Source organism: Macaca mulatta, chromosome 10 (assembly GCF_049350105.2).
Source record: "Macaca mulatta isolate MMU2019108-1 chromosome 10, T2T-MMU8v2.0, whole genome shotgun sequence".
Classification (NCBI taxonomy): domain Eukaryota; kingdom Metazoa; phylum Chordata; class Mammalia; order Primates; family Cercopithecidae; genus Macaca; species Macaca mulatta.
This window is the reverse complement of record NC_133415.1, coordinates 110,240,634-110,360,180: the sequence shown is the minus strand read 5'-3', so window position 1 is coordinate 110,360,180 and position 119,547 is coordinate 110,240,634. Positions and strand designations below refer to the sequence as shown.

The 119,547-nt window shown below is 47.4% G+C and overlaps 1 protein-coding gene and 3 long non-coding RNA genes across 9 annotated transcripts; 1 reads left to right on the top strand and 3 right to left on the bottom strand.

Moving 5' to 3' along the window:
* Positions 1-34,919: 34,919 nt before the first annotated feature.
* CTCFL (CCCTC-binding factor like) lies at positions 34,920-65,899 on the top strand. 5 transcript variants are annotated; one of them, XM_001089797.5, is made up of 10 exons: positions 35,203-36,537; positions 36,930-37,152; positions 44,081-44,251; positions 44,571-44,704; positions 47,600-47,720; positions 48,683-48,832; positions 50,697-50,857; positions 54,660-54,842; positions 59,467-59,632; positions 64,361-65,899. In XM_001089797.5, the coding sequence occupies exons 1-10, from the start codon at positions 35,995-35,997 to the stop codon at positions 64,510-64,512; spliced, it is 2,004 nt and encodes a 667-aa protein (XP_001089797.3). In that variant the 5' UTR covers positions 35,203-35,994; the 3' UTR covers positions 64,513-65,899. The 5 variants fall into 5 exon arrangements, with proteins under 5 accessions (XP_015004216.3, XP_015004215.3, XP_001089797.3 ...); XM_077952018.1 differs by having other exon boundaries at positions 62,614-64,531; XM_015148730.3 differs by lacking the exons at positions 35,203-36,537; positions 59,467-59,632; positions 64,361-65,899 and adding exons at positions 34,920-35,105; positions 55,672-56,441.
* A 15,894-nt stretch (positions 65,900-81,793) lies between these two features.
* Positions 81,794-94,421, bottom strand: LOC114670626 (uncharacterized). Of its 2 annotated transcripts, none has more exons than XR_013400063.1 (3): positions 91,496-94,421; positions 86,181-86,281; positions 81,794-83,919 (listed from the first exon to the last, which is right to left on the bottom strand). It is a non-coding gene; the product is annotated as an uncharacterized LOC114670626 (long non-coding RNA). The 2 variants fall into 2 exon arrangements; XR_003720328.2 differs by lacking the exon at positions 91,496-94,421 and adding an exon at positions 90,928-91,464 and having other exon boundaries at positions 81,795-83,919.
* Positions 94,422-95,431: 1,010 nt separating this feature from the next.
* Positions 95,432-104,014, bottom strand: LOC144332198 (uncharacterized). Its single transcript, XR_013400062.1, has 2 exons — positions 103,204-104,014; positions 95,432-101,043 (listed from the first exon to the last, which is right to left on the bottom strand). It is a non-coding gene; the product is annotated as an uncharacterized LOC144332198 (long non-coding RNA).
* Positions 104,015-106,208: 2,194 nt separating this feature from the next.
* Positions 106,209-113,406, bottom strand: LOC114670510 (uncharacterized). Its single transcript, XR_013400061.1, has 5 exons — positions 112,902-113,406; positions 112,096-112,544; positions 111,625-111,743; positions 107,171-107,266; positions 106,209-106,726 (listed from the first exon to the last, which is right to left on the bottom strand). It is a non-coding gene; the product is annotated as an uncharacterized LOC114670510 (long non-coding RNA).
* Positions 113,407-119,547: the final 6,141 nt, after the last annotated feature.

The window sequence follows — 119,547 nt, the reverse complement described above, 5'->3', positions numbered from 1 at the left end:
AAGTTCGTGTTGTGTCTAAACCCAGCAGTAACGTGATGCTCAGTAGCTGAGGCCACTTCCTTAGCATCTGACATCAGGGAATTAGCCATTCCAATGCACAACCGCAACTCCATGACACACACATCACTCCTGGCGAGGCTCGTCCCACCAAATTGGTAGAAAGTCTCATTTTGCTGATAAAATGGTAACAGGTTTGAGTCCCTGAAAGAGCACATAGATTGAAAACAAAAATGGGAAAGCAGAACTCATTTGGAGTCCTAAATGCGACCCGTCCATTCAAGGTGCTTATGTTCTGAGTCTTCTGGGAGAGAAACAGCTAGTTCAAGTAAAATGTCGGAGCAGCGAGTCACCACCGACCCTCATCCAATCCTTTCGTTACCTGCGTTTACAGCGTGGAAAGACGATGTGACTCCCCCGCAACTGTCCCTTGTCGAAATGTTAAAAAGCAAACATTGGTTTACAGACTTGCCTCAAAGGACAGAGGTCTCTGGAGGAAGAATCACGATAGAGAGTTTTGAGGACACACAGGCAGAAGTATGGGTGCAGGTGCCTTAGGTCTCGGCAGATGATACCCTCGGGCCCCCATCTTTCGCTGTCCTTAGAGACCCCTGCCCCAACGGGGACTCATTGACAACAGTTTCAAGGGGCTGGCCGGAGGCATGGGTCTTGCCCATCTGACCGTCAGCTTACTTGTAAGTAAACCTCAAAACTAAGTACTCTCTGTTGGTTTCAACAGGGACTTGAAGAAGCAGCCGAACAGGCACCCTGCTGGTGGGATCCCTGAAGACCCCCGGTGAACCCCCGAGTGGACTTTGCAGCGTGTGCTCAGTGGGTGGGGCGTGGAGGTGACTCACTACGCCTGTGAGTTGCGTTGGTTGTTTCAGGGGCAGATGCTGTAGAGACCTCCTAGCTTTTTGGAGGCTCCTTAGGCTCAGATTTTCTTAGGTCCAAGGCTGCTCTTCTTTTGAAAAATGTATAAAAAGTTGAACCCAGGTACAAAATTAGGGAAGGAAGGAGAAAGAAAGACTGGACACTAAAAAAGTTTCAAACGAAAAGGGACTTCCTCCCTGCACCTTCCTGGGGCCACTCCATGTTTTGCTGTTACTCAGGTATATCAATTGCTTTTTCCCTGCTTTGTGACCACACCAGCTATATCCTGATACAAGATAATCAGACGGATTTAAAAAGATAAAGAGAAGTTTTACATCCAACTTGCTGCAATCTCATATTCTCTAGGAAGCCTCAGCTCAAACGTTTATTAAATGTCTGCTATGTCTCTAGCACTGGGCATAATAATCTTGATAATACTGGGCTTTCTCTGCATGCCAGAAATGGGATGCATTCCATGATTTTCTCTGATGTACATACCTTTGTTATCGTTCCCATTTTGTAGTTGAGGAAACTGAGGGTCTAAACCCAGCTGGGTATAGATGAGGGTCAAGAAAGGAATCATTCATTCCTTCAACAGGGAATGAGCAGCTACTATCGCCAGTTCTCTAGATGTGTCCTCAAACTGAGAGCCCTTCCCTCTCTATACCCCAGCGCCTAGTCATCAAGCACTTGCTGAGCACCTACTGTATACTGATCCCAGGGTCCACTTCATAGTCAAGAGCATGCCTCACTCTTGGAAGGGGGCTCCTCTCTTGGGGTTTCATGCTCTGGGGTCACTGTCTGAAATTCATAGTGATCTTCTAAGTTTGTGTCACTTCTACATTTGAAGGGATGATGGGACATGCGGCGTGGCTCTTGCACAGTTCTGCCTCCCTCAGCCTTTCTGCTTCTGAGGATGGAGCCTCAGCCGCCCGCTCCCCTGTCTCTTCCTGCTCAGTGACCACTGCCACCCTCCACCCTGACAAGGGTCTGAGCACAAGCGCAGGGAAGTCAGGTCAGGGTTGTGCGCCCGTGAGGGTCTGCACTGGTTTCCCTGCGTATCCCCTGCCCAAGGGAGTGCAACATCAAACAGCAAATGCAAAATATGCTGCAACAGATAGACCATGGGAGAAAGGAATATGGGTTTTTTGTCCTTTTGAACAAGGGGCCCTACGTCTTTATTTTGCACATGATCCCACAAGTTATGGAGCTGTCCTGCATAAGAAACAATTTCCTTAAAGACTTAAGATGGGGAGTTGGGGAGACCCACACCCTGATGTTAGAATATTTGGTTTATCATCAGACCCACATGATAGTCCAATTAAAGAAGTTGTACATGGCCAAGCGCCACATAGACAGTTCCAGTGGGAGAGCCAGGGCCACCGTTCGCTATCTAAAATGTAATCAAGACATGGATTTGTCAGTAATCAAATTTAATTTGTCTTGATTTGTAATCGAGACAGAGCTTTGCAGTTAGTGAGAAACTTCCCTGAGCTGCTCACACGTGGCCCCTGCAGGAGGGGGCCAGACAGTCATGGCAGACCTAAGGAAGCAAAGGGAGTTCCAAACACAAGTCCTCTGGGTCCCCTGGGCCAGGGTGTGCCTGTCCACCACACTTGGTCTACTGAGCATGTGTTAGGGAAGAAGTGGTCAGTGGCAGGGCCACCTCTCAGGTGTCATTTTGCACCTATGATGGACTGTAGCCCAGTTTCTCCCAGCAGGCTACCATGAAGCGTTCTGGAACAGTGGGCGAACTGGACTTTGAAGAGCCTGTAGAATGTCGTGCAGAATGGAGCAGTGACAAAGACAGCAGAAAACACAGGCAGGGACAGCCAAGATGCAGCAGATGTGACCAGGGGAGGTGGGTATGGGGAATGGCTGCATTCCAGGTGAGCAACAGAAAACAAAGTCATGACTTTGGTGAGGTCTCACGGTGGAGGATTCAGGGGACAGTCTGATTGCAACACACGTTGGTGTTTCTTGGTTACCTGGAGGCCAATAAAAGAACAGAAATTCCAGGCCAGGTGCGGTGGCTCACGTCTGTAATCCCAGGACTTTGGGAGGCTGAGGCAGGTGGATCACCTGAGGTCGAGAGTTTGAGACCAGCCTGACCAACATGGTGAAACCCCATCTCTACTAAAAATATAAATAATTATCCAGACATGGTGGCACATGCCTGTAATCCCAGCTATTCAGGAGGCTGAGGCAGGAGAATCACTTGAACCCGGGAGACGGAGGTTGTAGTGAGCTGAGATCTCACCACTGCACTCCAGCCTGGGCGATAGAGTGAAACTCTGTCTCAAAAACAAACAAACAAAAAAGAACAGAAATTCTAAAGACTCTCAACAGCAGTGCTTGGAGGTTATGTAAAGTCAAGGTCCATGTTTTCCCAGCTGGGTTCTCAGTGATTTAGGGTGATTCCACTCACCCTTCACAGAGGAGAGAGAAAGGTTGCGGGAGACGGGCTCTAAGCCCTCCCCACCCATGGCATCTCTGATTTGACCTGTTGCACATTTTCAGCTTCCATATTGGATGTTTGTAGTACAAGGAATTTCACAGCTGGAACATGTTGAAAATCCACACAGCACAACCAAGTTGTGCTGAAGAGTCGAGAACCAGAGATGGCAAAGACACCATTTTCCCAAGCTAAGGCTCTCAAACACACAGCCACGACCTCCTCATTTCACCGCAGCCACCGATGGCAGTGACAGGGACACCCAAGGGATGACCACAAAAATGCCCCTTGGTTCAGGAATCTGAATTTGCAGGAAAGCCTGACTCTTATCCGGTAAAGAGAAAAAGGGACAGTGGTTTTCCTGAAGGTGATGAGAAACACACAGTGTAAATCCTGTGTCCTGGGACGAAAGGTATTTACGCAAATCCGCCTGGGTCTCTGTTGCCAAGGATACTACTCACTGGACACCCGACTGGCCCCATCGTGAAGCTTCTGACAGCAGGAAAACAGCAGTCAGCCTTGTAATGATCGGCCACAGAGTCATCCACCAGGGCGATTCAGGTCATCCACCCCACCTCAATTGTGTTTGTTAGGGACAAATATTTAGAAGTTTCACGTTTGTGGGGTTATCTCAATGTCTTTGCAGTCTGGAGGGTATCTTCACAGAGTTGAATGAGTCAAGTGCCTATTCTGATGTCATAAAATCCTATAATTGAAAATGTCCTTAAAAGATGACATTACTCCAGCTCAATGGGTAGGGATGTCTCCTCTGGGGATGATGAAATGTTTTGGATCTAGACAGAGGGGCATTACACAACATTGTGAATGTAGTAAATGCCACTAAATTATGCACCTGAAGATGCTTAATTTTATGTTGTGTGACTATCATCTCAATTTTTTAAAAAGATTATATTGTCCAGTCTTTAATTTTGAAGATGTGAGAGCAAGGGGTTGGAGGATGGTATCCAAAGCCCACTTAGGGTGCAGACAGGTCCCTAACACACCCATCACCCTGTCCAGCCTTCAACCTAATCATTCCCATTTCACTACACAGCTTGTGCTGTCGTAAGACAGTGAGCTCAGGGCTGGATGTACCCGGCAGAGACAATTCACATCCTCAAGAACTCTTTCCCCAGAAGTGTTGTGATCTTGTTTGTTCTTGTATTTTTTCCCACAATAAAGAAATAAAAATGAATCTAGACTTACACCACTTTGCTTGGTGCCTGTTATTAAAGCATGATTCTTGCTGCAAACATGTGCCCAGAAGACAAGTTAAATATCCAGGTGTTAGAACCTTTGGGAGGCCTGGGTGTCTCCTGTTTCAGTCACCACTGACCCACAGCAAAGTGACTCTGTAAAAGCTGGCTTATTTTCTTTGGAGCTTTCTCTGTCAGATTTATGGGGAGGCCTAATGGTGCCCCAGCCATGAGAAACCACGCATGTGCCACAGCCCAACATTACACGCCACCTCCATCCCAGGAAGGATCTCGCCCTTCAGAGAGCCATGTCACCTCTCTGTGACACTGACCATTCGCTTATATGAAGGCTGCAGCCCAGGGCGATAATAGGAGAATCAGCCTCAGAGTCAGGACAAGCAGATTCTAGAGCTACTCTCCTGTGTTAATCTTCTGGGTACTTCATAGAGTATGAGATAGAAGCATCCCTTGTCCTTTAAGCTGTTTGGAGTTGGGTGGCCTTGTTGTTTGCAGCTAAAAGCATCTTAATGAAGACAAGATCCCATAGTCAGTTTACAAGGAACAAGACTCAAGAGACCTGGGTTGGTTCCAGTCTCAGCTCCCCCAGAAACCTGCCCAGGCCTCATTCTCCTCACTTGGGCGGTGCAGACGTGGATGAGACATGCTCTAAGGTCATAGCCACTGGGGATGTCCTGTCCCTTTATCTCACTGTACACATTCCCTGCCGTAGATCCTGAAGCCCATGGTGGGTTTGATGTCTGCCTCACTCCCCTCTCACCTGTGCTGGATGATTGGCGGCCCAGTGTCTGCTAAGCAGCCCTTCTTATTGGAAGCTCGGGAGGTCTTTGCTCCTGTGCAGCATGTGCATGTGAAAATGGGCTGCTGAAGAAACCTTCCAGGTAATTTAAGTCCACAGCTACCTTAGGTGGAGAGGGATGACTAAGGAGGACAAGATGAAAAGCAGTGTGAAACTCAGGCTTGCCCCCATTTTTTATAGGCCTGCCTGAGTTCTCTCCTTCAGTTTGCATATCGTAGAGCATATCCAGATTTTTATTAACATCTTTCCCCATTCCCATTTTTTCCCAACCTTTGTTTGCATATGACTTTTAGAGTTGAGGGCACTAGGTGGCTACATGCGGTCTTTTAAAATGTGTGCATCATCTGTGTTAGAATCTAGAAGGATCGACGGAAGATCTGGTACACAAACAGATGGCTCCATCATGGCACTGCTGGGCATGAGGTGTCCGTTGGGCAGCTCACTAGGCTTTGGTTTCCGTTTCCTCCTCCCTAAAATGGAGACGGCCCTGGGGATCCACAGTGCCCTTGATTTCAGGTATTACAGAGTAAGCAAGTCCATTCTCTGAGTGAGAACAAATTTGCCACCGAATACTGTTTCAAACACACTCACAGAGAAAAGACAGCAGCACCAGGCAAGGCATGAGCAAAAAGAACTAATTGCATAGTTACCACAAAAACAATCCAATGCGCTTATTTTGCAGTGAGAAAATGGATCCACTTTGCAGTGCAGTTAACTCTATTGGAAATAAAGATAATTGCTTGAGAACTGAACGCTACCCTTCCCCGGAGCTCCCTGGTAACTATGCAAATTGTTCCGCTTGCCTGTAATAGTGCAGCGCGGAACAAAAATGTCTTTTCTGATCCACGCTGGGGACAATTCCAAAAACTCGGTAAATCTAAGTTACCCTGTCAGCTCCTCTACCAAGGAAGGTAGAATTCACATTTGTCAAGGCTTGGGCGATTGGACACATCTCCCAGGGTAGGGGTCCGGCCTCTGCATGTCTTGTCATCTTAACTATAGAAACCTGAAATATTTCCAAGTTGAAATCTAGTGGAAATTGAGCATCCTCGGGACTGCTGTTCTTGTAGCCTGGTGCAGAAGTAAGGTCCATTCTTCTGCACACAGAAAACACGATTTGTCTGAAAAATGACCACAGAGTCTCATGGAAAAAGGTGCCAGTTGACAAACGTCCTTCCCAAAACTAGCCTACATTGCTTTGAAGAAGCAGCCTAGCAAGATCAATGGCAACGGGGAAAGAAATGTATACTTTGGTGTTTTGAATATTTAAAAAGCAAAATCGTGAAGCAGATGAAAAATCTGCTATGGGATAATAGAATCACAAGCCAACACAGATAGGGAGGGCTCATCTTCTCAGTAAGTTGGTGTTTCAAACAGGAACCTGGGAAGCAGGGTTCAGGGACACCTGCACGTTCTCATATATAAGTTCTGTAATTCTTTAACTTTCGATTCCATGGATTTCCACCCTCCAGTTTTCTGCCGAAAGCTGGCCTAGGTTATACAAGTTTTCTTTCCCTGGCTTGGCACAAGGAAGCGATGATGCAAGAGGCCTCTTTCCAAATCCCTCGCTGCCTGTTGGGAGCTGACATGGCAGGGCCAGCAGGGTGAGGACATGGCTATCTGTTGCAGGGGCTGGCCTCAGCTCCCAGGCCTTTGGAGCTCTCTCTGTAAGTACCAGAGTCAAGTGCTCATGAATTGGAAGACAATAGGGTCCCTGGACTTTTGGACACTCACTTCTATATGGTCTAATCAACTTCACTGAGCAGTTGATCCCACTTGGTCAGTAACAGCATCAGAAGTAAGGATTGGGCCGAGTGTGGTGGCTCATGCCTGTAATGCCAACATTTTGATAGGCTGAGGTGGGAAGATCACTTGAGTCCAGGAGTCCAAGACTAGCCTGGGCAACATAGCAAGACCCCATCTCTATGTTAAAAATAAAATCATTTTTTAGAAGAAGTACAGATTGGCTCAATATTTTTTATCTGTAGGGTCCATGGGGTGGTTTGGGGAGGCAGCGTCGTGTAGAGGCCAACAGTGTGGGTACCGGAAGCAGGTGTTTCCTTTTACATCTTGACTGTGTAGCCCTAAGCCAAGGCACACCCTCTCTATGCTTCCTCGGTTTCCTCATCTGCAAAATGAGGATAATTATGGCACCTGCTTTTTCACAAGGATTAGATTTGGGAACCCAAATAAACATACTTAACATAGTGCCAGGCACATCTGAGCTGACACTCCTAAATTCTAGAAGGGGGAATTACAAATCACAGTTCTTTCGGGATGCAAATTTTTTTATTTATTTAACCATTGGCTCCTATGGAGTGCTAAGTATGGAGGGGACAAGAAGTCCAAGCAGAGTTGCCAACTTCTAGGAGTCTGTGTTCTCACTCCTCTTAGCATCCTCATTGCCCCCAAACCACACCTGGCACATAGTAGGTGCTCAGCAAATGTCTGCTGCCCAGGCCCAGCCAGGAAGACCAGCTCCACACCCGTGGGAACTCAGCTGCACAAGGCTACGAATGACTAAGCAGCACGTGTGTTGTATGGACAGTAAACACACCCACTCCCCAATAAATCTCTAGACATAGAGTAATGGTGATAGCAGCTTGGGTTTTTATTTAACTTTTTCCATATGCTTTCCTGTCAACTCCTCTTGTCTCTCACTTTTTTGAATCAGATTTATGTTATTATGTGCGTGGAATAAGCGGCTCGTTTTTCACTCCTGACGCCGCTGTGCCCCTTGCTTCTTCCCCTCCCCAGAGCACATGCCACCTGGACTTCCTCAAAGGCTCCCGCCCTCACGGAGGCATTTTTCTGAACTGCACTGGTAACTTTTCTGGAAGTCCCACTGTGCATTCTCATAAGTGTCAGCATCAAGAGTCACACTTAGGCGAATTCAGTAAAATAGGTATGCGAAGTCACCCAAGTCGTTTCCCAAGTCCTCTGAGTTACAGTCGAACGAGCTCCCATTAGCAGAACTCGGAAGCTCGTGGTGAACACTGGTAAACACTTCTGGTGAGAGACCCGTCCTGACAGCTTTGATGAATGGCCGAGTTCATTTTCCACCTGGCCCGACTCATTCCAATTGCATGCTGCTGCAAACAGCTTTTTCATCTGCCCTTCGCTGAGTGCTGAGGCACGAACAAAAGTCCATTCGCTAGCTGGGTGCCTAATTTTTATTAATAATGTCTTTACTCTATCAATCATTGTTAACTAACGGGAACATCTGAAGAAATGAATTTAAGCCTGCCGAAAGGAAACACGGCAGCCGGTACACACCCTCCCAAGTGGATGCTGAGGCTCCGGCCACATCCCAAATGTGCACAGCAAGTCAGGCTTGCTGGGCCCGATTTTCCCCAACAGAGGACAGCCGTTGCCTCAGAGACAAGGTGCTCTGTACAAGTGGGCTGTGTCAGCAAAACAATTTCTTAATTGCTTCCCGTACCCCACCTTATTCCCAGAAGCCTGGGGTGGCTGCAGCCCACTCATGATGTGGAGGGCTGGCCCGAGCATGAGAGTGTGCTACCCACTCAAGTCAGCTCTCCACATTTTAACCCAAAGACAGAAAGTAGTAGAAGAGGAAGACATAGTAGAGGCTAAAGAGCTAAATGAATGACAGGTATGGGAACAGCTGTAAGGGAGCCCCTGACTCCCTTGCATCCCTGGGTATCCATCCCCTAGACCTGCAACGTCCATTCAACCTGAGACACTGCAAACCACAGCAAGCCTAGCGTTTGTCTCCCCACGTCTGGAACATCCTGGGAACAAGATGAGTGGCGATCACCTCGTCTTTCAGGGGCTCGTGTTCATTTCTATCCGGTCAAATTCAACGTCCAGGACACAAGTTTAAGGAGGTACACAACCACCCCTGCACACTGAGTGCTGCTTTAACCAAACGGAATGTGTACAGTCACAAAACAGGCCAGGCTGGATTTTCAATGAGCTGCCTCATGGTGGTAAATAAAATGTTCGGGTGCTTTGAGTCAAGCATGTCTTTAAAATACATGTATTTTTCTATATGTGTCAAACACTTCTGTGTTTAGACATTCCTGCAAACATATTGAATGTGCGAAGCCTACTTAACAGCCTTAATGCATTGTTTTTTCATTTCAGGTGAAAAGCCCAAGTGTCCTTTATATTAAAATGGGTCTTCGCAGCCTCCACTTGCAGAAAAAGAGAAGGAGAGGGAGAGAGAAAGAAACAGAGAAATTAAATAATTGCATTTAGTAGGCGACCACATATAAAGTAGCTTGTGTGAATTAATGATAAATTCTTTGGAAGAGAAACTTCTTGACTTTTTTTGTTGTACTTTTAACAATTGAATGCAATACTCATCAGATGGCTTCTTGTGAGCTGTCAAATTATTTAAATGAGAGCATATCTGACATTTCCAGAGGAATGAGCTGGGTGAGTACTGAAAAGACAGTGTTCTCTGTGCTGCTTTGATGGGCACCGTTCGGGCTTTTCAAAATAAAGGTTTTGAGCACTTTAATTTTGGAGTGACTTGCCATAGTTCAACACAGAGATTTAAAATGCTCTCAACTACTTTGGCAAAGAATAGAGAAAAAGTTTTGTGCTTCACGACAAACAGACGAACACTCCACAAGTGACATTTGAAAGGCACTGATGGTGGGTAATAACTGCTCAAAATACACTCAGGAAAGCGCAGCTCCCTCATTGTTCTTTATGTATCTAATTATTCCAGGTATTGTCATGTCAAAAAAAAGTTTTATGTGACATGTGTTGTTCCTTAACAAAAAAAAGTCTAAGTCAGAGATGAAAACTAATTCTCCCCGGGAAGCCAAGGCCTGCATGGGCCATCTTGGTGAATGGAGAAAGCTGATCATCTGTGGCTACAGACACTTGCATTCTAACAAAAGTATTTAGCTACTGCAGGGCTGTCCAATCCACTCCACTCTGCTTTCTGCAGTGCCGCGACCATTTGTTAACATGTATCTGAGTGCGGTCAGCAGTCCGGGCACCATGCCAACAGCTTTGAGGGGTGAGACAGCCATGGGAAATCACATAGAACAACCAGAGGAATCCTGAACATTTCAGTCTATTGCTTTATTAACCTGTTCCGTCTGCTGATTCTCTGCTCTGTCTCAGACCATGGTCCGGCCTTCGAAGCTACAAGGATCTCCTTTGAATTTCACAATCAGCTCCCCCTTTGTGAGTTGAACTTGATCGCATCCTTGAGCCACCCTCATCCCCAGTTCAAGGCCTTTGCACCTGCTGTGCTTTTGCATGGAGCACCCTTCCTGGCCTGCACATGGACGGGTCTTCGGGTCATCCGGGCCTCAGCCTTTCCCAGCTCCTGCAACACACGCGCCTGTTGTGTTTCCTTCCTGACAGTTACTATTTGACATTTGCCTTCTTCATTTTTCTAGGGATTCAATCCCAGAATCTACGACTAACTAGAACTTAAGCTCCATGCTCGACAAAGGTGTTGTCTGTCTTGGTCACAGCCCTGAAAACAGTTGCTAGACCAGAGTAGGTGCTGACTAATATTTGTTGAATGAGTGAATTATTTCAGTTTCTGTAAACAGCACATTTGCTTGATTCTCTGGCCCTGAGCCCCTGGAATTGAGCTTTGGTTTCCAAAGGCCATGTGGATCCTGGAGACCAGAAGCTCTCGGAGCCAGCTCAACTCTGGTTTGAGCACAGATCAACATGTCAGCTTTCTTGTTCTAGACATCGCTGTCTTGAGTTTGGTTTAGATGAGCATCCCTTTAAGAGCAATCTCCTCCTAGGATATGAAAAGCTGGAGGTCATAACTCTGAGACCTGGAAAGATTAGGTAGACGTGAGTGTCTCCCAGATGCACTTGGGACACCTTGACCAAGGCTCAGCCTCTGTGCACTACTCTACCTTGTTTGAGCCTCTAAACACATCATTGAGAAGGTTCTGGGTTTTATTTGCATGGATCACTTTTACTTCTCTGTTTTCCTGAGACCTCCCAAGCCTCTTTCTGCAATCATTCTTTATTTAGAAAACAAAATAAAATAAACAAACTGTGTCTTGCTGGATTTAAAAACAGCACTAAATTAGATTGATTACAAGTTAATCCAAGAGAGACAAATGGGCACTTCACAGCCTGTGCACATGGCATCTTTAGGACTTGGCAGAACCTTACTTTGTGAACATGTTCTGAACCTGAGGCAGATCCCTCATCACCACCTGCCAAGGGGCTGCCTTTGAAACTATGTGGGAGTTTGGGGGGTTGTCACAGAGTTGGGGGGAGCGCTACAGGCACATGGTGGGTAGCAAATCCTCCACGTGGTGCAGAATGCTGAACAGGCCATGTCACGGTCCTGCCCTGCAGGGCGTCTCTGTACCTTTAGTCTCGGCGGAGGGCACTGAAGGTGAACCCTGCCCACAAGAGGTACTTTGCATCCTCCTGACACATGGGATGACCTCCCTCGGGCAGGCAAACCTGCTCCACACCCCATCTCCTTTCAAGGGCAGTACCATGCAGTGAGTCACCTTAGACATCAAAGCATGAAGCAGGAGCATACTTTGTATTCATGATTGAGTTATGTTTTTGAAATTAAACAATAATTTCCCTCATGCTCTGCTCGTTTACATAACCATACCGGTAAAAACTCTTATGAGTCATAAGGAGACAGTTCAGGGGGCTTAAGTTCATCTTTCATCATAAGAGAGTCAGCCCCCATCCACCGAATGCCAGCTGAGCGTCCCAAACACATGCTGTTTTAATGAGACCCTTCTCTGGGCATTGTTAATTAATGTATTCATTTATTCATTAAACCTTTCAGGGCAATTTACCATCTGAAAAGAGAGACGATGGCAGAACTATAGGCTTGTTGCAAAAGGTCTACAGTATAAGCCTGAATGAGCCAGTTTAGAAGATGCTGAAAAGGTTTTCAATATTGAAAGTACAAAAATTAATTAAGAAAAGAAAAACAACATTTGTGGTGGTAAATCATAATATGCTAATATAAAAGAAAGGCAATTATATATTCATCATTTTCAGTAAAATGGTTATTATAGTGTGGTATTATAACAATGACGCGGTTATTTTAAAATAATAGGAAATTTATCTTACCTTTTCTTGCATTAAGATATAATAAAATTATGCTCTGAAAACAAATGATGCCTTCTATTGTCCTCATGAAACATTAGGTAGGCCTGGACGGTACGCTAGGAACTTTCTTTATTTTGCTGAGTGTTTCTTTTAGTGGAAACCTGCTCAGGAAGTGCCCGGTCCATGGGCATTCCCTGAGGTCTTGCAGCAGGGAAGACAGGAAGAGCAAAGCAGGACCCTGCATGGGGGTGCAAGAGGCCCACACTCAGTGTGGTGGCTCCAAGGATGGCATCAATTTCAAAGGAAGCATTCCTTTCTTCATTTGGGTATGACATTTGAAACTAGAGAGAAGCTTCTGGAAGGACAGAGAATCCTTCCTCAACCTGCAGAGGCCACTGTGGCTGAGCATGGTTACTGACCTCAAGATAGGCTCAAGAGCACGTTTGCAGGAGGAACTCCCATCTCTCTAGATCCCACTCTTACCACGCTCCCAGAGCTGAGCTGCTCCACAAACTTAAATCTTATCCAAACTTCAAGTCCACCAGGGCTGGCAAGGCACGGCTGGTGTTTGAGTGTGATGGAGTTCTCTGTGCAATGTGTTCCCATGACACAGCGAGGGTCACGTTTGTGCTTGGGCAATGCGTTATTTTGACTGAGAACCTGATAGAACTATTGCCAATGGAGGAGGGAAAAAAGGCAACCAAATGCCAAAGAAGAAAAAATGTTCAGAGTGGCCATGCCAGTTTCCTTTCTGGTGTCAGGACAAAGGAAAACAATGTCATCCAACTCCAGGTGGGCCCTGAAAACGCCTCCCTGTGGCTGCAAGCCACACACCCGCCCTCGTGGGAGATGCACATTCATGGTGATGCAGTGGCTTCAGGAGGCAACCTGGGCAGGCAGGTGTCAGGGAGATCGGAAGCAAGAGTCCTTGCTGCTCATGTGATCTTGAACAAGCTCCTGGCCTCAGTTTTCTCATCTGAACTAGAGGGATAAAACCAGCACCTATTGCATAGGGCCCTGGTGAAAATTCAATGAGAACACCCGCATTGGCCCAGGGCCCTTAAGAATGTTAGCCATGTTCTTCTGCTCTTTTCTTTCTGAACAGAAGAACCAAAGAGATCCAATGAGCCCCCACGCATCCCCTCAGTCTTGCACTTCATCGCCACCTGCAAATGTTGGCAAGTCCTGGTCCTTCCCATGTCAGGTCAGAGCGAGCTACTCACAGGCACCTACAAGCCATGATCACTTCACCCAGGAGCACCCATCTCAGACTGTCTGATCATGTTTCCAAATGAAAGTACACTTATAATTTGTCTGCTTCTTAATTTCTCCTAAGACAAAGTGACAGACTCCTCTGCTCTCCCCCTCTGTGTTGGCTTTCATTATTCTCTCTTTATTTTTCCATCTCGCCCACTCCTTTCTGTGGCTCAGCCTCCCTGCTGCACTGCCGTTATCACTTCAGTATGAGCCACTGTCTACCTGGCAACCCACTATTATGCACTTATTTTATTACTTGGTTTCCTACCCCGATCTTGTGATTCATTTCTAACCTTTACTGACTGCAACATAACTCCTTTGCCATTCTTTCTTTCCTCCTCACCCCGCTCCTCAACCCTCAACTTTCCGATGTCAGTATCTGTTCACACCTAGTGTCCTCATAGTACAGAAAAAAAGACTTATCACAGCTCCAGGTGGACAACTTTGTTTTTCACCCAGAGCAATCTATTTAATAAAATGAAGTGCTGTACTGGGTGTTTTCCTGTTCCTTTGAGTAGGAGCAGGAGAGATAAACAGGAGTTAAGAAGGGAAATGAGGTGATAAATGGGTCCCAAGGGCAGATCCTGGACCCAAGACAAAAGTCAAGACACTCCTCTTTTTAACGTGAACTTCATTGCCTGATTACATAACCAAGTGATTATATAAATGTGGGTTAATGTTCACAATTCAGGCAGTCCATACATGGAGTTTCAGGGTATTTTCAGGATCGTACAGGACAGTTTAAAAATAATGACGAACATCCTGTGTTAAGGATGTCCCACTCAAAGAAATCCCAATGCAGTAAACATACAAAGTTATAGAACAAAATAAGTTCTTTTCGTGTAAATACTGGAAAGTAGATGTCAGAGTGGGGTTTTCTGGATAGATGCTGGGAAGGAAAATGACCAGAAGAAAATCTTGGAATCACGGGGTACTAAGAGCTGGAAAGGCAGCCAAGAATCTCCACACTGAACTCCCTACTATTTAGACAAGGAAACTGAGGCCCTGAGAGGTTAGGAGACTTGCCCAAGAACTAGAGCCTGGTCTCTTGACTCCAACACCCAAACTCTTTCCAGCAGTCACATTTATTTGTAAGTGTGAGGTTCAGATTGAGAATTTAGATAAAAATTCAAATCTGGCTGGGTCTGTTGCTGTCTAGTCCTATGAGCTCTCCAGTAGAGCCAGCACATGTGAAAATGAATTAAAATTTCCTTTCAAAAGTATTTATTTGCCAAGTAAAAAATCAACAGATAAAACAGGACACAATTAAAATGGGGTGCATGGAATTAAATGATGTGAGGCATCTATAAAAACTGTCATCATGTGAACATTGTATATGCCGGAAATGTAGAATGTTCTGACATTTTGAGTAAGTTCAACAGAATGGAAGTGAGCCAACTAAACCTTCTTAATTCTGGATAACTCTAATTCATAGTGATTCTGACAGAGGCTGGGTGAAAGTTTACCTTTTAAGATCTTAAAGAAAGTCTTTGCTGAGCAAATTAACAGTGTCAACAGGATTTTGGGTGACTATTGAAGCTACTTAAAAGCATAAGTTGTTTTTAAACACGGTAAGCATGGTGAGAGTTATAAATGAGCATTTCTCAGTGGGTATTTTATATGGACATAAAGTGAGTCATTAATACAGAGCTTACAAAACAGAGTTCTGAATCATTCTCTTCTGGTTACTTACTGTTTCCCTAAAGAATTTTTTTGTCATAGCTTCCTAGCCCCATTCTCGCTGGGTTTGAAAGTCATAAAATATCTCTTTTTTAATTGGAAAATAATTTGACCTTTTACTCATGCAGGCCTTCTCAGACATTAGTCCAAATTACAATGGGATGGGCTATTCTGGTCATGATACAGAGATTTGCAAACCACTAAGTTCTGTTGGTAAAGAACTTAACATTTTAAATCGGATAGTAATGCAGATAAATACAGGCATAGGGAGAACAGGATTCTCAAAAAACTTAAGTTTAAACACATTACGTAAACTTCTGTCCTTAAAAAGCTCTTATGGCAAATACCAAGAGGCCATGGTGAGGTGCCTTTGCAATTTAGAATAAAGTTATCATTGGAAAGGAGAGAACAGGGGTAAGAGCCTACAGAATCTCAGTTAATCCACTTGCAAGCACCGCTGAAGGGAGCATATCATTATCCCCATTTTGCATAGGAACTTGAGGTCCAGGGTGGTTCATGTGTTCCCCCAAGGTTTTCATGCTAATAAATATCATCAGCATTTGCACAAGGAAAAAGGTGCACTCTTGGAAGAAGTATTTAATAATACACTGCAGAGAAGTTCTGCCTTCAGAGAAGGGCTGAGCAGTGGCTTCCCACAGACGGCAGGGTCGTTTAGACAGCTGTGATCTAGTCAACAGCATTGTGCCTCACATAGGGAAGGGCAGTGCTAAAGAAGGGGCTGAAGGGAAAAGGTCTGTGAGGTGTCCCTGGGGGCAGAGGCCAAGCCTTCTTCTCCCACAGATTATGCCCAGGTGCTTGTTCATAGTGGCCACTCAGTCTTTGTCATCAAATGGACTAAATCTAGGAAAGAGAGAACTGAAGCAAAGCATCTGGCAGGTAGGAGTGAGTGCAGGTGCAGGCACCGGGGCGTGCTTTGGAGAACCACAGGTTTCCCTGTCATCTAGGTGACGTATTCCCCCAGACCAGTGGTTCTCAGCTGGGGTGATTCTGCCCCTGCCCAGGGACAATGGCAGTGTCCAGAGACATCTCTGGTTGTCACAACTGGGTGATGCTATTGGCACCTAGCGAGTAGAGGCCAGAGATGCTTCTAAACACCCTACAGTGCACGAGAACAATCTGTCTAGCCCCAGACATTGGTAGTGCCAGGGCTCAAAAGCCCTCTACACAGTCCACCTCTGTTCCAATTTCATAGTCACCGACTGACCTGCACCTCCTGGCTGCTTGTGTTTCTTGCTGGTGGTGCCACAACAGCTGCTACTATTCTACCATCAGAACGATTAATTTTCCCAGTAACAATGAGAGCTGCCATTCATTTGAGCCCTTACTGTGTCTGGTCATCATGCTATGTGCTTTCTATAGAGCATCTTATTTGATACAACAACAGCAACAAGCCCACGAAGTAGATAACATTCTGATCCCAATTTAGTTTGTGGATCCCAAATGTTAGAAATATACAGGAGTTGATTTCAGGCCATGCAGTTGGAACAGGAATCCACACACTGGCTCCAGTCTGTATTCTGCATCTGCCTGTCCCATTCAAATGATTCAGTGCTTACTCCTGGACCCAGCAGTTTACATATGTGTTCCCCTTTTAGCTTTCCAACAACTCCCGTCATAGGAGGCATGATCACCACTTACACATGAGGAAACTGAGGCTCAGGAAGGTTGAGGCTTCTCCAAGGTCATTAGTGGAAGTGGGACAAGTCTTCTGTGCCAGCTCTACCTTTCCACCCTATCATGGCTGTCTCTAACCTGCCATGACTGTCTCTAACAGTAGCTGCAAGGAGCGGGGCAACTTGGGTGGCAGACTTGGGGTCTGTCTCCCTAGAAAAGCGGTGCTTTTGCTGTAAACTAAGACATTGACCCCCTGGTTGATACACCAGTGCTTCTGAGTCTGTCTGGCTCTGCCACAGGGTCCTGACAGCACCAGGTTCCTGGCCTCCAAGGCTGCAAACCAGAACCCAAGCCCAAGCAACAGCTCCCAGATGACCCCCAGGCCTTCTGTGACATTGCTTACCACGTGACATCAAACCATGACAAGATGCAACAACTTAACCAAGCAAAATGTCACACAATTGCAGAAGAAAACACAAAAGCCACCTTATAAATATTACTGTGTATAAGTTTGACATTTCTGCAGACAGCAACTGAAAGGAAAACTTTCACTTACAGATTAAAGTTCCTGTGAAAAAATGTCCCAGTGATATCTTTAGGCATTATTATCTAGAATAGGCGTCAATAGCTATTACATCTTTAACGTTTGTACTGACAATTCAGACTCAGAAGTGTTCCATCAAATGAAGATGAACATTTTGATATTGCTAAGAATGCAGACGTCCTTGAAGCGTGTTCCTTTCATCAGTTCTGCTAGCTTAACTTCCGCAGCTGGCCCTGTTTGAACTCCATTCTCAAGCAGCCAAACTCTTCCCAGCACTGTCCCCACATTAGCAAAAGAAGCAGAAAGTTAATTGGTTTTTAAGCTGCTTGTCTCCCTGCATTCATCACCAAGGCACAGGACCAGCTCCTGCTGTAGCGAGAACTCATTTCTGCCCAGGCAAAGACTCGGCAGTCTTTTGTCTCAGTTTATTTGACAACTGCTAGTAATTAGAAAATTACCTCTAAATTCATCTTTCAAAAACAACTAAAGTCCAGTCTAATTGCCGAAGGGTAGCTTAGTCTATAACTCCCTGACGGACTGCTGGAAAGAGGCCAGGGGAAAGTCTTAGGAAGAAAGCAGGCCGAGGGTGGCAAAGTCAGCTATAGATAAAAGGTGCATTGGTACACATTAACCACGGAGCCCAGAGCCCTCCGCCTCATGCCTGTGCCATGGAGTCCGTTTGCAAGAGCCGAACGCTCGCATGGGGCTGATGACCGAGGAGACTGAGGTTAGGGAGTTACGTGTGCTGTGTCTGTGGTTGTCAAGGTCAGAAACACCAGCAGTGCCCTGCCTCTGGTTCACAGCAGGAACTCAAGACTCAAACGTGTGGGTGGCATTTGGACTTTCTACGTCCATGCAGCAGATGAGTGCCAGACACTGCTCAAAGCTCTGTAGGAAACTGGAGAGCAAGACAGACAGGGCCCTGCTTTCCTGGGGTCTGCATGCTAAGGGAAACAAACAACCAACAGCCAAACACATCAACAAGAAAGCAGATAGGAAAGATCCAGAACATGGGATTGTGATAGAAATCGTGTCTGGTGAAGGGGAATATTTTAGAAAGCAGTTACTTTGGAGAAAGTGCAGTTTGGATAAGAAGGAACGGGCCACGTTTACATCTCAGGGAAGATCTCCTCCTCAAGTGGGCCTGAGCTGGGTGTTCACAAGGAAAGCTGAGGCTGGGGAGGCTGCAGCTCAGGGAGCGGTGTCACAGGAAGGGAAAGAGGCACCAGGCCAAAGGAGCCACTGGCAAGCTGGTGCACACGACCGACGTGGTGAGCCGAGGTAAAATGATGCTACCTGAGAAGAAGAAGCCAGCACCTCATCCTCCTTCTAGATCAAATTTTCAAGGTCACCAAACCAAAGGCTAATTCCCTCATGCTTCAGCCCAGACTATTTAAAACAATAAAGACTAAACAAGTCCCAAGTGGGCATCTCCATTAAGAATAACCTGATAAGAAAAATGTTTCAGTCATAACAATGTTTGTGTCATTCAGGCCTCGAGCTGGGGATCAATTCATTCATGTTTCTGATCTTACAGCTGTAAGAAAATAATTACAGCCTCCTGACACAGACGGCGGCCGGCCTGCCCTGCGCTATCACTGCCGCTCACTGAGTAAAGCACATGCCAGCAGCACCCTCAGTACAAGGACACCTTGATCAACTTCTCTTCTGCCCCGACATGAAGATACCACAGACATTCCAGCTGCAAAGATCACAACGATAATGATGAAGTCAAAAGCACCATCCTAGGTACTCTGGAGACAAGATAAGAAAGAACAAGAAAAGAATGTTCTGAAATATAAATGGTTTCAGCCAGGCACAATGGCTCACGCCTGTAATTCCAGCACTTTGGGAGGCCAAGGCAGGCGGATCCCTTGAGGTCAGGAGTGTGAGACCAGCCTGGCCAACATGGTGAAACCCTGTCTCTACTAAAAATACAAAAATTAGCCGGGCGTGGTGGTGCGCACCTGTAATCCCAGCTACTCAGGAGGCTGAGGCAGGAGAATCGCTTGAACTGGGGATGTGGAGGTTGCAGTGAGCCGAGCTTGTGCCACTGCACTCCAGCCTGGGTGACAGAGTAAGACTCCATCTCAAAAAATAAAACATAAAAAAAAATACATAAATGGTTTACGGCTTCATGTCACTCCCTCATTTAAACCCTCCAAAGACTTCCTGGGGAACATAAATAGAGTCAAACTCCTTACCGGGGTCTGTCTACATAGCTCCTCAGGAGCTGGCCTCTGTCTCTTCCCCAGCCTCATCAGGGCTCTGAACAGAGGGAGAAGAGAGGAGAAGGTGCTCAGAAGCAGCCAGTGGGACCCAGGGAGACACAGGGGAAGGGAGACTTGAAGGCGTCACGAAGGATGCTTGGATTAGACTCAGATAAAGAGAGGGGCAAGTGAGAAAACAGCTTGGGGAGGAAATGTGTGTCAGTGTGTGTGTGTGTCTCAGTGTGTGTGTTTCTCCTTCTGTGAATGTGTGTGTGTTAGGGGCGGATGTCTATAACAAGGTGTGTTTGAAGGAGGTGAGATAAAATTTCCTATGGGAATTAGGTTCTGAACACAGTCAAAATTACATATGGTCTACATTCTACATGAAAATTCCTCAGAAAGGTGCAATAACCTCTCAGTTTCAACACAAGTTCAGCACAGCCAGCTGCTCCTCTGTGTTGGAAACACACACTATTTCTCTGACTGGCACCACTGAAGTAATCGTCATGTCCCTGGGAGCTCTGGCAAGACCGTCGTAGTGCCCCCACACCCTGCTTTTGTACGTACCTGTGGTGACAGCTCCGTGTGTGTTCAGGCTCCCCAAGCTCCAGTGTGGAGCCCAGAGTATCCTTCTCTGCCTAAGGGCCTTCCTCAGAGTGGGCATCCCTTTTAATCCATGTGCAAACACAGGAAGTGGGGGGACACCCCAAGAGCACCCCTTGACTGCAAGCATGAGAAGGAGTGGTGAACACTCCTTGCCCACAGGCCTTCTGGCAGACAATCTGGGAAACATTCTGGAAGCTTTTCTGGCATTGAAGCATCCATGGACTACAGCAGTGGCCTAATAATTTGCCCTTATGCTGGCTTTCCCTTCTTCCCCGTGCCATTTCTCTGCTCCCTCACTTCCTTCCAGAATCCTCTCCAAGTAAACTACCTGCACCCTAGCCCTGGACTCTTAGCGCTGCTTCTGGGGGAGCTCAAACTAGTACAGGGCTAAGACTTGAGGACAGTGCTGAACCCCTCAGACTGACCCACCCCAAAAAGAACATGGATCTGAAACTGACTGAGAGTGAGCTGCTGGTTCATGTCTTTGACTCCACACTCACTTGGGGGAGTGAGCATAGTTGGTGGGGCTGAATTCTCCAGCTTGGGGCCAGAAGGGTCAGAAATGCCTGGCAAAGAAAACTGAGCTCTGCTATAGGCATACTGGTTTGGGGAGAGGAAGCCAAAAGAAAAGAGGATTGGGTATGGGATTGAAATAGAGCATGGGATCTGAAGTCAGTTTTGGGTTCAAGTCCTGGTTACGCCACCCACCTCCCTGCTTTGAGACCTTAGACAAACTATCCATGCCTTAGACAATCTATCCATTCCTTTCTAGGAGGAAAATCAAGGCAGTGTATTCCAACATGACTTTGGTAAGCCTTACAGCATTATGCAAATATTCATTATTATCATTTCCACAGCTCTCATTTCAGAAAAGCAATGACTTAATAGGTTAGTAAGTGCTTACAAGTACTTTCAGGATGATTTCTTCCTTCTGTGTTTTCTTGTTCTGTGACTTAAAAAAATGAAAGCAAGAAAGAGAGAGAGATAGGAAGAAAGAAATAAAAAGAAAGAGAAGGAAAGAAAGAAACGAAGAAAGAAAGAGAGAGAGAGAAAGGAAGGAAGGAAGGAAGGAAAGGAAGGAAGGGAAGGAAGGGAAGGAAGGGAAGGAAGGGAAGGAAAGGAAGGAAAGGAAGGAAAGGAAGGAAAGGAAGGAAATCAGTGAAGAAATATCCAGGATAAAGGTCACCAGCTGGCAGTGACCAAAACTAGTTCACACATATATTTTGTCTGGTTGATGAGAGAATTTGAAATTTCTATTAATTAATTGCCACTGTTTGAAAATCAGAACGTACCTGGGACAGAGGACACCTGTCCCTCTCCAGTTGCCAAAGTCATTGACTTGCCTGGTTCCTGAAGGCAAATCACTCTGCAACTTTTGTCCTAGGTTTTAAAATATATCATTTATTCATAATGTAGAAACCTGTGATGTCTCATTTATGCAATCAGTGTCACTGCACTAAGTAGAATTTGGGGCTGATGAAAAAGATGAACCCCCCGCCCATGCTCACCACCTCCTTGATGCCTTCTTCTCCCTATCCATGGATACCCCTTATGCTCAAGGACCCAGACTCAGCATGGCTCCTGTACACCATCCTGCCCCTCACCAGAGACCGTCTACCAATGCAGAAAGGGGTTGGGCACCACTGTTTTTGTGAAATGAAAGGACTTTGGAGTATGAGCTATTCAGTATTAAAATCAATAAATGTCCTTTTCAGTATTATCAGCATAGTTTCAGCATTACAGTACAGCAACCCAGATGGCCCTTCATATCCAGATAAGATAGGCATGAACCTCCCATACAAGCCTTGTGGAAAATGCTAATGTCCTTCCCAAGACTTCTGCCAGTTCCCAAAGGGTTAAATTCTTACAGTCATCTTGGTGGGGTGAAGGAAGAGGGTGGATGTGGCTATAAATGGGTAGCTTAAGGGATCCATGTGGTAATTGGCTATTTTGCATCCTGATTATGGTGGTTTCACATGTGATAGACACACACACACACACACACACACGGGCAGGGAAAATTGGTGAAAGTCTAAACAAACTCTGGATTGTGCCAATGTCAGTTTCCTGGCTTTGATATTGTACAATAACACATAAGAAGTGCCCATTAGGAGAAATTGAGGGAAGGATACATGGAACTTCCCTGCATACTTTTTGGTTTTGTTTCGTTTTGTTTTGTTTTTTGTTTTTGCAATATCCTGTGAATCTATAATTATTTTCAAAACAAAACACAACACAAAAGCTTGTGTTTTTTTGAAAAAACACAAGCAAAATCCCAGTTGTAGACATTGTGCTCAAGCTCCCCACTCTGGGTTGATTCTGTGTGCTGATCAGTTTCCCCTTCCCACAATGCTGTCCTGCCCTGCATGCGCTCCATGAACAGGGAACTGTAAGAATCAAAGAAAGAGGAAAGAAACACGAAAGGTAGCTTGACTGTCAAGACAGGACTATTTTAGAGAAAACAAACCTGAGAGGGGCGTCTGGCCACGTTAGGTCAGAGGCACACTTTCTTACAGACTAAGAGTTTTTAAGGATTTACGGTGGGAGAGTTTATCTGAGGCTTGGACTGCTTCTGTGTCTCTTTGTTGTGCTTATCTGGGAGGGAGAGTTGTGTGTCTGTTCCTATACATCTTTCTGTAGCTGCAGGCACAACCCCCGAGTCTGCTTTTACATTCCCTATCTTAGTGCACCTAAAGGGAAAGGAATGTGCTTATTAAGGCCACCCCCCACTGTTTTACTGGGGCCCATGGTATGAGGGTAAAGTTTGGCAGTTATCCAAGAGAGTTTCCCCCACCTCCCTTCTGGGCCCGAGCTGTCTTACCCGTGTTTTAATGTCTACTCTTTCTGGCTACTTGTAGTTAGAAGAGAAGTGATTTCCTTGAAATACATGAGGCTAGAAAGGGAGTTGGAACTTAAAGTGGTGGTGTTTGTCTGAGATGACGGTGCTCCTGCTCTGTCAGGAACCAGCCTCTTTGCTACACCACACCACAAACACACACACAAGAAACCACTCCCCAAGGCTTTTGAGAGTGCCGCAGAGCATGCTGACAGCTTGAAGAAGACACGCACAACCAGTCCTTTAGTAAGATAGATCTTTAAATGATATTTTGGCCATTTTGCACGATGGTTTGGTCATCCTCTTTCCCCATTTCCTCTCTGCTCTTTTCATGTCCCACCTCTTTGAAATCATACACACAAACAACAAAAAGCAAAAATGAGGAGTTCTCCTTTCCTAACGCGGAGTCCTTTGGCTTTCTTCCTTCATGTCTTGATCAGGGTCTTTCCTTCCACCCTCAAGTAAACTGTCAAGGTGATTTCCTGAATCAGGACAGTTCTGCTGTCAAGAGAAGAATGGGGCAAGCTGCAGCAAACAACGTCCTCTCCCCTGGTCCCTGGCTCCGAGAGCGTGCCTCTCCCCTCATCCCCGGCTCTGAGAGTGTGTTTCTGGCTGGAGCCGCACCCTTTGGGAGTCCTGCTTTATCTGCCTTCTCCAGCCTCCCTCTGACCCACGGTGGGCTGCTTGTTCACTGCCAACATGCTCTGTCCTTCTTTCCTTCCTTCCCTTTGCAGATACTTGGTCAGCCTCTCCCCAGGGCAGCCCTGAAGACCCAGAATTGAGGAGGAGCCCCTCAGCATATGGAAGACAAAGCAGTCTCTTCCCATGAGTTCTCTTATTGACCTAAATGTAGCCCTTGTTCCAAATGAAAATTGTCCCTTCCCTGTCTAGGTCAATGATTCTGAATTTTAATTCTGGAGAAAATATATTTTGGAACCTGTATCAAGAAGAAGCCAGAGGTAATTTGAGCAGGAAAGGTAAACCATGAAGATATTTTCAGCTTCAGTTTGGGGATTCTGTTTTATATTGTTTTATTACAGTAAGCAGCCTTTACAATTTCTACAAATAGAGCTGTTAAAGAAGTGCTAAGGCGCATGTTATGTTAAACTTAAATATAGACAACTAATCTTAGAGATAAACCAAACCCACTGCAAATTTATTTTGAATACACAGCTCTTAGAACCAGGTAAACTTATTGCACAATTATACTTTCATGTTCATTCGTTCAACAGACATCTGTTGATTGACTGGCGTGTGCTGTGCACTGATCTGGTATTGAGGAGAGAATCACAGCAGAAAGAACCCTCGCCTTGTCCTAGGGCAGGCACGTTGTACATTTTAATTACATTTACCCATAGCAGACCACAAGCACCCAATTTTTTTGGAGGAGATATCAGCAACTTTTTTTTTTTTTTGAGACAAGGTCTTACTCTTTCACCCAGGTTGGAATGCAGTGATGTCATCACAGTTCACTGCAGCCTCTGCCTCCCGGGCTCAAGCCATTCTCCCACATCAGCCTCCCGAGTAACTGGAACACAGGCATGTGTCACTACACCCAGATAATTTTTGCTTTTTTTTTTTTTTTTTTTTTTTTTTGGTAGAGATGGAGTTTTGCTATGTTGCCCAGGATGGTCAACTCATGGGCTCAAGTGATCTGCCCACCTCAGCCTCCCAAAGTGCTGGGATTACAAAAGTGAGCCACTGTGCCTGGCCCCAGCAACTTTTAATCCTGGGGAAAATAAAGGAGACAAGGAAAACTGGGGTTGCAATTTTTTAATTTTTTTTTTATTTTTTGAGACAAGGTCTCATTCTGTTGCCCGGACCAGAGTTCAGTGACACAATCATAGCTCACTGTAGCCTCGACTTCCTGGGCTCAAGCAATCCTCCTGTGGTTGTAGTTTTTAATAGGGAGGACTGGGAAGACCTCGGAGACAGAGCAGTTGAACAAAGACTTGCAGAAAGTGAAAAAACAAATATTGCTACTGGGGGGAAGAGCATCCCCACAGAAGGAACAACAAATGCAAAGTCCCTGGGGTGACAGCAAGCGTGGGGTGTCTGAGCAACAGCAAGAGGCCACGAAGTGGGAGCAGGTGGAAGACAGGGTAACCCACTGTGATGTCTGAGAGAAGGGCACCGTGGAAGGGTCCTGCCTGGGCGTAGTGGCGTTGGGCGTGGTGGTGTTTGGAGTGGTGGGGTTTGGAGTGATGGCGTGATAGATGGATCGGGGGGGGTCCTGGAGGTAAGGAGAGGTGGCCAGATTCTATAGGCACTTTTGAGGTAGATGCATTTGCTGATGGAATAGATTCAGCTGTGAGAGAAAGAGGAACCTCTAAGGTGTTCAGCCAGTGCATCCAGAAGGATCCCCATTAGCTGCGATGGGAAGACTAGGTAAAACAGCATTCCAGTGGAAGGAGCAAGTGTTCTGCTTTGGACAAGCTACATTTGCCCATTAGACACTTCGACAGGGATGATGGGGGCCAGATGGGTCCCAGGGTCTGGAGTCAGGGAAGCAGTCCCCATTGGAGAGGGGAAGCCACCATGCATACACAGTTCACTGAAAACGTTGAAACTGGATGAGATCCCCAAGGGAGAGTGCAGGGAGACAAAAGATTCATGGGCTGTGCCTGGGTTCCCCCATCTCTTCTTGAGAAGCCAGGAGGAGAAACCAAAAGCAGCACCTAGATGAGGTGGTAGCTGTGAGGAGGGAGAAGCAGAAGTGTGGGGCATGTTGGATGCAGGAAACTCCTGTACCAGTTTCCCCCAGCTGCTCTAATAAATGACCACAGACTGAGTGGCTTAAAGTCCTGGAGGTCAGGAGTCTAAAATGGGTCAGCAGAGTGGTGTCCCTTTTGAAGGCTCTAGGGGAAACGCTCTTTCTTTGCCTTTTCCAGCTTCTAGAGGCCACCACCATCCCTTGGCTTGTGGCCCCTTCCTCCATCTCAAAGCCAGCAGCCTCTGATCTTCCAATCTCTGTCTCTCTGCTTCCTTTTCACATCTCCTTCTGACTTGGATTCTCCTGCCACCCTTTCATCAACCCTTGGAATGACATTAGGCCTACCTGAAGAATCCAGGATAATCTTTCCACCTTAAGATTCTTACCTTTCTCTTTGCACTATTAATGTATATTTTTTAAAGCAATTATGCAAAAGAGAAAAAGTCGTCCTTCACATCAGCCCCTTCACCATCCGCCACCCAAATGACCATTTGTGGGTTAAAATGCGCTTTCCAGATTCTTCTCCCTCAAGATGCTTGCTTTCAGACCTCATTTAATGTGGGCAGGAAGGAGACCTCCAGTTGAGTATACTAAGCACATGACATGAGTTACTTCTCAAATATTCCAGAAAGTCCTATGGGGGGGGCAGTATCATAATCCTCTTTTCACGGATAAAGAAATAGAAAGGTTAAGAAGCTTGCTGAAGGCCAGGCAAGGTGACTCACACCTGCAATCCAAGGAGGGAAGGTAGGAAGGTTATAAAGCTTTTATTTGCTTATTTACCAATGCTTCTTCATGAATAAGTAGGAGAAGGAAGAGGTTTTAATGATAAAGTTCTGGAAGGTTCCAGAACACCTGGCACACTTGTACATAACTGTCGAATTCCCATTCTTTACTCTACCCCTTCCTCTTTACAAACATTACAAACAATCTTAAAAATTCTCTCTTGGGCCTCATGTGTCCCAAAACTGCTCACATCTGTGGCCAATTCCATGAGCAAAGCTGAACTGCTTGTTCAATAAGGGTACACCCTCTCTGTGTTCATATCAAAGTTCAAAGTATAGTGCTCTGTATACAAACAACATTTGCCCAACAGGTTAACTGACATGTTCTGAAATGGACACTCCTTTGCCATTCATTGGTTGAAATCAGGTGAAAGAGAGCTAAACTTGTTTATGTACTTTTGTGGTACAAATTATCTTTATAACACTTACAGGAGCCAGACACCACGTAAGCGTGGATGAAATAATAGTTTACATTTGAGCTGCTGGTCAGGCTTCAGAGTGAGTGATAAATAAATACAGAAGAATCAACTGTGCAGAAGAAAAACTTGGTGTCTACCCTCTAGTTCTGCCATTTGACAAGGTAGCAACCCACTTCCAGCTGTTTTTCCTGAGAATTGAGCTGTTTATACTAACACATGCAGTTGAGGCAGTACTAATATATCTTAACACTAAAACCTATTTCCTGGCCTGTTATGTGTTAAATTCTCTTTGCCTTAATGCAGGTCCATAGTATATCTAGGGGAACCAACACACAAAGTGTCAAAGCTGGAAATTTTGGGCACCAGATTACATTTCAGAAAAGACTTCTGGGCTGGGTGCGGTGGCTCATGCCTGTAATTCCAGCACTTTGGGAGGCTGAGGTGGGTGGATCACTTGAGGTCAGGAGTTCAAGACCAGCCTGGCCAAAATGATGAGACCCCCACGTCTCTACTAAAAATACAAAAATTACCTGGGCATAGTAGCATGCACCTGTAATCCCAGCTACTTGGGAAGCTGAGGCAGGAGAATCACTTGAAACCAGGAGGTGGAGGTTGCAGTAAGCCAAGATCATGCCACTGCACTCCAGCCTGGGCAACAGAGCAAGACTCCATTTCAAAAAAAAAAAAAAAGAAAGAAAAGAAAAGAAAAAGAAAAAGAAAATAAGAGCCTTCTGAGCACTCCGTTTCTCCACAATATAGATATCACAGTTCATTATAAATACCTATGGCATGAATACACAACCGTCGAAGGGAGTAAAAAGTTCTTGAAAGGTTTCTTAAAATGAAGAGGCCGGAGACATCATTAAATTGTCCAGGCAAATATCACTGCAGAGCAACAAGAGAAAACTCATCATGACATTTACTTGTGTAAGGCGGTGGGATATAAAACCCAGATTCACCCTTCATGTATGCCAGAGAGGCTGTAAAAAAGAGTGGGCAAAGGCCAGTGGACTCCAATACTCAGTTATTCCACAAATTGTTGTCAAGGATCCTGTCCCAGGCACTTTGGATTCAACAGTTAATAAAACTCACAAAGATCCCTACCCATGTTGAGCTTTCTTACCATATATATTACGTAGTACATATATGGGCAACATATGTAGAAATGTGTATTTAATATATAAGTATATATAATATACATTTAAAAATGTATATATACATATATATAATTTCCCATGTGGAAATTAACAAGAAGCATAATAAATAGCAAATTATAAAGTATTTAAGACAAAGATCTCTGAATCACTGTTTCCACCACTTGAGCAAGCTTTTATTTTTTACTTTTTTTGTTTGTTTTTGTTTTTGTTTTTGTAGAGACAGGGTCTCGCTATGTTGCCCAGGCTGGTCTCAAACTCTTGTCCTCGAGTGATCCTCTGGTCTCAGCCTCCCACAGCACTGGGATTGCAAGTGTGAGCCACCATGCCCGGCCTTAAGCAAGTTTCTTAACCTTTCTATTTCTTTCTCTGTGAAAAGAGTATTATGATGCTGCCCCCTCACAGGGCTTTCTGGAAGATCTGAGAGAGAACTCATGTCACATGCTTGGCATAGTCAGCTGGAGGCCCCCTTCCTACCCAGACTTTAGGGCCATTCCAGCCTTCACTCACCATTTCATTATCGAGCTCTTTTATCCCTTGGGTACTTCAAATACTTATGTGCCTACCAAGTGCCTCATAAAGATTTTACAGTCAACTTAGGGGAGCCAGGGAACAACTAAGTAATAAACCTCATGACACTTACTTTGAAACCAGTGAACACGGAATTTTTTAAAGACAATGACAGTACTCAATGGCCTGTCTCGTCCACTGCTGCCTCATAGAATTTTTTTCAAAATATTTTTACATTTCTGATTTGTCCATCTCTATTTGAAACTATGGCAGTTCCAAATAATGCTCTAGAGCTCATCTGTCTCCAGGCCCACCCAGTCAGGCACACGCACTGGGGATAATTCTTAGCCCAAAGGGCTGTCTAAGGGGAACATGTTCCAACATTTGCTTTCAGCAGCCACGCAGTAGCACAGCCTCCCATACTCGGTCCCATTTGCGTGGTGTGAGCCTGCATTGGTGCGACCCTGCACGGGCGTGAGCCTGCACTGGTGTAAGTCTATCCTGGTGTGTGCCTGCACTGGTGTGAGCCTATCCTGGTGTGACCCTATCCTGGTGTGTGCCTGCACTGGTGTGAGCCTGCACTGGTGTGAGCCTCTCCTGGTGTGACCCTATCCTGGTGTGAGCCTGCACTGGTGTGAGCCTCTCCTGGTGTGTGCCTGCACTGGTGTGAGCTTATCCTGGTGTGTGCCTGTACTGGTGTGAGCCTATCCTGGTGTGTGCCTGCACTGGTGTGAGCCTATCCTGGTGTGTGCCTGCACTGGTGTGAGCCTGTCCTGGTGTGTGCCTGTCCTGGTGTGTACCTGCATTGGTGTGAGCCTGTCCTGGTGTGTGCCTGCACTGATGTGAGCCTGCATTGGTGTGACCTTGCACTGGTGTGTGCCTGAATTGGTGTGAGCCTGCACTGATGTGAGCCTGTCCTGGTGTGTACCTGCACTGGTGTGCTACAGCTGCTCTAACAAAACACCACAGACTAAATGGCTAAAAAAACAGATGTTTATTTCTCATAGTTCTGGAGGCTGGAAGTACAAGAGCAAGGTGCTGGCAAGTTTGGTTCTCCCGAGGCCCCGTTCTTGACTTGCATAAAGCCATCTTCTTGCTGCTCTCACGCAGCCTTTCCTGTGTGTGTGCACTTCCCTCGTGTCTTTTCTTATAAGGACCTCAGCTAGGTAGCACTGGGGCCCCATCCTCTCGCCATCATTTCAATAATCACCGCTTTGGAGGCCCTAATACAGTTAGGTGGCTTAGTTCTCCCCCACCCCTACGGCCCCCAAAGGCCTTTGTTCAAACTCAATTACCTCTTTAAAGCTCCTACCTCTAAATATTGTGACATTTTGTACCCCCAGGCACTGGGGGTTGGGACTTCATATGAATTTGGGGGGACACAGTAATGTGTGTATAGCCCCTACCTGTGCCACATACTTTGCAAGGCCTTCCTTTCCTTTGAGCACATTGCCTGATAAACTGATAGTGTGGACCCGCCACAAAGCAATACCACCTGCAAAATACATGCGCCACAGCCAGCTGGCAGCTGGGAGAGCAAAGCTCACCTGTCCACTACATGAAAATCCCCAAACATCAGGCACAAAAGGCATAATAAATAGCATTATCACCTGGAGGAGGCAAGTGACCGAGCTCCACAGCAGGCACTGGGGGAACCCATGGCTGGCCTGTCACCACACCTGGGCATCTGTAAGAGACCGAATGGCATTTGCTATGAGAGGGCCTGGGTCTCAGCAGGTTTTAGATGCAAGGAACAAGACACACTCTGTCCCCTTACATCCACTTCCAGCACAGCCCCTGGGGATAAGGAGGTGATGGGTCTGGATGGAACAGAGACAGAACTCTGTAGATGAAAAGGCTGGACAGGTGCACGGCTTTGGTTAAAGGGGGAACTGAAGCCCATCTGAGGAACTGAGACTTGACAAGGAGGGTGTGGGCCCAGGAGTCCACTGTTCTTTTCACGTGAGACTAAATGCAAACACCTTGCCTTGCAGTCTATCTCGATCCCCTAAAAAACAGAGATAGAAGGTTTACCCGGTCGAAACTGCTCCACACACTCAGGGTACAAATAGGATTCTACCTCCTACTTTTCTAAACAGTTTCCTGGGCCACACAGGCCTATGAGCAGGAAATCCAGCAGGTCTGGCTTGGAGTGCCTCCCCGCAAATATTATACAAGAATGCAGGGAAGGAGCAAAGTTTAGCAGCTGCAGACCTGTCTCCCCTGCCTGCTTGGCCCTCTCTCCTCCTCTTCATCCCTCCCCTTCCATCTAAGTCCCTTTGTCCCCTTCAAATCTAACTCAGTTTCCCCTTTCTCTATCCCACCTCCCACTGGCTTTATATCTCCTTTTAAAAAACGACTTTTAAATTTGTATTTGAAATTTTCTAAACATGATTCTATAATACAAACTCTGAAAAACTTCCTAGCAGCATGAGTGTCACAGCCATCATGCAAAATTACCCAAGAAGGCACTAAATAGGTGCTGATTGCTTAAGCAGAAAAACTAATTGAAATGATTTAAAATAAGTCATTATAGCACACTATTTTCCCAGTGACCTTCAAATATTTATTTTCTTTGTATAGTACATATACTGTGACAGAAACCCCAGACACCATGCAGAAACTAGGGAGCCAAGAAAGTCACTGGCAAATGTATTACCACTGGTACATGGGTGTCTTTCAAAGCTGAATTTAATTCTATCTTTTATACTATTGAAAATAAAAATAATATTTGATTATATATTATTTGCGAATGACAAAGAGGGAGCTGTGGAAAGCGGGCAAACATATAGAAAGCACTTTGATGGATACAGAAAGTTCTCTGGCTATGGATGGGAGGGAAATCCATCCCTGGGATTGGAGGATATGTTTAAACAAAAGAAGGCCAAGAGAAAGTCATTTCTTCATCCAGGTCAATTTTCGTCACTCCAGGAGTTTTGGGGACCAATCTCCAATCTCCTGTTTGCCACACTTTCTCCTTTGAGCTGTTGGTTTTGGATTTGCTTTTTGCAGCATACAAATATTTATTCACAATCTGCAAACAAAATGCCATTAAGATTTTGAAACAAAAGTGAAAACAAGTAAGAACAGTTTCCTGGAACGTTGTAAGCTGTGCCTTAAAAGAAATCAGTGAGGTACAAATTATTTCATTTACTCGTTGGCTCCAAATTTGCATTTTTTAAATCTGGTTGCAGGTGTCAACTCAACTTCTTCTGGAGACCATCGATATGATGAATTTCCATTAAAAGTAATTGATTGAAGTGAAAACACACATAAAAAATGAACCACTTTAGAGTGAACAGTTCAGTGGGCTTCAGCCCGTTCAGTGTTGCCGCCCCTCCACATCCCCCACCCTCCCACCTGCCCTAAGTGAGCTCCTGGGAAGTACGTGTGAATTCCGAAGCACCCCTGCTCCATCTGCTGCCTTCTCTCCCTTTCCAGCCCCCACATTCCTGCTCTTTCTCTGCTCAACAACCCCGTCTTCTCCCTCGGACGGTCGTCCTCCTCCACACCTGCCTACGTTCTCCCTTTTTTGCCCTCGTCGTCCCCTCTCTTCCTCGTTCCTCGAGCTCCCTCTGCTCCCTCGAGGGTACTCAGGATTCGGCAACTCTGCACACCTCCGTGCCCCGGAGCCCTCGGAGTTCCTCCCCTTTCCCACCACGAAGCCTCTTTTTTTCCATTTATTTCCATCCCCATTTCCCGACCCCCACCTCTGGGGTCCCTGTCAATCTCCATCATCCCTGATGCCCTATCTCCGCCTCCTTCCACGTCTCCTTTCCTGCACATTCCTAGCCCCCACCTAGCCCCTGCTCAGGTCTCCGGGGCTCATAGAAGGCCCTCCTCATCCTCCACTCCTGCCCTGTCCAGCCCACCCCAACCCATCTCTTGGAATCCTTGTAAGGTCTCTCCCGGCCCAGTCTCCTCTACGTCCATTTCCCACCCAAGTCTCTAGGCACCCCCTTCCCCCTCCTCTCCCAGTTCCCCTCCTTATCCTCCCCCCACTCCAGATCTGCCAGCGCCCCCTGCAGGGCCCTCCTGCCCTCCTTATCCATTCCCTACCCCCGCCCCGCCCAGGTCTCCCAGCGCCCCCTGCGGGCCCTCCTCCTCTCCGTATCCACGCCCCCCAGGTTCCCCAGCACCCCCTCCAGACCCTCCTCCCTCCTTCTCCATTCCCCTCCACCCCCGCCCAAGTCTCCCAGCGCCCCCTGCAGGCCCTCCTCCCTCCTTATCCATTCCTCTCCAGGTCTCCCAGCGCCCCTTGCAGGCCCCACTCCACTCCTTATCCATTCCCCCCCATCGTCTCCCAGCGCTCCCCTGCAGGCCCCCCGCCCGCGACGGGACTTCCAGGGCCCCCTGCAGACCCTCCTCCCCTGGTCCCCTCCTATTCATCCCCCAGGTCTCCCAAGAACCCCTGCAGGCCCTCCTCCCCTCATTATCCATTTCCCCCTCCTCAGGTCTCCCAGCCCCGCTGCAGGCCCTCCTCCCCTCCTTATCCATTCCTCCACAAGGTCCCCCAGCGCCCCCTGCAGGACTCTCCTCCCTTCCTCATTCCACCCCTCCCCCCAGTATCTCAGGGCCTCCTGCAGGCCTTCCTCCCCTCCTTATCCATTCCCCTCCCCCAGGTCTCCCAGCGCCCCCTGCAGGCCCTCCTCCCCTCCTTATCCTTTCCTCCCCCACCCCCCGCAGGGCTCCCAGGGCCCCCTGCAGACCCTCCTCTTCTCTTTATCCATTACCCCCTCCTCAGGTCTCCCAGCGCCCCCTGCAGGGCTCTCCTCCCCTCTTCATTCCACCCCTCCCCCCAGTATCTCAGTGCCTCCTGCAGGCCTTCCTCCCCTCCTTATCCATTCCCCTCCCCCAGATCTCCCAGCGCCCCCTGCAGGCCCTCCTCCCCTCCTTATCCTTTCCTCCCCCACCCCCCGCAGGGCTCCCAGGGCCCCCTGCAGACCCTCCTCTTCTCTTTATCCATTACCCCCTCCTCAGGTCTCCCAGCGCCCCCTGCAGGGCTCTCCTCCCCTCTTCATTCCACCCCTCCCCCCAGTATCTCAGTGCCTCCTGCAGGCCTTCCTCCCCTCCTTATCCATTCCCCTCCCCCAGATCTCCCAGCGCCCCCTGCAGGCCCTCCTCCCCTCTTTATCCTTTCCTCCCCCACCCCCCGCAGGGCTCCCAGGGCCCCCTGCAGACCCTCCTCTTCTCTTTATCCATTACCCCCTCCTCAGGTCTCCCAGCGCCCCCTGCAGGGCTCTCCTCCCCTCTTCATTCCACCCCTCCCCCCAGTATCTCAGTGCCTCCTGCAGGCCTTCCTCCCCTCCTTATCCATTCCCCTCCCCCAGGTCTCCCAGCGCCCCCTGCAAACCCTCCTCCCCGGTCCCCTCCTATTCATCCCCCAGGTCTCCCAAGAACCCCCGCGGGCCCTCCTCCTTATCTATTACCACCTCCTCAGGTCTCTCAGCACCCCTGCAGGCCTCTCCTCCCCTCCTCATTTCCACCCCTCCCCCCAGTATCCCAGTGCCTCCTGCTGGCCCTCCTCCCCTCCTTATCCATTCCCCCACAAGGTCTCCCAGCGCCCCCTGCAGGGCTCTCCTCCCCTCCTCATTCCACCCCTCCCCCCAGTATCTCAGTGCCTCCTGCTGGCCCTCCTCCCTTCCTTATCCATTACCCCCCAACCAGGTCTCCCAGCCCCACTGCAGGGCTCTCCTCCCCTCCTCATTCTACCCCTCCCCCCGATCTCACCCCGGATCTTAGTGCCTCCTGCTGGCCCTCCTCCCCTCCTTATCCATTCCTCGTCAGGTCTCCCAGGCCCCCTGCAGGCCCTCGTGCCCTCCTTAGCTCCCTACCTGGTCTCCCAGCACCCCCTGCGGGGCCCTCGTGCCCTCCTTAGTTCCCCCCCAGGTCTCCCAGCACCCCCTGCGGGGCCCTCCTCTCTTCCGCATCCACCTCAACCCCGAGGTATTTCCGTGCCCCCTGCAGGACGCTCCTCCTTAGGCGCCCCCCTCCCAGGTCTTCCAGCACCGCAGGCTCTCCTCCCCTTCTTATCCACCGCCCACCAAGGTCTCCCAGTTCCCCATGTGGGACCCTCCTCCCCTCCTCATCCACCCCCCCAGGTCCATCGGTGCCCCCTGCGGGGTCCTCCCCCTCCCTACTCCCCTCCCCCTCGCAGCTCCGCCTCCCCCCAAAGTACACCACCCCTCCCCCAACCCCGCCTGGCTCCACCCCCTTCGCGCCCCCTCTTTTCCGCTCCGCGCCTGCGCACTGCCACCCTCCACTCTCGCGCCAGCCCTGCGGCGGCGGGCTGTGGGCTGCAGCACGCGGTGCACGAGGCAGAGCCCACAAGCCACAGACGGAGTGGGCCGGGCACTCCGGCCACGCCTTCCGCGGTGAGGGGCCAGTCCTGGGTAGGGTCAAGCCCACCTGTTCTCCTCCAAGAGCATGGGCTGTTCTGGGTGTGGGCGGAGGGAGGGGCTGGACCTGGACGGAAAGGCCCAAGGGCGGGCGGCAGACGCTGAGGGGCTACCCGGGAGGGTCGGGGCGGGGCGTGTTGGGCAGGGTAAAGCAGGGGCACTGCCAGGCCTCCAAAGGAGTGTGCTTGGCCTCGTCGAGACCTGCTTGGCCAAGTCTGGGTGGGCTCGAGGCCACTAGGCCCAAAGCCCGCCTTCCTCTGAGGGTGCTGTGTCTAGAACCATGCACGAGGGGAATGCCTGCTGGGGCCCGAACCTCGCTAGGCCCAGCCCGAACCTCGCTAGGCCCAGGAGGTGCACTGGCCCAGGGCCTGCTCGGGCCCAAACCTGGCTAGGCCCAGGTTGTGCTCTGGCCCAGTTCCTGCTTGGACCTGAAAGTTGCTAGGCCCAGGATGTGCACTGGCCGAGAGCCTGCTGGGCCCAAACCTTGCTAGGCCCAGGATGTTCACTGACCAGACCTGCTCAGGCCTAACCTTGCTAGGCGCAGGATATGCTATGCACTGGTCCAGAGCCTGCTCAGGTGGAACCTTGCGAGGCACAGGATGTGTGCTGGCCCCAAACCTGTTCGTTTCTAGAGTTTTGTACAAAATCCTGCTTTAGCCTAAATCCTGCTTAGCCTCGACCCCCTCCTAGACCCAGGCCAGATCAGCATTGTTCTGACCCTACTAGGTCCAAAGCCTTTTGAGGCCAGACCTTGTTTCAACTCCAAAGCTTGCTAGGCTCCAGCACCCCCCATCCCTCCTCATATCCTCCCCCCACACTTCTTCCCCTATGAAAATCGCTTATTTCTCAAACAGGCCAAATCATCATGGCAGCTACTGAGATCTCTGTCCTTTCTGAGCAATTCACCAAAATCAAAGAACTCGAGTTGATGCCAGAAAAAGGCCTGAAGGAGGAGGAAAAAGACGGAGTGTGCAGAGAGAAAGACCATGGGAGCCCTAGGGAGTTGGAGGCCGCGTGTACCTCTGGGGCCCTCCAGGACAGCGTCCTGGAGGAAGAAGTGGAGCTGGTGCCGGCCACCTCGGAGGAGAGTGAGAAGCACATGTTGACCCTGCAGACGGTGCACTTCACTTCTGAAGCTGTGGAGTTGCAGGATATGAGCTTGCTGAGCATACAGCAGCAAGAAGGGGTGCAGGTGATGGTGCAACAGGCTGGCCCTGGGTTGCTGTGGCTTGAGGAAGGCCCCCGGCAGAGCCTGCAGCAGTATGTGGCCATTAGTATCCAGCAAGAGCTGTACTCCCTGCAAGAGATGGAGGTGTTGCAGTTCCACGCTCTAGAGGAGAATGTGATGGTGGCCAGTGAAGACAGTAAGTTAGCGGTGAGCCTGGCTGAAAGTGCTGGACTGATTAAGGTAAAGCTGGTTTTAATAAACAACGCCTTACATGAAAAAGAACAAATTGAAGTCGGCTTTTATGCAATATTATGTCTGGACAAGATATTTTGCAGTTGCAAATTAAAGGCAGTAAAAATACGTCCCAGGAAAATCCTGAGAGTTCTTAGGTTCTTTTTTTAAAAAGTTTTAAAAGTTGTGCTAATTGGAATACTGTAAGGTGCATTAGGTTTTAAAAAAAAAAGGTGTTAAATTTCACTGCCGTAACCCTGATGCTAAATAATTAACATTGTGATGCATAATCTTCAACTTTTGCTTTTCTTTTTGTATTCTGTGGTTCATCCAGGCAAAAATCTAATTATATTGAAATTAATAGTATCATATTTGTTTGAATATTTATTGTTGTTTATTAGCTCCAGGAAGGGCAGGAGAAGAACCAGTTATTGACTGAAAGATTGGCTGAAAGAACAAAGGAACAGCTCTTTTTTGTGGAAACAATGTCAGGAGATGAAAGAAGTGACGAAATTGTTCTCACAATTTCAAATTTAAATGTGGAAGAACAAGAAGATCAACCTACAACTGATCAAGCAGATGTTGAAAAGGCCAAATCTACAAAAAATCAAAGAAAGACAAAGGGTAGGCCAGTTCATCTCATAGAATACACTCCATAAAACTGGGCCGCTGTTTTTCTTTATGGGAAGGTGATGGTAATTGAAGTTTTAAGTGGTCGACTTTTAGTTACTTTCAAATTGTCAGGAAATGGGAGAAATTTTAAACTAATATTCTGAATTGTGAATCAAATCCAGAATGGTTTTGCACTTTGCACACAAACGTTTTGAAAGCACAGTAAAAATGTTCCCACAAAACCTTGTGCACGTAAGCAAAGAAGGCCAAGCCCTGGTCTCTGCTGTCTAGTTTGCAGCCCCAGAGGGATATGGGGGACAAGTCATTACAGGACAGGTGGTGAGGCCTCGTGTGCTTCAGGGGCAAGAGAAGGAGCAATTCCTCCTTCAGGAAGCAGTGGAGGGTGCCTTCTAAGGGAGGTGATATTTAGGTGAGTCCAGGACAAAGAAGCCATTAAGATGGGGATCAGGATTCCAGGCACTAGGAAGTGGTCTGGGTGTGTAGGTCTGGAAGTATCTACTTTGTATGTGAGGGTGGAGAGCTCTACTGTGTCTATAGAGCTGGGTGGGTGGGAGGTAGGTGCTCAGAGAGGTGGATGGGTTCAGATTAGGAAGACCCTGAAGCAATATTAAAGCCTTATTAAACTGAGATTGCATTCCAGCAGCCCACAGTATGGATGAGTTTGTCCTACGAAAATGATTTGTTTGGCTTTTTTTTTTTTTTTTTTTTTTTTTTTTGAGACGGAGTCTCGCTCTGTCACCCAGGCTGGAGTGCAGTGGCACGATCTCAGCTCACTGCAAACTCCGCCTCCCGGGTTCACGCCATTCTCCTGCCTCAGCCTCCCGAGTAGCTGGGACTATAGGCTCCCACTACCAGGCCCAGCTAATTTTTTTTGAAGTTTTAGTAGAGACGGGGTTTCACCGTATTAGCCAGGATGGTCTCGATCTGCTGACCTTGTGATCCGCCCACCTTGGCCTCCCAAAGTGCTGGGATTACAGGCATGAGCCACTGCGCCCAGCCTTATTTTTTTTAATATTAGTTTCTCACTAATATATTTAAATCAACATATTTCACCCCCAAAATTGCAATTTCTAGCTCTTTTAAATTATATCTGGCAACATTTGGCACAGTTTCCTTCCTCCTGGCAACAGGTGCCTGGGATTGGAAGGTGACTCAGTTTAGAAAAGGAGAATGCCGCCCAAACACACTGCTACCACCACCCCATTCTTACATGTGGTCAGGACCTTTCACTCAGGTTTCTGGCCTCTGCCTTCCATAGGTGGTTGAGTTTGCAGCCTTTTGATATATGGTAGTTTCTCATGTGTTTAAATCAAGAGTTTTACACTCTTAAGTTTTACAATTTTTAGCTCATTTTTAGGTTTTTGATGTATTTACAAATTTGTAGAACCATCACCACTGTCTGAATTCCAGAATATTTGGATCACTCCAATAAGAGGCCTGTACCCATTAGGCAGTCACTTCCTACTCCATTCCTGGCTACCACTAATCTGCTTTTTGTTTCCATAGATTTTCCTGTTCTGCACATTTTCCGGAAGCTGAATCATATATGTATACCATGTGCCTTTCATGTCTAGACTCTTGAGCTTAGCATAATGTTTGGAGGGTTTGTTGGTATTGTAGCATGTGTCAGCGCTTCATTCGTTTTTAATGGCTAATAATCCCTGTATGGGTACAGCACATTTTATTTATCCATTCCTTCATTGATACACACCGCAATTGTGTCCACCTTTCAGCAAGTGTGAATGGTGCTGTTTTGACCATCTGTGTACAAATTTTTTGTTTGAGCACCAGTTTCCAATCCTTTTGAGTATATACTTAGGATTGGAATTGCTGGATGATGTGGTTACTCTGTGTTTAACTTTTTGAGGAGCTGCCACACTGTTTTCCATAGCAGCCGCACCAGTTTGAATTTGCACCAGCAGTGTGTGTAGCTTCCAGTTTCTCCACATCCTCACCAACTTACTTTCCATTTGTTGTTATCGTTTAATTATAGCCATCCTAGCAGGTGTGAAGAGGTATCTCGTAATTTTGGTTTCCATTTCTCTAATGACTAAGGGTGTTGAGTATCTCTTCATGTGATCATTGGCCTCTTACGTATTTTCTTTGGAAAAAATGGCTATTCAAATCTTTGGCTCATTTTTAACTGGCACTGTATCGGCTTCCCAGGGATGCCATGACAAAGCACCACCAACTGAGTGGCTTCAAACCACAGAAACATACCTCTCACAGTTCTGGAAGCTACGAGTGTGAAATCGAGGTGTTGGCAAAGCCATGCTCTCTTGGAAGGCTGTCGGGGAGAATATATTTCATGCCTTTCTCTTAGCTTCTGGTTGCCAGCAGTCATGCCATTCATTGGCTTGCAGATGCATTACTCCAGTCTCTGCCTCTGTTATCACATGGAATTATTTCTGTGTGTCCCTGTGTGTATCTCTTTTCCTCTTCTTGTAAGTACTTATAAGTATAGCACTTATAAGTACTTATAAGTACTTGTAAGTACTTATACTTATAAGTACGCCAGTCACATTGGCTTATGACCCACCTTCATCCAGTATGACCTCAGCTTAACTTGATTACATCTGCAAAGACCCTTTTTGTTCATAAGATCACATTCACAGGTATCTGGCCTGAGGACTTCACGTATTTTTGCAGGGGTCACAACTCAACTTGTAAACCTTCTATTCCAAGTTTGTTGAGTATTTTATCAAGAAAACGGTGTTGGATTATATGAAATGATTTTTCTGCATTTATTGAGATGATCATGTGTTGTTCTTTTTTTCTTCATTCTGTTAATATGGTATATTACACTGATTGATTCACATATGTTGAACTACCCTTTTATTCCTGCAGAAATTCTCAACTTGGTTATGGTATATAATCCTTTTAATATGCTGCTTGATTTGGTTTGCTAGTGTTCTGCTAAAGATTTTTGCATCTGTATTCACTAGGAATATTGGTCTGTAGTCTTCTTTTGATGTCTTTGTCTGGCTTTAGTATGTAAGTAATACTGGCCTCGTGTAATTCATTGGGAAGAAGTGTTTCCTCCCTTTTTTGAAGATTTAGAGGATTGGCATTAATATTTAAGCATTTGGTAGACTTAATCGGTGAAGCGATTTGGTCCTGGGGTTTTCTTTCTTGGAAGTTTGTTGATTAGTGACTCACTGTCCTTACTGATACAGGTCTATTCCAATTTTCTGTTTCTTCTTATATCATTTTTAGTAGTTTGTGTGTTTCTAGGAATTTTCTATTTCATCTGTATTATTTAATTTGTTGGCATATAATTGTTCATAGTATTCCATTATAAACATTTTTATTTCTGTAAGATTGGTAAGAATGTTCCCACTTTTCTTCCTGATTTTAGCAATTTGAGTATTCTCTTTTTTACCCCCTCAGTCACAAGTCTAGATAAAGGTTTGTCAGTGTCGATCTTTTTGAAGAACCAACTTGTGGTGGTTTTGTTGGTTTTCTCTAATTTTTTTCTCTCTAATCTTAATATTTTCTTTTTCTACTAGCTTTGCGTTTAGATTTATCTTCTTTTTCTAGTTCCTCAAAGTGTAAAGTTAGGTTATTTGAAATATTTCTTCTTTTTTAATGTAAGTGTTTATAGCTAAAAATTTTCCTCTGAGCACTGCCTTGGGTACATTTGGTATCTCATGTTTTCACTTTCGTTCATCTCAAAGAACTTAATAATTTTCTTGTTATTTCTACTTTGACCCATTTGTCATTTGGGAGTGTGTTTTTGACTTCCATGTTTATGTGAATCTTCTGAATTTCCCTTGGTATTCATTTCTAATTTCATTTTATTATGGTCAGAAAACACAGAACATATTTTGATTTTTTTGGTTGGTTGGTTGGTTTGTTTTAGAGACAGGTTCTTGCTCTGTTGCCCAGGCTGGAGTGCAGTGTTACAAGCATAGCTCACTGTAACCTTGAACCCCTACTTCAGCGTCGCAAGTAGCTAGGACAAGAGGCACACACTACCACACCCAGCTAATTTTTAAAAAATTGTAGAGATGGAGTCTCATTATGTTGCCTGGGCTAGTCTTGAACTTTTGGCCTCAAGCGGTCCTCCCATCTGAGCCTCCCAAAGTGCTGGATTACAGGCGTGAGCCACCATGCCTGGCTCAGTTTGTCTTTTTAAATTTATTAAGATATGTGTGTCTCAATATGTTTGTAACTTCACATGTGGTCTATCCTAGAGAATCTTCCCTATGCACCTCAGAACAATGTCTATTCCAGTGTTGCTGGGTGGGATGTTCTGTAGATGTCTGTTTTGTCTATTTGGTTTATAGTGTGACTTAAGCCTCTGTTTCCTGACTGACCTTGTCTAGTTCTGTCCATTGTTTAAAGTGAGGTGTTGAGGTCTGCAACTATTATTGAATTACCTGTTCCTACCTTCAATTTTGTTCCATTTGCTTCAAGTATTTTGGGACTGTTATTAGGTGCATCTATTTTTGGCGGGGGGTGGGGGGAGTTTGTTGGCTTGTTTTGAGATGGAGTCTCACTTTGTCACCAGGCTGGAGTGCAGTGGCACACTCTTGGCTCACTGCAACCTCTGTCTCCTGGGTTCTGGCAATTCTGCCTCAGCCTCCTGAGTAGCTGGGATTATAGATATGCACAACTACACCCAGCTAATTTTTGTATTTTTAGTAGAGATGAGGTTTCACCATGTTGTCCAGGCTGGTCTTGAACTCTTGACCTCAAATGATCTGCCTGCCTCAGCCTCCCAAGTGCTGGGATTACAGGTTTGAGTCACATATGCGCCTGGCCACATATATGTTTATAATTGTTGTATCTTTATGATAGATTGACCCGTTCATTATTATATAACGTCCTTTTGTCTTTTACAACAATTTTGTCTTAATATAGTCTGATATTTGTATAGCCATTCTAGTACTCTTTTGGTTACTGTTTGTATGGAATATCTTTCTCTATCTTTTTACTTTCAGCCTATTTGTCTTTGAATCTAAAATGAGTCTTTTGTAGAAGACAAATAATTGCATATTGTTTAGTGTCCTTTCTGCCAGTCCTTACCTTTGCATTGGAGAGTTTAATCTCTTTACTGATAAAAAAGGACTTCCTTATTTCTGTATTTGTTTTTTAAATGTCACATCTTTTATTCTTCAGTTCTTTCATTACTGCTTTCTTTTGTGTTGAATAGCCACTGCCAAGTGTATCATTTTAATTATTTTATTGTTTATTTTACTATATATTTTTGAGTTATTTTCTTTAGTTGTCCTTGGTGTTACATTTAACATCTCAATTCATAATAGTCTGGTTTAGATTAATGGCAATTTAATTTCAATAGTATGTAAAAAAACTTTGCTTATATAATTCCATTCCCCACTCCACTTTCTGTTGTTATTGCCACAGAGCGTATCTTTATAAATTATATGCCATCAACATAGATTTATAATTATTGCTTTATTCTGTCTTTGAGTCAGATAGGAAAAAAGAGGATTACAAGTAAAAAAAAAATGCATGAATATTGTCTTTTATATTTGCATATGTTGTTACTTTTATCATTGTCTTTATATTTGCATATGGATTTGAGTTATTGTTTGGTGACCTTTCATTTCAGCCTGTTGGAGTCTCTCTAGCATTTTTCAGAGGATAGATCTGCCAATGACAGACTTGCTCAGTTTCTGTTTTTCTGGGAATATCTTAATTTCTCCTTCATTTTGAAGGGTGGTTTTGTCAGACATAGAATTCTTGTTTGATGTTTTTTTTCTTACGGCACATTGAATGTCATTCCACTGCTTTCTGGCCTCCATGGTTTCTGATGATAAATCAGCCATTAATCTTATTGACAATCCCATGTATGTGACAAGGCGTGTCTGTCTTTCTTGCTGCTTTCAAGATTCATTTTTTGTCTTTCAGCAGTCCGATTATGATGTGTCTTGATGTGAATCTCTTTGACTTTATCCTACTTGAAATTTATTAAGCTTTTGGATGTGTAGATTTTTTGTCAAATTTGGGGAGTTTTTGGCAATCATTTCTTCTCTTCTCCTGTGTCACCTTGGGTCTCCCATTGTGCATATGTCAGTGTGCTTGATCATGTCCCACAGATCTCTTAGGCTGTTTTCATTTTTCTTTGTTCATTTTTTTCTTTCTTTCCCTCAAACTGAACAATCTCAGTTAACCTGTCTTCAGGTTCACTGAGTCTTCCTTCTTTTTGCTCAGCTCTGCTGTTGAGTCCCTCTGTTGAATTTTTCATTTCACTTATTGTATTTTTCAATTCCAGAAGTTCTCATTTTTTTAAAATAAATTTTATCTATTGGTATTCTCAATATAATGAAGCATCATTTTCATGCTTCTTTTTGTTTTTTGAGACAGGGTCTCACTCTGTCACTTAACTGACTAAATGTTTAATTACATTTAATTTTAATTAAAGTCCAAATTTAAGAGTCACACATGACTCATGGCTATGGTTTTGGATGGCACCATTCTAGATGGTTTTTCTCGCAGTGCCCTGGCTGGAGAGAAGGATGCAGGGATGGGACGGGTTGTCTTCAGTTCACCCTACAGAGAATGCAGGGCCACATTTTTATAGGTGAATCTCTTCTTGGGCGCCCCACTTTAGGTAGGTGGTGTGCCTTTTCTCGTGTCTCCTTGGGTCTACAAGACATTCTGAAATGTTCAGGCATGTCCTCCCTAGCATTTTTTTTCTCAGAAAGAAGGATGAGCAGAGTACCTAGTCCACTCTGCGCCCAGAAACCAGACATTGGTGTGTCTTGAAACAGCGAAAATGCATTATCCAGGAACATGGCGTCCTGAATTGCTTCCATCAGCTTATGAATATAAATAGCATGTTCTATTGTTCAGTTCCCATATTAGTTGAAAAGATGATGTGCTGATTTACTTTCAAGTGTTTAAATGGAATTTGAACTTCTAACATACATAAACTATTTCCTGCCTATAGGAGCAAAACGAACCTTCCACTGTGATGTCTGCATGTTCACCTCTTCTAGAATGTCGAGTTTTAATCGTCATATGAAAACTCACACCAATGAGAAGCCTCACCTGTGTCACCTGTGCCTGAAAACCTTCCGTACAGTCACTCTGCTGCGGAACCATGTTAACACCCACACAGGTAAAACTGCCGGGAGGGCTCTTTCTGTGGAATAATGTGTGTTAAGGCTTATGTTAAGAATGTGAATCCACCGATTTCTACAGTAGAATCGTGTAACATTTTATACTGTAGTTTTGTCTTTTTTTTTTTTCTTGAATTTCCATCAAAAATACTGTCACAAAGATTTTTCTCACATGCATCTGCGGTATTTGTAGTTTAGAGAGCCTCTTCTTAATTTTTAAAGCATTTTTGAGACTGAGTGTAATTAAAAAGCTATGAATTCCTTGGAACTTTTGTGGTTAAGTCTTGTTTTAAAAGTATGAACTATGTGATCCTACAGGAACCAGGCCCTATAAGTGTAATGACTGCAACATGGCGTTTGTCACCAGTGGAGAACTCGTCCGACACAGGCGCTATAAACATACTCATGAGAAGCCCTTTAAATGTTCCATGTGCAAGTATGCCAGTGTGGAGGTAAAGCCACTCTTGGACTTGAAGCTTCATGGCATCTTAGTAGAGGCTGCTGTACAAGTTATGCCAAGTATAACTAACAGTAGAATCTGTTACAAACAGGCTTTTTATTATTCGTATAAAATTTATGCAGAAAATAATATGCATTCTCTTTTATGAAGTTAAAATAGAAAATTGGATTTCTATGTTTCTTTGATTAATAATTAGTGAAAATAATATGTAAAGGTGTACAAATTACAAATAAACTCCTTGTGGTCAAGAAATAAGTCCCAGATTTGTTTAAAAGTTCTGCATTTTATCTAGTACTCAGGGCCACAGAATCAAAATGTATTTGCTTTAATGTAGAATGCAGATCCAATCTGAATATTGGCTGAAATGTTTTAGCTTGATGGGATACAAAGCAGCTTGCTTGAAGATTTAAGCAGAGCCATTTCTGTTCTGAATTAGAGACCGCCCTTTTCAAACTTCAGGTGTGCCGTAGTCATTTTAATTAATTTGCTTTATTTGTATCTTCTAATGGGTTTAGTGGTACTCACGTGAAACAGGCAGAGTGCTGCTTTTACTAGGCAATGCCAGTTTCCACCAGTTAATTTTCAGGGTCCCACAGTGTGTTGGGAAACAGACTGAGGCCCGGTTTTGAGCCTGGTCGGGACTGGGTCAACAGTACACTCAAATGGAACTAAGTTAAAGGGAACAGCTGAAGATTAAATGTAGTAACAGTGCAGCCGGGTTTCACAAATTAGGAAATTTCATGGTTAGGGTCAGAATTTGATTCCAGGAACTTTTTTCTGCTGTTACAATTTTTAAAAAAAATTATTTCTCATCTGAGTTAAAGGTTGTGATTGTAGTATGAGAATGCAAAATGGAGGGTTCAGGGAACAGAGTCACCTGGGGATCCTAAGCCTGGAGTGGACTTTTTGTTGGTGCCCTGCCAGTGCTCAATACAAACTTCCCAGGTCCACGAGACCCTCCCCCAGCGCCAGCGGTCTGCATGCGGCCTGTGGGAGGTGGCCTCAGCACAGGGGTCTCTACTGCTGCCATAGCCCCCCATTTTTGCAGTCTCCTCAAGTCTTCCCATGCTTGTTTGTTCTCTCATCCCATCCCGTGACAAAAATGCCAGCAGGAATGGATCAGAGCTGTGGTGCAGATGTGCCCCTTTTTTTAAAAAAGCTTTTTAATTGGCCAGGTGTGGTGGCTCACGCCTGTAATCTCAGCACTTTGGGAGGCAGAGGCGAGCAGATTGCTTGAGGTCAGGAGTTCAAAACCAGCCTGGCCAACATGGTGAAATCCTGTCTCTACTAAAAATACAAAAAATTAGCCAGGTGTGGTGGCACATGCTTGTAGTCCTAGCTACTCAGGAGGCTGAGGCAGGAAAATGACTTGAACCTGGGAGGCAGAGGTTGCAGTAAGCCAAGATCACACATTCTAGTCTGTATGAGAGTGAGACACCATCTCAAAAAAAAAAAAAAAAAAAAAGCTTTTGAACTTTTTGAACTCCCTCGTCCTCCTATCCCACCTTTAAGAGTCATCCATAGTCTTTTTTAATGGCCTTCTTTGCTCATTCACACCACTTATCTTCCTCAAAACTTTCATGCTATACAGTTTTTAAACTCTTTTTGTTTTGCTTTCTAATATACTTGAAGGCATTCACTTTTCTTCTGAAAATCTAAGTGAAATTTTTTGGCTTGGCTATTGTCTTCCATCCTAAGCTGCCTTTTGTTCTTGAGTGTTCCTTAGGCTTCTGTGTGCTCACCACTTACTGGGGAGACAGATGGAGTGTGGCATCCCTGGGTCACCAGCAGGACTGATGCAGCCTCCTGATATCTGTCGTCCGCCTATAGCTGATGGCCCCATTTCCTGCTAGCAGTAGATAAGGGCCTGTGATACACAAATACAGAATAAGAATAGTTCTAGAAGGCAATAAACCAGTCAGGCAGTGAATGCTCAAATGGGAGGTATTATGTTGTTTGCTATTTAACTGATTGCCTGGGATACATAATTATTCAAATTAGAATTTAATTTCTTCTACTTAAAATTTAATTCTTTATAGGACCCCTCTGTCACACAGCCCCAATGCTGAATAGCCAGGGATGCCTTCCTCCACTCACACTGTTACGCTGGGGCCAGCCAGGGTGGAGTCTGCAGGACTTGTGACCATGAGGCGACACATACAGGTGTTCCTCCATTAAAGAGCTAGGGTTTCGTTTTTATTTTTATTTTTATTTTTGTGAGACGTGGTCTCACTCTGTTACGATAATTGGAGTGCAGTGGCGTGATCTTGGCTCATTGCAACCTCAGCCTCTCAAGTAGCTGGGACCACAGGCGTGTGCCACCATGCCCAGCTCATTTTTAATTTTTGGTAGAGAACAGGTTTTGCCATGTTGCCCAGGCTGGTCTCAAACTCCTGAGCTCAGGTGACCCACCCCTCTCAGCCTCCCAAAGTGCTGGGATTAGAGGTGTAAGCCACCACACCTGACAAGAGCTAGAGTTTGAAGATTTTCACTTTATGCAAGGAAAACAAAATGTTTGCCTTTGTGCGTTTACAGTGTAATCTAAATTTTGTAACTATTGGGCATGTATTGCCTTAGAAATGAAAATACAATCCTGTGTGGCATTCAGCAGGTAGGGTTAAAGTGAAGGTGAATGCGAAAGCCTTCAGAACTGCTGCCCATTACCCTACAGGAGCTTATACGCACACACATCAAATGAAATAAAATCACCCATAACAGATGATCAAAAGTAATGACTTTTTCATGTTTTTTGCAGTGAGTGAAATATGCTCTGGTGCTCTGATGTTAAAATCTGATTAATTTAAATCTCTTTTATAATGCTGATTAATGGAAGACTCTGCTACTTTTGAGTTTCTATTTCTATGAACATCATTTATGTATTTATTAGGCAAGTAAATTGAAGCGCCATGTCCGATCCCACACTGGGGAGCGCCCCTTTCAGTGTTGCCAGTGCAGCTACGCCAGCAGAGACACCTACAAGCTGAAACGCCACATGAGAACGCACTCAGGTAAGGGCTCTGGTGCTGAAGGCTTGATACCTACAGTGTTAGCTCTTAAAGCAAGCTTTAAAAAATTACTTTTTATGGGCACAATTAAAGTTCAAAGGTCAAAGTGGATTTTTGTGTGCCTTTGTGATACGAGGATCTTGATCTGTACCTTTACCTTTATTTAGCAGTAAGAGAGTCTACATAGACATTGTGCCGCAACCCCACTGTGTGGAGTAAAACACAAAGTATTCGCTTCCGTAGATTTTTCGGGTATTTAAAACTCAACTCCTGGCCAGGCACAGTGGCTCGAACCTGTAATCCCAGCACTTTGGGAGGCTGAGGCAGGAGGATCCCTTGAGTCCAGGAGTTTGAGACCAGCCTGGGCATCCTAGGGAGACCCTGTCTCTACAAGTAATTTAAAACTTAGCCGGGCCTGGTGGCGCACACCTGTGGTCCCAGCTACTTGGGAGGCTGAAGCAGGAGAATCACTTGAACTCAGGAGGTTGAGGCTGCAGTGAGCAAGCATTGCACCACCACACTCCAGCCTGGGTGACAGAGTGAGAACCTGTTTCAAAAAACAAGTAAATAAAAATAAATAAAAGTCAACTCCTTAATTCATTCTTCAACTTTAAGGCAAAACATAAAGTGTGCTGGTTTTGTAACAGAGGCACTTGCTGTCTTACTATGTAAAGAATACATTATGTGTACTTCTTGGTTCTTCACAGCCCCATGGATGTGAACCACATAGAACTCTTGCGTAGCCACCAGATGCGAGGAAGTCGTGTGTCTGGTCCATCATGGACACAGCCGTACTTGACATAAGCTGTCTGGGCTTGATTTGGGAGTCTCATACTAATTGGGGGTTGTCCGGTGAGAAGGGGGTTGATAAAGGAGGCTTACGGCAAAAGAAACACTTTCAGCACAGGTAGCCTTTGGCAAGGATCAGGCCTGGAGGGGGAATCACTTTGTTGTCTGCATCTCAGGTGAGAAGCCTTACGAGTGCCACATCTGCCACACCCGCTTCACCCAGAGCGGGACCATGAAAATACATATTCTGCAGAAGCACGGCGAAAACGTCCCCAAACACCAGTGTCCCCATTGTGCCACCATCATTGCACGGAAAAGTGACCTACGTGAGTGTCTGGTTTAGTGATGTTTCTTTTACTACAGCATTTGCTGGCTCTTTGGAGCGAGGCCCTATGTACCTGCAGTGTACTGGCCCTGATACTGGGAGGCGGCGGGAACTTGGCCCTGGGACACATTTTCTTCAGAGGTCCTGTCGCACCATCTGGTGGCTGGATCTCATAAGTGCATTTTATAGCATGATTTTAGAATCCCGGCCCAGGCCTGTTCCGTATGCACGTGATAAGACCTTTCACGGATGGGTATTATTTCTTTCCACATTGGGCCTATTTTTCAGATGAGGAGGACACTAGGGCTCAGAGACATACAGTAACCTGCCCAGGAGTCACATGACCAAGGGTGCTAGGAGGCGGCTGGATTCTGGGTTCCTGTTTATCAGTGCTCTCTCTGTGACACCCAGCAAGCTTTTCTTAAACCCTGGCTGTGGGCCTAAAAAGTTTTGGGAGCAGAAGGTACAAAAGACACAGTTTTTCCCTTAAGACAGTCACTTTGGGAAAGGAGGTGGGCCTGTAACGCGTAATCTGCATCTACCGTGGGGAGCCTTTTAACTGTCAGACCCCCCAGAGTGGGAGTGGAAATCCAGAGGCTCTGAACAGCAGGCTAGGAGCTGGGATTTGATACTGCCTGTGGGGAAGCCAGCCACTGTTGAGCAATGGGAGGGAGAGTGTGGGTAAGTGTGAGCCAATGAGTCTCTTCTTTTCTTCAGGATTCCTGGGCCTCCCTTTTTCCATGATCTTATTTCTCTTTCCAAAATATATGACACAAAACATATGACGCAAAATATGTTAGCAAAAGAAAAAATTGACCCTTTTGCCCAAAGAAATTCTGGAGATGAGATGAACTTTTTTGAAAACCTTTCTGAAAGGTGAAAGGTGTTCCACAAAGTCTTAACTTTTATTTTTCATCTGGACCATTCTGTCATTGTTGCCACAGTTACCAGCACATCACAAAACAGCCCAGTGGGGCTTGCTGGGGCACAAGTCTAGCCAGTTGCTAGACTTTTTTGACACCATGACAAAATAACACGGTTTATATCTATCTCATGCCAGTGGGTGATACACTCTGCATAGCCCTGTAAGATGCTTTATAAACACACTAATTCTTCTTTCCCATGACTATATGAGAAATCAAGCTCTCTAAATGTCTGAGTCACTGTGGGTAAGGTGGAATAGCTCCATCACAGAGCTGTCAGTTGTCATTTGGTTTCTTACACAAGTATCACAAGACCATCATGCATTAGGCATAGATGAGCAAACCCATAGATGAGCAAACCCAGCCAGACCTCACCATGTGTCTCAGGTTAATTTCAACATGGGAAATAACAGGGCACTGACTTCTAACAACATGTGGATTTTTTAAGGTAAAATAAAGATGTTATATCTTTTTATATAAAACCACCTTAACATCATCCTAACATTGACCTACCCCATCATAAGGTAGTGCTCAAAGCGCTTTGTTAAATAAACATTTTAGGTTCAGTATGACATACCTTACATAACATTTAACTCCACATTGAAAGAATATTAAAATGGTATTTCAGCATTCTGTTCGTTTAGAGCAGTGGTTCTCAACTGGGAATGATTTTACCCCGCAGAGGACAGGTGGTGATACCTAGAGGTATTTTGGCTTTCACGACCGACCGGGGAGAAAGAGGTGCTGCTGGCGTCTGGTAGACAGACACCAGGAGTGCTGCTTAACCTCCTCCAATGCACAGGATAACCCACCCCGCCCTGCCCAGGAAGGAACTAGCATGCTCCAGCGCCAAGGCTGAGAAACCCTGGTTTAGAGGAGAGGGGAAGCAGGTTAACAGAAAACAACACTCTTGAAGTCTATAATGTTCTGTAACCATTTTAGGTGTGCATATGCGCAACTTGCATGCTTACAGCGCTGCAGAGCTGAAATGCCGCTACTGTTCTGCTGTCTTCCATGAACGCTATGCCCTCATTCAGCACCAGAAAACTCATAAAAATGAGAAGAGGTTCAAGTGCGAACACTGCAGTTATGCCTGCAAGCAGGTATTGTACTTTACTTAATTTGGAGAGGCAGTGGTGCATGGAAGAATGGAGGGCTGGGGTAGGATTCTTTACCACCTTGAAAATACTGAGAAAGGTCACGCTTTTAATAGAGTATCCTATTCAAAATAACCAGAAAGCAACAGTGAACCGGTCGTGGAAAACAACAGTTCTTAAAGTATGTTCATGTACTCCCAGAGCTCCCTGTGACCAACTAGGGTCCCATAAGAGCCAAGCCCTTGTTATGATAATGGAAAGGTGTCATTTTGAGACACTGACATTTGCACTTTTGGTGCCAAAACAAAGGTGGTCCTTAGCCCAGATCAAGGCAGTGACACACAGTGAAACTGGTCACGGTGGTGGTCTTCACCTTCATACACTGGCAGCAAAAATAAAGGGCAGTTTTACATGACAGTGTCCTTGAAGAGGCAGTAAAAGTTGTTAACTTTATTCAGTCTTGACCCGGAATACTTTCTTTGTAATAATCTTTGTGATGAGATTAGAAGCTGGCATATGCACCTCCACTGTCTTCCACAGTCTGGAGGAAAAGCATCTGGGGGCTTGAGTTTCCAGCTCAACTAGCCCCTTTTTCAGTGAATGTCATTTTCACTAAGGAACAAGATAAACTCTATTTACTCAGTCATTGGGCATTGGTGGACATTTTTTTCTAAATGAACAACGTAGGCCAGGTGTGGTGACTCACACCTGTAATCCCAGCACTTTGGGAGGCTGAGGCGTGCGGATCACTTGAGGTCAGGAGTTTGAGACCAGCCTGGCCAATGTGGTGAAACCCCATCTCTACTAAAAAACACAAAAATTAGCTGGGCGTGGTGGTGCACACCTGAAGTCCCAGCTACTCAGGAGGCTGAGATAGGAGAATCACTTGAACCTGGGATGCGGAGGTTGCAGTGAGCTGAGATCATGCCACTGCACTCCAGCCTGGGAGACAGAGTGAGACTCCATCTCAAAAAAAAAAAAAAAAAATAGATTGGAGTGATTTTTTAAAGCAATTTTTATATTGTATAATGAAATGTGTTAGCATTTAGAAGATCTGCATAGCTCAGTAAACTAGTATTTTCCAAATGACCAATCCATGATGTTACAGACTCACACACAGGTAAAAGATCCATTCAAAGGAAAAGACCAAGAGGTTTTAAAGTTACAGAGAACAAGTTCCTTGGCAGGGTTTCAGATTCCACATTGCAACCCATGGGTAAGAAATTACCATGACCAGACACACAGGCTCACACCTATAGTCCCAGCACTTTGGGAGGCCGAGATGGACAGAACTCTTGAGCTCAGGAGTTCAAGACCAACCTGGGCAACATAATGAGACCCTGTCTCTACAAAAAAATACAAAAATTAGCTGGGTGTGGTGTGCACATCTATCCCAGCTACTCAGGAGGCTGAGGTTGGAGGATCACTTAAGCCCAGGAGGTTGAGGCTGCAGTAAGCTGTGTTCTTACGACTGCATTCCAGCCCAGGCAACTGAGTGAGACCCTAAAACAAGAAATTGCTACTAACTGAATTTTAGTGTAATAGAGAAGAATGGCCACAATTACTTGGAAGAGCTGGTGAAATGTTGATCTCTTTTCAAACTACATGTCTATGAGACCAAATTTTCTTTATCATTTAACATACTCCAGTGGACTGACGGAAGAGCAGAGATAGGAATCCATCTGAATGCCTTTTTTTTTTTTTTTTTTTTTTGAGACGGAGGGAGTCTCGCTCTGTCGCCCAGGCTAGAGTGCAGTGGCGCGATCCCTGCAAACTCCGCCTCCCGGGTTCATGCCATTCTCCTGCCTCAGCCTCCTCCCGAGTAGCTGGGACTATAGGCGCCCGTCACCACACCTGGCTTATTTTTTGTATTTTTAGTAGAGACGGGGTTTCACCGTGTTAGCCAGGTTGGTCTCGATCTCCTGACCTCATGATCCGCCTGTCTCAGCCTCCCAAAGTGCTGGGATTACAGGCATGAGCCACCGCACCCAGCCCTGAATGCTTTTAATAGAGTTGCCAGACTTAGCAAATAAAAATACAGCACACCTAGTGACATTTGAATTTCAGACAAACAACGAATAGTTTTATATACAAGTAGTTGCAGCCTGTATTTTAACTGGCAACCTTATCTATTGAGACAGACATTAGGTTATTTTTGTTTTGAAAAATAGATAATTTTACAGAAATAATATGTAGTTGGTTTGTTATTACTAAATGAGTTAATAAATGTTTTTTTTTTAATACTTAAGAATTCCTCAGTTTTGCTTTCTAAGAAAGTAAATACTAATACATGCCACCTGTATAAATAAAAGCTCTTCAGAGGCCACGGTAATCTTTTAAAGTTTGAAGGGCCCTCAGACTAGAAGTTTGAAAACAAACCACTGCTTTGAAGCATTGCATGCTATTGGTTACCAAAGGTGAAAATCAGTGCTTCCTGTGTTTCGAAGTGTGGGCTATAAGCTGTAAATGCCTTAGATAAAGGAAAAAGTTTTTCTGGTAAATTTTGAACAAAGAATATTCTGTGGCCCCAGGCTCATGTTTCTTCAAATGAACTAGGAGGGCTTCCTGAAAGATGGATGAGACTTGGAAAGGATGAGGGGGTCCTGGAGCAGGCATACAGCAGGTATGTGGGAGCAGAGAGCAGCCAGGCAGGCCGTGGCCATGGGCAGAGGCTCGGAGCACTGCTGGATGCTCCTGGCTGCCGCAGTCCTTGAGAGCCTGGTTCCCAGCAGGGAGAGCCAGAGATGCTGTCCCGAAGGAGGGTGATGAGGTGAAAGCTGTGCGTGGAAGAGGGTATTCAGTGAATCGGATGAGAGAAAGATTAGAAGAAAGACCATCAGTTAGGCCACTGACAGTAATGCAGAAATGGCCGAATATATGTTTAATCCAAATTATCATCACATTTTAAATAAAACAAAATGTATGCATTTGTTTGACTTCATACATATTTTTGTCCCGATTTCCCAAATTATTTTCTCCTGTCTAAGATAAAATCTCTATTTAGGCCAGGTACAATGGCTCACACCTATAATCTTAGCACTTTGGGAGGTTAAGGCAGGAGAATTGCTTGAGGCTAGGCATCTGAGACCAGCCTGGGCAAAATAGTGAGACCCTGTCTCTACAAAAAATACAAACTGAGCTGAGCATAGTGGCACACACCCACAGTCCCACCTACTCAGGAGGCTGAGGCAGGAGGATCACTTGGGCCCAGGAGTTTGAGATTGCATTGAGCTATGATTGTTCCACTGTACTCCAGCCTGGGTGACAGAGCGAGACCCTGTCTCCAAAAAAAAAAAAAAAAAAAAAATCGGTATTAAGATCTGTTACAATACTATTGGGAAGTAAATGGAAAAATGTTTAGATACTTAACATACTTGCAACCCCAAAGTCCCGTTGAATTTAAACTCTGACATTTGATTTTTAAGTTTGCAGGTTCTATTTGCCCTTTGTAAACTCAGGTAATTGCAAATAGTTGTATAGAAGGAGGACTCCCAGTAATGAGGGGACAAAGGACCATCCTTTCACGCCCTGCGGTGTGTACTCCCACATCCCAACAGGACTGGAGAGCCAGCAAGGACTCCACTGCAAGACCTTTGTCATTTGCTGCTGCTGTATACGAGTTTGTTTCCTAGACGGCCACTTACTGAGAGTGAATGATGCCTTGTTCAGAATGTGTTTGCAGTAATTCTGCTTAATAGTGGACTCATCTTTGGAGAGGGAAATAAAAGGTATTGTACGATAAACAGTGTCTAATATAGAAAAAAACCCTTTGAACTAGACAAGCTGCTTTCTTCCCCTTCCCTCTTAGGAACGTCATATGACTGCTCACATTCGCACCCACACTGGAGAGAAACCGTTCACCTGCCTTTCCTGCAATAAGTGTTTCCGACAGAAGCAACTTCTAAACGTTCACTTCAGGAAATACCACGATGCAAATTTCATCCCGACTGTTTACAAATGCTGCAAGTGTGGCAAAGGCTTTTCCCGCTGGGTAAGCTTACTTAAGTCCCAGTAAATCCCCCATGGAAAGATCCCTCTATCTCAGGAGGACAGTGTCACACCAGGAGAGTTTAAACCCGATTATAGAAACCTGCCAGGACTTCAGGAGCATCTGTCATGCCTTAGGAAAGTGCTTATTAGTTTTTTAAAATCAAAAATTCTTGAAGAATCCTATGAAAGTGTGGTCTCCTCATCCCTTAAAAAAAAAAAAAAAAAAAAAGGACAATCCAACACACAAAATCTTACAAATAGTTTTAGAGAGTTATTAGACTCCCCAAAAAACCCCAGCTTTTAGTGTAATATTTTCAGATTGTTCCAGTGAACTAGATTTAGGCTACTTGACAGAGAGAATGCAATTTTCACACAGATGTCCCTAGAATAACGTTATTGGTGTCTATAATCCCAGCTACTTGGGAGGCCAAGGCGAGAGGATCACTTGAGGCCAGGAGTTTGACATCAGCCTGGACAACATAGGGAAATCCCCACCCCTCCAAAAAAAATTAGCTGGGTGTGGTGGCGCACCCCTGTCGGCCTAGCTGCTCAGGAGGCTGAGACAGGAGGATCACTTGAGCCCAGGAGTTGGAGGCTGCAGTGAGTCACGATCACACCACTGCACTCTGGCCTTGAAGACAGAGTGAGACCCTGTCTCTAAGATAATTTTTTTAATAATAATTTAAAAAAAGAATAGTGCTATTGGTGCTGGGGTAAGGAATACAATTATGGTTTTATTCTTTTAGGTGTTGTATTAGTTATTTATTTCTGCATGACAGATTACCTCAAAATGGAGTGACTTAAAACCACAAACATTTATCACCTGACAGATTCTGTGGGTTGGCTGAACTGGGTGGTCCTGGCTCAGGGTCACTCCTGAGGCTGCAGTCAGGATGTCCTCCAGGGCTGCATCATCCAAAGGCTGGACTGGGGCCAGAGGATCTGCTTCCAGGACAGCTCTGCGACACAACTGCTGGCACCGGCCTCAGTCCCTTGCCACAGCCCTCTCTGCAGAGCTGCTTGAGTGTCCTCGACTCAGAGCAAGTGAGAGAGTGCAAGGAGGAAGCCACGGGGCCTTTTGCAATCTAGTCTTAAAAGCAGCACAGCAGCCAGGTGTGAGGGCTCACACCTGTAATCCCAGTACTTTGGGAGTCCAAGGCAGGCGGATAATTTGAGGCCCGGAGTTCGAGACCAGTCTGGCCAACATGGTGAAACCCTGTCTCTAAAAAGAAAAAAAAAAAAAAAAAAACTAGGCATGGTGGTGCATGCTTGTAATCCCAGCTACTTGGGAGGCTAGGATGGGAGGATCACTTGAACCCAGGAGACGGAGGTTGCAGTGAGCTGAGATGGCGCCACTGGCCTCCAGCCTGAGTGACAGAGCAAGACTCTGTCTCAAAAAAAAAAAGTAGCACATTACTTCTAGTCACAAGAAATGAACCATGAAGTCCCCCTACACTCAAGGAGGGGAAGTGAAGTTTCTTTTGAAAGGAACAGCATCAAAGAATTTCAAAACGTTTAAAAACCACTGCACATGGCTAGCTAGAGCCCTGGACCATGTCGGCTTCAGCCTAACTTTATAAAAAGTTTTATAAAAGTTGAATTTCCTGAAGTTGACCATTTTTAAAAATCTTTCCTCTTAAAACAGTAGTGTAGTTGTGTTTTTCTGAGTAGCACAGTGGGGTAGTTCCGGAATGTCAACCCTATTAGTTTAAAATTTCAAATGAAAGCTGTGGCAGTGCTCCCAAAACACCATTGCTCATGCTAAAATTGTAAAGAGTTAAAATTAACGAGTAGAATTCTAAAGAGGAGAAACTGCCCTTTGGTGCAAGAAATAAAAATGTAGAGAAAAGAACAAGTCTGCCTCATGCGGTCCCCTCAGAACATAAAATTTTTGAAACTTCTGTTCAAGAAAGCATATTTGGACTTGTGTCTAGAATATAAGAACTCTTAAAACTCAGTAAATAGATTGTATTTACTGAGTTTTTATTTATTACAGTAAAAAACAGGTAAAGTATCTAGGCCAGGCATGGTGGCTCACGCCTATAATCCCAGCACTTTGGGAGGCCAAGGCAGGTGGATCACAAGGTCAGGAGTTCGAAACCAGCATGGCCAACATGGTGAAACCCCGTCTCTACTAACAATACAAAAATCAGCCGGGTGTGGTGGCACATGCCTGTAATCCTAGCTACTTAGGAGGCTGAGGCAGGAGAATTGCTTGAACCCAGGAGGCGGAGGTTGCAGTGAGCTGAGATCGTGCCACTGCACTCCAGCCTGGGCGACAGAGCGAGACTGTCTCGGGAAAAAAAAAAAAAAAACAAAACAGCTAAAGTATCTAAATAGACCTTTCTCCAAAGAAAACATACAGGTGGCCAGTAAGCACAGCGTCATTAATCACCAGGGCAATGCAAATCAGTTTCTGCCACAACTTCTTAAGTCTGCCCTTGTATCACAGAAGCAGCTGTGGATGCAGTGTGTAAGTGAATAGACGTGGCTGTGTTCCAGTAAAACTTGCTTTCACAAACAGTTGGCAGCCAGATTTGACCCACTGGTTGTCGTTTGCCAACCCCAGTGTCTACGCATAAAATGGAAGAAGTTTAAACAAGCTGTTACATCACCCCCATTTAGGTGTAAATTCTTCCTCCTTCCATCATAAACGCAGACAGTCCCGTTAAGCACAGTGGGAAAGTCAAAATGGGAATCAGGCAGGATGCTTCATATAATTTGCAAATTTAAACACCTGTTACCAGTTTTTTACTTTTGCCTGGGACCTTTTCAAAAAGTGAAAATTTTCTCACTTAAGATTATCCTAAGTGTTCGTTGGATGAGAATATGTCACGAATAGGCTTGACTAGGGGAAGTCTTTGACTTTTATTCCTGAATGTTGTATACAGTTTCATAGCTGCCACCCATGACCTCTGCTCAGTAGCTTCAGGAGAGAGGAACAGAAAACTAAAATCTTTATGGTATGTAGTTGATGGTTATAAAATTGACTGATGTATTGAATTTTTGGTTCAATATCGATCATCACTTCAGAGAGTAGAAACATTCTAGAGAAATAAATTTTGTCTTCTCATTGATTTCTGTTATTAAAAAAATACTCAAAGCAAGCTAGCTTTTGGCTAGACCTAAACACAACAGAAAGGGTCACCTTTAAAAAGTCATCATTTTTGCACAAGATTATCAAAGATCCATGTTACCCACAGTTTTCCCAAAGCCTGTCTCTTTAACTGTGTGTTTCAGTGCATTTGGGGAAGCTGACTCTTGTAGAACCAAACTGGGGTCTGCTTGCCTGGTGCAGTAAGACCAGATACCCACACCGCAGTTTGCAGCAGGGGAAAGGAAGGTATTTATTTGCAGGGTGCCAAGCAAGCAGAAGCTACAGACAAAATCATAAATCAGTGCATGGAGGATACCTTGTCCTAAAAGGGCAGGATATCTTGCAGCAGGGGCTTACAGGTTGTAGGTAGATTCAGAGACTCTGGTTTGCAGTTGGTTAAGGAAGAGAAGTTTTGTTTAAAATTTTCGGAAAAGAATGTTAGCTCTGGTTCATGGGACATGACCTCCTCCAGGCCTCTCAGGAGGAAATTAAGAACAAAATTAGAACAAATTTAGCAGTGGTCAGATTTCAGCCCCCAGTTCCCCCTTGTCTTAGGTCTCCCTGCCGGTGGGCCTGTTTGGTAAAGAGCCAGGTTTCTAAAAAACAACTCGGACGGATGTTAAGATGTTATCTTGGCTGGGTGCAGTGGCTCACACCTGTAATCCCAGCCCTTTGGGAAGCCAAGGCAGGTGGATCACTTGAGGTCAGGAGTTTGAGTCCTGCCTGGCCAGGATGATGAAACCCTGTCTCTACTAAAAATACAAAAATTAGCTGGGCATGGTGGCGCTCGCCTGTAGTCCCAGCTACTCGGGAGGCTGAGGCAGGAGAATTGCTTGAACCTGGAAGGTAGAGGTTGCTGTGAGCTGAGACCGCGCCACTGCACTTCAGCCTGGGTGGCAGAGCAAGACTCAATCTCAAAAAAATAAAAATAAATAAAAAAAATCTCAGGTTTCTGTAAGGGAACCAAACATCCTGAGTCTAGCTTCCTTGGCTATTGTTTTAGGTTCCTATTACCTTTTCTTTTCTTTTTTTTCTTTTTTTTTTTTTTTTTTTGAGATAGGTTCTCATTCTGTGACTCAGGCTGAAGTGCAGTGGTGCAGTCACAGCTCACTGCAGCCTCGACCTCCTGGGCTAAAGCGATCCTCCCACCTCAGCCTCATGAGTAGCTGGGATCTCAGGGCGCATGCCACCACAGCTGGCTAACTTTTTATGTTTTATCTTTTGTAGAGCTGGGGTCTCACTGTTGTTGCCCAGGCTGGTCTCGAACTCCTGGGCTCAAGCTACCCTCCCCTTTGGCCTCCTGAAGTACTGGGATTACATATGTGGGTCACAAAGTCTGTCCTCCTTTTACCTTCTTGCTTATCAAGTTGCTCGTTTACTTCTTAGGGCTAGTGAGGTGCGTGGAATTTCCTTCGAAAGAACTCAGGATTTTCCTTTATTTCCATGCTTGGAGGTCCCCACAGGCCCCCAAGAGGGGTCCCTGCCCTATTTCACTTGCCTTGTGTGTTCCGTGTCAATTCTCCGACAGAGTAACATGCATAGACATTCAGAGAAGTGTGGCTCAGGGGAAGCAAAGTCGGCTGCTTCAGGAAAAGGAAAAAGAACAAGAAAGAGGAAGCAGACCATCCTGAGGGAAGCCACGAAGGGTCAGAAGGAAGCTGCGAAGGGATGGAAGGAAGCCGCGAATGGAGACGGTACTGATTTTACACAGATTTGTTTTTACTGCGTCAGTGGTTTTCTGGTTGTAACTATCCTGGGTGCCGAGTGTTGCTGTCCAGGGGATGTGTCCAGAGCCCCTATTTGTCCACCAGTCGGTCCTGCGAGGTGGCTTGTGCGAGATCTCTCAGAATGGCAGTGAGCGTAGCGTGAGAAAGTCAGTGTGAGAGCCTCATGCAGGTCCACATGCGACCCCCACCCCCAGGACCCTTCTTCCATCACCCTGGACTGTCACCTGCAGCTACGGGGACTGTCCTGGGCTGTTGCAATAGATGACCACAAGCTGGGTGACTTGGGACAATAGAAATTGATTTTCAAATAGCTCTAGAGGCCAGAAATCTTCAATCCAAGTGTGGGCAGGGCCGCCCTCCCTCTGGGGACCTAGGGGAGGATCCCTCCTGGCCTCTTGCAGCTCTGGTGGCTCCAGCGTTCCTCGCTTTGTGGCCACGTCCCCCAGTCTCTGCCTCTGTCTTTTCATAGCTCTGTCCTCTCTTCTGTGTCTGGGCCTTCTCTTCTGCCTCTTACAAAGACATTTTTCATTTAGGATTCAGGATTTCTTTTGAAAAAAGGAGGTCAGGTATGGGGCTTAGGATGTGGATATATCCTTTTAGGGGCCACTGTCCAGCCCCCACAGCCATCACAGTCTTCGTCCTCTGGCCTCTGGGAGCTGAAGTGAGTTCTCAGGTTGGCCAAAGCTGGGCCCTGTCCTGTGTGTCCTGTGAATGGCTCTGCTGTCAGAGGGACCGACCTGACACCTGCACAGGCAAACACTCGCTCTGTTTACTATCTCCGTTCCTTTCCTGTGAGAACCTTAGAACCATAGATGACTGGAAACTGTCCAACCTTACGGCACAAGCATATGCCCCACATTCTGATTCCAGACTCAGTCCCTGCCTTGCAGATGTTCCCACAGATGATGGTTGCCCTCCACCTGCCTTCCCTCAAGAGTTACCAGATCAGATAGAGGATGCCCAGCTCAATCTGAATTTCAGATGCACAGTGAACCATTGTTTAAACGTGTCCCATCACTATTGTGGATATACTTATACTAAAAAAAAATGTTCAACATGTATCTGAAACTCAAGTAGAAGCGGGCACCCTGCAGTCCTTCCCGCTCCCTCTGTGCGGAGTTGGTTCTGGGTCCCTGGTTCCAGTCGCTCTGTCCACAGGCCGCACTCCCCCGCTCTTTCTCTGTGTCTTACCATCTGGCAAAGCCCTAAGCCTGGGTGCGCCCCAGGCCTGCCTTTCCCATGCCTGCATCACGCAGCCAGGCCCTGCCTGAGGGGTCCCAGGCAGTGCCCAGTCGCTCAGCTCAGTTGGAACTCTTCAGAATTGTGCACACTGCCCGTCCGCGGAGCACCCTCCTTTATTCTCCAGGCATCAGCAGTTACCACTGAGAGCTCACAGAGTGCCTTCTTATCCTGACCACAGCCCTCTGCAGGGGACACTGTCATCCGTCTGGCAGGGAGAGAGCTGCAGCGCAGGGTGGGGACGAGCCTGCCCAGGTGCCCAGAGCCCTCATTCTGAACCTCAATACCAACAATTTTTCCACTGATTTCCAATGAGCACCTTCATCCCAAACTCCCAGCCCCTGCCTCCCTCCCTCTGGGTGGAGGCCTCGCTGACTCTGCACCAGCAGATGGGCTCTGCTGCCCGCTGCCCTGGCATTCCTGTGTTGTCCCACTCCCAGCTGGAGTTCCCGCCATCCTCTGCCAGCTTCTGGGGCTTCTCCATCCGGCCCCGCAGGGCACAGGGCTGTCCACAGTCCTCATCGGGTCAGATCAGAAGAGAAACCAGTGTCCCACTGATGGGTATCAAGTAGTGAATGCAGCCTGGATTCCATTTGGATTCCTTTATACCAATGATGTTGTAAAATACCATTTTTCATATCTTTTTAATGGAGGAAGGGGCTGGTGGAGGAGCCACCTTTCCCATCTAAGGCCCCATCTGACTCTGAGTCTGGAACCCACCCCTCCGATCAGCTTTATGTCCCCCACCCACCCTCGTCAGCCAGCTCACCCCTCCTGGCCTGCTCTTTCCTATCAGCCTTGAACATGCTCCGTGTCTTCAGAAAAATAAAAGCACTTCGTGCGAGCACCCCCCTGGTCCTTTGCTGCCCCTCCCGTGCACTTCACGCTTATTTGGTTCTTTAATAAGTGTCAGACTCCCACATGCAGCGCACTGCAGGCTCCCCCAGGGTGGGCATGGCCCATCGGTCTGTCCCCAGCTCCTGGCACTAGGCCTGACCTTAGCGGTGCTCGTTAAGGCACTACTTGTTGAATAAACCAGTGAATAATAAGCACAGTCCTTTATTGGAGAAGACAGACTGGTGAAATTTGACCCACAATTCGTCAGCCCGCATTGCAGAAACCCAAGGCCAGGCTACTGGCCGCCTGAGCTCTAAGTTTAAGTCAGATCCTAAAAGGTGCATGGAGAAATGTGACTTACCCACTAATTCGGCACCTAAAGAGCCCTTCTGCAGTTCTCCCCATCTTGACACCTAAAGACACCTAAATGTAGTGGGGTTTTCTTGTTGTCAGTAATTTTCTCTTAAATGAAACCTCTGGAAGGCCAAATGGTTTGAGGTGAATTTTGAACGTGTCACCCTCAGTTGGTGACATTTTTGCTGTGGAGAAGAGTTGAGAAGGCTCTTATCAGCTTAAAAACTGATGATAGGAATTGGACATATACAAACTTTTTTCATATTTTTGATGGTCAGCGGTCATATCCAAAGCAAGTGTGAATTAAGGCAAAAAACCTGGTAAAAAGCATGACTTAATTTGCATTTCAGGGTCTTTGTAGCCTGTGTTATCCAGATAATTGTCTCGCTTCTGTGTCTGCTCTGCTGGAACACCAGCATGCAGCGCCTCTCCAGTTCATTGGTAGATCTCGACGGGTGACTCTGATGGTGCCAGTTTTTGGTTTTGTTTTTAAGACAGAGTTTCACTTTGTAGCCCAGGTGTGATCTCGGCTCACCGCAACCTCTGCCTCTTGGGTTCAAGTGATTCTCATGTCTCAGTCTCCCAAGGAGCTGGGATTACAGGTGCCTGCCACCACGCCTGGCTAATTGTTCTATTATTTTTAGTAGAGACAAGGTTTCACCATGTCTCAAACTCCTGACTTCAAGTAATCTGCCCACCTTGGCCTCCCAAAGTGCTGGCATTAATAGGCATGAGCCACCACACCTGGCCTGATGGCCCCAGTTTTGTGGCTCTCAGTGTTTCTTTTCATATCTAAGAACTGGGTCTTCTTGTCCCCCTCCATCTACCCCCAAAAAAAGTACTTCAAGGAAGCATGGACAAAAATGTCCTCAGACAACTTAGAACTAACGTGAGGCAATCACGTTCTTCAGTGTGGCACTCTGTGGATGTTTGGGGAAGTAATTTGGAAAATGAGTAGAGAGCAGGGCTCCCCAAGCCCCAGCCCATGGACCCGTGGGCTGTTGGGAACTGGGCCTCACAGCAGGAGGTGAGCAGGGGGTGAGGGAGCGAAGCTTCATCTGTATTTACAGCTGCTCCCCATCGCACACATCACCTCCCGAGCTCCGCCTCCTGTCAGATCAGTGGCAGCGTTGGGTTCTCATATTAGTGCGAATCCTGTTGTGAACTACACGTGCAAGGGATTTAGGCTGCACACTCATGAGAATCTAATGCCCGACGATCTCTCACTGTCTCCCATCCCCCCCAGATGGGACTGTCTAGTTGCAGGAAAACAAGCTCAGGGCTCCCACTGATTCTACATTATGGTGAGTTGTGTAATTATTTCATTATATATCACAATGTAATAATAAAAATAAAGTACATAATAAATGTAATGCACTTGAACCATCCCCAAACCAACCCCGTCCCCCCAACCAGTCCATGGAAAAATTGTCTTCCACAAAACTGGTCCCTGGTACTGAGAAGGTTGGGGACAGTAGAGGGTTGGATATGGGTCCCTGGTACTGAGAAGGTTGGGGACAGTAGAGGGTTGGATATGGGTTGGTTCACAGTGGACTGTTTTAAAGCCACTAAGTTGTGCAGACTGGCTCCTGAGCTGCTGGAGGGGAAGCAGGTTGTGGATACACACCTGGCGTTGGCTCCAGCATCCCTAGCAGGACGCGCAACCCAGAATCAGTACTCAGTATATGTCGATTGGCCAAAGGGACAAATCTCCTGCAGGCAGCTGGCTTTCTTCATGTAGGCAGCGTCATGCCACGGGTACTGAGACAAGACTTAGGTGAGCAACTCAGCCACGATATAAATCTCTAAGATCCGCCTCGATATAAAGCTTGTAAGATCCAAGTTCACCTACAGCAGCTGATGCCAGCTGGGAGTGACTGTGACCTCCCCCTTGTCACCTTTAGGGGACACTGGCAATGTCTGGAGACATTTTTATGGTTTTTGCAGCTGGAGAGGAGGGTGATACTGGCATCTAGTGGTAGAGGCCAGGATCGCTGCTAACATCCCGCAGTGCCCAGAAGAGCGCCCTGCCCCCAGCAGACAGCTCTCTGACCCCAGACGTCTGTAGTGCTGAGGCTGAGAAGCCCTGACTTAAGGCAGTAGTTGACATCAGAATAGTACCATCTTATCGATTAGATTGTTTTCTAACATGCTCGCTGCTGTGTTCACATTTAAGTGATAGTTTCCAAAATATATTTGCACAGTTTATAAATTCCAATTCCTTGACTTTCTGATAAATTTGCTCATCCTGGACTTTTTTTCAAGAAGCTGCTGCCGAGGAGGCTTCCGCCCCGAAGCGAGAACAGTTCCCAGGAGAGATGCTTCCTGGCGCCTGCGGAGAAACCACGGCCAGAGTCAAAGAGGACGTGGATGAAGGCGTGACCTGTGAAATGCTCCTCAACATGATGGATAAGTGAGAGGGATTCAGGTTGCATGTTCACTGCCCATAATTCCTAAAGCAAGTTAGAAGTTTTTAGCATTTAAGGCGTGAAGTGCTCCTCCACATGATGGATAGGTGAGAGTCAGGTTGCATGTTCTCTGTCTCTAATTCCTAAAGCAAGTTAGAAATTTTTAGCATTTTCTTTGAAGCAATTAAGTTCATGACAATGGATGACACAAGTTTGAGGTAGTGTCTAGAATTGTTCTCCTGTTTTTAGCTGGATATTTCAAAGAAACATTGCAGGTATTTTATAAAAGTTTTAAACCTTGAATGAGAGGGTAACACCTCAAACCTATGAATTCATTCACTTGATATTGGCAAGGTGGCCCACAATGAATGAGTAGTGATTTTTGGATATTTCAAAATAGTCTAGACCAGCTAGTGCTTCCACAGTCAAAGCTGGAAATTTTTATGTTGCATTATATACACCCATGATATTTCTAATAGTATGGTTTTAAACATTAAAGACAAATTTTATATTTTTATACAAATGAATTTTCTACAAAATTTAAAGCTACCATAATGCTTTTAATTAGTTTCTAAATTCAACCAAAAATGTTTTAATCTTATAAAAAGGAAAACTGAGTAGGAAACGAAAAACTAGATTAGACTAGAAAATAAGGAATAAATCTATCTTACTTTGGTATTATAGGAGCAAGGTTCACCTTTAGATTTTTGTATTCTCTTTTAATTATGTTCCTTGGCAGGTATGAAATTGCCCTGGTTACATTCCATTATTGCTTATTAGTATTTCACTCCATAACCCTTTTTTCTGCTAAAACTACTCTTTTTTATATTTTTAAAGTAATTGGCAGAGTGAGAAGAAACATAAAATCAGATAATGCAAATGTGTACCTGTAAGGAATTTGTACTTTTTCATAATGCCCAGTGATTAGTGAGTATTTCTCTCTTGCCAATTGACAAGATTTTTCCACCCTCGAGCAGCGTGAGAGGTGCCTCTTTAACACTTGAAATTCATTTCTATCTTTATGCGGAGCCAGATATTTCTTCGTTCTTAGTCCAGCAGTTTCTTTTGCTGCGAACCTCTCTCTGCCCCTGTGTTTCAGGATCACTGATAGGTCCTAAATTCAAATTCTTAAGGTATGGACCTTTTATTGAAAATACCACAAGTTCAGAAGCACTGTTACACAATGTGAATATGTGGAAATAATTTCCCAGCAGGAAGAGCATTATAGTCTCTTTGTACCAGAAAATTAATTCAATTCAACTCACATGAGATTTAAATTCTGTGGGCTGTAGTATGCCATCATTGTGACTGAATTTTTGCAATGGTTTCTTAATTTTTTTACTGTTATTTAAAGATGTTTTACGTAATTCAATAAAATGAAATGACTTAAAATTGCTATATTTGTTATATGTCAGCATTGGTCCTTAAAAACGTCTTCTTTGTCTGGAGAGAATGTGGAGAAATTGGAACCTTTTTGCACTGTTGGTGGGGATGTGAAATGGTGCAGCCACTGTGGAAAGCAGTATGGCAGTTTCTCAAAAAAAAAAAAAAGAAAATAGAATTAGTATCTGACCCACCAGTCCCACTGCCAGATATACCGTGTACCCAGAAGAACTAAAAGCAGGGTCTCAAAGAGGTATTTGCACACCCATGTTCATAGCAGCATTATTCAAAAATAGTCAAAGATGGAAGCTACCCAAGTTCCATGGACAGGTGAATGGATAAACAAAATGTGGTATATACATGCGGTGGAATATTACGCAGCCTCAAAAAGGAAGGAGACCCTCACACATTCTGCAACATGGGGAACCTTGGGGACATTATGCTGAGTGAAATCAGCTAGTCACAAAAGGACAAGTATTATATGATCTCACTTATAGGAGGTATCTAGAGTAGTCAGATTCATAGAGACAGATGGTAAAGTGATGTTTGCCAAGCACTGAGGGGTGAGGGGAGAATGGAGAGTTAATGTTTAATGGACACAGAGTTTATTTGGGATGAAGAAAGAGTTCTGGAGATCAGTCATGGTGATCGCCCCACAACAGTGTGAATCTACCTAATTATTCCACTGAACCATACATTTAAAAATAGTTAAAATGGTAAATTTTATGTTGTATTAGTCCTTTCTCACATTGCTATAAAGATATACCTGAAACTGGGTCATTGATAAAGAAAAGTGTTTTAATTGACTCACAGTTCCACAGGCTGTACAGGAAGCATGATATTGGCATCTTCCCAGCTTCCGAGAGGCCTCAGGAAACTTACAATCAAGGTGGATGGTGAAGGGAGAGTAGGGACGTCACATGGTGAAAGCAGGAGTGAGAGTGGGGAGGTGCTGCACTCTTCCAAGCGACCAGATCCTGTGAGAACTGCCGCTGTCATGAGGACAGCAACAAGGGGATGGTGCTAAATCATTCCTAAGAAATCGCCCCCATGATCCAGTCACCTCCCACCAGGCCCTGCCTCCAACATTGGGGATTACAATTCAACATGAGCTTTGACCAGGGACAAATACCCAAACTATATCGTGTATTTTACTATGACCAAATGTATTTTAATTTCAAAAACAGATAAAATAAACATGTTTGAAAATGCAAGCCAAGTTGGTATCTAAACACTGTTTTACATAAATAAAACTCCTAGGCTGGGTGCAGTGGCTCACTCCTGTAATCCCAGCACTTTGGGAGGCCAAGGCAGGTGGATGACCTGAGGTCAGGAGTTTGAGATCAGCTTGGCCAACATGGTGAAATCCCACCTCTATTAAAAATACAAAAATTAGCCAGGTGTGATGGCAGGCGCCTGTAATCCCAGCTACTTGGGGGCGGCGGAGGCAGGAGAATCACTTGAACACAGGAGGCAGAGGTTGCAGTGAGCCGAGATTGTGCCACTGCCTTCCAGCCTGGGCAACAGAGTGAGACTCCGTCTCAAGATCAAAGCTCCTATAAACACACTTTTATAAATAGTTGCAGTGTTTTGTGTGTGTAACACCTGTTGAGATGTAAAACAAAATTCAGATGAGATGATCAGTACCTACTCAGTTACATGCGTGACTCTCACCCACACCTAGCAAGAAGGTGAAACACCTGGTCCTCAAGTGCAGTTAGTGCCTTTGATTCCAAAATAGAAGCAGTGACAATAGTGCCCGCAAGAGGGCAGTCACTTCTGTCTTTTCCAATATTGAGACAGATTCACTATTGGAGACTAAAAGCACACAAAGTTATAGCAAAGTCTTGGCAACTTTATTAATTCTATGATACAGAAAGAGAAAATTTTTTCCTCGCCAAGGAAGAGAAGGGACCTTTGCAAAACCTGGGAGTGAGGACACTAGTTGGATCTGAGTTCGTGAATGCTTGTTGAGTGACATGCTTTTGCTTAAAATAGTTTTGAGATCCAGCAGGAAACAATTCCAAAATGTACACCTCTTGCACAGTTTAACATCTCTGTTTTGCAGGGAGTGGGTATTTAAATTACAACATTGTTTGACAACAGTTTTACTATATAAAGGATGGCTTTTAAACAAACCTAAGACCTGCCTGATGCATGTTAACAGCCTCTGTTGTTTGAGATCAGTCCCTGAAAAGGCTGGATAGACGTGATGAAACTGAAGTCATTTTATTTGATAAAGTTTGACAGCCTACCTTTTGAAAATGGCAAGATATTTTCCAGATATTATTTCCAGTATAAATGTTTAGTTTTTTCTGATAACGATTGAATAGTCCCTATAAATGCATTCTTTATGATTATTAGTCACTAATGGGCATTGTTATTTCTGCTTAAATATGTTCCATTCAAGCCTTGGGACATTTGGCTTATCAAATCAGCTTGCCGCATCTCCTCATGCTTTCGTTGCAGTTTTATTTTTAATTGAGAGTATCACATAAACACAGATTTTAAGTGGCAGCCTAGTTTATGCTATTTTTAGTAACTTTTGAACCATTTCCAAGGCATGGGTGCGATTATGAACCTGGTTCCTTTAAATCATTATCTTTTAAAGTATGCATTTTAAGATGCATATGTTTATTTTTCTGTGCATAGCAGGTAGAGTACTATATGGGATGCTCACTTCGCTTTGTCAGGACAAAAAGTGCCATCAACAGACTTAATTAGGCTGGGCCAGGTGGCTCATGCCTGTAACCCCTGCACTTTGGAGGACCTAGGTGGGAAGGGTTGCTTGAACCCAGGAGTTCAAGACCAGTCTGGGCAACATGGTGAAACCATGTCTTTACAAAAAAAAAAAAAAATATATATATATATATATATATACACACACACACACACACATATACACACATATATATACACACACACACATATACACACACACACACAAATTAGCTGGATGCGGTGGTATGCACCTACAGTCCTAGCTACTCAGGAGGCTGAGATGGGAGGATCACTTGATCCTGGGAGGTTGAGGCTGCAGTGCCTGAGGCTGCTTGCACCACTGTACTCCAGCCTGAGTGACACACCAAGACCCTGTTTCAAACAAAAAAACTCTTAATTGCACCACAGTGGATGAAAGCTGGCTGCAGAGTTCATATAGAAAGGCTGTGAATAGCTCCTCTCAGGAGCAACTGTGAGCCTGAACACACGCTTCTATCGTGCCCTTTAATAAAGTATGACCGTGTGTACGTGAGTCCAACGGTTGCTGACTAAAAGACTCATTCTGGTCATTGCTATACTCATAACCTAAGGCCTGAACTATCGGAAGCAGTAAAATGGCAGAAAATAACATACTAGACAATGAATTACTTTTTTTTTTTTTTTTTTTTTTGAGACAGGGTCTTGCTTTGTTACCCAGGCTGGAGTGCAGTGGTGCAATCTTGGCTCACTGCAACCTCTGCCTCCTGGGCTCAAGCAATCCTCCCACCTCAGCCTCCTGAGTAGCTGGGACTACAGGTGCACGCCGCCACACCTGGTTAATTTTTGTAATTTTTGTAGAGAAGGGGTCTCGCCACGTTACTCAGGCTGGTCTCAAACTCCTGGGCTCAAGCAGTTGGCCCGCCTCAGCATCCCAAAGTGCTGGGATTACAGGTGTGAGACACCATGCCTGGCAACAATGAATTACTGTAAATCAGCCCCCATGGGTCACTAGATGCCATAGAAAAAGGTGTGTTTTCTCTTGCTTTTCCAGGGTAGCCCCTTCACCTAATGGCTGTGTGACAACTTAAACACATACTTGTGTATGGAAAGAAGCCCATCCAGCGTTTTCACAGCGTGAGAACCGCTTACCTCCCAACGGGGAGAGCAGCGTGCTTGCGGCGCTAAAATTATCTGTGAATACGACAGAATTTTAAGAGGGAGCCAAGGATTTTCCTATTAGATAAAAAAACAATCATTGTGTCAGTTAAATAATTTTTCTTAAGCAGAAAACAAAACGCTTGTTACACAGGCATGCCCAGATTTACTGATCATATAGAAGCAGTTAGATCCAGCTGCCCTGGAGTTCAAAAATTGATTTAGAATGGATACAGGAGCAAATATGCCTGTTCTGTCTCTGCAGCCGAGCGTCAGTAAGTAGTCTGCAGCCTCCTGCTTGCAACCCCTGACAAGAAGCTGATATTTGAAAGTCTTCTTCCGAGGAGGCGGAAGGAGTCATACCCGATTGAGCCACCAGTTCCCTGGCACACTCACTCCCAGGACAAACACCGGAGGCCTCAGGGTCAGCCCCATGTGACTTCGAGCTCAGCAGCCTCCCCGAAACATGGCCATGATTGCTGACCTCACTCTGTTTTAACTTTGGGTGCCTGCAATTTTAGAATGTGATCCCAAGAATGTTGATACACAATATCCTATATATAGCCCCATGTTACAGTTGTTACTAACATCCGATTGCCTCAGAGACACTGGAAGTAAAATGCAAGTAATTTTTTTTTTTTCTTTTGAGACGGAGTCTCGCTCTGTCACCCAGGCTGGAGTGCAGTGGCCGGATCTCAGCTCACTGCAAGCTCCGCCTCCTGGGTTTACGCCATTCTCCTGCCTCAGCCTCCCGAGTGGCTGGGACTACAGGTGCGTGCCACCACGTCTGACTAATTTTTTCTATTTTTAGTAGAGATGGGGTTTCACCATGTTAGCCAGGATGGTCTCAATCTCCTGACCTTGTGATCCACTCGTCTCGGCCTCCCAAAGTGTTGGGATTATAGGCGTGAGCCACTGCGCCCGGCCAAAATGCAAGTAATTTTTAAGGAAAGGATGAGAAGCATAGAAGGGTGTAGTGGTGCTTTTGCTGAGAGGCGCATGGTGTGGGAGTGGTGAGATGCCTTCCAGGATAGAATGCAGTTGCTGCAGCTGCTGTCGGGCAGCTGTGGACGGAGGGAGAGCCTGGCTTTTGACTGAAACGCGTGGGGATCCACCTCCGTGCGCCGATGGGTGGCAGCCAGTCCCTGTGGGGTGCTTCCCGCTAGAGGCAGCCTGGGCAGAGTCCCTGGATCCCCTCACTTGGAGGTGTGCTGCTCACTGGGTCACCAGTGGCTCCATCTGCCTGGGCCCACGTGCTCCTTCCTCCTGCCGCGTGGCCCTGCTCAAGTCTTGCCATGTGACACCCCGGGCCTTCCTCTGATCCCACCATCTGGAGGTGCAAGCCCAGCTCCCCCACCTGACATTCAAGGCCCTCAACCGCAGTAGCTCATAAATCTCTTTGGGCCTAGGTATCATTGGGAGCTTGTAAAATGTACAGATTGAGGAACACTCCCTCACCTACCCTTAGACGCCCAGAAACAGGATCTCCGGAGTGGCACAGGAGCATCGGCCCCAGAGGCCACTGCTCTCCAGTCTGCGTTTCTTTCCTGCTTTCACAGATGTTTGAAACACCGGAGATTCTCTCAGTAGCCAGGCCCTTAGCATTTCATTCTGGGTGGTTCAACCCCAAAGAGCAATTCAGCATCTCTCTGCTGGCCTGTCACCCGGTCTTTGTTCCAGAGCCTCTGGAAGTGGCGCATGACTCGTGCTGTGGAATTTGCCAGGCCTCCTCCACGGAGTGAGCAGCACGATTGCATGCCCAGGTGACATGGGAGGGGAGCCAACAAGACCCCAGTTTTGCAGTGGCCAGGGAAGGCCCGGGGGACGGGAGGGAGGCAGCAAGAAGACTCGGGGTCTGACTACACAGAGTTTCCTCTTCCACCTGGAGGCAGATGCGGTCACGTGCAGCGTGGGCAGGATTCATCAACTGTGGGATTCGTCTGTCTGACTCTGCGAGTTTGTCTGGAGCTTGTTTGGTCTTACATCTGGATGATATTCCACCCTTCCTGATACGGACCCATTTCCAAATAAGCGCGGCTGGTGCTTTTTAAAAATTATCCTTACCATGTATTACAGTGAGTGGGATGACTTCAGATGTTTGGATGGATGGATGCAGACAGGTAGATAACTCCTGATAGATATATATATTTTTAATTCCACAAAGAATCAGAAATCAGTCATGAGAAGGTGAGGCCTCCACTTGGGCAAATGGAAGTGAGTTTCCTTACACAGCTTTTGAGCTCAGTGAAGTGCAAAGCGGAATTCTTAGTGGAATTTTCCAACAATGCATTGTTTTACATATTTTTAGGTCTTTAAATTAAAAAACTTTTTTGGGGTATAACTTACATACAGTAAAATTCCCACTTTTAAGATCTATGAGTTTTGACAAATGAATGGTCGTGTAATCACCGCTTCAGTCAAGACACAGGGCAGCTCCATCACCCTAGGAATCCCACTGTGCTCCCAAAATTAGAACAGGGACCCCCTTTTTTAGGGGCCTGTGGACCCCACACATAAAAAGCCCTGAGTTCCTTCAAAAAGAAATCCAGACATCTAGCCCCTAAAGAACTTACTAAAACAAAATAGTAACCTAAGACGACAGCGAAAAAAGTTAAAGTCCCCAAAATGTTTACCTTCCCTGTAAAACCCAGACAACACCTTAATGTATGTTACCGAGTTGTCATTCAAAAACTCAGAACCCCTCTAAGATCTCCCATCAGACAGATCCAGACACATAAACCTCAAATTTAAGAAAAGTAAAATCCAAACTTTAGTTCTAAGTTTTTTCTTGAGAGGCTTCAGAAAGTCACTCCCCTAGTCAGTGAACATTTTTCTACTGACCCCAGATTGTTAAACAAAACTCTTCCTTAACCAATTGCAGATCAGAAAATCTTTGAATCTTTCTACAACCTGTAAGCCCGCACTTGAAGACATCCTGCCCTTTTTAAGTCTAAACCAACATAGAACCTTCATATATTAATTTATAATGTTGCCTGTAACTGTTACTTTCCAATAACTTACCCCCACCTTTAAAAATCCTAACCTGCAAGTCATTGGGGAGATCAGAATTAAAACATTCAGCTGCCTAGTTCTCCATACTCGACACCCTACAATAAAAACCTTTCTTCCTATCTCTGGAAACCTTGGTGTAAATACCCAGTTTGACGATGGCAGACAGACCCCAGTTTGGTTCTATTATACTCCTTCGTAGTCAAGCACTACCCCTACTCCCAGCCCCCAGCACCAGATTTTGTTTCAATTGTCTTAGATAGTTTTGTCTTTTCCAGAATGTCACATAGCTGGAATCCTACACTATATATTTGAGTGTGGCTTCTTTCTTTCAACAAATGACTTCGAGATTCTTCCTGCTGTTTCGTGGCTCACTGTTCCTTTCTTTTGATTGTTGAGCGATATTCCATTGTCTGATCGCGCCACAATTGCTTCATCATTCACGAATTCAAGGACGTTGGCTTTCTTTCCAATTTGAGAGGTTTATGAATTAAGCCATTATAAATATTTGCATACAGGTTTTGTGTAAACAGATGTTTTTCTTTCCCTTGGGCAAATACCTAGGGTGAGATTTCTAAGTCACGAGGTAGATGTATGTTTATAAGAAACTGCCAAACCGTCTTCGGATGTGAATGCACCACTCTGCACTCCCACCAGCAAGGTCCGAGCATGCCCATTGCCCCATCAGAAATATTGGCCACCACTTGGCATTGTCAGGCTTTTTTTTTTTTTTTTTTGACAGAGTCTCATTCTGTCACCCAGGCTGGAGTGCAGTGGCGTGATCTCTGCTGGCTGCAACTTCTGCCTCCCGGGCTCAAGCAATTCTCCTGCTTCAGCCTCCCGAGTAGCTGGGACTATGTGCCACCATGCCCAGCCAATTTTTGTATTTTTAGTAGAGACAGGGTTTCACCATTTTGGCCAGGCTGGTCTGGAACTCCTGATCTCAAGTAATCCACCCGCCTTGGCCTCCCAAAGTTCTGGGATTACAGGCATGAGCCATCACACCCAGTCACGCTTTTGTTTTCATTTTTATTTTTATTTTATTTATTATTATTATATAATAATATTAATATTGTATAATTATATAATAATATTATCTTATATTATAATATTATTATATAATAGAATATTATATATTATATATTAATATTAATATATAATAGAATATTATATATTATTATATATTAATATTATAATATAATATAATATTATATATTATATATTAATATTATTATGTAATAGAATATTATATATTATTATATATTAATATTATTATATAATAGAATATTATATATAATATTATATATATAATATTATATGGAGTGCAGTGGCCGCAATCTCAGCTCCCTGCAAGTTCTGCCTCCAGGGTTCACACCATTCTCCTGCCTCAGCCACCAGAGCAGCTGGGACCCCAGGCGCCCGCCACCACGCCTGGCTAAGTTTTTTTGTTGTTGTATTTTCAGTAGAGTCGGGGTTTCACCGTGTTAGCCAGGATGTCTCGATCTCCTGTCCTCGTGATCCGCCCACCTCAGCCTCCCAAAGTGCTGGGATTACAGGCGTGAGCCACAGCACCCAGCCTTGTTTTTGTTTTTAATTTTAACCTTTCTACTACGCATACAGTGACATCTCACCGCAGTTTTAATTTGCATTTCACTAATAGCCAAAGATTTGGAAAATCTTTTCACATGCTTATTTGCCGGTGAGGTGACTGTTCATAGCTTTTGACATTTTATACTCTGGGTTGAAAGTTATTTATGTATTCTGGACACAAGTTCTTTATCAGACATATGTTTTGTAAATACTTTCTCCCAGTCTGTGTCTTGTTTTTCATTCACTTAACAGTGTCTTTCAAACAGCAAATTTTTTTTTCAATTTTGATGACGTCTAATGTATCTGTTCTTCTTTGATGAATCATTCTTTTGGTGTCATATCTAAGAAATCTTTTGCATAACTCAAGGTCACGAAGGTCTTTTCCTAGGTTTACTTCTAGAAGTTTTATAATGTTATGTTTTACATTTGAGTCTGTGATCCATTTTGAGCCAAATATCACTTATGACCCAAAGTGTGGATCAACGTTCGCTTTTCCACACATGGCTGATGTATTGTTTTAGCACCATTTATTTTAAAAACTATCCCTTGTCCCTTGACTTCTCTTTGCAGCTGTGTTAAAATGTATTGACAGGCATGGTGGCTCACGCCTGTAATCCCAGCACTTTGGGAGGCCGAGGCGGGCAGATCGCCTGAGCTCAGGAGTTTGAGACCACCCTGGGCAACATGGTGAAACCCCATCTCTACTAAAATACAAAAAATTAGCTGGGTGTGGTGGCGCACACCTGTAGTCCCTGCTACTCGAGAGACTGAGGCACGAGAATGTCTTGAGCCCTGGAGGCAGAGGTTGTCGTGAGCCAAGATCATGCCACTGCACTCCAGCTTGGGCTACAGTGAGACTTCATCTCAAAAAAAAAAAAAAAGGATTGGCCACATGTGTGAGTGTTTTAGCTCCACCCTTTCCCAAGCTAGCCCCTCATCGGAACCAGGTTATCTTGATGATGACAGCATATAGTCAGCCTCAAACTCAGACAATGCAAGTCCTCCAGCATTATTCTTCTTTTCTAAAGTTGTTTTTGGTGATTCTGAATCCTTTGCCTTCCCGTCTAAATTTTCAAATCCACTTGTCAATCTATGCAAAAAGAAAATGTTGCTGAGATCTTTGGGGGAATGAATTTATAGATCAATTTGGGAAGAGTTTTACACTTTAACAGTACTGAGTCTCCCGATCCGTGAACACAGGAGTGTATCCCTCCAATCATTTAGGCCTTCTTTGATTTCTTTCATCGTTGTTTTGTATCTATCGTAGACATCTTGCACAGATGTTGAATCTATATCAAAGTTTCTCATGGATTTTCCTTCGGGGAGAGTGCTATTATAAATTGTACTGTTTTTGCAATTTCAATTTCTCGTTTTTTGGCGCTAGTATGAAGAAATACAGTTAATTTTTGTTCATTGACCTTGTAACCCGCAGCCTGGCTAAACTCACGTGTGAGTTGAAATTGTTTATTTGTAGATTCCTTGGGGTTTTCTATATAGATAATCATGCCATCTGCAAATGGAGACTATTTTATTTTCCCGTTTCCAAACTGTGTGTGTCTGTTTTAATTTCTTGCCACATGGCACTTACTAGGACCTCGGATATGATGTGAATAGGAGTGCTGCGAGCTGACATCTTTACCTTGTTTCCACTTGAGGAAGATCATTGAGTTTTTGTCATTAAGTATGATGCTAGCTGTTTTTGTAGGTACTCTTTTACATTTTATTTCAATAGTTTTTGGGGAACAGGTGATTGCTGGTTTCATGGATCAGTTCTTTGGTGGTGATTTCTGAGATTCTGGTGCACCCATCACCTAAGCAGTGTACACTGTACCCAATATGGAGTCCTTTATCCCTCACCCCTCTTCCACCCTTCCCCCTGGCCGAGTCCCCAAGGACCATCGTATCATTCTTATGCCTTTGCATCCTCACAGCTTAGCTCCCACTTATAAGTAAGAACATACGATATTTGGTTTTCCATTCCTGAGTTACTTCACTTAGAATAACGGTCTCCAACTCCCTCCATGTCCAATATATATATACCACATTTTCTTTATTCACTTATTGGTTGATGGGCATTTAGGCCAGTTCTATATTTTTGCAGTTGCAAATTGTGCTGCTATAAACATGCACGTGCTGTGCAAGTGTCTTTTTTCATATAATGACTTCTTTTCCTCTGGGTGGATACCTAGTAATGGAACAGCTGGATCAAATGGTAGTTTCTACTTTTAGTTCTTTAAGGATTCTCCATACTGGTTATACTAGTTTACATTCCCACCAGCAGTAAGTGTTCCCTTTTTATCACATCCACACCAACATCTATTTTTTTATTTTTTAAATTATGGCCATTCTTGCAGGAGTAAGGTGGTATCTCATTGAGGTTTTAATTTGTATTTCTCTGATAATTAGTGACATTGAGCATTTTGTCATTTGTTTGTTGGCCATTTGTATATATATATTTTTTTTTTTTGAGAATTGTCTATTCATGTTCTTTACCCACTTTTTGATGGGATCATTTGTTTTCTTCTTGCTGGTTTGTTTGAGTTCCTTGTAGATTCTGGATCTTAGTCCTTTGTCACATGCATAGTTTACAAATATTCTGTCGCACTCTGTGGGTTGCCTGTTTATTCTGATTATTTATTTTTCTGTGCAGAAACATCTTAGTTTAATTAAGTCCCATCTATTTATTTTTTTGTTTTTGTTGCATTTGCTTTTGGGTTCTTGGTTATGAACTCTCTGCCCAACCCAATGTCTAGAAGAGTTTTTCCGATATTATCTTCTCGAATTGTTATGGTTTCAGGTCCTAGATTTAAGTCTTTGATCCATCTTGAGTTGATTTTGTATAAGGTGAGAGATGAGGGTCCAGTTTCATTCTTCTACATGTGGCTTGCTAAGTATCCCAGCACCATTTGTTGAATAGGGTGTCTTTCCCCACTTTATGTTTTTGTTTGCTTTGCCGAAGATCAGTTGGCTTTAAGTATTTGACTGTATTTCTGGATTCTCTATTATATTACATTGGTCTACATACCTGTTTTTATACCAGAATCATGCTGTTTTGATAAGGATGGCCTTGTAGTATAGTTTGAAGACTATGTAATGTGTGCCTCCAGAGTTGTTCTTTTTGCTTAGTATTGCTTTGGCTACACAGGCTCTTCTTGAATGTAAATGGCCTAAATGTTCCACTTAAAAGATACAGAATGGCAGAATGGCTAAAAATCTACCAAGTATCAGCTGTCTTCAGGAGACTCACCTAACACATAGGACTTAAGGTAGAGGGGTGGAAAAAGATATTCCATGCAAATGGAAACCAAAAGTAAGCAGGAGTAGCTATTCTTATGTCAGACAAAACAGACTTTAAAGCAACAACAGTGGGGGAAAAAAACACAAAGAGGGACATTATACAATGGTAAAAGGATGAGTCCAACAGGAAAATATCACAATTCTAAATATATATGCACCTAACACTGGAGCTCCCAAATTCATGAAACAATTACTACTAGACTTCAGAAATGAGATTGATGGCAACACAATAGTAGTGGGGGACTTCACTGTACTCCACTGACAGCACTAGACATGTCATCAAGAAAGTCAGCAAAGAAACAATGGACTTAAATGATACCCCAGAAAAATGGACTTAACACATAGTTACAGGTAGATAGATACTTAACAGATAGTTACACCAACTGCAGAATAGACCTTCTCTTCACCAGCACATGGAGCATTCTCCAGGACAGACCACGTGATAGGCCACAAAACAAGTCTCAGTAAATTGACGAAAATCAAAATCATCTCGAGTACCCTTGTAGGTACTCTTTATCAGATTGAGGACATGTTTTAAAATTTCTATTTATTCTATTTATTTTCTCTTTACTCTCTCCATATTTATATTTACTTATTTCTATTTTATTTAAATGACTTATGTCTTTATATTTTAAATGGGTGTTTACTATTTATATAGTTTCTTTTTCATCCAGTCCAACCATCTTTGTGTTTCCATTGGTATATTTGGACCACTTACATGTAATGTTATTATTTATGTAGTTGTATTATTTTCTCTTTTTCCTTACCTCTTTTTGTACTACTTTTTATGGCCCATCAGAGCCTCGGGCTGTCTGCTGTTCCCCAGGGGTGACCACATGCTGTCCTCTGTGGCTGTGGTAAGAATGGGAGTACAGTGCTTCATACAGCCTGGCACAGCAGGCAGCAGAGGTGGGCCCCTGGCAAGTGCTCTCCTCCAATAACCCGCTAACAGTGGACTTTCAGCTTCTCTGTACTTTGTTGGGGGAAGCAACTCCAAGCCATGATGAACATCAGAGCACACAGCAGGCCCCAGTGAGCAAACTGGACAGGACTGAAGTCAGTGGGGTCTTTTGTTAGGACCCAACAAGCTGGCAAACAGGCTTCCACTGCTCTTGACAGTATCCTTTTTGTAAGTGGAAGGAAGATATACATAAAATTGGCCATCTTAGCCATGATAAGTACTGTTCAGGGGTGTTAGGCACATTCCCCTTGTTGTACTCCCAATCTCCAGAACTCTTTTCATCTTGCCAAACTAAAACTCTGTCCCCATTAAACATTAACTCCCTATCCCCCTCCACCCAGGCCCTGGAGACCTCCATTCTCCTTCCCAACCCTTATGAATTTCACTACTCTATGTGCCTGGGTTATTTCACTGAGGTTCATCCATGCTATAGCCTGGGTCAGAATTTTTTTACCCTTTTAAAGGTGAATAATTTTCCTTTGCATGAGGGGGATCACATGTTGTTTATCTGTTTATCTATTGATGGACACTTGGGTTGGACAGTTCTCATTTTAAAACTTGAAGTTTAATTAAATGAGAATGAATCAACACTGGAGAGAGAAAGCATCTCCTCAGAGGGGAGCGAAAGCCCCCCACTCCTGGTGCACATGCCCCAAGGACCACAGCACTATTGAGACGTCGCCAGAACGTGACAGAAGACAAACTGAAATCATGTGTCAGGGTGGGGCTCTGTATTTGTACTGACCAGGGGAGGGTCATCCAGGGGCCCAGCTCTGAGAATGTTCCCGACCTGTCTGGAGTCATGCCCCCTCCTGCTCTGTTCCATCCTTCCACAATGCAGCAGCCAGGCAAAACAAAGCTCGTGTTTCACCAGGCCCCATGGTAAATGCTGTTGGAACCCCTCAAAGTTTTCTGAAGACTGGTTTTGTTCTTATTACTTAAGATTCAGGCCAGGCGCAGTGGCTTACGCCTGTAATCCCAGCACTTTGGGAGGCTGAGGCCGGCGGATCACGAGCTCAGGAAGTCGAGACCATCCTGGCTAACACGGTGAAACTCCGTCTCTACTAAAAATACAAAAAATTAGCTGGATGTGGTGGCAGGCGCCTGGGGTCCCAGCTACTCGGGAGGCTGAGGCAGAAGAATGGCGTGAACCCAGGAGGCGGAGCTTGCAGTGAGCCGAGATTGCACCACTGCACTCCAGCCTGGGGGACAGAGCAAGACTCCGTCTCAAAAAAAAAAAAAAAGATTCATCTAATCCATCCCAAGACTTGCATTGCTGAAACAGAGTATAGCAGAAACACATGATTCTCACCCATTTAGGGACTGTTCGCACGTCCAGACACATGACAGTCAGTGTATTAGTCAGTTTTCACACTGCTGATAAAGACATACCCGAGACTGGGAAGAAAAACAGGTTGAATTGGACTTACAGTTCCACATGACTGGGGAGTCCTGGGAATCATGGTGGGAGGTGAAAGGCACTTCTTACATGGCGGTGGCAAGAGAAAATAAGGAAGATGCAAAAGCAGAAGCCCCTGATCAAATCATCAGATCTCATGAGACTTATTCACTACCCTGAGAACAGTATGGGGGAAACTGCCCCCATGATTCAATTATCTCCCACCACATCCCTCCCACAACACGTGAGAATTATGGGAGTACAATTCAAGATGAGATTCAGGTGGGAACACAGAGCTAACGTGTACGAGTTAGTAAATGACAGCAGAGAAGCCCACTTTCCCGTAAGTCAGCGAGCCTGTCTTTATAAATGGCTCAAAGCAAGGGCCGGGCGCGGTGGCTCACGCCTGTAATCCCAGCACGTTGGGAGGCTGAGACGGGCGGATCACGAGGTCAGGAGATCAAGACCTTCCTGCCTAACACGGTGAAACCCCGTCTCTACTAAAAAATACAAAAAAGTTAGCCGGGCGAGGTGGCGGGCGCCTGTAGTCCCAGCTACTAGGGAGGCTGAGGCAGGAGAATGGCGTGAACCCGGGAGGCGGAGCTTGCAGTGAGCTGAGATCCGGCTACTAGGCTCCAGCCTGGGCGAAAGGTGAGACTTTGTCTCAAAATAAATAAATAAATAAATGGTTCGAAGCTTTCCTTGTAACTAAAAAAAGAGGAGAAAAAAGGGTCCTTTTTGTCCCTGACATATGAAAGCCAGCATTTTCTGAGGCAGTTGCCTTCCCTGAGCGGGGCTGAGGGCCGGACCCTGGGCTCCTCCCTTCCTTGACCCTCCCTGCCCGCACCAGGCCTCGCGTTCTCTGGGAAACTGAACTGGACCCTGCTTTCCCGTCAAATCCAACAACTGCCCATCAGCTCAGGATGCCTTGCATAACTATCTGTAGCATTTGCTCCCCAAATTTACTTGAATAATTTTAAAAGAAAACTCTACTGTTACCAAAAATGGAAAATCATTTTCTTAATAAGTAGGAGGGATCCCCCAAAGTGAATGCATTGAACCCTCCTTGTTTTTTTAACTTCTGTTGGAGACTGGAGCACAGGAGGCTGCTGGTGGAGCCTGCCCGAGTGTGAAAGTCAGGCTCACCCCTAAATAAGAAACCTCTTTGTAATCAGAAGGATTGGAAACTAACTGGAAAGGGCAGACCTGCCTCAACTCAGGACTCTGTGTTTTTAAGTACTGTAGCCGTGCACTTCCAAAACTCATCTTGCAAGGCTGCAAGCCACTTAGAAATGAGTGCTCAAAACAGAAGGCTTGAACGTGAGGGATGCAGGCTACAGGGCATTTCTGTCCAGCCACCTGCAGGGCCTTCATTCAGCTGAGTTGTCCGTGAGCACTGCACAAGAAGTGCCAATTGCAAGGCTAGTCCAGGGCTCCGGAGTCAAATTAAAACTGTGTCCCACTTCCTGCCCCACCGCTAGGTGACATTAAGCCCTAGACTTCTAGGACCCCGATTTCCTCAAGCCAATCAATACATGTTCATTGAATGCCCTTCCTAGCTACCAGGGAAACGGGGAAGAGAAAATGTGATTCGCACTGTAAGGATGCCGAAGACCATCCCCTCTCCTTCCCCTCTCCTTCCCGTTTCCTTCCGGTTGCTTGGGGTCCTGCAGAGCAGGTGCCCCGCTGCCTGTGTTACAGGGCTTCTCTCAGAGGCCTGCTGGGAAGCAACGGCTTTGGGGGGATGCCTGTTTGTAGCCTTTGCCCATTTCCATGCTGGTGGATTTCCTGCTATCTAGAGGACGCACAGGAATGCACATCTAGACCTAAAGCATTTCCTTCCCCCAAATGCAGCAGAGGTGGCAACCCCAAGAGCCTCGGGAATGGTGAAGTGCAGTATGCTAATTAGGGAGTGATGTGTCCTGAGGAGCTATTATCTCTGTTTTTAATATAATTCCTTTAATTATACATTTGTATCATTTAATTTTAATATTGGCCATATTTAACAACACATATGCAAATAATCTCGCCGTCAGCGTTTGTGGGTTCGTTTTGGTCGGAACCGGGTGGCACACACCGCTGCCTGCTGAGCCTGCAGAGACAGAAAGTTCCACAGTAACTCCCCCGACACAGCCCAGGGCAGGGGCTCAGGCAGCGCCTGCACTCTGTTCTCCCTGCCTGCTCTTGGTTGCGCCCTCTCGTGTCACTCCAGTCTTAGCGAGGCTCTCCTCTCCTGCTGGCACAGAGGTGGACAACAGTCCCAGGGGGTCCCTGGGGATCCTTGGGGATCCCAGCAGAAGGTCTCTGGCCTCTGGATCCCAGAGATGTCCTGAGCCAGTGGCCATACAGTGCTCGGTTTGCTCGGCCCTGGCCACTCCCCTCCCCCGGGTCTGGAGGTGGAGGGCAGCATTGTGTGGACCAGAGCTGGGGACAGGAGTCCCAGGGAACATCCGGTGGCATTAGAGAACAGAGGGCTGTGACTGTCCGGCAGTCAGAAACATGGAGGGTCCGCCACAACCTCAGAAGCTCCTGGTCGAAAACTGTGCAATCCTGTTTCAGCATTCTGTCGGAGGCTTTACAATCTGGAGATATTTTTAAACCTTTTGGTGCTTGGGGTTGTCAGATTTCGGAAGTAATACACACTTGTTTAACAGGGGAAACGGTAATATTCATGAGGGTGAGTTAATCGCCTCCACAGCTCCTTCCTCCCCCACCTGCGGGGGCTCCTTCCACGCCCGGCTGCTGGCTATGCCGACTCAGACACACGTGCACGGTGCAGGGGTTGCTTTGCGTTTGCTGACGTAGACCCAAAACACACACAGGATTCTGCGCCTGGCTTTTTTTCACTGTGCAGTAAAGCTTGGGGTTCCCTACCAGAAAGAGCCCTGAAAACAGGAGGGTTTGCTCTCGCTAAACTGGAGACTGGGAGCTTTTCATTCATTGCTCTTCCTGAAGGCGTAGAAGCGCAAAGATCTCTTGAGATTTCTAAATTTGGTCAGAGTGTACAGGGCCGTGCAGGGTGCCTGTGTGCTAAAAATACCAGCCCGGGTCTGGGGTGAAGGCTGCGTGCTCAGAGAAGGGGCTGTGGGGAAGATGGCTGGAGGCACACCTGGGGTCCCAAACAAGGCTGCCTCAGCCTCCTCCTAGGGCTGGGGCCTCCCCACACTGACATCCAGGCTGCCAGCCATGCATATGGCACAATCATGGCTTAGGGAAGCTGCCCCAAATTGAGTAACCCTTCACCTGAGATCCTACACCCAGGGGTTGAACACCACCTCGGGATTGGGATCCTATCTAGGACTCACCCGCACTGACATTTACTTATTTCCAACTCACTTTTTAAAATCAAATGCATTTATATTAAAGTAAAATCTCACAGTGCTACAGTACATAGGAAACCTTATCACTTGTCATAAACGATAATGATAGGTAGATATAATATATCTCATATATAAACTGATAATAGGCCAGGTGCAGTGGCTCACACCTATAATCGCAGCACTTTGGGAGACCGAGGCAGACAGATCACCTGAGGTCAGGAGTTCGAGACCAGCCTGTCCAACATGGTGAAACCCCGTCTCTACTAAAAACACAAAAATTAGCCAGGCATGGTGGCAGGTGCCTGTAATCTCAGTACTCAGGAGGCTGAGGCAGGAGAACTGCTGTAACTCGGGAAGCGAAGGTTGCAGTGAGCTGAGATCACGACATTGCACTCCAGCCCAGGTGACAACAGTGAGACTCTATCTCAAAAAAAACATTAAAAATTTTTTTAAAAAATTAGTTGGGTGTGATAGTGCACACCTGTAATCCCAGCTACTTGGGAGGCTGAGGCAGGAGAATCCCTTGAACCCGGGAGGTGGGGTTGCAATGAGCCAAGATCGTACCACAGCACTCCAGCCTGGGTGATACAGCGAGACTCCATCTTAAAAATAAAATAAAAATAAATAAATAAATAAATAAATATTATCATTACTGTTATTAACATTTTTGAGTGTTTGCTCTGGGTAGGCACTGTTCTGATACACTAGCATATTAACTGGTTTAATCCTTGCAACAGTCCCTGGGGGACGTCCAGCATTGCCGCCCCCTCCTAATATCCTCATTTTAGGAAAGTAGTTTAGGGCCTTAAAAAGACACATCGCTACTAAACCAAAGACAGGGATCACTGAAATCGTAGCGAAACACTGCTGGTGGATTTTGAATCTGAATTTACTTCTGCATTTGCTTTATTCATTCATTCACTGATTCCCTCATTCATTTGTTCAGCAAGTGTCTGCTGAGAACCCACTCTGTGCCCCACACTGGGAAGGCGGGTGAGTGGGTCCTGTCCCAGCCCTCCTCAGTACAACAGGCACAGTGTGGTGGGCACTTTGGAGCCACAGGGTGGGTGGGGAACAGGGTCCCAGCCTAGGCAAGGAGGGTGCCGCTGCGTCAAGTTTCTAAACTTTTAAGGATGAAAATAGGTGAAATAAGGGAAGAAAGGAGGAGGACATGGCAATTCAGGTACATTTTTTAAAAATGGGTGAGGCTGGGCATGATGGCTCATGCCTGTAATCCCAGCACTTTGGGAGGCCAAGGCGGGCAGATCACGAGGTCAGGAGATCGAGACCATCCTGGCTAACACAGTGAAACCCCGTTTCTAGCCGGGGTTTCAAAATACAAAAAATAGCCGGGCGTGGTGGCAGGCGCCTGTAGTCCCAGCTACTCGGGAGGCTGAGGGAGGAGAATGGTGTGAATCCAGGAGGCAGAGCTTGCAGTGAGCCGAGATCACGCCACTGCACTCCAACCTGGGTGACAGAGCAAGACTCCGTCTCAGAAACAACGGATGAAGCAAGTTTCATGTCTTCGTTGGATACCCCTATTGTTAACATACCAGAAAAAGAATTTAACCTCATTTTCTTTATCTGTAAAATGGAAACAATGGTACCAGTTTCAAAGGATAACGTCAGATTTTTGTTTTGTTTTGTTTTGTTTTTTGAAACAGAGTCTCACTCTGTTGCCCAGGCTGGAGTGCAGAGGCATGATCTTGGCTCATTGCAACCTCTGACTCCTGGGTTCCAAGCGATTCTCCTGCCTCAGCCTCCCGAGTAGTGGGGACTACAGGCGTGGGCCACCGTGCCCGGCTAATTTGGATAACATCAGTTTTAAAACATTACAGCTGTGCCTGCCACAGAGTAAATGCTCAAAATATGTGACTAATCATAATCATTATTTTTATTACTGTTGTTGGCAAATGATCATGTTTTCCATTTACCATAGCTACGTTATAAAGTTTATTGTTTTCATATATTTGATTTTTTAAAGTGTGTTGGCAGTGGCAGGCTCTCGGCGAGTTTAAGCTCTTATCCGTGTGACCATCTTCACCCTCGTTTGCATGCGTCCTGGAATTTTATGAGCACAGCACACCAAAAAATTTACTTGCAATTTCCCCCATGTCCCTTTTGTCTTCCTGAGGCTTTATTTAGAAAGAAGTGGAAATCCAAGCCCCTTCTTGTAAACTAATAGCAGTTCATTTATTTGATGGGGGATTTAAATTCCTTACCAAATGGTAAAAGCAACCCAATAACTAGCAATATTTCTAAGCAGCACAATTCACAGCGCGGGACTTCCTGCACCTGATTTAGACGGCAGAATATTTGTCTTTCATCACCGAAGTCTCTCTCAGCAAAGCAAGGCAGTTTTGCAAGATCCTCTACCCAGAGCAACCAGACTCAGTTCGAAGAAGTTTAATTTTGCCTCATCTCTGTCCACCTCCAAATGTGTCCAGCACGTGTGGAAGTGTCTGCTCAGGGAAAATTAAAACTCTAGAATGTCGGTTTAAATCCAGTGACAGAAGTTAGAGCTGGACTCTGAGTCAGGCCAGCCTGGCCTATTCCAGCCACCGCCTCCCATTTGTAAGGAACACCAAGCTAGTCACCGCCTCCCAGCTTCATTTCCTCATCCTCTCTCCGTGCCTCAGTTACTCTCTCTGGAAACAGGCTGCCTCTGTGACTCCGGAGATCTTGAAATGAGATCATTCAGGGACACCCGCTTAGTACAGACCCTCATATTTAATTAGTGGTAAGCAAGTGTTTCCTATCATCATTGTTACTATTATTATTATCGTCTGTAGAGTGGGGACAAGCTCACTGTGGCTGCAAGGTGACCTGGGAATTACAGGGAGCAACACTGGGTGGCACCTACCCTTTAAAAGCAGCTCTAGAAATCTGGACCAAGCTGTGAACAGGCATCCAGGGTGCAGCGGGGAGTGAATGAAATGCCAGAGAAGAGATGTCTCAGAAGGGCTGTAAAAGGAAAAGAGAAGGGAGGCTGAGGAGGGTGGAGCACTTGAGGTCAGAAGTTCGGGACCATCCTGGCCAACATGGTGAAACTCTGTCTCTACTAAAACCCCATCTCTACTAAAAATACAAAAATTAGCCGAGTGTGGTGGCGCATGCCTGTAGTCCCAGCTACTTGGGAGGCTGAGGCAGGAGAATCGCTTGAACCCAGGAGGTGGAGGTTGCAGTGAGCCAAGATCGTGCCACTGCACTCCAACCTGAGCAACAGAGCGAGACTCTGACTCAAAAAAAAAAAAAAAAGGAAAAGAGAATCCTTAGGAAAGAGAATGGGACTGCAACGGCGGGAGAAAGCAGGGTGCCCCTCCCCACACCACACACGGCCAAGCGGAGCCCACGGCCTATACAACTGAGATGAGAGCTGGGTGGGGCGTTCTGCTGTCGCCTGTCATGGTCATAACAGGAATCGCAGTTACCAGAGCCCCTGTGAGATGTCCCAGGCACCCCTTAAGCCAAGCAGTTTACACCAATTATGTTGGATTGATTTCGTCTGTAATCTTCATACCTGCCCTGGGAGCAAAGTGCCATCATGATCCACCTTTTACAAATGTCAAAAGCAAGGCACAGAGAAGTTAAGAAACATACCCTAGGTCACACAGCTCCAAGGTGGAGCTGGGATTTGAGCCTGGGCAGGGTGATGCCAAAGCCCACCTACTCGACTGCCCCAGATCTGCCCCCAGCTGCCTTCAGAGTATGGGTGCTGATGGCCCCCTCGGCTCTAGGCCTCAGCGGAAAAACCACCCTTGGCCATTTGGTGTTTAACTCCCAGATTCCATGCTGTCCTCTGGTGCGGCTGGGATCAGGGTTGTGAGGTGCTTGCTTGGGCCTTGGGTGGGAGGGGGCGTGTCTGGGGACGTGCGTGCCAGAAAGAATGAATGGCCTTGGGAGTGGGACAGAGACAAGCTAGGGAGGCAGGGACCCCCGACAGGCCTGAAACAACGACAGCTGAAGCTGGGCGGGGCGGGGGGGGCCAGATGGGCCCAGAGGTCTCCTCGGGGTCCACAGAAGGAGGATGCTATGGACACAGCTTTCCAAAGTTTCCTTGCCACCCCAGCTCACAGCTACCCTTCTGTGTCTGCACTGGCTATTTAAAAAAATTCAGATCTAGCAGAATTTGGAGCATAATTTCCAAATGGCAATTCTGTTCCTAAAACTGAATCCAACCTGTTGCCTAATATAATCCCAGGGGCTTGTTTCTGACCCTCCAAAGAGGTCATTCCCACAGCCCTGGGACCTGAATTCTGCCACCGACCCAAGTGAGCAGGAAATGGGCTCTCCCCAAAAGCCACCAGGAGGAACACAGCCCGGCGGACACCTTGACCTCAGCCCTGTGAGTCTATTTCATGCTTCTGGCCTCTAGAACTGGAGGGGAATAAATGTGTGGTGTTTGAGTCACTACCTTTGTGCATTTGTTACAGCAGCAATAGGAAACAGGTGCATTTCCTCTGTTGATTTTATTAATAGAATGTTAGTAATTTGCTGGCGTTGCTGGAGTTGGTGAGTGGCAAGCTGGGAACTTTACAGTCAGTTCGTCCACAGCCTTCACCCGAGTCTGGCCAGGAGGAGGGACCCGGCTCAGAGGAGGAAGGACGTTTTCCAGGGCCCCTCAGGACCTGAAGCCTGGTCAGTCTGACACAGAAGATACCCCACTCAGGCAGTACCCACCAGTGTCTCTACATCTTGATATGGTCTTTGGCTAAAAATGAGACAATTCTTAGACCCATAGAAGGATTCTACTGAAGAAGACACTAAAAACCATTTAATCTGATTTTAGTTATTTTGAAGATGAGCAAAAAGAGGCCCAGAAGGATTAAATGACTTGTCCGAGGGCCGGCACAGTGGCTCATGCCTGTAATCCCAGCACTTTGGGAGGCCGAGGCGGGCGGATCATGAAGTCAGGAGACCAAACCATCCTGGCTAACATGGTGAAACCCCGTCTCTACTAAAAATACAAAAAATTAGCTGGATGCGGTGGCGGGCACCTGTAGTCCTAGCCACTCGGGAGGCTGAGGCGGGAGAATGGCGTGAACCCGGGAGGCGGAGCTTGCAGTGAGCCGAGATCACGCCACTGCACTCCAGCCTGGAAGACAGCGAGACTCCGTCTCAAAAAAAAAAAAAAAAAAAAAAAAGTGACTTGCCCGAGAACGCATAGCCAATCTCCTTAAATGGAATGATGTTCCATTCAGTTCCTCCCTGTAGCCAGAACAGACCTGACCGGGCCGACTACAACACTATCCACTCTCTCTCTTGCCCAAGTTGTAAGACCCCCAGTTTTCAGTTTTCAGGGGGTTGCATGGCCACCCAGGATAAAGACTACATTTTCCTTGCAGTGAGGTATGGCCTCATGACACAAGGAGGTGAGCGGAAGTTTTCTAAAGTATTCTTCAAAGGAACAGGGGACATCCTTCTCTGTTCCTTCCTTCTTCCTGGCTGGAAAGAAGATGTGATGGCTGGAGCTCACGCAATAATTTTGGACCATAAGGATGGCAGAGTCGTGAGTCACCCTAAAGACGTTGTGGAGCCTCCTCCTGGCCCTGGAATGCTGCCCCAGACTTCATTTTTATAGGAAATAAAAATATGCCAGGAGAATTCAGTTTCTTTTTTTAAAAGCTATTGTGATTTTTGCTTGTTTTGCTTTCTGCCCCTTGTAGCCAAACCTCATTTAACTAATAAAGGAAAATATTCAAGTGACAGACCTTCTGGGAGAGAAAGATGTGATGTTTCAAAGACAGCTTCTAGTAAAGGCTCAATGCCAGCCTCCCCCTCCCACCACGACTGCTGACCCTTCTAAGATCCCACTGTGGCCTGCTGCTGCCAAAAAATGGCAGAAATTGTGCCAGAAAGTGCCAGAAATGGTGCCCTGTCTGCATGGTCCAGGATGGTTCACCCCCAGCTCGGCCCTCCTTGTGCCTCTAAGAGTACCCCCCAGTGGCCTGATGCCAGCCACAGGACCATCTCCAAATACTAACCACAAGGGAGGTGGGAAATGGAGGGTGCGTTCTGGGCCTCCACCTGCTGACACTCAGGGGCTTGTTACTATAGGAAGAACGGATCCTGGAGCCGTCTAAGAGTCCTTGCCTCATGGGGGCTCAACAGCTATTGGGTAGACAGCAACTTGATGAGCAAATCCCCTTCTTGTCCCCTAGGCCAAAGGCTGTACTTCCCCAAACTCATCCTCCTGCAGAGAAGCAGATATTGAGATCAGGGTTGTACCAGAAAATCCAGGCCCTCTGGTGTGTTCATACTTTCAGATGCTCAGGGACTAGCTCAGAGCTCAGGCTCTGCAGTCAGATGGCCTGAGTTCAGATTCTGACACTGTCTCTTATTTAGCTGGGTAGGTGCATTCATTTCCAGGGGCTGCTGTAAACTGCCACAACTTCAGTGGCTTCAAACAGCACAAAGTGATTCTCTTATCGTTCCGGAAGTCAGAAGTCTAAGATGAGCTAAAATCAAGGTGTTGGCAGAACTGCGTTCCTTCTGGAGGTTATGGCGAAGAATCCATTTTCTTGCCTATTCTGGCTTCTAGAAGCCTGCATTCCTTGGTTCATAGCCTCTTCCTGTATATTCAAGGCCAGAAAAGACTGGTCTTGTCTTTTTCATTCTGACACAGACCCTCCTACCTCCCTTTTCCACATTTAAAGGACCCCTGTGATTATACTGGACCCACCCAGCAACCCACAATAACCTCCCTCTCTGAAAGGCAGCTGACCGGCAACGCTAGATCTATGTGCCACTCAATTTCCCAGCCGTGGAAGGCAGCACATCACGGTTGCAGGGATTAGAACATGGACATCTTTGGGAGCTGTTACTCTGCCGACCTCGGCAAGCTTTTGAAACCATTTTACCTCCCTGAGTCTGTTTCTTCGCCTCTAAAAAGAGAATAAGAAATATCTAACTCCCACGGACATTGCAGTGAAGAAAAAATATAATGGACCTGAAGCAAGGGCCTCAAACTGGCCACCCACAGGCTCCACCCAAGCAATGAGCATGATTCGCCTCCCATCCAATCTCCATGAGTTGCTAATATTTTTTAGCTGGCAAATTTCACATTAAAATTCAAATTTCCTGTTTCTCTTAACTGATAGGAGGATCTTACCCACTGGATCTGCTTTCTGGGGTGTTGACAATCAGCTGCACTTAGCCGTGGCTGCCCCTTTGGGACAGGCCGTGGTTCCCCAGTTCACCACAGTCCCAGCTTTTCCCTATTGTCTCTCCCTCAGTCCACTTCTTCCAATTACATGCCCTGCCAGGCCCCCAGAGGGAGCTCGATTTGAGACATTTGCGAAGAAGCGTCAGCAGGCAGAAGCAACTTCATAAAGGATAGTTAATATTATTTCTATTAGCGAAGATCCATTAACAGGGCAATTCTCAAGTTTAGCTGTGCATTAGAATTCCCTAGGGAACTTTAAAAACTGCTAGTGCCCAAGCCACACCTGCATGAATTACACGGGAACTCTGGGATAAGGCCCAGTTCAGGATTGCTACAGCTCCTCAGGGATTCTGGCCAGGGCATTTTCAGACACTCCCTGGGAGCCAGAGCTCAGGCAACGTGGAGCAGACAGAGCTGATGTGCAAGGCTGTGAGGTAGAACTCACCTCCCCAGTGTCCCCCGCAGGCAGAGAGGAAGAGAGGGCCAGCATGTGGATTGTGAAACCACTAATGAAACATGCCAGGCTGCGACAATGAGCTACGGCTGTCTGCACATCCGCTTCCTGCTGTGAAGAGCTGAGGGGCTGCCTGGACGCTTGTGGAAGCTTCCCGAACTCAGTCAGTCCTTCACAGAGCAGTAGGGGCGAGTCCACGGATTCCTTTCCTTCTCTCTGTACACTCCCAAGACGTAGGAGCCTGTGAGGCCCCCCGGCTGCTTGTGCAGTGATCATCTTCCTCCTGCTCTTTATTCCAGAGATGGGAAATCCCTGCTGCATGGGTACCTGAAAGTTCTGGCAACTCGGATGCAGGATCAAAATGTGGTTCCACTATTGGTGATGAACCATAAGCCATACCATTTATCATTATTTATTATTATTATTATTATTATTATTAGAGACAGTGTCTTACTCTGTTGCCCAAGCTGGAGTACTGTATTAGTTCATTCTCATACTGCTAATAAAGTCATATCCAAGAATGGGTAATTTATAAAGGAAAGAGGTTTAATGGACTCACAGTTCCACATGGCTGGGGAGGCCTCACAATCATGGCAGAAGGCAAATGAGGAGCAGTCCTGTCTTACGTGGCGGCAGGCAAGAGAGCTTGTGCAGGGGAACTCCTATTTATAAAACCTTCAGATCTCGTGAGACTTATTCATTACCACAAGAACAGTATGGGGGAACTCATACTGTTCAATTATAACCCCGCGATTCAGTTATCTCCAGCTAGCCCTGCCCTTGACACATGGGGATTATTACCATTCGAGGTGAGATTTGGCTAGGGACACCACCAAACCATATCAAGTACAGTGTTGTGATCACTGCTCACTGCAGCCTTGAACTTACAGGCACAAGCAGTCCTCCCACCTCAGCCTCCCAAATAGCTGGGACCACAGGTGCCCAACACCACACCTGGCTAATTTTTAATTTTTTCACTATGTTGCCTAGGCTGCCATTGAGCCTCTGGGCTTAAGCGATGGCCCTTCCTTGGCCTCCCAAGGTATCGGGATTACAGGTGTGGCCACTGCTCCAGCCCCCATTTATTAAGTGTATTGAACAAATATTTATGGAACGCCTGCCGTGTACCAAGTGCTATTCTAAGTGCAAGGGATAAAAGGGATGGAGTCCTTGTCTAAAGGACTTGGTGAAATAGCAGGTGGCGCAGAGGGTGTCCGTGCTGTGGACGAAGCGCAGCAATGGGAGCAGGGAGCTCTAGGAAGAGGAGGGTGAGTTAATCATTTCTTAAGGGGGTGCTGAGAGAATTTGACAACTGAGCAAAAGGAGAGTCTTGTGAGAGAAGGATTCCAGGCAGGGGACAGCAAGGACCTGGGGTAGGTGTGGAAAGGAGGCCTAAGGACTATAGGCCACGCTTGCCCATGGGACCTTGATCCAGGATTCCAACCGGTGCTCACCTAATCCCTAAGCCCAGGCTCTGACCCGCATGCTCAGGTGGTTTTGCTCCATCTCTGCTGAAGTCTAGTTTGGCCCCTCTGCAAGGTCAGAAGTACCACCGTGGCTGCCCTGGTTAGCGCCCACCCTGAGGGCCCACCTAGTCCATCCTGCTGCCCTGTAGGGGAGAGGCAGAGGCTCAGAGGGGACAAGCCACTGACTGGGAGGCCGAGGGGCCTGGGTAGGCCTTGCTCTTGTGCCATCCAGCATCGCCCCGGCTCTGGAAGTGTCCTTTGGAAAGAGCAGCCTGGGCAGCCAGAACTTCCTTCGTGACTCCCTCGCAGGGAGGGGGAGAGGTGAGGGCCAGACGCCTTTGCTCTTCCAGACAGCCCTCACAGAGAGAATGGTCCCCCCAAGCCAGGATGTCCCCGTGATCCTGGGGGCAGCTCCACCTCTGGGGGCGCATAGCCCAGGCGCCCCGGGCCCACTCAGAAGGCTGACACCTGGGCCAGGGCAGGGGACTGTTCCCTGTTGGCCTCCGAATTCTGGACAGTTGGCTTTTGTGGGGAGGCTGCAGGCCCCAAGCCCATCTCCCATCCTCACCCACCCGAGCATCACCCTGGAGACAGAGGGGAGACCCTGGGAGTGTGGCAGCTGCCACTCCATCTCCATCGACCAGTGCGGCCATGTTGGACTCATGTGTTAAAGGAAATAGTGAGGTCAACCCAGAAACGTGAATCCTTGTTACCAGCTCCCACCCCCTACAGTTTAGATTCCCGGGGCAGGAGAAGCTAAACGACCCCCGCTCCAAACCCCCACTGGGCACCTGGCCAGCACAATTGTGCCTGCCCTGGACATGAGGGGAAATGGAAACAAGAGGGGAGGGAAGAGGAAAGGAAAGGGCAGAGAGAGAGGATGCAGGGAAAATGAGAGAGAAGGGAAGGGAGGGAGGGAGGGAGGGGAAAGTAGGCTGTGGCTCTCCCTGCACTGCCCCGGAGAATTAAGGCTTCTCTCCTGCCCTAGATGGGGGTTCCTAACTCAGCCCCTTTGCAAGACCCCAGCAGCTGCAGCCTCGCCTTCCTGAGCAGGGGACAGGACCAGTGCTGCCACCCGCCTGGGCCTGTGGGTGCTGAGCAGCTCCTGTGCACGGGCAGGGAGGCTCCGGTCCAAAAGGCAGGTGAGACTCGGCTAGGGTCAGGCGGATGTTGGGCAGATGTTGAGAGGTCAGGGACCGTCGGCCCCCACCCCTCCCACAGAGATCACAGCCCCCTGAAGGAGACTGGCTGGTTGTCCTTGGAGCCAGGCCTGCAAAATGTATTCATGCCACTTCCAGGAACCTCACCTAAGGAGAGAGAAAAGTGGGGAGAGAAGGGGAGGGGAAGAAGAGAAGAGAAAAGGGAAGGGAAGGAGGTTGTGGGTGCAGAATTCCAGAGCCCTTTCAGATAACAAAGGACTATTTAAAATGACCGAAATCTTCAGCTGAGAGGCTAAGTTAAGGGTGCAGCCTGCGGGTTCAGCTGATTTAACCCAGCCCTGCGCTCAACCCTTTCGGCCCTCATCTAATGGAATCCACACAGTCACCTGGGAGGTAGGTCCTGTTCCATGTCACAGATGGGGAAAGAGGCTCACTGGCAGGAGGAAGGCTGAGGGCCCAGGGCGCTGATAGCATCGCCTCTCACACTCTGGTCAGCAAAGCTGTGAAGCCGTTGTGTTCACCTCAGGACGGTGCCAGCAGCCAGCTGTCTGCACTCTTGACAACATTCCTTATTCTTCCTGTCACTTTAAGGCCCCTGGACAGACCAGATGCACCCAGGTGGATCAGGAAGCGAATATGTAAACTTGAACCCAGGTGAGCTGGTGGGGGGACTCTAGCACCCCGTTTTCATTTAAAATGTTCTTAAATCAGCTTTAAACAAAGCGACTGTGAGAGGCTGAGTTCATTTCATGGAAGAGTTCTTTGCATGGAAGGTAGAACTTTCCACCTAGCTGAGACAGGAGTTCAAAGTGAACCTCATGCCTCATTTGACAGTGAGAAATCTGGCCGCCCTTTGCCACGCAAGACTCTCCTCAAGCAATCCCTCCCACCCCACCCCCAGCCAAGTCATCCCAGGGCCAAGTTCAAATGTCCCAGGGCCAGGCAAGCAAACTTCTGTGGGCCAGTGGCCCGGGCAGAGACAGGAGGGAGTGCTGTGTGTGTGTGTGTGTGTGTGTGTGTGTGGAGGGGTACATTTGCATGTGCACTGTGCCATTATTCTTACATAGAGCTGCTAATTTGCAATTTTCAGCAACACTCTTCTCTGCTGGAAGAGCAGCTGGGCTTGCTCGGGGGCCTCCATCTCCCTCTGGATTAGCTGTTCTGGGTTCCCTTCTCGGTCCTCCTCAGAACAGTGTGTCTCCCCATGGCTTTTCACGACCCAAAATAGCCAGAGGCAGCCTATTTTTACAGGACTCTGATAGAAGCCAGGCCAGGTGGGTGCTGGAGTCGGAATCCCTAATTGTCCTTTATCATCCAGCCCTCAGCCATCAGAGCGGGAGGCTGGAGGCACTCGAGAAGCCCCAGGAATGTTCCCACTGGCGACTGTCTGGGGAGAGTCAGGGCAGCCCATGGCCGGCTATAAAAAGGACACTCGGGCAGGTGGGAGCCAGGCACAGGCAGTCAGCTGAAAGGAAGCAGAGCCCTCCAGCGCCCCAGTCTGGGCTGCTCCTCTCCCAGAGCCTACGGGGCTCATTTCCCTAAGATTTGCCTGGCAGTTGTCTGGGGGCCTTAGTCAAAGCGCATGCAAATTCAAGCTCTGTGCCCCAAGGTTAACCCTTGATAAGTACTGTCCCTGAGAGCCCTTAACACACGCCCTGGGGAGTGGGGAGCTGGTGTTCTTTCATCCCCTAGACACACATTAAGCGCCTACTGTGTGCAAGCAGTGTGTGAGGGGCTTGGTTAGCAGGGTGACCCAGACAGCCTGGGTCCGATGGGGCTTAGGCCGAATGGGGAAGATGGCAATACAGAACAATTCAATGTCTGCTGTAACTGGTGATTCTAAGTGCTAGGATGAAATTTAAATCAGGATCATGCAAGAATGTTCTTAGCTGTTTATTTATAGTAGCTCAAACTAGAAACAATCCAAATGCTCATCAACAGAGTTTGGAGAAACAAAAGGTGACGCAACAGACCATGGAATATTCTAGATGGATGAGAACACATGAGGCAGGCACCCAGCCACGGGGATGCATCCCCACACACAGTGTGAGCAAAAGAAGCCAGACCAGGAGAACATACTGCACCTCCACACCCGGACCGCCCCAGAGCAGAAGTCACCATGTGGAGTTCAGAAAGGGACTGTGGTTGCCCTCAGGAGGGGAGTGGCGACCTGTGGGCACGATGGGGCTCCTGGGATCATGTTCTAGTTCTTGATCTGGGTGCTGTTTACCCAGACGTGTTCACTTTGTGAAAATTCACTCATCTGGTTTCTTAAATGTTGTACACTTTTCTGTATGTATATTTCACAATAAAAAGTGTTTATAAAATACTGAAGCAGGGAAAGGGAGATGGAGAAGGGTGGTACAGGAATTAGGACTAAGATAAAATACACAATGCCCAGTTCAATTTGCATTTTAGATGAGCAGTGAATAATTTTTTAGTATAAGTATGTCGGAATATTGCTGGGCTGCCGGTGTTTCTAGGAGCCACTGCCCCGGGAATGTGGGCCCTATCCCAGGAATCAGGCTTCCTGAGGTTTACAAACAGCACCGTGGATACCCTGCGGAGATGCACATCCCTGGTGGGACAGCAGATGGGCTAGGCTGGGATGTAGCCCGGGATGTGAATCCAAGGGTTCCAGAAGCACGCTGGGCAGCCTGGCTCTGCACAGAGAGCTGTAACTTGGTGCCAAAGAGCAGGGAAGCACCAGCAAGCTGCCCACAAGGACATCCTGTGTTTGCTGGAAGCCAAATGGGAACACCACACAACAGAACTGGAACAGTGTCACTGGAGCCTCACGGACAATCCCACGATGTCCTTCCTGAGTGCTCAATGAATGGTGTGCAGCTCTGTTATGATGAGCAGCAGCATTTATTGAATGCCTACTGTGTGCCAGCCCTGAACTACACGATCCTAGGACTTAACACAGAGTAGCTGCTTCATAAAAAATTGATCGAAGGACCCATTTGATTCTTACAGCAACCTTCTGAGGGGTCTGTCACAGCCCCTCCACCTACCATTTGGGTGGTGGTTCTGGAACCCTCCCCTCTTTAAGCCTCCATTTCCATACCTGCAAAGCAGAGGTCATAACAGCAACCAGCTCACTAGGCAGCTGCACAGTGCTCCAGCCTCGGCCCTACTCACATTTGTGCTGGATCATTCTCCGCTATGGGGTGGAGCTGTCCCATGCCCTGTGGGGGATTTGGCCGCATTCCTGGCCTCTACCCACCAGATGCCAACAACATCCCCTCCCTGGGTTCGTTCCCTTTTCTTCACACAGGGTCTCTCTCTGTCGCTCAAGCTGGAGTGCAGTGACAATCACAGCTCACTGCAGCCTCAATCTCCTGCGCTCAAGGGATCCTCCCGCCTTAGCCTCCTGAGTAGCTGGGACTACAGAGGCACACCACCACACCCGGCTAATTTTTATTTTACTTTTCTGTAGTGACAGGTTCTCATTATATTGCCCAGGCTGGTCTCAAACTCCCGGGCTTAACTCATCCCCCAACCTTGGCCTCCCAAAATGTTGTGATCACAGGCGTCAGCCACTGCACCCAGCCCCACCCCCAGACTGACAACCAAAAATGTCTCCAGACATTGCCAAGTGTCCCCTGGAGAGCAGAATCACAGGTTGAGAGCCACTGAGTTGTTATTTAGGATTAAATGAGTTTTGTATGGGAAGCATTTAGAAGACGGTCCAGCACCTAACAATCACTGCCAAACTGAACACTCAAAACCTGCTGGGACTAGGATGTGGACACAGGTCCCGTCTCCTGGCAAAGCCTGTGCCATGCCAACGCTTCTCAAATCTGGCTGTGCCGGAGAATGACAGGGAATCTTAGAAGTGCGGATTCTGACCTGGAGGGTCAGGGTGGACCAGAAATACCACCTCGGTACAAAGTATTCATACCGCTTCCCTCCAAGGCCCCTGCTTGGAGTGGTTTGAGTCGAAGGCACTATGTCGTGCCCTGAGATGCTTAGGATCCAGGGTGGGGGATAAAAAGGACAGACAGACAGGTGTTTATCTAACTCTTTTCTTTTTGTGCGTGCTTGGAAGTTTTCATAATAAAAATGTGGGATGCGGTGGCAGGGAAGGAGAACACACCTCAAACCTTCTACATGAAAATTCAAATCGTTCAACAACGCCCTGCAGGCTGGTCATCTGTGTTTGTAAATAATGTTTTATTGGAGCCAGGGCTGGATGTAGGGAGGGCAAGCGAGGCAGCGGGGGGCAACGGCAGTGTTGTATCCTGACTTTTGATATTTTGTACATCATGGATTTTTTGTGTTCATTTGGCATGAAAATGGTATTTATGTTGATGATTCAACTTTCTGTGCCTGAGGGAAGGTCCTCACCCACCTTAAATAGCCCCTGCCCTGCTCGAAGCGCTCTAGAAGGGCTCCAGTAAGAAACCCAGGCCCTGAATAGCCACTGCTCTGGGTCAAAACCCCACTTCTGCCCCCTACTGGCTGCATGGCTTTGGGCGGCAGCCTAAGTTCTGGGGACCTCAGTTTCCCCCTGTGAAATGGGGCCAGTAACACTCAAGCCACCACCTGGCAGGGATATTGTGAGGATTAAATAATATACACAGAAGCTTCTTGCGGGTCTTAAAAATACTCATTGTGTCACCTGGGAAGCAAAGGCAAGTTCAAATCAATGCCATGAAAGTCACAAAGATGCAGGGAAAACCTGCCAGGTGCTGGGCTGGGTCATTGAAGGTGAATCCTGAAATGGGTTTGAGGAATGAGAGGATCAGGATGGACTGGGAAATCCAGGAAGATGTTCAGGCAAAGTGTTTCAGAGCGAAAGGCTTAAGGGAAGGGATTTCTGAGGCAGGCGGGACCCAGGCGATGGTGTTCAGCGAGGCAGCTGGAGAGTTCCCCAGCCCTGGCCAGTACGGAGATCCCACGTGTTTGCCAAGGAGCAGCTGACGCCCATTCTCACTATGACCTGGTGGGTCACGAAAGTCCTTGCCTGGCCTGGGTAGCAGTAGGGGACCAGTCACTCATGCCAGCAGGACCCTTCCTGCATCCACACCCCAAGCAAGCAAAGAAGGACTTCTGGAACACAATCCTCACGGCAACCCTGCACCATTTTGCAGATGGGAAGGTGAGCTTTGGAGAGTCTGGGCCAGGAGGGAAGGAGATCCGGACCAGGAGGCCTGGGCACAAGAAACCAAGTGAAAATATAGAGCAGAGGATTTGGCCATGGGCGGTGGAGAGATAAGGAGCCAGGGGTGGTCAGCCCGGGAAACTTCAGCCTCTGATGCCTAGTATTTACAACCCAAAGGACCTGCGCAGGGTCTGGAGGGCAGCAGGAAGGAGTCGGGCTATGCCAAGTCGCTCTCTGGATTGGAAAGCGGCGGATTCCTTGGTCTGGGTGATTTCACCCTAAACTACCCGAGTAGTAGTCCCAGGAGGTGTCCTTTGTAGTACAGCAAGTGAGCCAGAGCTGGTGCACGCCAGGCTGCCTTCCCTTCATGTCCAGAGTGATGAATTGCACAATTCCAGTGGGCGCTGGGTCAGCACCAACACACAGGGCTCCATAGTATGTCAGCATCATCTCTCTCGCATTTCCCAACAACCCTGTGCTATCAGTACCATTATTATCCCCTTCTGCAGACCAACACAGGGAGGCTTGGAGAGGCGGGTGGCTTGCCCGCTCAGTGGCTCACTCAAGGTCAGTGACTTGCTCAAGGTCAGTGGCTAGTACTCAGTGGAGCGAGCTTTGTGGCAGCTCTGTCGCCCTCAGAATAAGTTCTTAACCCTGGTCTCTTCCCCACTAGCATCTCCCCTGAGGACTCACTTTTAGCCAAATTTCCCCCAAAAGACACGAAACATTCTTTTGTACCCTCTGGTTTCTCCTGCCTGTGTGAACTGGAGGCTGTGCCTAGGAAGTCCCTGGGACTTAGTTCCCAGGACACACACCAGAGCGTTCCACCAGCTTCCCCCGTTTCAGCCTGACAGCTTTCTTTTTTTTTTTTTTTTTTGGGACGGAGTCTTACTCTGTCGCCCAGGCTGCAGTACATGGCGCGACCTCCACTCACTGCAACCTCTGCCTCCTGGATTCCAGCGATTCTCCTGCCGCAGCCTCCCGAGTAGCTGGGATTACAGGCACCTGTCACCACGCCCAGCTAATCTTTTGTATTTTTAGTAGAGATGGGGTTTCACTATGTTGGCCAGGCTGCTGTTGAATTCCTGACCTCATAATCCACCCGCCTCAGCCTCCCAAACTGCTGGGATTATAAATGTGAGCCACCACGCCTGGCTGAGCCTGACGGTTTTCTACACACCCGGAGGGGAGGCACAACCTCCAGGAAATCAGGCCGCTGCATCGTTCAATGTTTGTGACGAGGTCTAATTTCATCAAGGAAATTGGTCAAGACAGATTGCAGGATGTCAGAAAAGTTTCCTCAAAGATCATGTAGCAAGGGAGGTAGCGATGGCGGCGCCACACCCGCCAGAGACAGGGCCTGCAGGAAGGCGGCCGGCAGAGCCAGAGGACCCGGAGTGCAGGAAAATGTTAACATTGTGCTGTCGATGGTCACGGGGAGTTGGCACACAGCCCCGCCATGCTACACTCAGCTGAGACAGGGATGTGCACTTCGCTCGAAGGACAGGTGGAATAATAATAATAGCAATTTATGGTGCCTGTATTAGCTTCCCATGTCTACTGTAAGAAATCACCACCAAGTGGGTTGCATGAAACCTATTATCTCACAGTTCTGGAGGCCAGAAGTCCACAAGGAAGGTGTAGACAGAGTCACACTCCCTCCAGAGCTCTAGGGGAGGATCCTTCCTGGGCTCTTCCAGCTTCTGGGGACTCCAGGTGTCCCAGGCTTGTGACCCCATTGCTCCAATCTCTGCCTGTGACTTCAGTAGGCTGCTCCTGTGTGTGTCTCCTCTTCTCTTCTCTCCTAAGGACACTTGTCATTTGGTCTTGGCGCCCACATTAATCCAGGGGAATTTCATCTTGAGATCCTAAATTATATCTGCAAAGACACTTTTCCCAAATACAGTCACATTCGCAGGTTCCAGGGGACCATAGCCAATCCCCATCAGCCTCCCTCAGAGTGAACCACAGGGGTCCCTTTGGCATGGGACCTCCACGACTCTGAGATTGAGTGAGACAGATTGCAGGATAGTGCGATGTTACCATCTTACCACATATGATGGCTGAGATACAGACACACATCCCATAAGAAATAAGCAGTATCGTTGACATTTCCAGAATTTCTTAAAAGTAAAAACAAGGCCATGTGGGTATTATGTACCCTCTACTGATACGATGTGACAGAAACCCATCATCCTGGTCTAACCATGATGAAAACATCAGATTGGAGGGCATTTCGCAAAACATCTGAGGTGTACTCCCCGAAACGGTCAAGTTCATCAAAAGCAAGGAATGGTAAGAAACTCTCACAGACCAGAGCAGCCTAAGAAGACGTGATGACTGAATGGTATGTGGTGCCCTGGATGGGATCCTGGAACAGAAAGAGGACATTAGGGAGAAACTGGTCAACTCCAGATAAAGTCTGGAATTTAGTGAATCGTAATGTAGCAATGTTGATTTCTTAGTCTGGACAAATGTACCCTGGTCATCGAGGAGGATGATAACATTATGGGAAATTCAAGGGAAGTGAGGCATAAACGAGGATTCTCTTTACTGCCTTTCGACTCCTCTTCAAAGTTCAAGGTCACCCCTTGAACTGCTCAAGGAGCCCCAGGGCGCTCAGAGATACCGAAGTATAGAAAGCAAAAAATGGAAACTTCCTTTCCAGTCTTTCTTCCCCAAATCCCACTTCTTTGTAAATAAACTGTGGTGTGTGTTTTTCCTCACCTTTGGGGAGCTCTTTGGAAAGCTTCTTCCAGTGTCAGAAGGTGTGTCCTTTGGAAGGAGTCCCAGATTGAGGGGTCTCTGGAAAGATCCCAACTTGGCTATATTTCAAGTAACAGAGAATCCACAGGGTCCGAGCTCCCATGGGCACAGGCCCTCTGCCTCCTCACACTACCCCGTCGAGCAGGAACTGTCAGTAGCCCTGCTTCCAAGAGGAGAAAGCCAAGGTCCTGAGTCCCAGCCAGAGCAGAGCCAGGATTCGGGCCAGGACTCATCCCCTTCCACTGGGTAAAAACCCTTTCTCTTCCTCTCCCTCTCTTCCATCACAAAAGTCATGTACAGTCAGTCCTCACTTACCATCTTTGACAGGTTCTTGGAAACTTGGACTTTAAGTGAAAGCCTGGACTCAAGGCCATCTGGGTCTCAGGCCTCAGCCAGGCACTTAATTGGTGTCCTCCTCTTTCCGGACCAGGAAGTTGTTTTAAAAAGCTCCCTTAGAACCCAGCCCTGGGAACCCTGGCACAGTCCGTCCCTCCCGTCCCCAGGGAGGCCAGGAGGGGATGTATGCCAAGGTCCAGGCCAGATCCTGGCACTAACCACGTGTGGTCCCCACCGAGGCATCCCTGTGGATGGTCATCCCCCATCCCAAGCACTTTGGGGACTTATGCTGTCTAGGGAGGGGAGGAGGATGTGGGCACAGCACACCCTGTCTTCTCCCTGCCTCCTCAGAAGGAACCTCTGCCCTTTGTGGACTAGGAGGTTCCGGGCTCTGCAGCCTGGGTTCAGGACTGACTCTGAACCAGAATGGATGAACTGCCCCCAGCAGGCCACAACAAGGGGCGTCGCTTGGGAGAAAACAGACATTACCAAATTGTTGGTAAGAAACCCGTGGTGGGGCCACCGAGGGCCAGGACCGGCTGTGTAATTTGCAGGGCCCAGTGCAAAATGAAAAAGAAAGGTCCCTGTTCAAAGGGAGCCTTAAACCAATAGCGACCAGTAGGGCATTAAACCAGCCATGAGGTCCTTTGGCACGTGGGGTCCTTCTGGAGTGCAGGTGTCTATATGACCACCCAAGTCACACGCCCACAAAGCCGGCCTCATTCAGGCATCGCTTGGCTTTCAGACAGTGCAACCCAGAGATGGCTTTCAACAGATGCCTTCACCTCAGGCCTGGCTTCTCCAGCCTCCCCCGCGGTTCCCCTTTGGTCAAAGTGCAAATCAATCAAGAGGTCAGAGTGACCCACCCCATTGTCAAGAAGGACAGTGGGAGGAGCTCTGGGAAAAGTCAGATTGTCACCAGGCAGCTACAGGAGATAAGCTAGGCACTGGCCTGCGGCCAGCACGCTTGTCAGCCATTCCCCATGGTACTTCTCTGCATCTCGCAGTCCCAGAAGAGAATCAGCTCCCAGCCAGGCAACGTCCACTCTGTTCTGGGCAGCAGCTGGGCACGTTGTGCCTTCTACACGCCCATTAACCACGCTGTAGGATGGAACCCAGCACTGGAAGGACACTGCTGTTCTGGGGACATTCCCAGGACAACCCTGCGACGCCTCCGACCAATGGCGGCCAGGACAGGCCCCTGCCCGCAGACTCAGGGATGTGCGCTGGGGAAGGCTCCTGCCCGATTACTCCTGGGGACCCATGGGACGCCTTCAGATGGGGCACATAGGGGAGGGGGAGGTGGCAGGATCCCCTCAGCACAAAGCAAAGGGACCCTGGCGACAGCAGGGAGGCAGTCAGGGGCTGGTGGTGGGGAGGTGGGTGGCAAGAGAAGCGAGGGAACCTAGAGTGGGGGTTAACTCCTCACCTCACACCGGAGCCAGCCTAGACAGCTGCGGACGAGGACCAGGCCCCCATCACAGGGCGCCCAGACTGCAGAGCGATTACAGGGGGGCCGCACCCCCCGTGAAGTACACCCATGCCATGCAGAAGTTCTCCTCACAGCCACGGTGCCAGGCAGCGCCCACCCGATGCTGCTCCACAGGCGGAACAGCCGCTGACCCACAGCAACGGCAGGGTCTGAACCCAGGTTCACGTCCGGCTCAGGTTCGTCTGTCTGAAACGACGGCTTTGGGTTCCTCCTGGCCAGGCCAGCAAGGTTTCGTGTGTCTCCTCTTACCTCAGTGCCAGGAGGGCAGGAGCCCAGGAGAAGTGCCCGGGGTAAAAAGGACACCCCAGTGAGGGCAGGAGGCATCACTTGACTGTTTTTCTAAGCCAGATGAAACTTGATTTCCCACAGGGAATTGCCAGGCAGCCCCACAGGCCCTGAGCTCAGAGTGCCGCCTTGCTCTGAGGCTCTGCTGTCCCGGCCTCGAAATCCTCCATCGTTTTGAACCAGAGGCTCCGCATTTTCATTCTGCCCTGGGCCTTACAAATCACACAGCCAGGCCTGCCCCACCGCCCCCAGGTAATGTAGAGAGTCACGGTCCTGCCCCAGGTGGGACACTGCAGGTGCTGGCTGGTCTTCAGTTCACACTGTCCACCTTGAAGTGCTCATTGTCAGAGGCTGGTGATCCCCCGACAGGGCGGATCTGCAGCCTCTGGCTGAGCTGAGGCTGGAGAACTTGGCGGTACCCGGAGTCCCTGACACTGGGGGAAGCCAGTGCCCCTGGGAGACATTGCCCCCAGGAAACAGTCTCCGCAGTCATAGACCCCTCCCCTTCCCAGTCTTGGGAAGGCTCCTTCTTCCCCTGAGACCATTGCATTTCTGTTGCCCCTCCCTCTATTCAGCCACCTCAGGGAGGGGCTACTAGTTCCCCCTCCCCGCTCACCCCCATCCCCCGCCCACAGCCCCACTGGCTTCATAATCCCCTCAGTCGCCTCTGGCCCCTGGATGGTGTGGGATGGGGAGGTGCTTACACCACTCCACTTTCTCGCCATATTGGGGAAGACAACTGTTGTTTCTGCCACCCCACCCCAGGTGTGCATCACCACGCTTTCTGGAAACAGCACTCAGGATTTTCTGAGAGGACCCCCCCACCACCACCACAACTTGAATTCCAGCAGTCTGGGCAGGGAAAACCCCACTCTCAAAGTCCAAGGTAGACATGTGACTCAGTCCTGGCCAATCCGATTATTTCATCCCGCAGGCCTCAGTGATTGGCTTAGGGATGGGAACATGACTCACATCAGTCCAACAGGAGTTACTTCTGTGCCCCTATTGGGAAGAAAGAATCTGACTTTCTACTGGAAGGGGAGGTGGGAGGAGGTAAGCCCTGGGCTGAATCTGACCGAAAAAGATGGGAGAGTAAGCGATGGAGAAAAATCAAGTCCTGATGACAGCCTTTGAGCCCCTGGATCCATCTGTGCCTGAAGCCAGCCAGCACCTAGACCATTTCAGTTACACACAAATCGTTTTTCTTAAGTCAGTGGAGTCTGGTTTTGTGTCACTCAAGACAGAAAGCGCCCTTAGCAGTGCGCTATCTCCCTCTCTTGCAAAGGTTACAGCCACACAGGAGCTGAATCCACACTTGATTGCCAAACACAGTGCCCAAGACTTGGAGAAATTCCCAAAGCCGGCTGAGGGGAGGCTTTGGAAAGGGGCCCATGCCTCTTGCTAACTTTTCTTTCTGAGGCACTGTGGCTGGGAATCCTTCCAGAGAGAACCCTTGTCTTCCTTCACAGCACAGAAAGGCCCCCATCCCTTGTGGGAGGCAGAATTCTAAGATGGCCCAGAATCCCGGCCCCTGCTGTAGTATAACCCCCTTCCCTGAAATGTGGGCAGGACTGTAGACATGGTGGTGTATCATGCCTTGAGAAAATTACTACTTAGTTGACTTGGAGTTCCTAAAAAGGGAGGTGGTTCTGGGTGGGCCTGGCTTAAGCAGGTGAGTTCTTAAAAGGAACTGAACCTTTCTTGAAGTCAGAGATTGGAAGTGTGAAAGGGTCCCAGGAGGGATCATGTGATAAGGACCTGTGAGTGGTCTCTAGAAACTGACAGCAGTCCCAGCCAACAGCTGGACAAACCACAGGGACCTCAGTCCTATAGCTGCAGGGAAATGAACCCTGCCATCAACCAGAGGGAGCTCGAAAGTGAGTTCTTCCCACTCGAGCCTCCAAATGAGAATGCAGCCCAGCCACCACCTTGACTGCAGCCTTGTCTGACCCTGGGCAGTGGACCCAGCTATAACGTGCCAGACTCGTGACTCATTAAAACAGATAATGAATGGGTGTTGTCGAAGCCACTAAGTTTGTGATAATTTGTTACATATCATAGAAATCAATATAACTCTTACCACCAGAACCTAGGAGAGCCTGTCGGCCGGGATCAGAGGACAGAACAGTCCACTAAACAGCACGGTGCAGTGGTGAGCTCTCGGCTCCTGCAGGCGGGCTTCCTGGGCTCCCATTCCAATCTGACTGCTTGCTAGCCTTGGTTTCCTCATTTGCAAAATGGGATCTGAAAGAGCACTTCCTTCATGGGGTGGTCATCATGGTTCCCATGGAGCACTTAGGACAATGCCTGGCACATGGCAAACACCTAGTCACTGTTATTTGTCGTTGTTGACGTTGTTGTCATGGTTCTAGCAAGAATGTTTTGGTGCTCAGGGTCGAGTATGCCACACGCCTGGGTTGGAGGTTTCGCTCCTCCACTCACTAGCTGTGACCACGGGCATCCCTTTCGCCACAGTGAGCCTTGGTTTCCTCCCTGGAAAATGGGACAATAAAGGGACGCAGTCCCAGAGAACTTGCTGAGTGGAGTCCTGAGCCACTGCATCATGTGCTGAGCTCACTGCCAACTAGGTCAGTCACTGAACCGAACTGGGTCTATTGCCCACATGCAGCAAAAAGCCAAACACCAAGGCACTGAGATTTTGCAGCGAGAAAGGTTTATTGTGAGTCCGATGGCAAGGAGACAGGAGGAAACACTCAAATCTGTCTCCCAACTGAGGGCTAGGTCAGGTTTTATAAGCGTAGGATAATGAGGTGTGATCTGATTGGCTGTTCCCATGAGGTGATGCCAGGAGGTGTTATCTGATTGGATCCTGCCCTGGGGTGACGCCAGGGCTCAATCTGATTGGATCCTGGATCCTGCCACGCAATGTCCACTTCTTAATTCAGTCCCCGCATCCTGGCTCAAGCACTTAGGTTCCGTCCCTGGATGCATGCTTGGTTATCTGGGCACGCCCAGGTTATGCGACCTTCAACCTGGGGGTTCACGGCAACTGAAAACAACTCATAACTTTGTTACATAAAAGTTGAACCAGATTGGTCTGGTGCAGTTACAGAGTTACAATCCCAGGATTCAATCTAGGACTTCCGGTTCAAGGGGCTACCCCCTCCCTGGAACGTGGCTGGCTGCAATGCAAAGCACCCAGGAAGCCTCAGTTCTGTAGAGAATCACAACGAGAGATGAGAAATGACTTTCCACAAGAAATACTGAACTTCATCCCCATGGAGCATCTGCAGGGAACATGCAGGGACAGAAAGTTCCCATCTGGAAGCTTCATACATTTTTTCCTTTCTAAAATAAAGGGCAAACTCCGCAAACCCATCCACTCTTCCCAGTTGACAAAACACCTTCACCTGCCTTGACCTTAGCCTCGATGACAGCCTCCCACTGTGACCCTGGCTGAGTTGGAAACCGGGGCCCTGAGAGAGAGTCCCTCACCCAGGTCGCACACATAAAAAGTGGCAAGGCTGGGATTTGAACCTAGGTCTCCCAGACTCCACAGACCATGCTCATGGCCCCTCTTCGAGCCATGTTCCCTATATTCTAGTGAGGAAAGAAAGTCAATCAAGAGTAAGAAAGGGCTGGGCGCAGTGGCTCTCACCAGTAATCTCAGCACTTTGGGAGACCAAGGCAGGAGGATCACACGAGACCAGGAGTTCAGGACCAGCTTGGGCAACACAGCGAGACCCTCCCATCTCTATGAGAAAAAAAAAAGAGTCAAGTATGTCAGATGGGGATGCAAATGATGGGGAGAAGTCAAGTGTTCATGGGGGACAATTAAGTTTATAATTGGTGGGAGGGGTGGTCAGTGTACACCTCACTGGAAAGAGAACATGAGAACAAAGACCTAGGAGGTGAGGGTGCGAGCCATGCAGCCACAGGAAGAGCCTTCCAGGCAGTGCAAAGGCCCTGGGGCTGCAATGTGCCTGGCATGCCTGGGGAGCACCAACGAGGTGGCCAACATGTCCTGCCTGGCTTGCCTCTGCCCCAGAAACCGTCAGCGTCACACCCTGCTATCATCTCGTCATCTGCATTATATTCCCAGGGCTTCTTAAATCCCTAAGAGAGTTTGGATTGGCTCAGGTCATCTGTTGGTGCCAATGATTGGATACCCCTAGGTCAGATGCCCACTCATGGTTCAATATCTGCACCATAGGGGCAGGATTAAGTCTCCACACACATGGCCACCCTGAGTGAGCTGCCCCTTCTGCAATGGCTGTGGACGTGGTGGCAGTGACTGAGATGTCCAGTGGTCCAACTGGCTGGTTTATTTTCTGTATCAGATGCTGCGGCCTCTCTCAAATAGCTGTGCCACGATCAGGAATATCCCTTGACCCCAGGGCACTGAACCAAACCTTCCCCTCCAGCCAGACCCATCCCTCCACCAGCGGATGTTAGTGACCAGCTATTGTGAGCCACACCCTGTCATAGGTGCTGGGGGCGACATGGCAGGCAAGACGGGCAAGGTCCCTATATCCTAGCAACAGAGACATAATTGACAAATAACTGCAGAAATAATTATTTAAATAGATTCTGATGTGTGCAATGATGGGAAAGCATTGGAACTATGAGAACTTATAACAGGGGGCAAGCCCAAGCTTCAGGGTCAGGGGGAAGAGCAATCACGGAAGGCTTCTTGGAGAAAGTGACAATGAAGCTGAGGACTGAATGGTGGATCCAAGTCAGCCAGAGAGGAATAGGGGAAGAAAACAGGATTCCCAGAAAAAGGAAAGAATGCATTCAAAGGCCACCAAGTTTGAAAGGAGCTCAACATGTTTGAGACAACCCAAGAAAGCCTGTGTGTGGCCAAGGTGTCATGGGGGATGGGTGTGAGGTAGTAGCACAAGGCCAGGCTGGAGGGTAATGGCGGTTGAAAGAACACTGCTCCTTGTCATCTGATTTACAAAGCCCATTCAAGTCGGGGCCCAGCGGCTGGTGGGCTGAGAGAACAAATTTGAATGTCAAATTGCTGTCCTGCCCATTGTATGCACACACAATCTCTTTGGCTACCAGAGGTTCCAAGGGCCCTGCCAACGGTGAGGAGATCCAGGAGGCAAGCACAGCCCTGCAAGACCCTGCTCTGAGGAGGAGGAGGCTCATCAGAATCAATGGCAAGAGCCACTCACACCTGTCCTTTTGGGAGGCACTGATCTACTTCTATGTAACAGCCATCAGAGCGCCACTGGGTCCCACACACGACCCAGCTTTAGTCAGGGGTGCTCATGCAAGCTGCACCCCCACATGCCCTGGGGAGCTCTTACCACCTCAAAATCCCCAGGTGCTTCTGACAGGTGCCTGGGGGGGCCCCGGACTCTGACCTCTTGCCTATTCTCTGTGCACCCTCCCTCCTCAGTGTCACATCCAGGACAGTGGCTAAGACAATGACTCCCAATTTCGATTTCCAGCCTGGACCACCTGCTGACCTCCAGCTCAGGGCCCACCATTTTCTCAGGAGTGCCAGGCGGGCTCATCATCACATCTTAATCTTTTTTTTTTTTTTTTTTTTGAGACGGAGTCTCCCTCTGTCGCCCAGGCTGGAGTGCAATGGCTGGATCTCAGCTCACTACAAGCTCCGCCTCCCGGGTTTACGCCATTCTCCTGCCTCAGCCTCCCGAGTAGCTGGGACTACAGGCACCTGCCACCTCGCCCGGCTAGTTTTTTGTATTTTTTTAGTAGAGACGGGGTTTCACCGTGTTAGCCAGGATGGTCTTGATCTCCTGACCTCGTGATCCGCCCGTCTCGGCCTCCATCACATCTTAATCTTACCACATCTGCACCATGTGCAACAGTGTCCCCCAGAATTCATGTTCATCCAGAACCTCAGAATGTGACCTTCTCTGGAAATAGGGGCTTTGCAGATGGAATTAGTTCAGATGAGGTCATATAGGATTAGGTTGGGCACTAAATCCAATGACTGGTATCTTTGTAGGAGAAAGAAGAGACTCCGAGACGCAGGGAGAAGGCCGTGTGAAGGCGGCGGCAGGGATTGAGTGACGCGGCCACAGGCCAAGGAGCTCCAAGGACCTCTGGTGCCCACAGAAGCTGGAAGAGAGGCTGGGATGGATTCTCCCTCAGAGCCTCCAGAAGGAAACAGCCCTGCCCACACCTTGATTTGGGATTTAAATTTCTGCTGCTTTAAGCCGCCCCGTTTTCAGGAATTAGCTAGCAGTCTTGCAGACGAATGCAACGTCGAAAGCAGGACTCAGAATTTGCTCCCTCATACCTGCTCTTCCCCCATCTCCCATCTCCACAGTGGGCCCTCCGTGCCCCTCACTGCTCAGGCTGAAATCTTTGCAGCCTGCCTGCCTTCCTCCCTCCCTCCCTCCCTTCCCTTCTATCTGTTTTTCTTTCTCTCTCTCTCTCTCTTCTTTATTGGAAGGATCTCACTCTGTCACCCAGCCTGGAGGGCAGTGGCATGATCACGGCTCACTACAGTCTCCACCTCCTGGGCTCAAGTGAAAGCAACAAAGGGCTGGAGGGGGTGGGGCAGGGGAGCCTTGGGCATCTGCTGGCCTGGAAAAGGGCAGGACAGGAACCTGGAGGCTGGAGACGCAGTTGCCCAGGTTCTCTTCCAGTCACACTCATTCTCCTCCTACCCCCCTGGAGTTTTTGGTTCTCCAACCTCTCTGCCAGTCCGATGACCCCGTGTCATCACATGTCACCAACTCCTACCTGACAATCAGCCACTCACCCAAAATCACACTTTTTTTTTAGACAGAGTCTCACTCTGTTGCCCAGGCTGGAGTGCAGTGGTGAGATCTCGGTTCAGTGCGAACTCTGCTTCCTGGATTCAAGCGATTTTCCTGCCTCAGCCTGGGATTATAGGCACGCACCACCAAGCCCGGCTAATTTTTGTATTTTTAGTAGAGACGGGATTTCACCATGTTGGCCAGGCTAGTCTCAAACTCCTGACCTCAAGTGATCCACCCGCCTCGGCCTCCTAAAGTGCTGGGATTACAGGCATGAGCCACCGTGACTGACTTTTTTTTTTTTTAAAGATGGAGTCTTGCTCTGTGGCCCAGGCTGGAGTGCAATGGTGCCATCACAGCTCACTGCAGCCTCGACCTTCTGGACTCAAGTGTTCCTCCCACCTCAGCCTCCTGAGTAGCTGGGACTGTAGGTGCAGACTACTATGCCTGCCTAATTTTTTCTTTCTTTGTAGAAACGGGGTCTCACTATGTTGCCCAGGCTGCTCTCAAACTCCTGGGTTCAAGCATTTCTCCCACTTCGGCCTCCCAAAGTGCTGGGATTATAGGCATGACCCACTGCACCCAGCTACTTTATTTTTTAAGTTTTTTTGTAGAGATTGGGTCTCACTGTGTTGCCCAGGCCGGACAGTCATTTTAACTCCATCAAGTGTCCCGCCTTCCGCATAAATTCCTTTGTCAAAGTCAGAATCAAGCCCTGCATCTAGTCACTTCTCACAGCCTCCTGCCCCCATCATGTGAAGCCACTGACGTCTCTCTCCTCCTCACTTCCTCCCTTTTTCTGCCCTTACACCCTAGTCTTTATTTATTTATCGACACATACTTTCACTCCTTTTGCCCAGGCTAGAGTGCAATGGCATGATCTCTGCTCACTGCAACCTCCGCCTCCCAGGTTCAAGCAATTCTCCTGCCTCAGCCTCTCGAGTAACTGGGATTACAGGCACACACCACCATGCCCGGCCCCACCCTAGTCTTTAAAACACAAGGCAGAGCAATCTTATGGGCCCCCTTGTCCCCCGTCTCACTCAGTCAAGTCCAAAGCCCTCACAGTGCGGCACAGGCCCATCCTGACCTGACCATCCCTCCCCACGACAGCCCCTCCAGCCTCACCCCGCCACCCTCCCTCTTGTTCACTGCCTCCGGTCGCACTGGCCGCCCTGCTGCCGCCCCTGCCTCAAGGCCTTTGCACTGGTTGTTCCCTCTGTTTGGCACATCCTGCGCCCAGGTCCTGGCTCATTCTCTCCATTCAGATCTCTGCTCAAATGCCACCTCCCCGGAGGCCTTCTCTGACTGCCCTGCCTAAGGCAGGCTCCTGTCCCATCCTCCTCCTTCCCTTTATCCGCTTTACCTGTCTCTGGCGTCCTTCCAGTTGGCCCAGCATGGACAGCACATGCGTGTGGGTTTATCTCCAGCGTGGCTGTGCAGCTGGTCCAGAACTTGGCCTCAGAAGGCTTCAATAAACATTGGCTGAACAAATGAAAGAGTCGGTGAATGAATGATTGAGTGAACGAGTAGGCAGATGAAGCCCCATCCTGTGGACTCAGCCAACCCTAATGGCTCATGAGTGTTGCCAGCTGCAGCTCTTGTGAGGGGCAGATAAGAATGTGGTTCCCAAAGTTCCGGTTCCTCTTGAGCCGTGGAAGGGCTCCCCTGTGACCTCTGCAGCGGGGACAGCAGTGTCCCCTCTCACAGCCCCGCAAAGACAAGGCTCGTGGGCCTCCTTCTAAGGGGCAGCGGGACTCAGGGCGCCTGGGGAGGTCAGGCCTGCGTCCCAACACCAGCACTGTCCCCACGGGCTGTGCGGCCCCAGGCTGGTTACCTGACCTCTCTGTGCCTTGGTGTTCTTATCTACAAGATGAGTACAGGGAGGACTGACATGGCTGCAAGGCTGTTGTGAGAACTGAAGGCATTCATACGCAGCAGACTGAGGATGGTCCCCCGTGAGTGCTCAGTAAGCAAGAGCAAGTGTCACCGCATGGCCCCATGGAGAAGGCTGGTCTTCCATCATCTCCTTCTCCTTCTTGGGACAAGGTGGGGCATGTGATTGTCCCCATCTGGAGCTTGGCCAAGCCAGAGCAGGGGCTGTGACAGAGTCCTCAGCATGGTGACATCCCGGAGTTTTGACTACGGGGTGCAGTGGCCACAAGTGCACTGCTCTGCCATGTGGATGTTTCACCTTCGGGGTCTGCCTGGGACGAGCTGCCATCCGCCTTCCTTTGCGGCTCAGGCAGTCAGACCTGAATTGTCTCCATCTCATCGCCAGCTTTGCTGAGGAGGAAAGAGAAAGAAACGGAATGCCAAGGCCCCCAGTCAGGAGGCCAAAGATACACAGCCCTCTGGGAGCGGGGGAGGCAGAGGTCCAGAGGTGAGGAGGGCTGCCCTGGGGGACTCCTTCGGGGGGCTCCAGGGATGGCTAGCTGTGGGTGCTGGGCCCATCCCTGGGCTTGTGTCCCCACAGGGACTGCACCTTCCCCGTGAGGGGACGTGACCAAGGGGCTGCAATCTCACACCTCCCGGCCGGGGCTCAACAGAGCAAGACGGCCATGTGTATTTCTCACAGAACGTGAAATGTGCAAACACAGTGCCATCTGTGGCCTGCACGCTTTCCAGGCCCCTCCAAGTTACCTCCTCCGTCCTTTCTCAGGCCGAGTCCACCCTAGAAACCCAGTGTGTCGGCGGCAGTTTGCCCCAGATGGTCCCTGCTGCTCCCAGCACCTCAGTTCACCCGGCCATGGCCCAGCCACCAGTGCACCTCATCACCTGCCTAGAACCAAGATGCTGAGACCTCGAAGGCCGTGCTCAGCACCCTCAGAGCAAAATACTCGCAACTAATGTGCCAGCAAATTTCCCAAAGCCAAGTAAAACTTAGGAGCCAGCAACCCTCCAGTGACTCCCGAGCAAGGGGTTCGATGATGTGGTTTTGCTCTCCCTCCTCTCAGGCCACTCCGGGCAGGCAGTTTGTCACCGGGAGAGATGACTGCCCCCCCAGTGGAGCAGGGCTGGTGACCACACTGGCAGCCAGATGTCGGCCCAGTGTCGTAAATGATGCAGGACGGCTTATCGGTCACAGGAAGCTGGAGAGCCAAGCTGCAGCCACACAGAGTGAAGAAATGGGCCTGTGGGAGAGGAAGCTGCCCGGCCTCAGTTATGCAAAATATATGGGGGTGCGGGGCGGTGGGGCCCTCTTCCTTTATTATGTAATTATCTCTGCATCCCTGCTGGAGGGAGGCTTGCACCTCAGCTGCACTTCCGAGTCACCTGGGGTGTAAAATGCCACCCTAGAGATTCTGGCACAGTTGGTCTGGAGCATGACCTGGGCAGGAGGATTTTTTAAGCCCTCTGGATGATTCTATGGGCAGCCAAGGTTATAAACACAGGCTCCAGGTTTAGAACACAGGCTCAGGTTCAGGAGCAGAGCTTTAGCCTACAGGTCCTGAAGGACCCCACCCAACTGTGAGGATCACAGAGACTAAGGTGCAAATAGTGCCCTGGACTTGTGCAGTTTACAACCTGTGCAACTGGACACAGCAGACCTGATGGGGGGTAGGGGAGAAACTAAGCATCCAAACCACTTTGTTGGTGAAGAATGACATGGAGGTGCAGGTTCAGGCCCCAGTGCTGTTACCTGTTCAGGGAATTTGTAATCAGTGCCTCCTGTGTACGGGCATTATGTACCCCACTCGAGTCATGCAGATGATATTTATGGGAGGGAGACAGAGAGAAAACAAATAATCCAGCACACGAATATATAATGACACATTTAGTAAGAACAGGTGGCAGGAAAGAGCAAGGGAAGTGTGGTGGGCAGAATAATGCCCTCACCCCAGTCTCAGAACCTGTAACTACTCTAGGCTGCTCGGTGAGGGGGAATTCGGGCAGCAGATGGAACAGAGGTTGCAAAACAACTGACCTGGAAATGGGGAGATCATCCTGGACCATTGGAGTGCGCCCAGTGTCCTCACAGGAGCCCTTCAGAGTGCAAGAGGGAACGGGAAGAGGGGTGGCAGAGGGAAGACTCACCCTGAGGCTGCTGCCTTGGAGAGGCAGGAACCAAGGACCTGAATCCTGCCAGACACTCCAATGAGCAGGAAACAGGTGCTCCCCAGAACTTCCAGAAGGGGGTGCAGTCTGCTGACACCTTGACTTGGGCTCACTGAGAACCCGGACAGAGGGTCAGTGGAGCCCACCCAGACGCCTGACTCAAGGAGCCGGTGAGCTAATCAAAAGGTGCTTCAGGCCATGGCACTGGGGGTCACGTGTGATACCAGCAAACAGAAAACCTACAGGCAAAGCCTCAAGCGAGAGTATGGTCTAGTTTGGGGGTCAGAGAAACCTTCCTGAAGAAATGGTATTTGGGGTAAGACCATGAGGAAGAAGAGAAATGAACTTGGCAAAGCAGGGAGGCAGAGAGAACAAAGTGGGCCAGGGCCCTGGGGCAGGAGGAAAGCCACTCCGAGCAAGGGAGGCAGAGAAGTCCAGTGTGAAGAGCCATTGCACTCTACCAGCCTCAGCTTCCTCGTGTGTGAAAAGGGAATATAGCAGCATACCCTCACTGGGAGAATGAAGTGGGCTGGGAAGTCGCACAGCAAAGTAGCTACAGTTCCACAGTCAGGGTTCAAACCCTCGGTCTTCTGGTTACTGCATGGGTGGCCTTGGACAGGCTGTTTTCCCTATCCGAGCCTCCACTTCCCAGGAGCCCGCTGTGAGTCTTAGGTAAGACTGTATCCACAGCATCCTCAATAAACGTGGACTGTTGTTTTTGTTAGGGGAATAGAGCCCAGAGGCAGCAAGTGACCTGGTGGCTGAGCCAGGTGAAAAATAAGTCTCCTGTCTCCAGCCTCGACTGTGCAGCTTCTCAATTTGCAGGGCCAGGGTCAACTGAGGAAAGCAAACTTCAAGCCAGGTGAGTGGAGGCTAAAGGTGGCCCAGGAGAGGGGGGGGGTGGTGTGTGTGTGCATGTGAGTGTGGGTGTGCTGGAGTGGCGTGTGCATATGTGTGTGAGTGTGTGAGACTGCAAGAAGTGGCATGTATGATATAGAAGTGTGGCTGGGCAAAGTGGCTCACGCCTGAAATCCCAGGACTTTGGGAGGCCGAGGTGGGAGGATGGCTAGAGCCTAGGAGGTCCAGGCTGCAGTGAGAGGTGATCATGCCATTGCACTCCAGCCTGGTCAATGAGCAAGACCCTGTCTCAAAAGAAAAAAAAAAAACAACAGAAAGAAAGACCTGCCCTGGGCCAGCATTTAGTAACCACTCAATACAAGTGTGCTATTAAGGACGCTTGAATGTTATTATTAGCAACTAGAATATGAGACAGCTTGAGGTTAAGCTCCCCACCCAGCCTAGTGGAATAAGGATCCAATCACAACTCTGTTGATCGTAAGAAAAATAAACCAATGCCATATTTACTGAGTATCTGGATTGTGACCTGAAGTTCTTACCTTATTACAGGGACATAGACCTGAACTGGCGTGTATTGCTGTCGTTAGTTAACTGTTGGCTCCTTGAGAGCAAGGACTGTGTTGTCTTTTGCTACCACTGTGTCCCCCGGCACTTAATATGGCACCTGGCACACAGTAGGTGTTTGATGTTGTTGAATGAAAGAGCGAAGACACCTTAATGGCCTGAAGGACAGAAAGACAGCAGTCAGTGTGTCCTTATGCCTGATAAACTTTGATCCTGCTTAACTGGGACTTTGCATTTCTATCACTGAAGCAGAGAGTGAAAGAAATATTTACCAAAAGGCTCCCGGTCCTGGTGGGTTTCTTGCAACTACAGATTGTCTTTTCAGGCAGTGTTTCTCCAGAGAGCAGCTGACCTCCTAGGTCATGTTTCACAGGGACAGTGGGATAGGGAGTGACAAGAAGTAAGCCTCCTCTCAAGGAATCAACACTTACTCTGCATGAGGCACTATGCAGGCGACTTTACATACCTCACCTTATTTAGTTCTCACAAACATTGATAGCTTATCTTCACCAGGGCAGTCACCCCTGCCTGCCAGACACATATGCATATCTGATTGCTCCTCTACCCCATTTTGTCTGTGTTCTCTCATGGAAAAATGCAGATCCCCCCATCTTTCCTTTATCCCTTTTGTTTATGTGAAAACTGTGTGTTTCTCAATATCCCACCCTTTCTCCTTTAAATTTGGAACCCCCAACATCATCTTCAGAGAAAGGCACAGACCTGTTTCCCAGGTGCGTCCTTAACTTTGGCAAATAAATCTCCAAAAATGATTGAGACTTGTCTCCTCGTTTTCTCTGATTGACAAGCCAAATCATTCACATGTCACAATTGAGGAAACTGAGGCTCAGAGAGGTATATAGGTACCCAGTGTGGTACACAGATTTTTATAAAATGACCTCAATTCATCCCTCCTTGTATCCATGCCCTTTGCAAAAACGTTTTGCAGCTCTTCCCATTAAAAGTCAGAGGTGATTTCCAAACTCTTGAGTCGGGTTGGTCTTGTGACTTGCTTTGGCCAACAGAATTGCTAGAAGTGATACTGTGCCAAATCTAAGACCCCAAACTGCCTTGCATTTTTCTTCTCTCTCTCTCGGACCCCTGTCTCCATCAGGAGAAGAGTCTGCCGGAGAATGAGAGACCAGTTGTTCCCATCACCCTAGATGATAGTCAGAGCTTCCTGCAGACCTGGCAGCTGACCACAAAAATGCATGAGGGATCCCAGCCCACACCAGAACCATCCATCTGATGGTTCAGGCTAAACTGTCAACTCATAGAATCATGTTCTAAGCAACTAGGTTTTGGGATGATTTGTTACATAGCAGTAGCTAAATGATACACTCACAGTCACACAACTATTAAAGGCTGAGTCAGGACTCAAGGCAGGAGTTGGGTTTGTGGGACACCAGAATCCATGCTCTCAACCTCTGTATTTTGCTGCCTCCCAGAAGGAAAACGAGGATGACAGGACCAGAGCTGCTAAAGATCCCTTCTCTTGTCTCCCAACATTCAGTTACGTCTTCTGGGGAAACGTGCCTAATCCCTGCTCTCTCCTGCCCTGGCACCTCCTATCTGAGCCGTGCTCTTTCATCCCCTACCCTTACAAGGGTCTGGGTGGGGACAAAGCACTGGCTGCCACTTCAGGTTTCCCTGAGCCCCTACTTTGATCTGCTCCAACCCTGCTCGTTTTCAAGGTTTGTTCAGAATGCTGGCAAGAGCCAATGTTTCTACACGTACATATCAGCAGCCATGATGAAAACCAGCTGTGAGGTTTAAAAATAGCCCCCAAGGGCTGCCAAAAATGCCAGGTCCCTGACTTGGAGGGGAGAAGTCAACCTCAAGGTGGGGCCACCATCATCAGGGAATAGTCCTAGCCACCACATGCCCAGGAGTCTTTGATGCCAGTCCCACAGGGCTTGCCACAGGAGCTCAACTGAGTCCAAGTCCCTAGGAGCAAAAGCCCCCAGAGAAGGGGGGTTGGAGTTTGAGACCAGCCTAGTCGACATGGTGAAACCCCATCTCTACTGAAAATACAAAAATGAGCTAGGTACTCCCAGCTACTCAGGAGGATGAGGTAGGAGAATTGCTTGAACCCGGGAGGCAGAGGTGGCAGTGAGCCGAGATCATGCCACTGCACTCCAGCCTGGGCAACAGAGCAAGACTCTGTCTCAGCCAGGCGCAGTGGCTCACACCTGTAATCCCAGCACTTTGGGAGGCCGAGATGGGCGGATCACGAGGTCAGGAGATCGAGACCATCCTGGCTAACACGGTGAAACCCCGTCTCTACTAAAAATACAAAAATTAGCCGGGCGTGGTGGCAGGCGCCTGTAGTCCCAGCTACTCGGGAGGCTGAGGCAGGAGAATGGCGTGAACCCGGGAGGCGGAGCTTGCAGCGAGTGGAGATCGGGCCACTGCACTCCAGCCTGGGCGACAGAGCGAGACTCCGTCTCAATAAAAAAAAAAAAAAAAAGACTCTGTCTCAAACAAGAAGGAAGAGGAGGAGGAGAAGAAGAAGGAGGGAGGGAAAAATAAGGCAGGGCCCAGAAAGCCCCCCAAGGGCCGCTTCCCCCTCCTGCTTCCAACACTTCCTGTTGCCCCTCCCTCCGGCCCCCTCCCATCGTTCTCTCCCCTTCCTTCTTGTTGCCTCCGAAGGGAAGAGACTGGATTGTCAAGGGAGATTGCCTGGGTCCCCCTCGGAAATTCAGTGATCCTAGGCAAGTGATGTTACCTTTGAGCCTCAGTTTCCTCATCTGTCAAATGGAGGCCTGCCTTGCTGGGTGTCCGAAGGACCTACTAGGACAATGAGGCGGTGAGAGCACGATGCTGTCATTTCTTCTTTGGAGGATGAGGATGAGGAGGGCGCCCTCCTCTCTTCTCCCTCTTTCTCCCTCCTTCCTGCCCCCCATCCTCTTTCGTCTCCCACATGCCCCTGGCCTGGCCCCCATATGACGGCCACCAGGGCCAGGGATCTGCCAAGCTGAGTCTACCTGTAGTGTAGCCCTGTTGCCCTGGGGCACCCTGGGCCTGACTCGCTGAGGGAGCCCCGGCCAGGCCCGCTGCACCACCCCACCAACTCCCACATCAGCCCTGTGCTGGATGTTTGGCTCACAGCTGTATCCCAGTGCCTCCAATGCTGCATGGCACATAGTAGGTGCTTAACAAATATTTGTTGAGTGACTGCAGGAACCAGCAGTAATTGTTCCGGATGAGGAACTGAGGCTCCAAGAAGTTGGCTAGCTTGTAGCAGAGCACAGGCCTTAAGGCTTGAGGGGACCCACAGAAACAAAAGGGATAAAGGAAAGATGGGGGAATCTGCATTTTACATGGGATAACACAGACAAAATGGGATACGGGAACAATCAGATATGCATTTGTGTCAGGCAGGCAGGTCCTACCCAAGTTCCCAGAGGCGGATTTGAACCCAGCTTTGCTGGTGAATGACACCCCATTCTCTCATCTCTTCTAGCCAGCTTTCCCCTTACAGGCCAAAGCCTGTCACACAGGCGCTGTGTGGCCTTAGATGATTCACGCACCCTCTCTGAGCCTTAGTTCCTGCATTTGTAAAACAGAAAACTGACCTAGCTGCACTCAGGCAGAATTTCCCTAGGCTCATTTTTCCTCTGTTCTCAGCATCCAGGACAGGCTCTGGCATGAGGTCCACACCAGATAAATCTCTGTTAATTAATTAATGAAAAGGACAAGTTTAGAGTATAAAAGTCTGCTCCAAAGCTCTCCAGTTAATGTCTCTGGGAGCATATTCCTTCTCTCTTCCATTTCAAAGAAAGAGAAACTGCAAAGGCACAAGATACAC

Excerpts from the sequence above, each read along its gene's own strand:
- CTCFL (XM_077952018.1), top strand. The coding sequence starts at position 35,995 with ATGGCAGCTACTGAGATCTCTGTCCTTTCTGAGCAATTCACCAAAATC. Across the intron at positions 36,538-36,929 it reads AAAGTGCTGGACTGATTAAG|CTCCAGGAAGGGCAGGAGAA; the intron begins GTAAAGCTGGTT and ends GTTGTTTATTAG. Across the intron at positions 44,252-44,570 it reads CCATGTTAACACCCACACAG|GAACCAGGCCCTATAAGTGT; the intron begins GTAAAACTGCCG and ends GTGATCCTACAG.